Source organism: Colias eurytheme, chromosome 1 (genome assembly GCF_061535395.1).
Source record: "Colias eurytheme isolate Ceu_HAF_F1 chromosome 1, ilColEury1 Martin Lab GWU primary, whole genome shotgun sequence".
Classification (NCBI taxonomy): domain Eukaryota; kingdom Metazoa; phylum Arthropoda; class Insecta; order Lepidoptera; family Pieridae; genus Colias; species Colias eurytheme.
Window position 1 is genome coordinate 7,501,530 of NC_142980.1, and position 144,179 is coordinate 7,645,708.

General features: G+C 33.6%; 10 protein-coding genes across 18 annotated transcripts; 4 read left to right on the top strand and 6 right to left on the bottom strand.

Moving 5' to 3' along the window:
• Positions 1-5,204: 5,204 nt before the first annotated feature.
• LOC149911085 (inositol polyphosphate-4-phosphatase type I A) lies at positions 5,205-23,974 on the bottom strand. The gene is made up of 19 exons (XM_090102615.1): positions 23,573-23,974; positions 23,343-23,498; positions 23,064-23,255; positions 20,849-21,000; positions 20,563-20,724; positions 19,998-20,353; positions 19,720-19,910; positions 19,340-19,496; positions 18,956-19,149; positions 18,502-18,617; positions 17,998-18,435; positions 11,022-11,181; positions 10,234-10,418; positions 9,627-9,838; positions 8,285-8,381; positions 7,348-7,534; positions 6,657-6,779; positions 6,060-6,195; positions 5,205-5,337 (listed from the first exon to the last, which is right to left on the bottom strand). Exons 1-19 carry the CDS (start codon positions 23,688-23,690, stop codon positions 5,205-5,207), a joined length of 3,465 nt encoding a protein of 1,154 aa, XP_089958741.1. The 5' UTR covers positions 23,691-23,974.
• Positions 23,975-25,599: 1,625 nt separating this feature from the next.
• Positions 25,600-35,094, top strand: msk (importin-7 msk). Of its 3 annotated transcripts, none has more exons than XM_090102623.1 (14): positions 25,600-25,755; positions 26,712-27,263; positions 27,341-27,525; positions 27,771-27,944; positions 28,023-28,168; positions 28,260-29,063; positions 29,147-29,370; positions 30,468-30,644; positions 30,792-30,928; positions 31,038-31,240; positions 31,520-31,665; positions 32,027-32,138; positions 32,983-33,126; positions 33,610-35,094. In XM_090102623.1, exons 1-14 carry the CDS (start codon positions 25,672-25,674, stop codon positions 33,663-33,665), a joined length of 3,144 nt encoding a protein of 1,047 aa, XP_089958749.1. In that variant the 5' UTR covers positions 25,600-25,671; the 3' UTR covers positions 33,666-35,094. The 3 variants fall into 3 exon arrangements, with proteins under 3 accessions (XP_089958749.1, XP_089958766.1, XP_089958757.1); XM_090102640.1 differs by having other exon boundaries at positions 31,520-31,659; XM_090102631.1 differs by having other exon boundaries at positions 31,523-31,665.
• A 2,988-nt stretch (positions 35,095-38,082) lies between these two features.
• LOC149911087 (uncharacterized) lies at positions 38,083-39,809 on the bottom strand. Its single transcript, XM_090102649.1, has 2 exons — positions 39,608-39,809; positions 38,083-39,466 (listed from the first exon to the last, which is right to left on the bottom strand). The coding sequence occupies exons 1-2, from the start codon at positions 39,626-39,628 to the stop codon at positions 38,939-38,941; spliced, it is 549 nt and encodes a 182-aa protein (XP_089958775.1). The 5' UTR covers positions 39,629-39,809; the 3' UTR covers positions 38,083-38,938.
• Positions 39,810-42,790: 2,981 nt separating this feature from the next.
• Prp4k (Pre-mRNA processing factor 4 kinase) lies at positions 42,791-54,291 on the top strand. Of its 2 annotated transcripts, none has more exons than XM_090102660.1 (10): positions 42,791-43,027; positions 45,734-45,768; positions 49,507-50,596; positions 50,859-50,999; positions 51,086-51,355; positions 51,583-51,671; positions 51,771-51,917; positions 52,035-52,303; positions 52,430-52,806; positions 53,077-54,291. In XM_090102660.1, exons 2-10 carry the CDS (start codon positions 45,758-45,760, stop codon positions 53,281-53,283), a joined length of 2,601 nt encoding a protein of 866 aa, XP_089958786.1. In that variant the 5' UTR covers positions 42,791-43,027; positions 45,734-45,757; the 3' UTR covers positions 53,284-54,291. The 2 variants fall into 2 exon arrangements, with proteins under 2 accessions (XP_089958786.1, XP_089958793.1); XM_090102667.1 differs by lacking the exon at positions 42,791-43,027 and adding an exon at positions 45,615-45,633.
• Positions 54,292-58,107: 3,816 nt separating this feature from the next.
• On the top strand, positions 58,108-59,362 carry Sdhaf3 (Succinate dehydrogenase assembly factor 3). Its single transcript, XM_090109337.1, has 2 exons — positions 58,108-58,510; positions 58,583-59,362. Exons 1-2 carry the CDS (start codon positions 58,334-58,336, stop codon positions 58,781-58,783), a joined length of 378 nt encoding a protein of 125 aa, XP_089965463.1. The 5' UTR covers positions 58,108-58,333; the 3' UTR covers positions 58,784-59,362.
• A 512-nt stretch (positions 59,363-59,874) lies between these two features.
• Positions 59,875-74,970, bottom strand: CalpC (calpain C). Of its 3 annotated transcripts, none has more exons than XM_090102682.1 (13): positions 74,869-74,970; positions 70,003-70,151; positions 68,658-68,727; positions 65,870-65,981; positions 65,515-65,655; positions 65,168-65,390; positions 64,667-64,764; positions 64,178-64,410; positions 63,478-63,697; positions 62,754-63,093; positions 62,022-62,286; positions 61,178-61,236; positions 59,875-60,664 (listed from the first exon to the last, which is right to left on the bottom strand). In XM_090102682.1, exons 2-13 carry the CDS (start codon positions 70,138-70,140, stop codon positions 60,638-60,640), a joined length of 1,926 nt encoding a protein of 641 aa, XP_089958808.1. In that variant the 5' UTR covers positions 70,141-70,151; positions 74,869-74,970; the 3' UTR covers positions 59,875-60,637. The 3 variants fall into 3 exon arrangements, with proteins under 3 accessions (XP_089958808.1, XP_089958815.1, XP_089958823.1); XM_090102689.1 differs by having other exon boundaries at positions 70,003-70,147; positions 74,869-74,954; XM_090102697.1 differs by lacking the exon at positions 61,178-61,236.
• A 2,366-nt stretch (positions 74,971-77,336) lies between these two features.
• On the bottom strand, positions 77,337-90,438 carry LOC149911091 (adhesion molecule nephrin-like). 2 transcript variants are annotated; one of them, XM_090109504.1, is made up of 14 exons: positions 90,370-90,438; positions 88,449-88,523; positions 87,992-88,145; positions 87,527-87,699; positions 87,173-87,286; positions 86,611-86,811; positions 85,228-85,382; positions 84,851-84,995; positions 84,315-84,466; positions 81,217-81,430; positions 80,698-80,913; positions 80,346-80,510; positions 80,136-80,227; positions 77,337-77,636 (listed from the first exon to the last, which is right to left on the bottom strand). In XM_090109504.1, the coding sequence occupies exons 2-14, from the start codon at positions 88,513-88,515 to the stop codon at positions 77,535-77,537; spliced, it is 1,950 nt and encodes a 649-aa protein (XP_089965630.1). In that variant the 5' UTR covers positions 88,516-88,523; positions 90,370-90,438; the 3' UTR covers positions 77,337-77,534. The 2 variants fall into 2 exon arrangements, with proteins under 2 accessions (XP_089965630.1, XP_089965566.1); XM_090109440.1 differs by having other exon boundaries at positions 80,346-80,513.
• Positions 90,439-94,464: 4,026 nt separating this feature from the next.
• On the bottom strand, positions 94,465-132,716 carry roq (RING finger and CCCH-type zinc finger domain-containing protein roquin). Of its 3 annotated transcripts, none has more exons than XM_090102718.1 (17): positions 132,615-132,716; positions 131,088-131,250; positions 130,107-130,293; positions 129,185-129,345; positions 127,145-127,282; positions 126,206-126,313; positions 125,343-125,676; positions 124,856-125,014; positions 108,438-108,573; positions 105,883-106,079; positions 103,913-104,009; positions 102,773-103,356; positions 102,468-102,559; positions 101,877-101,936; positions 100,399-100,461; positions 98,948-99,067; positions 94,465-98,570 (listed from the first exon to the last, which is right to left on the bottom strand). In XM_090102718.1, the coding sequence occupies exons 2-17, from the start codon at positions 131,247-131,249 to the stop codon at positions 98,502-98,504; spliced, it is 2,667 nt and encodes an 888-aa protein (XP_089958844.1). In that variant the 5' UTR covers position 131,250; positions 132,615-132,716; the 3' UTR covers positions 94,465-98,501. The 3 variants fall into 3 exon arrangements, with proteins under 3 accessions (XP_089958844.1, XP_089958835.1, XP_089958853.1); XM_090102709.1 differs by having other exon boundaries at positions 103,913-104,021; XM_090102727.1 differs by lacking the exon at positions 98,948-99,067 and having other exon boundaries at positions 103,913-104,021.
• Positions 132,717-133,082: 366 nt separating this feature from the next.
• Positions 133,083-135,328, top strand: LOC149911093 (transmembrane protein 9B-like). Its single transcript, XM_090102747.1, has 5 exons — positions 133,083-133,388; positions 133,461-133,585; positions 134,114-134,228; positions 134,392-134,520; positions 135,063-135,328. Exons 1-5 carry the CDS (start codon positions 133,332-133,334, stop codon positions 135,102-135,104), a joined length of 468 nt encoding a protein of 155 aa, XP_089958873.1. The 5' UTR covers positions 133,083-133,331; the 3' UTR covers positions 135,105-135,328.
• Positions 135,329-135,417: 89 nt separating this feature from the next.
• Positions 135,418-138,305, bottom strand: LOC149911094 (uncharacterized protein CG1161-like). Its single transcript, XM_090102734.1, has 5 exons — positions 138,088-138,305; positions 137,750-137,865; positions 137,558-137,672; positions 137,358-137,483; positions 135,418-135,914 (listed from the first exon to the last, which is right to left on the bottom strand). The coding sequence occupies exons 1-5, from the start codon at positions 138,142-138,144 to the stop codon at positions 135,768-135,770; spliced, it is 561 nt and encodes a 186-aa protein (XP_089958860.1). The 5' UTR covers positions 138,145-138,305; the 3' UTR covers positions 135,418-135,767.
• Positions 138,306-144,179: the final 5,874 nt, after the last annotated feature.

Here is a 144,179-nt window from a genome sequence, read left to right on the forward strand (position 1 = left end):
TTAGGATAATATATATTTTTTTTATAATTGTGATATATTATTACTATGTAACTTAAAATCTAACTTATATTGTACAATCAATAATTATAAAATTATAACTATGTAATAACGTAACATATGAAACAAAGAGTATCTTAATTAAACATAACATGTTTCTTATATGTACAGGCGAACATAGTATACTTATTGAAAATCTAAATAATACACATTCACCAAATATTGTATTAAATTATTACAAAATAATAATAATATATGTATATTAAAGTACTTCATCTACGTAAATTATAATTGCTTTCTTGATATTTTCAAAAGAAACGCTCATCATACGTTTTAATCCCATTTCTGATATAGGGCATTTGTATAAGGCAATGTGTATTTTAAATAGTTCATTAATAAATACAACAAGCCAACCCAAAAACATGTTAGACTATTGGAAGTCAAATGTACTTCAAAAAATAAAGCTCAGCTATTAATCAGATCTAGAACTAAGAACAACAATTTCATATCACAAACAAGAATTCTTATAGATAAATACGTTCCACAAAACACCCTTACTAAAGCAGGCTCCAAGGAGATGTTCGTTTGCAAAAATAGCGGACCTAAATCTGACTTCTGATATATATTGTATAGATCCCAAACATCCTATAGACAGATGTTGCCAACCAGTTTTGTGGTCCTCCTCCCCCCACCCCGATAATTAAATATGGCATACAAAGAAAAAAAATAAAAATTTCCAAAACATGCCGTTTGGGGTATCAAATGAAAGAGCTTATTGAGTAGATCACGAATATATAGCATACTATAAAATTTCTTACACTTTCTCTAAGATTTTTTAGAAAATTTACGAAAATGCTCCATTTTTGAGTTAACTTTAAACCAATATAGATTGAAAACTCATGAATATATTTTTTAAATTATTATTTTAAATAATTAACAATAGTCCATTGTTTACGATTCAATAGTTTGTAATAAGTGAGCTATATGTATGTGGTGGATTTGATGACCCCACAAAATGTTTTAAATTGCAAGGCGCAACTTTCACTGAAGTTATCGATTTGAAATCTAATCACACAGAGGCTGATTCAAGAATGTTCTGCCATATTGCAGAGATAATTATTCTAAGCCCTGACACCGATATTTTTGTATTAGGCCTTTATTTCTGGCATAAACTTGAAAATATACTCGCCATCTTTGAATGCTCCCCCCACTCCCCCATGCAACTATTTCACTGTACAAACTATTGAATCGTAAACAATGGACTATTGTTAATTATTTAAAATAATAATTTAAAAATATAGTCATGAGTTTTCAATCTATAGTGGTTTAAAGTTAACTCAAAAATGGAGCATTTTCGTAAATTTTCTAAAAAATCTTAGAGAAAGTGTAAGAAATGTTATAGTATGCTATATATTCGTGATCTACTCAATAAGCTCTTTCATCTGATACCCCACACGGCATGTTTTGGAAATTTTTATTTTTTTCTTTGTATGCCATATTTAATTACCGGGGTGGGGGGAGGGGGACCACAAAACTGGTTGGCAACATCTGTCTATAGGATGTCTGGGATCTATACAATATATATCAGAAGTCAGATTTAGGTCCGCTATTTTTGCAAACGAAACTCCACTGAGAGTCCGGTCTATACAAAGTTAAACTATATGAAAATAATACCGAAATATTGGTTGTATCTATATATAACATATGGCTGTATAACCTAATTATTATCATAGTATAAAGAGAACAAGTAGACCGTCTCCCGGCGTTTAGGAGCGAACGGTACAAGCTCGCGAGGCGCAGGGCTGTCACTTGTCACGTTGATAGTTTAAATCACTACATAGTATAAAACAAAGCCGCTTTCTCTATCTCTATGCCCCTTTGTATGCTTAAATCTTTAAAACTACGCAACGGATTTTGATGCGGATTTTTTTAATAGATAGAGTGATTCAAGAGGAAGGTTTTAGTGTATAATTTAGGTTTTAGACAAAGCGGGCGAAGCCGCGAGCGGTAAGCTAGTAATTGTATAAACAAACAACTCCGACCGCTCAAAGCAATGGCGCGGCCCTTACGATAACGGTCCATGTCCATGAGAAGGAACCGAGCGGCGTTGTGTGCGTGCGTCAATTTTGCTTACGTACCTACATGAACGGGGGGCGTACCTTTGTTGGAAGATAACTTACTTGTTCTCTTTATACTATGCTATTATATAGAAAATAAAATAAACATTATAAAAATATTGACATAAATACATGGCTATGGGAAGACAATACGGATCATATTGCTATGTCTATTGCTTTGAAGTAATTGTTAGAAATTCCGGACAAAGTTTTCAACAGCCAAGTAAACTTCACGCTTATAAATATTTCGTCTCTTTTTTGTGCTGAACTAAATGAGATATTTTCCGTATAAACTTGGATGTTGAAAAATCAGCCCTTGTTATTTGTATACTTGTATAATGTTTGGCACAGTATTTATAAACTACTTTAGAATATATGAAAATAAGGTACATAGGTTAGATATCAAAACATATATTTAGTACATAGTATACTTGGCATCTAATATGGAAGAATCGTCTAGTTATGCATGTTTCATGAAATATAAGTAGGTATCATAATATTTTAAGTACATAAACTACTAAGTAAATTGTGCCCATAGAGTGAAGTTTTCATGTAAATTATAATATCAATAGTAAACTATGAGTAGTCTAAGAATGGGTATTAATATAAGACAATAATTAATATAATAGTAAATACAGTTACTTTTATAAATACGCTTAATGAAAATCATCTCTAATCATATTTATTAGAAGCTTATGAAAATTAAACATGTGTGTTGTTAATAGTTTATAATAAGTTTCATATCATAATACACATTATTTAGTAATCAAAACAATAAGTTTTTGGTATTGATAAGTGACGTTTGATTTTAAAGTTGTTTTTAAAAGTGCGTAAACTTAAATGTATTTTAAGTAGAAATATCAAATAAATACGTTACAATTAAATATATTATATAAGCTCTCTAAATTAACAAGAATACAACATTAAGCGTACCATTTAAGTACCTACTTTATTTCTATTGTAACATACATACATATACCACATATATTCGAACCAGCACAATTATAAAACGACGTTAAGAATAAATTAATATCTAATAATTTAGTAAGACGTTACGAAAATAAAATTTTTAAATTAAATAAAGCTTACAACAATTATAATTATTGTTACCGGTTTAAATAATAGAATTACTTGATTCAATTAAGTTACGGCACATTATTGGTACAAAGAACAGTGTTCCAGAATCAAGAACCTTCACCATATTAAAATTTCCTCCAAAAGGAGACTATTTTTTGTGGGCCCACCAAGACTCGGTAACGTATAGTAATAAAAAAAAACGTGTAAAAATATAAAATTATATTATGAATTTTGAAGCTTCGTTGTTTTACAAACGAAACCGGAATCATGAAATCGAATTAAAAAGCTTTATTTTGATATCATCCCTGCTGTAGTGCTGTCTAGAAACCAAGAACAATGGCCAACATTAAAAATAACTGGAACGAAACGTGAATCGATAGAGTGAAAATAAAACCAAAAAGCGAAAAAAAAACTGCCTTAAACAAATCACTTTAGAAACTGTTTTTATTCCTATTTATATGGAAGAATGTGATTGATAGCGATTTTAAATTCAAATAAAACAATTTGTTTCTACTAAGCTAAAAAAATCCGTGTAACGAAACGTTACATCTTTGGCTGCTTTGATAGACGTCAGATTCTTCCTGTCGTAGTTGTAATGTTTTTAACTTTTTTATCATAAACAATGTTTTTATTTCCTATTTTAAAATGTAATTGCTACAACTTAAGAGCGTTTAATATTACAATAGAACATGAATAATAGCATAGCTGTGCAAATGGCTACCTATCCTAATATTATGTACCTACTCCTAGTCATAAAATCACGTACCTACCTACCTACTTAACTAATAATTTCTTATTTAATCAGTTTTCCCATTCGCTAAAATCGCATAAGGTCCAGAAACTTGAGGTACACACACTTATATCACTTATTTTCTATACTATTTATAACCAAATCGGGTCTCTGTGTTTGTGGTAACTTCGCTGTTTCCGATTTCCGAGCTTGGAATCGTGACAATGTATGTGATGTTTTCTAATATTGATTTATTCATTAATTTAAATATATTATACCCAATAATTCAGATGGGTCACACAAGACAAATCGCTCATTATCAGTTAGTTTTTATGTAGGAATGAGGTAAATGTTTGCACATCGTGTTTCTAAGGATTCCGGTTAAAACATGTAAAAATAATGTCACCACTGTAATCTGGGGACTTCAAGGAACAAATTAACACACATTTCATTAATATACGCTAAGAAATTGAGGTGGGCCTATTCTCCAAACAAAAAAAATCGTCTCCTTTTGTCAAAAAAAATCAAACAATTCTTAATCAGATCAAAATCAACAAAATCACCTATTTTGGTAGAGGTATAAGTAACATTAAGCAAATGTCTCACTCAGCATTCAATTTAACAAAAAATAACATCTTTCAAAGGTAAAAATTGTAAAAAAAGCGCGATGGCCGTAAAATTTGTAACCTTAGCAACCGTAACCATAGTAACGAATATGCTTCATTAGCTGAAATATTGGCTCCATCTTGAATCTGATTATTATTTCAAGAAACTATGATAGAGCCAAAATTGCGATAGATAGTTCGAGAAAGCATAAGTGAAGGCTGAATGCCTTTATATCGGGAAACCTTGTGATGATAAACCTCTTCTTTTCGATTTATGCTATGAATGGCACTTTACGTTATGCAAAACGTGAAAATTCCTAATATAACCACTTTTGCAATGACACGAGATACTAATATAATAATATGAAATTGGCATATTGTTTTTGTGCAGAGCGAGAAACAGAATACAAAACATTTTTGTGTGACAAGTTAAGTACAATCCTTGCTATTCGTTGCATGTTATCTCACTCGCACTGGTAGAAACAAATAGCTTTGTCTCTATCATTCCACGTATACGTGTATAATACGTCTTCATTTATAAATTTTAAGAGTGGCAATCTTTAAATTATAGTATCAAAGCCGGAACTATAAAATCATCTTATTTTTGATTAATAAATAAAAAAGGGAATTAGTTAACGTCGTCATGGAATGCTATAAGAAAAGGATATATATTATGTATTATGTTTGCGATGATCCGTAAGTACCAGGCGGTGGTCTATACTCTTCAGGCAACGCCATAACTTGCTTCTTTGTGAATGCGTACTTTTTTACGCCTATGTTCTTATATGTGTTCTCGCGACGGCAACCCTCGCTGAAATATCATTTATTTATTTTTGGTAAATAATATTTATTTTTGGTAAATAATATTTATTTTTGGTAAATAATATTTATTTTTGTATTAAACATATTATGAATCTTAAACTAAAGTAGGGTTTATAATAAATTAAAATACGAGATCGTATGAGTATGAGATTCCTTAAATTCCAATTATGAACAATTTAGGTGCAAACTTTTTCTTGAACCCACTATCAGGAAATTGAAACTTAACGTCTCGTTTATAATGCTCATTTAAAATACACACTATATTGCGCAACCACTAAGATTACAAACAAGAAAATTTTGGAAGAATGTATGGATGAGTATTTGCTACTATGCAAAAACTAATCGGATCTGTATGAAATCTTCTTCTCTACTATATAAAAATAAGTCGGGTTTTCCTTCCTGACGCTATAACTCCAGAACGCACGAACCGATTTCCGAGGTTTTGCATTCGTTGGAAAGGTCTCGGGCTCCGTGAGGTTTATAGCAAAGAAAAGGTGTCTCTGGTGGCGAAACGGAGTTTGCACGGTTTGCTAGTTTGATATAAGTCTGGTTAAGCATATAGGCTACTTTTTAACCGGACACTACAAGAGTGACTCCGCGGGCTCTAAATAGTATATATAACTTGAAAATGAATAAAACATCCGACTAATATGATAAATGCGAAAGTTTGTGTGTTTGTTTGTGCAATAGCGAGTATAAAATATAGCATACCTCCTCATAATATTAATAGCTTTCTTCATCTCATGTTCCGCGAGATGATATTCTGCAGACAGTATGGAACACTGTTCTAGTGTAACTGACATTCCGGTCCTGTCTTTGGCACTTTTGCACGATGTAAACCTTATACCTGAAACATTGGGATTATTCAAATTCTTAAAAAAATAGTGTTCAGCATTTAGATTAGACTATGTTTAGGCCTCAGCTTCACTCACGAAAAGTGTGATAACTGTTTAGGCGTGAACGCGTAAAAGACAGACAGTAAGTTATTATCGCATTAAGGTTTTTGAAGTGGAACTTCTTTAGGCGTGTTGAGTCATGTCATGGTGTATGGCGACGAATTTGGAATTATATTAAATCTTGCCAAAGAAGTTTCACTTCTGACACGAGTGCTCAGCACACACGCTCTTTTTTTCTAATATTTGTGTCTAATGTTAAATTTTTGGTTCTAATGTTTGTCTGTTCACGTTCACACCTAAAACCACTGGATCGATTTTAATAAAATTAAGTACTACAAACCAGCTGAAAACAAGTATTTTAGATTTGTAACGCTACCGAAGTCACAGGTAAAAGCTAGTTTAAATATATTACCGTTCATATGACGTGTAGCGAGTGCAGCTAAATGCAACACTTCTATATTCTTTGGCACTTTCTTATGCACGGCTATCTTGAGAGTCTCCATTACTTCTTCCAGTGGTTTCAGTCGGGATGAAGCTGTATTAAAATAAATCTTCTTATATATAAAAATGAATCGCAAAATGTGTTGGTAAGCGCATAACTCGAGAACGGCTGAACCGATTTCGATAATTTTTTTTTATTATATTCCTTGAAGTACGAGGGTGGTTCTTATGAAGAGAAAATGTAAACATGTACCACGGGCGAAGCTGGGGCGGACCGCTAGTAGATAATATAAAAGGATTATCGCCATTTATTTCAACAATATTCAAGTTAACTTCTGGCAATTTTAATACATGTATAAATTATTGGATAGTAGATGCACGTTGTACATGAATTTCACGACAAACTTATAAGAAAAATCTTTTTTTCTTCTCAATCATTAGACAATTTTTTTACGAAAACATTATAAAAAATCAAAAAACCATATTCCATACTTAAATTAAAACATACAAGATTGAAATTTGATTATAATGCACTAGTATATTGTATTAAATTTTCAAATCCATGAATTACAAATGACAAAACATACCTACATACAAACTAAAATATATCTGGTAAATTAAATATCACTTTACCAAAGTTAAAGTATTAATAAAATACATACCTCTATTAGCAGCCAGATAATCAGCTGGGAATATTTTACAATACTTATGATAGTATTTGTTCAGCCGATCCAAATTATCGTTATTAGAGTGATACTGGGGCGTTGTCTCGCCGAGAGCTTCGGCTAACGTCGCTTTCTCGTTTATACCGATGTTGAAGAACACCGCCGTTATTGTGAAACTTAAGTGCTGTGAAATTAATAAAATTATTAAGCTATTGCATAGCTTCTATCGCGGGCCTTGAGCGCGGGGACCGAATCCAGAAATTGCGTAACGAAAAACCTCACGCTCCCCACTCCGAAGGGCGCGGAGGTGTGGCTTGAAGGCATAGCATGCAATAGCTTTACCGCGGCAGTCCCCGAGTGCCACGCGTCTTTTTTTATACTTTTGAAGTGAAACTTATAGGTGTATTGAGAGTATAATTTCAAAGTCACGTCATGGCAATACCGTCACGTTATGGAATAAGCTGACGATTTTGGTATCTTTGAATCGTGCTAAAGAAGTTTCACTTCTGACAGGTGTGCTCAGCACACACGCTCTTTTTTATTATGATCTACTACCCGACGTGGTTCCGGGTGAACACGCGGGCAAAAGTGTAAAAGTAAATGTTTGATTAAGGTGCATTGGAATAATTCCCCTTACGGGGCAAAAACAATTCTTATTATTAAATTAATACGTTACTAGTGATTTATTAGGCAAAAATGTATGCTAATATGTATTATAAAACCTATATTCTTATCTTACTGCAATACCTTCACAATACTTGCAATAAAGCGATACTCTAAAGTGGTAAGTATTCACAATTTTCCGAAATTACCCCACATCCAAAATACCCCCAATACACTATACTCATATACCACACAACATTTATTAAGAATTTGAATAGACTCCAAATAAAAAAAAATATATGATATTGTAATTATTGGTACTCTGACTTACCTCTTTTTTAGTAAATTTGGAATAAAGCGCGTCAGATACTGGAATATTAACCGTCAGACTTCCTCTCGCTCCAGATACTTGCGGTGTTGCAGTATTGCTATGAATAATTATTATTACATTAAAAAATATATTATTACAAGTGAATTGTCCCATAGAATATATTTTCTACAATATAGTTGAGGTCCTGTCCACTAATTGGCAAGACGCATATGGCTGCAGTTATGTCTTACAAACATAGAAAGTGGCCGCCCTTTGTGCAAATTATGCATTTGCATACTATTATTTTTTATATTTTGAACAATAAAGAATTATAAATAAATACATAATATTAAAGACTTTTTTACGAATTAGACTTTTTTACGAATGAGACTTTTTTACTGCCCAATAAGTACTACAAGGAGTAATCTTGTAAATTTCATAAATAAAAATATTACTTTAAGCTTGAGCTAATTAGAAAAAAAAGGCTAAAAATAAATATGGCCGCAACACAAAATGGGTTCGAGGTTATTTTAAATGAAAATTAATTGTTTTCATTTTCATAATATAAATATTATGTCACAAACATAGTAAGGTCGTCCTTGACAAAGTTCCAAATCAACAGGCGATTGAACAAATAAATACATTCACAAGTGTTTTTCAAATGCGTACAAACTCCACGAAATGAATTTTACAATTACGTATTTTGTTTAAAATTCAGAACTAAATATACAATTAAACACACTGGAGAATAACTCAAATAAACAGACAAATTAATTTGAGAATAAAGAAGAGAACTGGGAAGAGTAAGGAAACGGGCCTCCGGCTCGCGAATTTCCAAAGCCTATATGATAATTTGAGTCATCGGACTCAAATGGTTGAGTTTTTGTTTATGCATATTACTCGACAAAACCAAATCTATCTCAGTAAAAAAGTGACTCATTTGTAATCCATTTGATTAGCTTTCGTCGAGATACGAACAAAACCTAGTCGAGTAGAGTCCGGCTCCCTTTACACACTGGACGAAATATAGCAGCATTCGCATGCTACTATTTCACGCCGATTTTCTGTGGGTACCTTCCCTTGCAAGCTTGCCCAATACGTGCTGAAGCGTGTTCGAATCAACTCCCACATTCAAAGAGTGTGTGTTTATGTGTGTATATTTATTTTTGAAGTGAAAACTTCTTTAGCGGCGTTGAGCACTTTTTCTGTAATGGGTATAAAATCTTAAGCTCGCATCAGGACACGTGACCTGATCGAAAAAGCGTAAGACGGATACCATTCCAAAATATCAAACATGCTCAACGTTAATAATCAAGTTTTCACTTCTGCCGGCACTCCCGGAGTGCAACCCGTCTTTTTTTACCTGTGCCCAACTTTAGTAAGCGTGAAGAGAACAGTCTGCAGATCCTCCACCGCAACCACCATATCGCCCCACATCGCTTTCTCAGTGGAGTACAAACTCAACAGGCCCTCGAATCCGCACAAGGGCCCTAGATCCGAACTGAGCAGTTTCACGGCTATGTCGTGTGGTATCGAGTTGAACCAGCAGAGCAGGCCGGATGTCGCGGTTGCCAGCTGAAATAAAACATTCATTAAATAATTCCTTGCCTTCTCTGGGTTGGTTGAAAAATAAGATCAGGAATAATGTAGTGATTTAATAATGAGTCCAATAATTTAAGTTCGTTTGTAACCTTCAAAATATAAAAGTTTTCCTTTCATAAATTATTTGGTAGTAATAGCTAGAGATAAACTGGAATCCAATAAAAATTACATTAATTTAATGGAATTGTTTAAGCGGACGAAGTAGCAGTCAAATGTCAAGAGCTGAAAGTATCAATAAAAATCCATGCATGAATAAGAAACATAAATGGAATATTTCCATTAATTATCTTGCTCTGTTATATTACAAGTATGTATGTTCGAAAATACTTGTAACCCAATAAAATCCACATTAAATACAAGAAACACACCGCCTGTGAGAAACACGTGTCTCTTCGTGTCTGCAGTGCGGCATGGTCCCGTGCCCAAGCGGGCGACTCGCAGCGCAGACGCAGCGCCGCGTGAGATATACGCGCCCAGTGTATGAGGCACTCGGCTTTACGACGGAACTCGTCTGTGAGCGCCCTTAGCGGATCTAATTGTTCCTCCAATCCATCTGCAAGCGAGAATACTTTTTTAACGTGATAACGTTTTTAAAATCGTTTTAGTCGGGTGACATGTTCAGAAACTTGTGTCACACCAAAACCTCACGAGCGCGATCGCAAGTACATATAACGAGAGAGAGACGGACCAATCTCCCGTCTCACCTCGAGCGCTGCCACCAATAAGACGTTATCACGTAAACATCTCGATCGTAAACCTACTTTACAAACAACCAATTTTTTATTCTAAAAAGGGAAGCGCTTGACCACAAGCTAGCCTGATGGAAAGATAAGATGTGGTCTAAGATGGTAAGCGTTTCCCTAGTAGGTACAGGTTCACTCTTCGCTTGAACACGAACATCTTAACACACTTTTCTTTATTGAAGTGAAACTTCTTTAGGCGCGTTGAGAGTAAAATTTCAAGGTTGCGTCAAGGCGATGCCGTCACATCATGGAGTAAGCCGACGAATTTGGTATCTTTGAATCTTGCCTAAGTTTCACTTCTGACACGCGTGCTCGGCACACACACTCTTCTATTTAAATAAGATACAAATGACATTCTTAATCCTTACATTATCAATTGTCATACATTTAATATAGTATATGACAAAATTTACCTTTATTCGACTCGATTATTTTGATAACAGACTCAACCACGTTTGCTAAACTAGCTTCGACATCCGCAGCGAAATTCTTCAAATAGGCCAGATTAGTTTCTCTAGTACTCGAATCGATCTGACCGATACTCGGTAGAGGTGACTCTTTAGGATCGGAACTCTGCAAATAAACGTCTTGTTACAATGTCAAGCTATTTGTATTTACAACATACAATAATGGTAGGTAGGGCAGTTAGAGCGGCCGTACACGGGCGGCTCGAGCAGTTAACGACTGAGCGACGTACTCGGACTGCTCGAGCGGTCGGTCGTTGACTCAAACTCAAACTCAAACATTTATTTATTCAATTAGACTTCTTCTAGAAGCACTTTTGAAACGTCATCAGGTACATATTTTTAACATTTACCACCGATTCGGAAAGCAGTATCTACGGAGAAGAATCGGCAAGAAACTCCGTAGTTGCTCTTTTTAATCATGTCAGTTTTACAATTTTACAAATTACATATGTAACATCATATATTATAGTAATATTTATTTATTTATTTATTTATTTACGGCATACGCCAAACCATACATATATTAAACTTAATTCTAAACTTATCACTATGTTCTTAGTTCTAGGTACCTCTTACATTCTTCACCTATCATTCCCATCCCTGACACAAACAAATCATATACTGGTGCAGAATTGAGGATTGAGTTCAGCAGTGAAAGCATGCGAGGCACCGGAGACTGCTGGCGTTGAACCGTGCGTGTGCGCCAAGCAGCTAACAGTCGGTGGCTACGAGCCCGTGTATAATTGTCAGGCACATTAAGCCGTAAGAGCATTTCTACTAAATCATTAGAATCTATTTTATTGTATAAAACGTTAAGAGCAAATTTAACAGTTGATAGACTTCTACGAAGTTCCAGCGAGTTATAACCCAAACTACCCAGCAAGAATTTTGTGGGATACAGATATGGGTAATAATTAAAATTTCTCGCATACAAGTACCTTAAGAACTTCTTTTGGACCTGCTCCAACATAAGGACATATTTTTTCTCGTAGGGACTCCAGACAATGGAATTAGTCTCTAGAATACTCCTAACAAGTGCCGAGTAGAGAACTCTAATAGCGCTATCTGAAAGTCCGACAGAGTTGCGCAGTAAGAATCCTAAACGTTTGTATGCAGCGTTAGAAACATTGTGAATATGCTCATGAAACGAAAGATGAGGCACGAATGTGATAACTAAGTCGCGTACTTTATTCACACGTGATATTCGATCCTGTCCCAAACTATAAACATAGTTCCGTATATAGGCTGAACGACTAAATGTCATAAATTCACACTTGTCAATATTAAAGTGTAGTTTGTTCTCCACACTCCACATATAAACTGCATCTACGTCTGTTTGCAAGCGGCAGTAATCTTCATCCGATTTAATGACCTTAAATATTTTAACATCATCGGCAAAGAGTAAGATATCCGACTTTTCAATTACATCCGGTAAATCGTTTATCAGTAATAAAAACAGCAAAGGACCAAGATTTGATCCTTGACTTATACCAGATCGAGTAGAATAAGAATCTGAAATATACGGGCCATATTTTACAAATTGTTTCCGATCCCTAAGATAATTAGAAAACAGCTTGAGCAAAGTCGGGCCACATCCATGATCTGCTAACTTCAACAACAGTACATCATTATCAACACGGTCAAAAGCTTTGCGGAAATCGAGATAAATAACATCGACTTGATTCTGCTTATCCATTTCACGTGATAATGTCTCAACAAGTGAAATGAGATTTGTAGCGACCGACCTGCGTGGTAAAAAGGCATGCTGAAAAGGAGAGATGTATGGCTTGCATTCATGTAGCATTTGAGAATGCAAACACATCTCAAATACCTTGGCTAGTGAACATAAAATCGCCACTGGTCTATAATTTTCAACTTTGGTTCTACTGCCAGATTTAGGAATCGGTATAACTCGCGACTTCTTCCATAGTGTAGGGTATACACCTTTCATCAGAATAAGATTGAATATGTGCATTATAGGTTCAATTAGGTATTCCACAAGACCCTTAATGATATAAGCAGGTATCATGTCAGGTCCAGGAGAAGCGTTAGATTTTAATTTTTTTATACATCGAGTGATTATATCTTTATTTAACACCTTTATATCGAAGAAACGTGAACTGGACCTAGCCTTAGAATTAGCAGAGTCAAAGTCCAGTTTTGGTGAATTAGTTAAAAACACTGATTTGAAATGCTTAGCAAACGCTTCTGCCATGTCCTTACCCCGGTACTCAGTATCATCAAAAGTCACCATTGTTTCTGTATTATTTCCTTTGCGCAGTGAATTAACATATTGCCAAAATTGTGTTGGTGTATCAACTAAATTTGTAGATATTTTATCTAAGAAATCCTTATGTGCTTTATTAATATCATTTTTAATTTTTGACCTTAAAAATTTAAATTCATCATAAGCTCCACGGTTATTAAGAAATTTCCACTGCCAGTGTAATTGAGCTTTGATTTTTAAATTGTATATGATTTCATTATTATAATATACTGGATAAATACGACGATTCGTCCTAGGTTTTTTATTCGGAATACATTGATCAAAAAATTCATAAATAGTACAGTTAAAGTATTCAAGTGAATCATCTACCTCAGGAATATTATAAATCTCTTTCCAATCAAAATTTTTAACATTGTAATGTAACGATAAGTAATTCCCTTTACTAAAATCCCAGTTTCTAGAGGTTTCTGTAACAATAGGCTCTAATGTTGGGCTCCGAGAGAAAATTTTATAAATTATACTCACGTTTAATGGAGGATGATGGCCATCAATCCTAGATAATTCCTCACCTGGATTCACGGCTGACACACAAACATTATGCACACTCAATTCTGCATCAGTAAGAACTGCATCTAACACTCTTCCATTCTTATTCACAATGTTATTGCATTGACTCAAATTACATTCAACTAAAAAGCTATTAAAACTCAACATAACATTTTCACTACAACTATAAAAATTAAGATCGCCCATAATTAACAATCGTTCACTGTTAAGTTTCTTATATATACTAGACACATTATTGAACCAATTCAAATACATATTATCTGAGGCAGAAGGTGGAATATACGCAACACAAACATAAATAAAATGTCCATGTAACTGAAATCGCGCCCATAAGTCCTCTACCTCTTGACTTTCATATTCGGGTAATCGTAAAAGCGTTAAAGGTGCCTTAGCCAACAACATCACGCCACCACCAGCACGCCCACGATCTCTTCGAGCAACAGACCAGTCACCAGCAATGATTTCTGAGTCTTCTACAGATTTATCGAGATTAGTTTCCGTTATAGCAATCAGATTAATGTTCATAGTAGTAACCAAATTCGTCCTCCAGTCATATAACTTAGTTTTGAGCCCTCTTACATTCTGATAGTATGCATTAAAAGTTATCTTTTTGCCGTCTCTACGTTGTAATTTATTAGGATTCTTTCTTTTCGAATTTACCACGAAAAAGAGACTTCCAAGGTTTAATGCATATTTCAGCAGCCCAGTTATCTTCGATCAGAACCTTACTGCTCAATTTATCGGGGACTCCAATCTTGAACGAAGCATAGTTACCACGTGACTTTAATGCTTCCACTGAACAATTATTGGTAGCACAGATATTAGCCAAGTGCATCCGAACCTGATCTTCTGTTGTACCATACTTAACATAAAACAGATGGAAGAACTTTACTTTCTCAGATGCCTCCAAATTTGAAATTCCCGGTTTAGCCGTTCCTCTAATAATATCAGCTGATTTATAACGACGGACACTCTTACGTTTCACTTCAGTCCAGCGTGACTCTGTTCTCGGATTATTGTCGGTCGTCACCAGGGATTGATTCTTATATGATATCTCTTTATTGTCACATTGAAGATCTGGCACCTTTACAGTCTCAGGCGCCGGCTGGCAAACTGAAGCTCGTACTTGTTTACGTTTAAGTCTCTTAGACAATTTTTTCGTAATAGGAGGCTTTGGTGCCGGCTCTGGATCTGATATATTAGGTAAAGGTTTTGCACTTACGGTTGAGTTACTTTGTGGGTTTGAAATCGGTACCTTTTCCGCAAGTATTCTTTCCTCTAGAGCAGTTAACCGGTCACTAAGAATGTGAAATGAATTACTCCATAAACGCGTCAAACTATCAGTTAACTCACGTATAGCATTTCGCATCTCATGTGCCATTACTTCTCTAATTATTTGTCTTATCTCAGAAGTTGAAGGAGATAAAGGGCTTAATATTTCCTCCCGGCGATGTTGTCGAAATGTTATGTTATCGACAGAATGACTGCGTTCAGTTTTATTCAAACTTTCAACCGAGTTTTGTTCAAATTCTTCAATTAATGTACGTATCGGCGTGTTATTCTGAGTATTAAGTTGATTTCCCTTGCATCCCGGACACATCCAAGAACGCTCAGGGTCAAATTCGTGACCTCTAAAATAAGCCGAGGTCATATTTAAACAACGAAAATGGTATTTTCTCTGACAAGTTTTACATCCCAGTAACTCATTTAAATCAACAATTTTATCGTTGCATTCGTAACAATTCATTTTATAGTTCAAAATTGCCGTTAACAAATCTTCTAATTATAAAAAAACTATGCAGGTAATCCAGTAATCGTATTTGTAATCTTCGTATTTGTTCAACGTTAGATCACTTCACAGCTGTGAGAAGAAGGTCGTAAGCGCCATGCAAATCACGTCGCTTACGCGTTTTTACAAGACACACAATTGGACCTCGATAGAAATGTAAAAATCCACACAACTTTCTTTAGTTTATTAATTATTCGTTATAATATTGATAATTGCGATAAGATATTATTCACTTTTAGTCTCATTCACATTCAACAAAGTTTTAACACAAATTAAACACTTATTAATCAGTGGATAAAGAGATAACAATTATTTCACTTATTCGATCAACGCGCACGCACTCGCGGTTGATAGAATATATTAATATGCCAAAGAACTGTCCTGTGGTTTTTACGCGACAACCCTCCATGGGTTTTTTATCGTCCATATATTCCTTAATGCTGTAATAGGCTCTCTGAACTAGTACATTTTTTATATGATTTTTAAATTTAGAACAACTAAACTCTTTAATATTATGAGGAATTTTGTTGTAAAAGCGTATACCTTGACCCATAAATGAATTTTTAACTTTAGCTAGCCGACTGCTCGAGCTGTCGCTACAACTGCGCAGTTGACGGCTTGAAACGGTCGCGACGGCTCGAGCAGTCCGTGTACAGCAGTGAACGAATGACCATAGTTCACCACGCGGTCGCGGCTTCAAGCCGTCGGTCTCAACTGTTTGAAGCGGTTCGGGTACGGCCGCCCTTAAACGTTTTCATACAAATAATCTTACGTCTGATTTTATAATCATGAAATCACTTCGCTCGCATAAAATTGTGTCACACTCGAACCTTTCCCTAAACAAAGTTTTACGTTGTTTTGTTTTCCTCCTTCTTTATGATGAAATAGGAAAACAGAGGTAACATCAAATTCTAATTTTAGTATAGATTCGCCTGACACATGTTTTGAATGAAATTGAAATTATGATAGTATTTTAATATTCAATTCTCTAGTCATAGTGTTGGTTACCAATTACCATACTACTCAGACTTGAGACAGACTCGCAGCTTGACCGATTTTAATGAGATTTTATATTTATAGATATCCCTAAGTGCGAAGCAAAACAACAATTGCCGGGTCGAAGGCTGTTTTTATTAAGTACAATATTTAATTGAGATTTGGAAACAAGCAGTAAATATATTATACAGACATCGCAAAGCTTGTAGTGAAAACAATATATACCAACAATGTTACTAAGGGATTATTTAGCTTTCTTATAAGAAAAGTTAAAATAAATTGATCAAGTAGTTTTTGAGTTCAGTCATAACAAACAAAAATTAAAATTAATTGTTTTCTATTTATCATACCTATTATTTTAAGTACATAATAATAAATCTAAATAAATGATAATAGAATTGCATAAATACTTATTGTTTGTAGGCATGATTTAGTACATTTGACTGGTAAGTTAGTATGTACATAAAACTAGGATCTCGTTGCAGTCTGTTAAATATCTTATATTTCATAAATTCGCATTTTTTTGCAGCAATAGCATTTAATATATGCTTTTAAATGAAAGAAAGTTGTGTCAGTTCTACCAAGTATAAGACGTTATCATAACTCAAGACAGGCTAAGAGAATTTTAATCATTTATAGTAAGTTGGACTGGACACTGGGATTAGGATAATAACATTATATAATTACAATGATAATTAGTAATTACTATAACAGGATAAATATATCAGAAGGAAAATACGCTTGTAAATACACGAATAGTTTCATGAATATTTTATATTAACACATTCACAGTGTACCAGATCATATTGAAAATTACAAGAAATTAATATATTATGTTACATATTACGTATAAATACGTTATGTATTTGATATTTCATATATGTATAACTTATAAATATTGATATGGTCGATCTGTAAGATGTGGTCAAAGTCTTAAAACAATGTTTAACGAAAAGTTTTTTTATGAACTGTACTGCACTAACAAAAACAACCCAAAGAATCGCATATTTCAAATTAATATTCGCATTGCTTTAAAATAACAAAATATATTTAAATATTACAAGATGCACTCCTGACACTCCACACAAAAAACAAACCATACAATCGCTCCATTGCTACGCGAAATAACAATAACAAACTCATTCGCATTTATAGAAATAATCATATTCGCATCATCTTTAAAATAAACTTACGCTTTGAATATAAATAAAGTTTTACGCATATGCAATTATATCTATAGGTACTGAATAACAAATTTATATCATATGTATACAAGACGTATCATAGAGTAAATCTCAAAATAAAATTTATTTAACGAATTCACAAAACAAAGAAACATTTACCTTTCGCTTCATGCTTCCGCTCAAGCTTTCCATAAGACACCGATACGACACTTGTTCTAGTGACGAGGAATTTTTGAAATCATGCCTTAAACTGCCGTGTCTCGGTCTATTGCCGTCGAACTTGGACGAATCCTCCTTGCTTTTAACGGGCGACCTGACTGATCTGAACGAGAGGTTGAGCTTGTTCCTTTCTGTGCTATTGAAGTAATCGTGGTTGAACTGTAGGTCTGATGGCTCTATGATACTTTTTATGGGGTTTTGGGGTTTTGAACACCTATTGTGACACATGTTGGGCACACTGGACGATAAGGAAGGTCCTTCTACCGTCGGAGTGGTTTCCTTGGAACTGGAACTCGACGACGCATCCATTGTATCACAATCCGAACCGGTGTCAAAGACGCTCAACTGTTCCGTAAGTTGCATTATTGTTGATATTGTCTGCAATGAATTGACTCTTTAGTACAATAAATACTAATTGTACTATACTAACATTCAAGTAATTACCGGCTTGTCACCATCCTCGCTGCAACCGTGTTTAGGCCAACCAATGATGGCTAACGACTCTTCTATTACTTTAGGTTCCCATAATGCTAACATCCCTTTCGTTTTAGTCTTAATCACTGAAAAGAAATACCCCATTAGCCCGGTTTACACGCACACTCTTTATCGCGTGATTGAGTGCGCGGGATTGAACGCGGGAAAGCACGCGCGCTCAGGAAAGAGGAAAGATTGTGCGTGTAAACGATAATCGCGCGCGATTGAACGAAGGAAAGCATGGCGCGTTGGAGTGTGTGCGGAGTGGACGCGCAATCTCGTTCTCTCTGTCATCGTTTAAATGCTCGCTCTTTCCCGCGTGAAAGCCGAATCGCGCGCGAAAGAGCGTGCGTGTAAACCGGGCTATTAGTTCATGTCTTTCCAAACTTGGTCAACCAAAAAATTAGACACAAAATATACAAACCTTCCGTAATATGTCGCACTTCGATACATTGGTTCGCTTGTATCAGAACGACAATTCTGTCCATGTCAGTAACGATCTCATCCCGGAGCGTCCTCAAAGCCATCACGTTATCATATTCAGTCTGTATTTTATTCGCCGCCGCTGAATTCAGCGCTGCTTTAGTACTGTTTATGTCCTTAACTTGTTGTACTAATCTGAATGTGGAATATTTATTTTAGAAAATTATCTTTCCTTTTCCAATAATTTAAGAACTTCCATTTTTTTTCTTATTTAATTACTTCGATTTTAACCAGTTGTTTTAAAGCTAAAAACTCGTTGATAGCCTAGTCTAGTCATATCATGACAAAAAAAAAAAACTAACACAAAGACTTGAAAAAATCGAACCTAATAAGGCCCCCAGTTCTTTCTGCTTTATGCGTATGCGCAGCGAACGCACCAGCCGTGATAATGTCATGAAATCCAGTTTTATTCAGTGTGTCATTGTGTACCCACATCCTTTGAAGGTGTAAGTTAACCGGTGCAAATTCTAAACTCGAATCATCTGTATTGGAATAAAATAAAAATTGTGTAAAAATAGGCAAAGACAATTAAATTTTATTGGCGGAGTTCCTATTTATTGGGTGGAGCCATTAATTAAAAGAATAAGAAGAAAATAAAATTTGTTATGTTTCATTTTGGTAGAACCAAATATGGAGGAATCTATAAATTGTAGCATCATTAATGGTCCTGTCTAATTGTGTTATGTTATATGTATCTATACTAACCTTTCTTACAACTTGCTTTGAAGTACGCATGTTCAGCTTGTTGCAAACATTTCTTGGAGTGTGAATAGTGCTTCAGCAACGAAACGTGTATACTGGCGAGATCTAGCTGTTTATTTTGCCAATTACTACAAATATCACCCACAGATAACAATTCGTCCAACAATTCCTTTTCTCTTTGAATGTAAATATCCCTAAAAATATACAGATATGAATTCCGCTTTCGTGTCTCAAAAAACTACTTATAACTTTAATATTTCATTTAAATTGAATAAACTTACAACAATTGCATCGGCAGTTGATAACAAAGTTTCGGTTCCGCCATTATTTCGTGTACATTAATATCGCCACCCAGTCCCGAATGAAACTTGTATGTCATATGGTGACTATTCACAAAATTTTGCTTCAACATACTCCCGTACGAAGGGAATTTCAATTTCAACCCCAATCTCGGTGGCAACGATTGTGATCTTCGATGGCACTGTATTTTTTGTGGGTTGTCTAAGCAATTTCGATCGTTGGTGTGACACGGGCTGTTCCCAGTACATGACGGTTCGAGACTCCAGCCGTTCACAGTTACAAAACCGACTGTTTTATTATCACGTGTTTTTAAAGCTACTCGAAGTCTTTGTGATTCCTAAAATAACACGTTAATATAATGCATTTACATGTACCACAATAATGAGTTGTTGAGGCCAAGGTTCAATGGCATCTAACTATGTTAATGCACAGCAACAACTATTGTTTTGTCCCATAGTTATCACTTATCACATTACAGGTTATTGTAGTCTACCTCCAAATAACTGTAAATAGTTACAATAAAAAATCCAATACTATTCCGCTTACCTGTATTGTACTCAATTGTAGAGTTGTATATCCCATTGGAACAACAGTTTCCGAAACTCGTTCCTTAACATCATACACCACTATTCGGACCATAGCTTTCCCCGTGAGACCATCACTGGCCCGAAATAATACTGTCTTTGAAAAGCAAGGATTACTGCAAGTCTAAAAAATATTTTTTTCTATACAACACAATAGTAGATTGCACAAAATATTGTCAAACAATTACCATGACACATAATGTAATATTATGTTATTGAGGTACATAATAATCAAAACATATCCTTACTTCAACTATTTCTGTTGATCCATATTTAATACACAGCTCTTTAGAATATCGTACATATATAACAATAACTGGAGATGGAGGTCGTCCATAAGTATCACATAATAAATTATCACATGACAAAGCCAACTCACATAATGGCACTTCATTCATATCTGGAATTAAGAGATAATTTATCTTATAGTCTTTTTGTATGTTATGTTTTCATACTTAAGCGTAAAGAAAACAAACAGAGACAAAGATTCATACAACCGCGTCGTTGAGTATACAAAGCGCTGTACGCACCGCGCCGTCACCGGTTAAGGCTTGTTCAGAAAGGGTGAAGTCGTCGCGATTCACTTCTGTGAATCGCGCCCGACCGTTGCGTCCAGAAAGAAAGTACCAACGTGCGAGCATTTGGGGACGAATTCGATTAACGACGACATGACGCGATATAGGTATTAGGTTCTTTCTCAATGTTCTTTCTATGAAACTGTATGAGGTATAACAGACTTTGCAACACAGAAACTACGCGCCACGAATTTCGGAGAATTTGACCATTCGGCAAATCCAATTGGAAGCCTTGGGTAAAGAATTCAGAATCAAGAGAGGAGTTAGACAGGGTGACCCAATGTCGCCGAAGTTGTTCTCAGCAGTTCTGGAGAACGTCTTTCGTAATCTGGACTGGGAGCACCTAGGCCTCAACGTAGCTGGAAGAAAACTAAACCATTTAAGATTTGCGGATGATCTTGTTCTTCTGGAAGAAAATCCAAAGACACTCGGGAAGATGATCAAATCTCTAAATAAAGAGAGCTCGAAAGTGGGTTTAAAAATGAACATAACAAAAACAAAACTGATGACCAACTCGGTAATGGATCCCATTGTAATCGAAGATCAACAAATAGAATATGTCGACGAATATTGCTACTTGGGTCAGATAATCTCCCCAAGAGACCAAACAACTAAGGAACTAAATAAAAGGATTGCTAATGGATGGAAGAGATTTTGGTCTCTGAAGGAAATTGTAAAATCAAAAGATCACAGCATGGCAATAAAAAGAAAAGTATTCAACACCTGTATCCTTCCTTGCATAACCTATGGCTGCGAAACATGGTCCCTTACCAAATACCATCGAGTAAAATTAGCATAGTGCCAGAGAAGCATGGAACGGAGCATCACAAGATCAAAAAGGCAAGATCGAATCAGTAACCTGCAATTAAGAGAGAAAACAAAACTGACTGATATCCTGGAAAGAATAGACCTCCAAAAATGGAGATGGACCGGCCATATGTTGAGATCTAGACAAGAAAAATGGAGCCAAATTGTGACTAACTGGTATCCAAGGGATGGCAAGAGAAGTCGAGGACGTCAACATATGCGCTGGGAAGATGAGCTTAAACTTACCGCGGGACCCAATTGGAGGAGTGTAGCCAAAGACCGGAAACAATGGAAACTACTGGAGGAGGCCTTTGCCAGAAGGCACACTGAGCTGAGAGATATTCTATAGGATTATACATAAAAATCACTAAGAAAATTATACAGTAAAAAAAAAAAACCATCCTCACCCAGTTTAAAAGGCTAAATAAATAAATAAATAAATAATAAAATGTGTCGCGCCTTGTCGTGTCGTGTAGTTACGCCTAGTGCGATTTTCTGGTGCCTAGTATCTCACTAGCGTGCGAATGAAGTCGCGGAACGATTCGCGACGACTTCGCTTCTTCTGGACAAGATCTAAATACTGGCTTACAGACTCTTGGCCCGCAGTTTCATATACTATAACTTGTTATTCATAGAAGTGTATATGTCGCAGTCATCTTGTTGAACCTTCTATTTAATTGAATGAGTAGGCCGAACTAACTTTGATTTAATAAACGTCACCCAACGTCCAAATAGTTAGGGGATTGTAACATAGCTTTTTAAACACAGCGGATATAATACCTGGCATATTGTTGAATGACTAGTGCGTTCATATTGAATATAACTAACAATCAAATTAACTAGTCATTTATTGTTAATAAGTAATTAGAATGAGTCATGAGTGAAGCCTGGCTTTGAGTGTCTGAAAAATAAGTGATTTGTGTTTCTCATGTAATAGCAAAAAAAACAATCAGTATTTTTTTTTTCATTTATAAAAAACTGAGTGTGAAGAAAATAGATTTATCAGTACAAATAATATATTGTATATACATATATATATATATATATATATAAAAAATATATAAAACATTTCTACACTTACCCAAAACTATGCCTTTCTGAGATCTATAGACAGACACATCAACAATGGGCCTTATCCTATTCAGTTTTTCTCGTAGTGCTACAATTTGTGAACTAATTATATCATAAGGTGCCATTTGCAAAGATTTTACCCAGAGGGTTCTTTCAGATTCTTGAAATGTTGCTAGCCTATAGCACACACCATTATCCCAAACTGTATTAAGAACAAAAAAAAATATTATTTCATTTTTTGAGCACAATCAACAATATACAATTAGTATTATAATTAAGCAATATTTACCAATGTGAAAAGGCCAATATCCATTCTCATCACATGCCTGAAGTTTTATAACATGTTTTCCAAGCACAATTACACCAATTGGCTCATACCATGGTTCAGAACCTTTTAAATAAAATAGAAGATTTCCTCTTAAACGAAACCACCTTACAGAACATCCTAAAAAATATAAATTTATTTTATGAATGGCCAGTATAAATTAATTAACATATAAAGTTAAAAGCTTTACTGACCTTCGGAGCGACGAAAGAAACCGTCTTGTTTTTCTTTCATCACCATCACACCTTCACGATCGAAGTTCGGTGAAGTCTGAGATGCTATAGAAGCTAACTCTTGCTTATTGTATCTCATGATTGTCACATAGTTTTGAAAATCAAAAAATAGGCAATGCAATAAAGTTTATGAAAAATAATCTCGGAAATTGGGTGTGTACTTGTTTATTCGAAAATAATATTGTACGAGACATACTAAACAAACATAAGAAAAACATGAGACGAAAAGATGGTGCTGTTTCTAGAATGCAATTATAATTATTCTAATGTAGTCACGCATTGGTTTGTTTTAATTTCTAATCACTATTCACCTCACGCTATGGTCAAAATAAACTACTTATATCTTTATGACAATCACTTTAATCCCCGAGTACTGAGCAGATGACATTTCAGCATATGAGTATGACATTTGACTTCCACAGAGAAGATAAACCCCCTATTATAGACAATAAATCAAAATAGTCTTGGTAGGTTATAGGTACACCGTACAATCAAATATTATTAATTGTAATGCTAATAAATGTGTCTTTAATGTGTAGGCTAGAGTTAGTTATAAAAATGCGAGAACAATTATACGGACCTCGTATCATTTAACTGGGATTGACTGTTCCTGTTTTAACTTGTTAAATAATTCTATATTCAAAAACATTTCACACATTTTTTATTTGATATCTTATTTACAATTTAGCGAAGTTGTTCAGATGAACACTTTCGCTATGCGCAGGTTTTAATTATTTTATAATTTGAATAAAATAAATAATTTTACAATTTCAATGATGGACCTATACCTTTACCTAACGATAAAGAATACGATTTTGATAAAACTCGCCAATTTTGCTATGGATGAGGTGCTAAAGTGTACTTTTTTATACCCAAAATTTAAAAACAATTACATATAAAAAAAAAACTAAAGGGAACCTAACAAAAAAATTGTGGGACCATAAAAGACCTAACGGAGACCTATCGATTAAGACAATTAAGATCATTTTTGACACAAAATTCTATTGATGGGGTGCTAAATTTGCATAAATTTGCATAATACATATATAAAAGGCATGACGAAAGATTTTGAAATCCTCTTCCATAATGTGTGCATACGTTTACTATACAAGAAAAACCCTATATTTCGGTTATATACTTAAATTTAACGATGATAAAAGCCATTTTTCAAAAAATATTTATTAACTGTGCCAAAACAGCTCGCAGGTGTCATGGCGTAGGCGTGACGTCACTCTTTAGTAAATACGTAATTATTTGTACGCATTACGAAGAAAATTAAAAAAAAAATATTTATTTAATATGTGTTATAGAAACGAATTTCAAAGTTCATAAGTGGTGTGCAGTATTGCAGTGTGAATCCACATAAAAATAATGCTCAAAAATGTGTTAGTAATTATTTCAAGTGAGAAAATAATAAGGAATGATTGTATAAAGTTGGCGCGGAGAACCCCGAACCACGTATTCATGAATTCGCAATTATATTTCTCTTCAGAGTCGATAAAGCATACGTGAAACAATAGAAAATAAATAAAAATGCGTATTCTCAACATATTCATAACCACAAAAACACATCTGACGTGAGTTATTTACTTAAGCGTGACGTCACGCGTGTTTTAGTCCAAATGGCCAACTGCAGAATTTCAATGTTTTATTTTATTGATAATCTCATTAATCTTAATGTTTTTAAGATTTCTAAGTCACTATATTTAATTTATTTACTATACATTTTCCCTTAAAAACACTAATTATACGATAATTTATGGATACTGTCGTCATGCCTATTCCTATATTTATATAAAGTGTTACTTGAGCTATTATTAGTAACGAACTATCTTTTCCTCTCTTTTCTGTCTTGTGATCTTAATAATTAATGTAAAATGTAGCATTTTAACATGGTTCCTGACCGACTATGTAGACAAGGCTCAATAATCTATTTTTAGTCACGTGACCTGTCTCCAAACCAAACCACAGACAATTTGTCTCTTTCTATCCACGCCCGGTGGTGGCGGCGCATGCCTTCATTTAGAATTTTATAAATTGAGAAGGATAAATAGCAAAAAATGGATACCCGTAAACTAACCGAAATTTTAGGTGCTACAATCGACCCCAATCAGAGGCAGCAAGCTGAAGAACAACTAGCTCAGGTAACTTAGATCTATCACCCACATGTTCTATAAATTACAACACTGCAAATTTGTAATGCTCCGGATCACCCATATTTTACAATTGATATAAGTACTTTCGTAGTGTTCCAATTGATTCATCCTCTCGGGATTGATCAAATTTAAATGCATTGAACGGATGAATTGTTAGTAATTATTATAACCTAGAAATTTCTAGACTTCTCAACTTCTCTTGACGATCGCTAAAAATTTATACTACCCACTAATCTTAAATAAGAAATGTGCCTGATTTTGTAATATTCATTAGTTTAACGGTCATAGTGCCTTGAATGGTTCTCTTACAATAACAACACAATGCTGGGGAACTATTTGGATGATCATCAATACTAATTTACAATTTTTGAGGCATCAGAATTAAAACAGATTAAAACTATTCAAACTATCTATGAACTCTGTTTTTTTTTTTATCAAATCATTGTATCTTTTATTATTCTGACACACTTCCATATTAATGTATAAAACATAGTCATTTTATGGAAGTTTTGTTAAGTTATTGAAACTGTCTGCTCTAATCTCACTAAAAATCAAATACCTAACATGTTGATATCTACAAAAATGTAACTTTACCTATATTTCTATCAGTAATATTATAAAATTTTAAAGGTTCTGTAGAGAATCTTAATTTTATCTCCAATTCATGCAAAAAAAATTATTTTATTAAAATGGTGTATCTGATTCAATTCAAATATGAGAGTTATACAATACATGCACTTTTTTAGTGTTATGTAGTTATAGAAAACAGTGTATGTATCAAATTATTTGCGTGGAAGGAATTATAAATAGGGGTACTTATATTAATAGCAAGAGAATTATTTTTAGTTTATACTATTTAGTAGTTATAGTTCACCAAAATAGGAACACATTACATTCATAAATACAAAGGTACACATTACATTCACATTTATTTCTTGTTACAGATACACAAAATAATTGGTTTTGCACCATCTCTGTTACAAGTTGTTATGTTAAATGAAGTTTCAAAGCCTATTCGACAATCTGGGGTAGTCTATTTGAAGAACATGATCACATCAGGATGGCAAGAAAAAGAGGTTGAAGAAGGGGAGCCAGTCCCTTTCAGTATACACGAACAGGATCGTGCTATGATAAGGGACATAATTGTAGATGCAATTGTCCAAGCACCAGACCTAATAAGAGTCCAGCTCTGCGTTTGTCTCAAAACTATAATCAAACATGACTTCCCAGCGAGATGGACACAAATTGTTGACAAAATACACATATACCTACAAAATCCTGAACCCAACAATTGGATGGGTGCATTGTTGTGCCTCTATCAGTTAATAAAGAACTTTGAATACCACGTAACTGACAAGAGAGCACCACTCAATGAGGCGATGAACCTGTTGCTGCCAATGATGTACAACATCATTGTGAATCTCCAGCCCGACCAGTCTATGGAATCTGTGCTCATTCAGAAGCAAATACTCAAGTGCTTCCATTGCCTCGTAAAGGTGATTAATGATTATAATCTTAAAATTGTTTTATATCATGTGAATGTAAAATCTCAAACAATTATTTATTTCCATAGTACATTTTACCATTGGATTTAATAACAAGGGAAGTCTTCACAAAATGGATGGAAGTTCTCAGATCTGTAATGGAAAGGCCTGTCCCAGATCACACATTGCAAGTGGATGAAGATGAAAGGATGGAACTACCTTGGTGGAAATGTAAGAAGTGGGCAGTGCATACACTTTACCGATTATTTGAAAGGTATTATAAACTAGTATTTTCTTAAGTTTGATTTTACGTGAGTATTATACATTAAGAAATTAAAGACTTTTTAACAGTCTCCCCATGACCACGCTCGCTGTAAAGTGTTTGAAACGTCGGGAAAATAATAGAATGAATAAATCGCGTTTAAAATCCGTTAAAAAGTCTTTAATTTCTTATTATAAACTTTCATATTTTACCTTTGTATTTTCTACATGCAACCTAAAATGAACTTTATTGTTTAGGTATGGAAGCCCAGTTAATGCAAGAGAAGAATATGTTGAGTTTGCTGATTGGTACTTGACAACATTTACTGGCGGTATTTTGGAGGTTCTATTGAGGGTGCTGGACAACTATAGAAACAAAATATATGTCTCGCCTCGAGTGCTGCAACAAACTATTAGTTATATTGATCAGTGGTACGTTTAGAAATAATTTTGATGACACATGATGTACAAAAGCTTAGAGATAATTAATAATGTTCCTTTTGTTTTTAGCGTTAGTCATGCTTATGCCTGGAAGTTATTGAAACCACACATGTTTGCTATCATTCAAGATGTGCTGTTCCAACTTATGTCATATTCAGAGGCAGATGAAGAATTGTGGTTTAATGATCCGTATGAATATATCAGAATTAAGTTTGGTAAGTTTAAAATAATTACATAAATACTGCTTAATAATGTGTATATCTATAAAAAAAAAATTTATTATATGATTTTTTTTTTCTATTTCAGATATATTTGAGGATTTCATATCTCCAGTAACTGCTGCACAAACATTATTGATATCATGTTGCAAAAAACGGAAAGACATGCTGGAAAGAACAATGCATTTCTGTATGCAAGTCCTCACTGGTCAAGGAGCGGAATATGGCCCTAGACAGCGGGATGGTGCTTTACACATGGTGGGAACTCTAAATGATATTCTCATCAAGAAGAAATTCTATAAAGAAGAGATTGACTCCCTTTTGAGCCAATATGTTTTTCCTGAGTTTCACAGTCAATTTGGATACATGAGAGCAAGAGCCTGCTGGGTCCTTCATTGCTTTGCCAGTGTTCACTTCAAGAATGAGGCCCTTCTTGCAGAGGCAGTACGACTTTCTGTCCATGCTCTTTTAAATGACACAGATCTACCTGTTAAAGTTGAAGCTGCGATTGCCATACAAATGCTTCTGACATCACAAGAAAAGGTCCACAAAATGTTGGAGCCTCAAGTTAAACCAGTGACTTCGGAACTATTGAAAGTCATCCGTGAGACAGAAAATGACAATATAGCCAATGTACTGCAAAAGATTGTACCAGTATACACTGAGCAATTGATGCCAATGGCATTTGAAATTACAGACCATTTGGCTACAACTTTCAGTAAAGTGATAGAGACTGACTGTGGAACAGACGAAAAAGCAATCACCGCTATGGGTCTGCTTAACACCATGGAAACTGTTCTCAACGTAATGGAGGACAATCCCGAAATTTTGGCACAACTTGAGAAAACTGTTTTACGCGTAGTGGGCCACATTTTACATCACAACATTATTGGTTAGTATAATTTGTTACTTTCACTTCATTTACTTTTTATAATATTTAAAGAGGTATTATTGGAAAAAATTATATAATTTTAGAATACTATGAGGAAGCAATGACTTTACTTTGTACTCTGACGTCAAAGACCATATCAGAAGACATGTGGAAGGTACTGGAGATGCTATACCAGGTGTTTGAAAAAGAAGGCTTTGATTATTTCACTGACATGATGCCTGTTCTCCATAACTACATCACTGTTGACACAAATGCTTTCCTATCAAATGAGAATCACATTTTGGCTATGTTTAATATGGTGAAAGCTGTAAGTATATTTCTTATCCATACTATATTAATATTATAAATGCGAAAGTAACTCTGTCTGTCTGTCTGTTACTCAATCACGCCTAAACTACTGAACCAATTTTCATGAAATTTGGCATGGAGATATTTTGATACCCGAGAAAGGACATAGGCTACTTTTTATCCCGGGAAAATGACGCAATCCCACGGGAACGGGAACTACGCGGGTTTTTCTTTGACTGCGCGGGCGAAGCCGCGGGCGGAAAGCTAGTTACCAATAAATATAATCTTGCTGTTGCAATGCAATTTCATTATTTATTGTGTTTTCTTTTAATTTACAATCAATTATAAGACTATGTTTTATTGTTCACTCTTTCTTTGAATTATATATTGTTCAATATATTCATAGTCTATTCTTCTATGTACATGTACATACAAAATAAAGATTATATTTTCTTCATAAACTTTACCATACAATTATTTATAGAATTAATAGTCCCTATTGAGCAATAGACAAAAGAGTGCCTTCTCTATTTGCTTTGTAATGGCCACTTGCGATCTAAGAACACAAATTTTGCTATATCTAACTTTATATGTATTTGCTAAATATTTTAAATGTGCCTCATGCATTTGCAATGGTATGCAGCGAATTGACAATCTATACTATCTATACTAATATTATAAATGCGAAAGTAACTCTGTCTGTCTGTCTGTTACTCAATCACGCCTTAACTACTGAAACAATATGCATGAAATTTGGTATAGAGATATTTTGATACCAGAGAAAGGACACAGGATAGGTTTTATCCCGGAAATCCCACGGGAACGGGAACTATGCGGGTTTTGATTTGACTGCGCGGGCGATGCCGCGGGTGGAAAGCTAGTTAATTATATATGTACAAATTGAGCAAAATCCCTTTACATATTTAAGAAGTTAATAATTATGTCAACTCAATGGATAAATATGCAATGCCATGGTATTTCTATATTTTGTTTTCCTTATGTTTATTTTATTGTAAAACTATCTAAGTGAAGCACAAACTGCTAATGTTTTAGCAAAAGTACAATCAAATGTTTTAATATGAAAACTAGATATTTAATTAACTTTATTGTATCCAGGTATTGAACTCAGACGCAGAAGATGAGTCTGAGGTGTATGCTGCAAAGCTACTAGAAGTGATGGTGCTCCAGTGTTCTGGAAAAATTGACAACTGTCTACCCTCATTCGTGGAACTTGTACTGAACAGACTTACAAGGAAAGTCAAGACTTCAGAATTGAGAACTATGTTATTACAGGTTAATATTTTTCCTCCCTTTCATTAAGAAACCTACATATTTATGCTGGTAGATATTGTGTATAAGGTTTCCAGTTATTTAGATTTACAAAAGGAAAATATAGACGTAAATGTTACCATTACTTATAAAATAATATTTTTATTGCAGGTTCTAATAGCCATACTTTATTGTAATCCTCACTTGCTGTTCAACATATTAATGAAATTACAAGAATCAGTACCCAATGCATCCATCACACAACACTTCATTAAGCAGTGGATTCATGACACTGATTGCTTTATGGGGTAAATATGCACATCATTTATTTTATATAAATCTGTATTTTAGCTTGGTAGTTCTTTTTATTCAAGGTTTTTGATGGTATGTTTTAAATATTGTTCTTTTGTATTTTAGATTACATGACAGGAAACTGTCAGTACTAGGCATTTGCACACTGCTAGAAATGGGACCTCAGAGACCAGCCTTAGACGAGGTTCTGCCAAAGATATTACCATCATGCTTAGTGCTCTTTGATGGATTGAAACGGGCTTACGAAGCAAGGGCTGAAGCTGATGATGACTCCTCATCAGACGATGATGATGATGATGATGATGAAGGTTAGTGAGATTTAAAAGATATAGCAATGTCTTGAAATTGTAGCAATATCATCTTTGTATAATTAATAACTCAGGCCCCGGAATCACAGACACAATAGAAAATCTATTGTGTTGTGGACCGATCGGGCCGTTCGGGGCTCAATGGGTTAATATTAATATTTATTTCTTAATATAGTTTACAAATTAAATTTAAAGTCTATTTGTTTAATTTTATTAAAATTTACAATTTCATATAGTCTGTTTAAATTAATAACATAATTATATTTATATAATTTACAGAAGTACTTTCGTCTGACGATGATGACTTCGATCAAATGAATAATGAATATTTAGAAAACTTGGCACGCATCACAGCTCAGAAAAGTGCCGCCCAAGACATTACAATAACCACCAAGATTGAGTTTGAGAGTGATGACGAAGTGAGTGTTAGTATCTCATGCTAACAATACATTAACATTAGTCTGCTAAATATTTTTCAGTTCCCGCTTTTAGATGTTGTCATCTGTTGAATATGTGTTGTGTGTGTATCTGTTGGTGTGTGTATCTGTTGCAGTTCCGTTAATAGTTAATGAATAATATTCATAACTGTAATAAAAAATGATATACATATTTCAGTTACAAGATAACCGTATAACATCATTAATTGTGTGTATGTCTGTAGATTAGAGAAACCTAATCCTAATATGCTAAATCTAAGCCTTCGCTCAAATATTGCTCAATGTTTTTATTCAAAGATTAATTTTTAATTATTTAATTAATACAATAAATATATTCTAATTTATACAGGATGATGATGATTATGAACAAGATGAAACTGCAATTGAATGCTACACCACAGTCCTCGACGACAAGGACTGCCCAGTTGATGAATACATCAAATTCAAGAATGCACTGTCTGGTAAGTTTGTAAATATATGTGAGAGAATTATAACAGAGTAGTTGTTTTGTGGCTATACCTTCCTATTACAATGTGCTCTATGGTGTACAACATAATGTCGATATTGAGAGATTGGAGCTATGCGGGTTTTCCTTTGAAAACGCGGGCGAAGACGCGGGCGAAAAGCTAGTAGATCATATTGCCATGTATGGCAAATTTTAATCTTACATGCCTCTAAATGGTAATCCTAAACATAATTAATTATTGTGACTAAACATGAAACTCACCATAGAGCCACAAAGAAAAGCTACATCCAATTTTACTACATTAATAGTTTCCAATACACTTTACAATATATGTACACAATTGGTAAAATGACTGTCTTTTTATATGACGTGTGTTTTATTTGTGTGTTGCTGGTGTTCCATATACATATAAAAAGACGTATGGCACTCGGGGACTGTCGCGCTAAAGCTATTGCATGCTGCCGCCCCCGTCGGAGTGGGATGCTCCCCACTCCGACGGGCGCAGGTATTTTCGTTACGGAATTTCTGGATTCGGTCCCCGCGCTCAAGGCCCGCGATAGAAGCTATGCAATAGCTTAATAAATTATTATTATCAATAATTTTTATTTCATAATATTTTTTTTTCTCTTACTTTTCCAGCCTGTTCAGCGTTACATTAATTATATGTATATATATCTATCCTCTACCTTAGGTGGCCTGGAAGAAATCGCTTTTAAGCGATAAGGTCACCTTTTGTACTTCGCATCCATACAAATATATATTATACTGTACATTGTAATATTAAATGGTGTGGTACAATAAATGATTAAATAAATAAATAATGCGAAACGAATGTGTAGGTCTGTCAACGAGCGAGCCAGCGCTGTACCACGCGCTCACGAGCGTGCTCGACGAGGAGCAACAGAAGCAGCTCAACGCTGTGTTCGTGCTGGCCGACCAGCGCAAGGCGCAGCAGGACAGCAAACGCATCGAACAGAGCGGAGGTCAGTGTCGCCCACATGAGTAGTTAAATAGTTGGGATGTAACGATACCGATGCCGATACCGATATATAGGTATCGCCGATCATGAAATAACCGATACCGATATCAAACCAAACCAAAAAACCGCGACCAATGAACGATGCGGGAGGCCGCCCGCGCGTGCGCACTTTGTTTTCTGAAAAAACTCTACCAATTGTAAACTCTTATTAGGCACTGATTGTATGTGTATGACTTAAAGTTTAACTGACTTTGCAAAATAATAATACTAAAATAAATGGTTTTCTTTTTTTTATTTGGCATTGTTATATAAAAGAATACGATTTACAGTTGAGCCTCTGTTAAATGTTGGTAACTTTTATTGCCAAATTCACTATTTATTTTTCTACCAAGCCATCGGTATCGGTATCGCCGAATCAGTAAGATATAATTTTAAACTGTCAAAATGTCGTATCAAATTTCAAACGTTTGTATTTTTATTGTTACAGGTTACTCTTTCACGGTACCAGCACAAGTACCTACAACTTTCAAATTCGGATCATAAATGGTTAGATAAAAGACTAAATTGACTAATTTTTATCACATTATATACATTTCTTTATATACGTTCTTTCAGCTCGAATTGCGAAACATTATAAATGTTGTTACTCTGTGCGAACTATTTATTTTACTATTTATTTGATGTGTTTAGTTCCTGAATTAATATGATTTATAATTTTTTCCCAAACAACCATGGTCGCTGATAACAATAAATATAAGGGCACGGAACTTACGATGCTTGGATTTCGACGTCTATCATTTTCGGTAATACCAATTAAGTCGAGTTCCCTCCCCCCCCGACACACACACACACACACACATCTCCCTGCTTTAATAACGGATATTGAGTTTAAACAGAGGAATAATGAGTAGTGTAATACCTCAGGTATTGCGGAAGAATATCTTCATTCATGTAACTAGTTATTTGTATTTAACGATCATTGTAATATTACATTACATACGCCGACAAGACAAGATTTTGAATTTATATCATCTATGATCTGATGGCAGAAATTGAGAAAATAGTACCTTGGAAAATGTCGTTATGTATATATCCAAAGCGAGCAAATCCGAATCTATGTCGAAATCATTCGAGCACGACAAAAGTTCTAATCGTGATACCGTGTCAGTGGCACAAGTGGAATTATATCAGCGCGTATTTGCAATGATTCCAATGTATCAATATTACCATTATCGATAAAATGTAAAACATGTCATCAGAAATGCATGCAAACAAATTGACTACCTTCGTTATCAATGTTTAGTATTACTTGCACATTGAATCTTTATTTCATCTGCAATTTTATCTATAAATTAATTTGTCTTTATTAGATTTACATTCCATCCTTGAATGTTGTCAATTAAATATTTAATTTGCATTGCAGGATGATGAAATTGATATATTGTGTATATTTGGTGATACTGAATGAAAATTTTCCATGTTAATAAATCACGCTAATAATGTTATTTAAAGATCCAACAATCTACGTGATTCGTATTTTTTATAGTTAATATGTTAATTGTTGATGGTAGAATTATACTGATGCAAGTTAATTATTCAAATGAATATAATATTATATATTATATAGATATTTTTTGTATAGGTGTTGAAAAATATGAAATATTTTACACCTAAATATGCACTTTAAAAATATTAACATTGTTAGTTAGTTCATTCCATATCCCTGTAACTCTTCGTCGTGACGTGCTTTACAATAAGTATAAACTCGGTAACTTCTGAAAGACAAAACTTGACTCTGCATGTTTCTACCATCTTGTTCTAGGAATTGTTATATTGATAAGATTCCCATTTGTAATTAAATTTATTTTATTATCATGAAATCACAAAAAAATGAATGCCTGATTTGCATTTATTTATTATAAAACACATTTAACTCATATTGTTTACCTTGGATGTTATTTCTCTTTTTTCTCTTTAAAATCCCAATGTTGATGTGTTAAGATGTTTTTTTTTATCCAGAGATTGGGCTCTAGAGTTATATGTAAAAATTGATGTTAATAATCTTAGATAAAAACAAAAAGAGGAAGATACGGCACTCGCTAGCCTTGTTTTAGTCTACGTTAAAACATCGAGTTATTTGCATGTGCTGCGTGTCATTGTAAAAAGACCAAGAAAGGATTAACGAGAATAATAAATGGAGCTGTACTTTAGTTTGTGGTATTTACAAAATTAAAATAAATTTTAATATTTTTTAAATTACTAGTTGTGGTACCCGGCTTCGCTCAGGGTGTTGATAATATTTGTTTATAAAACATATTTTTTTATTTTGTCATTGTGGGGTATTATAATATATAATATGCAAGGTAATCAATCAATACAAATATAAGTCTAAATAATGGCTTAATAGTCCCTTGACGGCCATTTAGAAAAATAATTTAAATATAATAAGTTTTTGTAACCCATACGATTATGATTATTAAATAATGAAAATCTTGGACTGTGTTATTATTTTCCATTTGTTTACTTGCTGACGCTACTTCGCTCGATGTAGATAGGCCGAGCCGATCGGAACGCGGTTCTCTCACTTGCACTGTTGCTGTTGTTGTTCATCATCGTTCTGTCTTTGTCGTTACGTGTGTGAATTCGTATGTACCTAAATATGTAGTTGTAGGACACGCGCAGGCCCATCTTTTAGTTGACAATTGTAAGAACGTACCGTATCTTCCTCTTTTTGTTTTAATCTAAGTTTATAATTAAATAAAATTCTATCATTAGTACCTAATCGTAACTAAATTGATATATATGTGTACATCTTGGTAGATATACGATATTTGTTAAGGGGTTTCAGATATTAATGAAACCCATCTGCAGGCTTTTAATGTTGTTGTAAAATAAATTATCAAATTAAAAGTAACTACACTCAATATATGTACTAGCATTAACCAATGGCTACTTTTATTAGCCATTGTATTATCTATCTTCATTACGAAAGAGCTAAAATTAAAGGATGTTTTTAGTTTGATAACGATTTGTAATTAAACTGAATGGTACTTTATTACTCTATGCGTATTTTCAAATCTAAATATTTACTCATTTTTATTATACCATGACGATTTTCTATATTGTTTTCTTTGAGCGTTAGTAACATATATAATATTATAGTATGGCGGCTTAGATGTTTACACATATAAAGATGTATTTTCAAGTAATGTGGTTTTATTTATTACCCTGATCATACCAACTCATTCATTTTGTTTTAATACGGTAAATAGCCAGACATTTGACTGCATGAAATTAAAAGGCATGCCTGCCTAGATAGACTAATCGCTCTTTCTTGTCTTGAATAAATTTAAAATGTAATCCTCTGGGAAGGCGGATATTTCTTTGCTACTTGCTGTTAGATTGAACAAAGATGTTTGATGTCGATCTGCGGCACGTAATAATATGTTCTACGACATGATGGCTAACCATGCGTGAGCCACCCGTAAAGACATTTTTTTTTTCACAAAAATGTAGCATAGTAACTAGCTGGACTTCATTTTTCTATATCACCATATAACTTTTTTTTAATCTACCCATGTTTTTTACGTGACTGACGCACATTCACGTATACAAATTACAAACCCGAAACAGCCGCTTCCCCTTAGTACGCTTATCTCTTTAAAATTATGCAACAGGTTTTGAGGTGGAATTTTTGAATCGAGAGGCAGCTTTTTTATGTAGGTATGTAAAGTTTTTGTCCTATGCTAAAGAAATATTAATTAATATTTTTTTCGCATAATTCTTTGATGATAAGTATTTATTGGTTATTTTACGTGAAACTCCGGTTTTATTAACGGCCACGATAAAGAGGCCTTTCATTTCCTGTAACACCTACAGGAAAGATTTTATTTGTACACTAAGATTTCTGGCCAATAAATGAATTTATGTAGCGCAAGGTTTTAATAAAAACCGGCCAAGTGCGAGTCGGACTCGCGCACGAAGGGTTCCGACCTGTGGGGGATACTTAAATTTTTATATTTTTAGTATTTGTTGTTATAGCCTCCTATCTATCACGGTTTATGAGATACAGCCTGGAGAAAGACAGACAACGAAATCTCAGTAATAGGGTCCCGTTTTACCTTTGGGTACGGAACCCTAAAAAATAAACAATTAAATTCCTTAAATCGCATGCGCTCCGAAGAGTATTGATGTTCTATTGGCTATAAATATAAACGTATACGTAGGTGAAACAATATCAAAACCTACATAGGAATTATATACCTAAGTGTCCAACTTTTTTGACACTAAAATGTGACCGCGACTTATTCCGCGTTGAAGCCGATATATAAGGTAACTTGCGTGCTTATAATCTCCTCCAAGCTTGTGAAAGTCCTATTAAAATAAGCTTAGCCATTACAGCGTACATAATGATTGAACAAGAAAAGGCCGAAAATATCACAGATATCGACATCGTAGAGAGAAATGCAATCTAATATCAGATAAATCAGTCTAGTCCTAAATTGAATTACTAAAATTGGTCAATGGCTTACATTTAAATACCATACTAGTGCACCATAGATGAGCGAGGCTATGAAGAAACCTGGCAACTTAATTTTTTTTAACTATTTTACCCTGGGATACGAAGTGACATGTCAATAATGGGTATAATTTTTTCATTATTCTTTTTGGTAGTGAGTAAGTACCTACCTAGTTACACTTAGAATTATATGGAATTATGGACCTGCTCTTGAAGTTTAATATAAATGAATTTGCACTATATTACAGTAACTGAACTCTTGACTAGCAAAAAATTCAATTTATAATGCCATTATGAAGTTTATAATTAGAATTAACTTTTTAAAGAAACTGTAACTTAGGTTTATAATAGTTAAATCATTTAAGTATTTTCAAATTGTTAGGTATATGAATTTTGAAAAGGATCTAGGATGATCTTCATGATGCAATGAAACAAAAAAAAATCACATGATTTTTTAATAAATATAACATAATTATAATATAGACATAAAACAAAACAATAATCCCTGCACCAAACAACACAAACAACCAACACCCTGACAACCATAGTATAATAACACATAAAAAAATATTTTCATAAAATATATTCTTTCAAATATAACAAAATAACTGTTCATAAAGTCTTATTTGGAACATGGAATCAATCATATTAACATTAGAGAGCATTATACAAAATAAATCCATTGATACAGCATTTCAAAACAAAGCAGGAATAGTTAAATTTGTTTGAGATTCCCTTCCCAAAATGTACTACTACTAATTTATTAGTCTTCTAAATATTTTGTCACTTTAATAAAATTATAAATATTTTATTCAGTAGAAGTAGAAGAACAGTAAAGAAATAAAAACAGTAGAAAAACTTTGATTCACACAAACATACGCAACCATTTTCAACAAGACCCTTGGGGAAAGCAAAGAGGTGAAAAGTTTTGTTGATGCATATGTTTGTGACAGTGAGCCATTTCAAATTATTTTTATGCAGTTTCGTTTCTGTTAAAATCTGTTTTTACATGAAACTTGTGACAAAGGCCAATAAAGGTAAAAAATGTTGTGGTTTCATAAAACCATTATGAAACCACGGTAAAAGTGAAACTGTTCCAACGGTTCCGAACACTGCTTTGTGTCGACACACGCGATACACGCGACATGCGCTACACAGACCAAAAAATTTGAGACGATGTAATAAAAGTTTCACTTTAATAAGAGTTTTAAAATCTTATATATTGTGTCATAAAAGAAATGTCTACATTAAGATACCAACACATTTTTTAACAACTTATTTTATACTAATTTGAAAGTTATAGAGCATGAAGGGAGCCTTTAAAATAATCGTAGCGATAACGTCTTTTATCTTGCAAAGCTGTTATTTTACTTGCTGTATCACAATCACGACAAACTCCACAAAATATGCTGGTAACAACATGAAAAGGACTTCGGTAGTATAGATTTGGATTTTTAAGTATCTTGTTCTTTTTGTGACAGCGAACATGGAGAAATATTTCTAGTAACATAAGTAGCACACAAACAAGGCTGGGGAATATCATGAGTGTGGGTATTATGAGTAGCAGCCTGTGACTTATAGTATTTGATCCAGCCAAAATGTTTGCTTTCAAAGTTTGGAATTTTTTGGTTTTACTCATATGTCCATGAGGAAAACGAACGGGCTTCCGTGATTTTCTCGACTCTTGAATAGCATAAATTGGCGCATCTTTAAAAACCATAGACGGTTCTCCAGTTTCTTCATTGACATGATAGGTGATTATTTCCCCAGTTTCCTCATCGCAACGAAATCTTTTAGATGCTGACATTGTAACGGGTTGTCTGACCTAAATGGCAAAACAATTATTATATATATATAATATGTATAATATGTAAATATATAATATTATGTAGTACTGACATTTTTGTTTATTCTAAAACTCAATTATCAGTAAAAACAAAATAAAACAATAATTCCAACAACCTACCTGGCAGGGGCAATGATTCATAAGCGTGTAGTGATGACAACTTTTAAATGGCGAAAAACAATTCAAATTTTTGTAAGGTTTTGTTTATACGCATCTTAACGATACGTATAAAAATTATTAAAAAAGCAAGAAATCTTTAAAAATGAATGTACAAGTACAGAGCAGGAAACAGTGATTCCTGATTTTAGTCAACAGAACTTATTATAAATGACAGTCAAATTTGACATACGTCAGCGTCACTAATGATCAATTAACAGACGCTCCGATTTGGTTGGTGCCAACCATATTGGAACCGACATGGCAACCATTCCAACATTGCTACAGATTGTCCGACGGTTGGCCTTCCAACTGTCAGTTGACCATAGAGTAATATGTCAGTTGACCATAGTACGAAGAGAATGGGCTAAATTCTACTATAGAAATAGAGAAAATTACAGTCATATGCGGCTCTTATAACTTATTTTTTAAGGTTTTTAATGTAGCCGCACTGTCAATTTTTTTAATACTTCTAACATAATAAAATACGCTTGATTTCTGGCATCTCTATTTGCGTAATCTTTGTTACTTAAGTCCCACAAACAGGGAAAGTCTTTATATAGTTCCAGTAATTTTATTAATATGTCACGTTCGGTGACCGTAACTCCCTCGGCGTTCATGTTGACGTCCTACACCGGCGGCGTTGCAAATGTGAATGAGCCAATTACCTATATTACTCTATGGAATGAGCCGATTTGGTCGGAACAAAGCTTCCAAACGTTCCAATTTGGTTGGATCGGATAGGAAGTTGGTTTGGTCGGTATTGCTGGCGCATCCGACCACGTCAAACCAATATTAATAATAATTATGTCGGACCGACCGCTCTCTACACTTTCCGATTTGGTCGTGGTCGGATGGTTGGCACCAACCAAATCGGAGCGTCTGTAGATACACTAATGCTCGATCAAATGTCACCGAGTCTGACCGTGTCAGGACTCAGGAGCCTAGATCTGTGTCATAGGGCGTATTCAGAAAGAAAGCTTGAAACTTATAAGCGCTTATCGTCGCTTATAAGCGCTGGTAACCCGCGCAGGAAAATATATGAACATGCGCTTATAAGCGCTGATCGGCGCCGACAAGTTTGTTGAAACTTGTTGGAACTTGTCGGCGCCGATCAGCGCTTATAAGCGCATGTTCATATATTTTCCTGCGCGGGTTACCAGCGCTTATAAGCGCTTATAAGTTTCAAGCTTTCTTTCTGAATACGCCCATAGACCGGACTCTCAGTGGAGTTTCGTTTGCAAAAATCACGGACCTAAATCTGACTTCTGATATATTATATTGTATAGATCCCAGACATCCTATAGACAGATGTTGCCTTGAATCATAAACAATGGACTATTGTTAATTATTTAAAATAATAATTTAAAAAATATATTCATGAGTTTTCAATCTATAGTGGTTTAAAGTTAACTCAAAAATGGACCATTTTCGTAAATTTTCTAAAAAATCTTAGAGAAAGTGTAAGAAATGTATATAGTATGCTATATATTCGTGATCTACTCAATAAGCTCTTTCATTTGATACCCCACACGGCATGTTTTGGAAATTTTTATTTTTTTCTTTGTATGCCATATTTAATTACCGGGGTGCGGGCAGGGGGACCACAAAACTGGTTGGCAACATCTGTCTATAGGATGTCTGGGACCTATACAATATATATCAGAAGTCAGATTTAGGTCCGCTATTTTTGCAAACGAACATCTCCTTGGAGCCTGCTCTATCAGGAGCAGACCTTGCTCTGTGGAGCAGCCAAGGAGCAGCAAAGACGCCAAAGCGAGCCAAAGACGAATGACGATCACAGATCTACTACAACTAACAACTATCTATCTTGTACTAGATCTGTGATGACGATAGACTATTAATTATCTAGATTACTAGAGTCTAGAGTAGTGGTTTTTCAAATTTTCAGCTATATCTAATGTAGGCACTACACATAGGCCAACGCATTCGCCAACGCGCTGACGGGTGGCTGGCGGTAGGTACGCTTGCCAACGCGCTTGTGAGTTCATCCACACATTTCAAGGTCTTTCTCACAGAGCAAGTAATTATTTATCTTTCTCGTCCAGTATGTTTTGGTTCGAGCTAATGTGCAGACGTATTCAAAATGGATGTTGAGTCGCTAACAGCTACAGCTGTATATTTAATATTTATTCACAGCTTATTTTTTGGGTTTCAGTCTGATGGAGTCTAGCCAGCCAAAGCTGAACCCAGTAAAGGGCGGCAAATTTAAAAAATGTGGACCTGGTAACATCGGCTTAGTTAGGAAAAAAAATTGATACTTTTGATAGTATTCTTAGGGCGTATTCAGAAAGAAAGCTTGAAACTTATAAGCGCTTATAAGCGCTTATAAGCGCTTATCGGCGCTTATAAGCGCTGGTAACCCGCGCAGGAAAATATATGAACATGCGCTTATAAGCGCTGATAGGCGCCGACAAGTTTCAACAAGTTTCAACAAACTTGTCGGCGCCGATCAGCGCTGAGTCGCATTATGCTCTGTAATTGGATAACAGTCCTACTCCCCGTTTTCCAATTACAGAGCATAATGCGACCCAGTGCCGCACAATGCCGAATTATGCTGATGCTTAATTGGAACGTGGAACGCACCAGCAGGTTGCGCTAAGTTCAGTGTTGAAAAAAAAATATTCATAGAGTTAGCAATAACCTCTTAAATGTGTAAATAAAGTGGTATACATAATAATTGGTTGAAAAATATTTACGGTTATTTTAAGTAATTTGGATTTTGATTATTTCATTAACATTTTTTTCAATGTTTGTACCTTCATCCATACTTATATTTATTTTTGTAACACAATTTGAATTAACTTTGATTATTTCGAAAAAAATACAATGAAACGAAAGCTTTAAATTTTTTTCCAACAATTAATAATTACTAACGATAAATCGATTGCACGCATCAATTCACGCGCATTACTTTTTCTAGTGCTCGATTGTGCGCAGCATTGCTGTAGTTGGAACATTCAACGTTAAGCATTATGCCGCTTAATGCGCTCTAGTGCTGTAATTGGAAAACGGGGACTATTCACAGATATTAAAATTATATTCTTTGTGAGTCTGTGACAATCATTATCTATGGTGGCATGTTTCGTCTGTGGTTAGTAAATTATTTATTGGCAGATTGGTACATACTGTGGTCAAATACCTACTTAGAATTACTATTACCTACACATTACCTACATACAGCTAGAAGAGAAGTGAGGTGTACCAATAATTGAATTGTTTGGTACCTACTTAAGTTGTGACTTGAAATCTACATACTTCATAAATTGTAATATATTTATCTACTTTATTTAGTTTGATCACTATATTCTTTAAAAATTTGTATTCAATCCCAGGGTGGAAGCAGTTAGCAGTACAGATCAAGTATGTATTCTTTTTGATAAATAACAATGTAGAAACTATAATCTTTATAAGAAGATGTTTAGATAAATATATTGAAAACCGCATGACGTTGATTTCGCGACTCAGGAACCCACCTAAATCTGCATAGGTATATTAAATTTCCGATTACCTGCGTCCTTTTTTTCCTACCTCATTTAGAATTGGATATTCATGAAACATATAACAAATTTGTTTTATTTGTTTCGTTAGCCTTACAAAATAATTTCGTATAAGTTCTAAACTCATATCTAAAGCGGCTATCAAATTATTTGGTGTCATTAATAAAAATATTACTTAATTTGTTTATGAGGGTATTTATTAAAAGAAACTTAGCTTATCTGAAACAATTCAGTCTTCCTTTCCCATAAATTACATACTGTACATAGTGACAGAATTTACAAAGAAGTATTAGTGTTTGAAATTTAAATTGTAGGTTATACTAATAAGGAATCATGTTTATTGTGTTTATAAATTATATTTTATAATAATGTATTATTGGTCCAGTCATTTAAGGTTAAATTAGGTAAGAATCTCGGAATTCGAGATACCCAGCTGTAAGTCTGTAAATACTTGTTTAATGACACCCTAAACGTTGTCTCAAAATCTACCATTACTTACACCCTAGTGTAAGCAACTAAGTATTAAATTTCAAGGTCGAAGGTCACAAAAATCGATTTATGCGCTTTCTTTTGAAATATCTCATTTCCTATGGGATTTTTGCTATTTGTTTTTATTATCAACTAGCGGTCCGCCCCGGCTTCGCCCGTGGTACATGTTTACGTTTTCTCTACATAAGAACCATCCTCGTACTTCAAGGAATATAATAAAAAAAGAATTATCGAAATCGGTTCAGCCGTTCTCGAGTTATGCGCTTACCAACACATTTTGCGATTCATTTTTATATATAAGAAGATATTAAAACAAACAAATTTTGTTTAAAAAAATTTTTTGTATGCGCCATATATAGTTGAACCATTGATAAATCAATGATTATAAATATTTGTCGATTTTTATTAACTATTATATTATATTTTAGCATTATTTTCCTAACTTATCCCCTTTTTATTCAGTATTAATTTATTTAACAAAACTAACCTGCCCATGTAATTAAAATTAATCTATAATATAAAAATGAATCCCAAAATGTGTTGGTAAGCGCATAACTTGAGAACGGCTGAACCGATTTCGACAATTATTTTTTAATTATATTCCTTGAAGTACGAGGATGGTTCTTATGTAGAGAAAATGTAAATATGTACCACGGGCGAAGCCGGGGCGGAACGCTAGTTATTAATGAAAATATAGGAATTATATTTGAATTTTAACCTAATTAAAATTAATAGTTGCTTACACCCTACCATATTATGTAGGTTTTGAGAACTTTAAGGGTGTCAATATACAAGTATTTACAGACTTACAGCTGGGTATCTCGAATTCCGAGGTGAACTTACTATAATGACTGGATATGTGACTATACGGATTTGCATCCAGTTATCAATGTCAAGGGTCATTTGTGTGAATATAAGGAAGGAAATAATATAAGTTAAGATTTTAAATACTCCCATCCTATCTATGAAGTTTAACAATTTGAGAGAGCTCCCAAATACTTTATGGTGGGACCAAGGAGAAACCAAGTGCTTTGTCTTGCACTCTGCAACCACCGAATGTTGCCTGTGATTATTATACATGTTTTGGACCCATCTGTGAAGAGTAATAAGTTTTCACTGTAGATGCGTTCTTGGTACAGTGGTCAACGTAAAAGCATAGAACTATGTCCTGCGTTTTTCAACTTAATGTTCCTGTGGGAATATCAGTATATAAATAGCCTTAATTACTCCTTGTTACATAAGCTATCTGTCAGTAAAAGTTCAGTTAAAATAAGACCAGCCATGTTCCAGATTGGTCAGAATAAACATAAAATTGCATTCAGTAAAAAGTTTTAATATGTAATTAATTCTAATATTAGAAACGGGCACTTACATTCTATCATGGTATAGATAAAAGACATAGAATAAGGAGATAGGTAAACTAAAATGTAATGCCTATAACAATATCTAAAGCAAATAGCAATACCAAATCAATTAGGGTAATTGTGAACAGGGTTGATTGTATACAACTCCGCTTATACTTTTATAACCTATTCTAAAAAAATGTACTTATAATATTTTAAATAATATTTTATAATTTAAATAATATTTTATTTCATAGTACTGATTCCGGTTTGTCAAATGTTTGGAAATTTATCTAACTGATATAGTTAATAGAAAAAAATCTTGTTAGTTGTTTACAATCACCCCTGTTGACAGTTACCCACCCTGACTATAAATAAATAGTTGGTTAGCATGGAATGAAGGTCAGTTATACAAAATGGTACACATTTTATTAGTAACACACTATTTGTAACATACTGAATCATAAACACAATAAACATGTTTTTTAAATTTTGCTTTTGGGTGAATTTTATACATTTTAATAATTATTCTAAAAAAGTCTTAAAAGCACACACAACACAGCAAAACCACGCTCACATTCTGTTCCCATGCGAACGGCGTAGTCAGCAGTTTGCTGTTAAGGCCAGGATGTAACAGGTGGATTATTGTTTTTATTTTTTTTTTGCTAATCAGACAGATAAAATTTCAATAACAACTCAAGACTCAAATGTTTTTAAACATTGTTTATTTCTTACAGGTATAATTTGCTTCGCCAAGAACTATGGGCAAAGAGTAAGTTTTTAATTATCATTATTTACTACTAACTAGCTGTGCCCTGTGGTTTTACCCAGTGCTCCACTCCTGTTGGTGATGATATATAGCCTCTGGCTTTCCTATATAAATGGGCTATCTAACACTTCCTGCGATTAGCGCGTTCAAACAAACAAACTCTTCAGCTTTATAATCTATACTAATATTATAAAGCTGAAGAGTTTGTTTGTTTGTTTGTTTGTTTGTTTGAACGCGCTAATCTCGGGAACTACCGGTCCGATTTGAAAAATTCTTTCGGTGTTAGATAGCTCATTTATCGAGGAAGGCTATAGGCTATATACCATCACGCTACGACCAACAGGAGAGGAGCCACGGGGGTGAAACCGCGTGGAGCGGCTAGTCTATAATATAAAAATGAATCCCAAAATGTGTTGGTAAGCGCATAACTTGAGAACGGCTGAACCGATTTCATTAATTCTTTTTTTATTATATTCCTTGAAGTACGAGGATGGTTCTTACGTAGAGAAAACGTAAATATGTACCACGGGCGAAGCCGGGGCGGACTGCTAGTATTAGTATAGATATGAGCGACATGAAATATAATAATACATGGCATAGTGTAACTGGCGGCGAGAGAGAGTTTATGTCTTGGTCATGAGATAGAAGCATACTTTGGTCTCTTTAATGGAGAAAGAATGTAGTGCCTATATCAAAATATTGAGTAGGTACCTACTAGCGACCCGCCGCGGCTTCGCACGGGTGCAATGGCGGCGGGCCGGTACCGCCGCAAACGCTATGTCCCGCAATTTTTAAATCTGTAATATTTTCGAAAATATTCACTTAAATCATAAGGTGTAAAGGGCCATATAGATCTATAATATTAAATGAACAATGTATTCAAGGTATTTAATTGGTTAAGGATTAATGCTGTATTGGTTAAAATCGCTTCGAAAATTTGCCATTATTTGTCGTAAAAAGTAAATGACAAAAAATGTTATTGTGGGTTATCCATAAGAGATAGACATATACCATCACGGAATTTTCTGTAGACCTTTACAATGTGTACAATAGGTACTTAGTACATTATTTTGATAAAACTCGTAGGGTTCAGCCTGCGTTTGCAATGTAAGCGGAAAAAATGTTATTATTTACGACATCACATTAGAAACCTCAAAACTAACAGTACTTTGCCACCATTTAATGGATGTTATTATACATATAAATCTTCCTCTTGAATCACTCTATCTATTAAAAAAAACCGCATCAAAATCCGTGGCGTAGTTTCAAAGATTTAAGCGTACAAAGGGACATAGGGATAGTGATGATGTAAAAACACCAAATAGTATATTATTAACCGAACATATCAGTTTTTATTTACTTACTAGTATTATGATGATATGTTGTTTTTCAAAATATCTATCTATGATACCAATATGATCAAGGTGATTTCAGTTTCATCCCGAAAAACATTCATTCTGAAATAAAAGAGTGAGTCTGTATTTCTTCAAATGTAGCCTTTGATAACTTTTATATGAAGAAATATCATGGTTGCAAAGTTGTTGTTTAGTTCTTTAGATTCCTAAGATTAGTGGAAATGAAAAAGAAACTGCTGGTAATAGATGTGAAATTGTCACAAAAGCTTCAATCTCTAAGTTGTGTTATGGCTGTTTAATATTTAAACATTTTTAACCTGAATTTTAAATATCTTTGCAAGTTGTATGTTCTATATACATATTATTATGCTCAGGGTGCTTTTTCACCAGTAATATTCTATGAAGTTATGCTGTGAAAATGTAATAGCTATGATGTAAAACTATGTGACTGTTTCCACTGATGCTATGCTATGTAGTGGTTCGAGTAAGATGCGCAGCTCGAGCTATGCGGTGTATTGACAGGAGGCTCCGCGCTGAACGTAGTTACCATAATTAGCAGAAGGTTGAAATTTGGATATCAAACGCTTCTACAGTAACGTAGCATATGTGAAAAAGCACCCTAATGCTAAAGTTTCATGATTTTTGTGTTCTGAGCTACAAATGCATCCCACTACATTAGCTGATAACTTTCTTCTAACCTAGATATTACTCGAGAATATACTTGTTACAATGTAACCTCTTTTTAATATATTTCTAATGGTTGTACTCACAGAACAGTAAAGTAGATAGAAGTGTGATGTGGGCGTGGCCCACGTGTCACTTGTAAGGTAAGATCACCTAACTTGCTCTCAGTTGTGCGCAGAAAAATATTCGAGTCGGTTGTCAGCTGTCAAACCTTTTTTCCGTATTTATTCATTAATTAGGGCGTGTTGTTCGGTATAAGAGTGCAAAAATGATAGCAGACGAAATAATATCAGCAATGGAGGCATTTCATACCATCGGTAAGTCTTATTTTTATTTATTTTACATATAATATTTTATGTTATATCTTCGCTTGTAATTTGTCAAAATTGTATACAAATATCTAGTCAAAATGAACCTTAATCCGTAAGAAATTAGTACTATTATAGATTGAACAGCAAACAAGAATTTCTGGAATATTATTGCAATAAACAAACGAATGTCGCTTTAGTGATGCTTGTGGCGCATATCGACAGTATCGATACTTTAGAAAAGACAAACATTATAAATATTAAATTTTATTTTATTTTTCCTTAGCTTTCATTAGTCCAATTTATTTACAGATTTCCCAAAGAGGCTAATTTAAAAGAGAAATGGATAAATGCAACGTGACGAGTTAACTGAATGCCGAACAGCACTAAGCAGTCTAACAAAGGCCATCGATACAGCAAACCTACGGCAGTTCCAAGATTTAAAATAATGCATATTTTCTGTTTGTATTTTGTAAATATAGATTAATACTATTCTATTCCGTTTTTTATTTAATAATAATAATATAAAAAGACGTACTTAGTAGTAATAAACATACTCCAAAATGTGACACATTATACTATACTCGTATAATAGAAAGAAAAAAAATACACAAAAAATATTTATTTGTGAATTATCGATATCTCGATATCGATAACAAGGCTGACATCCCTCAGGGCATAGCATCAGATAAATATCAAGTTAATGTCATTAATGTTGAGTGACACAAATTTCAACCTTATCTCTATGTGTTGAGGTTCAAAGTTATATCTATCGAAAACTAACGCCCTCTGTTGTGGAGTAGCTGAATGTTTTTCGAATTTGGAATTTCTGTGCAATGAGAAACAAAACAGCTAATATACCTAGAGATGTTATACTAAAATAAACCGTAACATGGTGCGTTAGGGTACATATTGAAATGCTGAATTTATAACCTAAGTCAGTTTTTACTCAAATTAAGCTGTCCAATCAAAGGCATAGTTTACTTGTAGTGTACTGTATAACTATCGGTTTAAATGTGTGGGTTTGGCGACACTGGTTTTCATACTAATTATGACATTATCGCACTTCTATTTGTTTTTATTGTTCTGTGGTTGTACTTGGTACTGACATTGTCAATTAATTGTTAAAATGATGGTATGATAGCAAAGCATGTCCTAAGACAAGAAAATGAGTAAACTCTATATTAATATATGTATTAAGCTAAACGCAGGAATCACTAAAAACCACAGGCAAATAACCTAAATAATGTGTAAGTCGATAAAATTGTAATGTTAAGAATTAACATATTTGAATGGTTCCAGAATAGTAAAATATTTTGTGAATGGAACACCTGGAGAAAAGCTCGCGTCTTATTCTTCCGTAAGTACATACAATATTATCTTATTTGTTTCAGAACAAAGAGTGAAGTTGAAAATTCCAAGAACGGAAGCACAAATGAAGAGTGCGCCAAAAAGAAGAAAAAGAGTAAAAAACATAAGAAGCACAAGAAAGAAGTTAACGACGTTGAGAAGAGACATAAAAAGTCAAAAAAGTCGAAGAAGGATAAGCGAGTGAAATCTGAGAGTGAAACTTCTCTATCTGATGTTGAAGACCTGATAAGAAAATCTCGGCAATGTAAATCACACGCAAAAGAGCCTCCAATTGAGATTATAAAATTAAGCTCTCCAAACCCTAATAATGGTAATACTAGTGTCCATACTGTAAATTCGGGAATTAGCAGCAGAAGTACACTACAGTTGTATAAAAAATATAGCAGTAGTATAGAAATAATTTCTTCCACTTCAGAGACTGAAAACTACCAAGAAGATTGTGCTAGTCCAGAGCTCACGATGATAGAAGATGATCTTAATTTAGAAGAGTTAATGCAACAAAAAGAACTTCTACAAGCGCGATTAGTAGCATATTCTTCAGATACAAGTGACGAAGAAGCGAAAAAGAAGAGGAAAAAAATCGACTATATACATATTAATGATGACGAGGTCGGGTCTACACGTCATAAACGAAGTCATAAAGAGTACGAAACAGAAAAGCGACGGAGCAGCAAACATAAATCATGCAGAGAAGAACGAGAAAAGCATAAACATAGATTGCATCGCGATCAAAATAGCGAACACCGGAAGGATTTGGAAAGAAGGCTAGAAGATAGAGCAAATCGTGAACGCAAGGATAGAGAAAGACGTAAAATAGAAGAACGTGAACGTGAGAGAGACAGAGAAAGAGAACGAGAGAAAGAACGAGAAAGGGATAGGGAGAGGCGAAAAGAGCGTGAACGAGAAAGGGAACGCGATAGAATACGAGAAAGGTCATCAGAACGACGGCGAAGAGACAGGGAAATCGGCCGCAGCCGTCGATCCCAGGATCGCTCGCTGTCCGTGCGCCGTGATCGCCGGTACATGGACCGGGACAGACGATCTCGAGATAGAAGTCGTGATCGCCATAGAGGACATTCACGTGATAGAGGATCAAATGGCAGAGAGAAACGAGTAAGTTAAATGTGTTGTTAATTCCCATACTAAACGACTCGGGTTAAAAATCATCCACTCGGTTCGGCAGTAAATGCATCTGCGTTACTTCAACGAGAAATCATGGATTTAGAGGTTAAACCCTGGTCACTATTTCAAAGACATTATTAGTGATATCTTATTAGTGAAACTGAGACATGGCAAAGCAACAAAATTATAGAACTAAGAACTGTTCTCCATTATTGCATATTAATAATATTGTATTGATATATATTCTTTGTAGGGCTCACCTACGGCTGTTTCCCACATCGTCCCAAGTTCAAGTGACGAAGAGCTTGATATATCTATTAATACAGATGAGGAAGAAGAAACTGAAGAACAAATAATTGAAAAGAGAAGAAAGCAACGAGAACTTCTATTACAGGTACCCTACATTTATTTATGTTGTGATATCTTAATTTTAAATAAGCTTTGAATGTGTGCTTATAACTAAATTTAACGTGTTTTTAGCGTTTGGGTACAAACAATAACAATGATGGGAAAAAAGAAGAAAAAATTGAGACAAATACAAAGAAGACATCAACATCTGATAGTAAACAAATTAAAGAAGGTTACTCTGCACCAATTCATAAGGAGGACTCTAACATTAATAACTCGACTGATGTCAATAAAGAAACAAAAGATCAAGGGGTGGATAATGATTCATTTAAATTAGAGAAATCATCAAAAAAGAGCGAGTGGGATATGTTTGCAGACCAAGATAACTTTGATAATGTTGACGTGAGTTTTATGGTGTATCCTAATTTTATTTTTTATAATTATATTACATAATTTCCCCCAATATACACTAAAATGGTATAAAAATTTAAATTATTAGGCCTGAGGGCCTTGTTTTTTAGTCATAGTCTTTTTGAACCTATATAAAATTTTACTAAATGACTGGGTCAATAAATACAAGATATTATTATATGCTATTATGTGTAACATTTTTCTAATTTTCCTTTTAGACACCAACTGCTGGAAAACCTAGGGGTAAATTGGCTCAAGAGAATCCTTCCCTGACAGACAATTGGGATGATGCAGAGGGTTACTATAGGTAAGATAATTCTTAAAGGTTATTCTTAAGGCTCAAAAGTTTATTATATCTATCTAATCTTGTATCCCTTTATTACAATATCTTAAAACAAATTTTCAGAGTTCGAATCGGCGAAATTCTAGACAATAGGTATTCAGTTTATGGTTACACCGGCCAAGGAGTGTTCTCGAATGTGGTTCGGGCCAGAGATCAAGCACGCGGTAACACTGACGTGGCTGTAAAAATAATCAGAAACAATGAAATAATGTAAGTTTTAATTGTTTACGATTTATTTACCATTACGACCTTTAAAAAATGTTTAAATCTTTAAAAATACTCTTAATATTAAATTGTACAACTCTATAAGTGTATTTTTTCTTACAGGCATAAAACAGGTCTCAGAGAATTGGAAATTCTTAAGAAGTTAAATGACGCGGATCCAGATGACAAATTCCACTGCCTTCGTCTTTTCCGTCACTTCTTCCATAAACGCCATTTATGTATGGTGATGGAACCACTGTCAATGAATTTAAGAGAGGTTCTTAAGAAGTACGGAAAGAATAGTGGAATACACATAAAAGCTGTCAGAAGCTATACTCAACAAATGCTATTAGCGTTAAAATTATTGAAGAAAACACGAATTTTACATGCAGGTACATATTTAAGAAGTTTAAATTTTTTTATAATTTTTCACAAGGGACATTTACTAAACAAAAATATCATTTTTTCGAGCTTGCCACAACGTGATTTTGTAACATCCTTTTTCATATTGTTCCCAGACATAAAACCTGACAATATTTTGGTCAACGAAAGTAAACTTTTGTTGAAGTTGTGTGACTTTGGTGCTGCTTCGCAAGTATCGGATAATGACATTACACCCTACTTGGTATCAAGATTCTACAGAGCGCCCGAAATTATATTAGGAGTTCCCTATGACCATGGTATAGACATGTGGTCAACGGCTTGTACAATTTATGAGCTGTCTACAGGAAAGATTATGTTTAGCGGTAAATCAAATAATGAGATGTTGAAATACTTTATGGACCTGAAAGGCAAGATACCCAATAGAATAATTAAGAAGGGTCACTTCAAAGAACAGCACTTTGATGCCAACTTTAATTTCATGTATCATGAGTTGGATAAAATTACTGAAAGGGTAAGTTGATATAAAGATATGTTTTATATGATACTAGAGGTCCGCCCCGGCTTCGCCCGTGGTACATATTTCGCAATAAAAGGTAGCCTATGTCCTTTCTCGGGTATCAAAATATCTCCATACCAAATTTCATGCAAATTGGTTCAGTAGTTTAGGCGTGATTGAGTAACAGACAGACAGACAGAATTACTTTCGCATTTATAATATTAGTATGGATGTGCTGCTTTATTCACTTTTCGTAGATAAATGAACCAATTGCTTGCATTGCAGGAGAAAGTGGTAATAATGTCAAGTATAAAGCCAACACGAGATTTGCTCTCTGAATTGGCACCACCATTGCATCGGTTGCCCGCTGCAGAAGCTAAGAAGGTGACCCAACTGAAGGATCTCCTCGAGAGGATGCTCATGATGGACCCGACAAAGAGGGCATCTGTTAATCATTGCCTTGCTCATCCCTTTATCCAGGAAAAAATTTAAGTTTAACAGACCTCATTCACAGACAATAACAATTATTTAATACATGTACAATGTTTAGTTCAGATAACTAGGTTAGTTGGGGAAGCCCGTCCGTGTCTTTAGTAAAATATGCATTTAAACATTTGTTAGTGTGTTAAAATGGTAAAAAAATTGTTCATTGCATTACAAGACACGAGATAGTGTGAAATAGTAAGTAATTTATTTTCTGGTTATTCGGTTATTTAGCATAGTTTTGTTTTTTTTTTATTTTTCATTGCAAGGGATAAATGACAAATGAATGTCACCTTGCCTTAAAAGTTAAAATTTTCTGTGTCAAGCATTTTTTCTATTATTACTTTGTTATATTTACGTGAATATCAAATTTGATTAAGAATACTAAATAAGATGTTTAGATTAATCACATTCCTAATCCATTGAATTACCTGGTTTGTTAGGTATTCTAACAAATGACATAATTTGTTATATGCAATGTTAATCCCTATTTGTGGTAATGGTAAGTCACATATTATAGTCTATTGAATAGTTACATTTGGGGTTGCGTTTTTTAGAGGGCGCAATTTTATTTTTTTGATGTGTAGGGGAGTTCAGTGTGAAGCTACACATCAAAAAAATAAAATTGCGTCCTCTTAAAAACGCAAGTTTAGGCCTAAAAATGTAACATTTCAATGGACTATTAGTGGACATCAAGCTCTTGCAAAGCCAAAAAGGGCAGTTGTTTCAGTTACATATTGATAATAGATTTTTAGTAACAATTAACAAAACTGTAAAGATTAACACTGACAAGTACAGATCAACCCTAATGGTATCCTATTGGTTATTATAAAAATTTTGGAAGATTTAAACACTGTGCAATAATAATTATTGTATTGCATTTTGTATGTTTAGCATAAAATTAAGGTACCTAAGGTTACCTAAGGTTATATTATAGAAGCCTCGAATGAGGAATACACCTTTGTGAACTCTTTAAAAAATCTTTAAAAAAATGTATATATATTATCTAAAGACAAATTGGTTTTATTTTTATTCCATATTATGTACCTGTTTATGATTTCAAAATAACATGTCTCAAGTGAAAGATTTCTTCAAAAGAAAGTTGTGTGTGTAGGTACATATTTTTCTGTTCGGAATAATCTCAAGAACAGTTGAACCAATTTTGAAGATTGGGGAATTTAACAAATTATTCTAGATTCAGATAGAAGTTGGAACTGGTCTCCTCAAAGGTATTAAATGATGTGTTATTACTACAAAGGTTTGATGTCGGTGCACGGGCTTTACTAAGTGCTTAGTGCTTGGCACCGACTTCAAACCTATTTAATAAATTAATAATATTGTTTTTAATGAAGTTATTTTTATTATTAGTAGTTTTTCTGTCTATAGTAGAGCCATTTTAATAGGCAACATTGACAGTTCAACAAAATTCAGCAACGTAATCTAGTAACGACGCCATAAAAAATATGTTATTTCGTTTTGTTGGAACTGCACATTTACTTAATTTTTTTCAATTACGATTACATATCTATACTAATATTATAAAAAGGTTTTTCAGTTTTCACGCATAAACTACTGAACTGATTACAATGAAATTTAGCACACATATAGAGGGTAACTTGGATTAACACATAGGATAGGTTTTATCCCGGAAATCCCACGGGAATGGGAACTATTCGAGACAAGAGCACAGACCACAACGTTTCTTCGAAAGCCATGTTGATAAATGCAGAAAATTTTAAAGAAAAAGTTGCGTTGCTGTCTCTTTCGTGAGCGCATCGTGCAAAACTTTGTGAGGAGACAGCGACAGAGACAAAATAGTTGCCGGCCAACTAAGTTGCTCGTGCGCGCTCGCTCTTATTTGTATGAAATGTTTTGTCTCTCCCATCATTTGTGTGGGGAGTTGCGCGCACTTTCATACTAGCCCATGGGTGGAGAGACAAATAAGTTGCGGAGACAAAATAGTTGCTGAGACAAAGTTGCTCGTGCGCGCTAGCTCTTTTTCGGTCAAATGCGAGATTATGTCTATAGCATCTATGATTTCGATTTGCTACCATTGGGCGTATTCAGAAAGAAAGCTTGAAACTTATAAGCGCTTATCGGCGCTAAGGCCGGCCACATACATCAGTTTTCCTGATTCGGAAACCGTATCACGAAAAATTCCGTACGACTACCACACATATCCTTTTTTTTCCGTTCGGAATATCGAGAATCGAGATTAGTCTTGGAGTAGCTTCAGTGGAGTGCACACGTTTGGAAGAAGCATGAATTTCGTATATAAAAGTTGTTCCTCGAAATACAATATACAAAAATGATCTGATATCATTTCTTCGTAAAATGATAAAAAAAAAGTTTTATTGAAAAATATAAATTACTCTAATTAATGAACATTTTCGCTTATAACTTTTTTATTTATAGTTCTACAACAAAAACTTACTGGACCAAAGTTGTAGAGAATTTAATTTACAACAAATAATGTTAAAAAAAATGATCGGATAAATAGTGTAAGAGATATATCGTAAAAACCATTTCAACCGCTATTTTCAAGATGGCACCCCACAAATCACCCCACAAACTTGGTTTTAGCTTCACACTGACCCCCCCTACATATCAAAAAAATAAAATTACGTCCTCTAAAAAACGCAAGATTAGGCCTAAAAAATGTAACATTTCAATTGACTATATATGTAATAACAATAGTTATGAAATAAATAATTATGTTTATTTTGTAAAAAGTTTTATCATGTTCATTTTATCGCCTAGAGCATTTTGTTGCCAAGCAAGATCTTTCATATCCCTGTTATGATAATCTTCGTTATTAAGGTCCCACAGGCATGGGTACCCCTCTACACCAATTATTAACTGTTCAATGTCACTCATCGTGAATAATAATTAAATATTACGTATTCGTGGGTGTCCCAACAATAACTTCGGTACGGGTCCGCTCAGCTCGATCGCGCTGCGCTGACTGATGTTCCGTTCGGAATTTCGAATGTGTGTGGCGGGCCATACAAAATGTATGTAAGCTTTGCATCCGTTTCGTTTTTTTTCCGTCAGGAATTCCTGATGCATGGGCTTGCATTCGGAAAGAACGGACGGAGAAAAACCGTACGGAAAGTTATCGAATGTGTGTGACATTCATTGCTTTTGTATGAATTTACTGCGTTCGGAGGCCCTGATTCGGAAAACGGATCAGGAAAACGTATCAGGAAAACTGATGTATGTGGCCGGCCTTATAAGCGCTGGTAACCCGCGCAGGAAAATATTATATGAACATGCCTACGGAACATGCGCTTATAAGCGCTGATCGGCGCCGACAAGTTTGTTGAAACTTGTTGGAACTTGTCGGCGCCGATCAGCGCTTATAAGCGCATGTTCATATATTTTCCTGCGCGGGTTACCAGCGCTTATAAGCGCCGATAAGCGCTTATAAGTTTCAAGCTTTCTTTCTGAATACGCCCATTCTCGCTCTACATTGCTCTACGCTACCAAAGAGAATACAAATACTATAGGTCTACCAGAATCTGATGGCATATATATATTTTAAAAATTAAAGATTTTCATGTGGCAACTTAATTTGACAACTATCAAATTGGTTGTCAAATTAATTGTTTTGATGATAAATTTTTAGGATTTTGTCTTCAAAATCTTCTAAATGTCGATAAAACCGCTGCGATCACAAGCAAGAGGTGTTGTTTACAATGTGTATAGAAAAATATTCGATGAAAAAGGGTCAAACTCATCACAATTTTCAATTTTAAAGCGCGTGAAAGATTTTATTGCTAAGTTGGACTTACCCGTTTTGATACTTTAAATTAAAAATGTTATTAATAGGTATATAATATTGTTTGTTGATTAAAATATAATTTTATGAAAACTTATAACAGGAGTTTCCAATTCGGCTATTTGTCAAGTCCAAGGTGTACAAGTCAATTTTATAATGTGTTAAATCTTACGAAAATAAACATGATTTTATTTTATTATTGTTTTATTTTATAAAAAATTATAAACCATCGTTAAATATAGTAAATAAGTTTTGATCTGCATTATCATTACATCCATATTTTCACATGCCATAATGATATATTATATTCGAATAATAATGTGTGTAATACATAATAATATTATGTATTACCTTTAGAAAAGTAATATGTATATTATACATGTAATAAGTACCTACATAATATTACGTGGATATCTCATTATTAAAAACAGTATTATCCACTTGTGTAATATAACTAATGATATTGAGGACAAAATAAAAAATACGCAGTATCAAGATCCATTTACCCTAGGGTTGCACACTCAAAATTTTGATTTCCCTAATTGCCATCAGATTCTGGTTTACCTATACGTAAGTACCTACGCTACACTCGGACATGACTCGGACGCTATATTCATTATCTCTCTCTACCAAGGACGCTACATAAGAGCTATTACGCACTGTCGACCAGTCGCCGGCGACTCAGTCTCTCGGCGACCAAAACAGAGAAACTAGGGGCAGGAAACAAGCCGAGCGACAGTATTCTAAGTACATTCGTGCTGAATCCCGTCCCTACAAGAGTCGCTACGACAGTTGCTTGCAGTGTGAACGCTCCCATTTGAAGCCGTGCTTCTATTGGTCGCCGGCGACCGCCAGTCGCCTGTGCGTCGCCACAACGCGGCGAGTCGCCGAGTCGCCGGGACGACTGACGACTCAGTGCGCAAGCCCATATTTAAACTATAGTAAGTCACAGTCGCCGGCGACTGAGTCGCCAGCGACTGGTCGACAGTGCGTAATAGCTCTAAATAAATGCCACTTGTTACTCTTGTCAGTGTCACTTGTCAGTTGTCAGTACTGCCTTCCAAGATCACGTCTTGGTTGTTGTGTGGTTGTTGTCTTTTTGTATGCAAAAGAAGATTTTAGAAAATGTTATGAGATAAAGATAAGATAATGTTATACATAAATTAAGTAATCATTTCTCAAACACTATTTAATCAAAATAGAGATAGTGAGAAATTTCTCTAAGTAGGATAAATGTAGAATAAATGACTGGTTTAGAATAACGCGTGATTATATAAAATGTTTAATTTAGAGCATGTATCCCGCGTGAGAAAATTATATAAGCTAATATTTCGGGTACACCGCGCATTGCCACCAGAGCTACGGGTTCTAGGTGATAATTACGCGAGAGAAGAATTTAAAAGGCATAAAAATTGTAATCCTCAGGAGGCGAGAATTTTTCTGAGCGAGTGGACGGTAATACATTTATTCTATATTATTAAATTAATTGAAGTTTATCTTGGAATTCTTATGTGATTTGTTTTACAGGATTATGCAATAAATGTAGCTAAACAGACAAAACCATTAAATCAAGCAAAAACCAAGGTTGTCGGAAAGTATCTACAACCAGAAATGTTAGATCATATGACTGATGATCAGCTTGTGCAACTGTATGAATTGCACAAAGCAGCAGCTCATAAGACAAATGAGGACTCAGGTGCAATAGATGTATCTAAAGATGTCAAATAACGACTACTTGTAAACCATTTTTAATAGGTAGTAAGTAGGTAGTAAAAGTCAATAAGCAAATAATTGAAATCTTCAGAATATGTAGTCTTTTAAACACATGTTGTTAACATGATCATAATATGGTCAATAAAATTGTTTGAGTTTCTGTTTTTGATCTTTAGGTACTTAAGTATATCTTTAGTTGTATTCGATCAATTGCCTCATTTTAAAGCACAACATCTTAAAAAATATTTTATTCACCCTTATTTATTTGTCAGTTCAATTTATTTATTTCTTATTTATCATCAATTATTTTTATAATATTATGCTGTTATAAAATAGTCTAGTCAAAAAATTTTAACAACAGAAATAATTTACATACCTACTGCATTTTTGTTTTATCATTTTTTTATAATGGATTGCTTTTACAATTTTATTGAATTAGATAATTATTCATATTTTCTTGCCACAATTTATTTTTTTCTTTTATTTTATGTAAAATATTGTATTATCAAGTTTATAAATACAATTATTAAATAAATGCAATGTTTATCAATTCTATAATATTTTTATGTAAATGTGGATTTTAAATAATAAATATGATGAAATTATTTGACTTTTGCATTTTCTATGGGGAGGGATTTTAATTTTATTTCATCTATTAGTTTAGTGTTCTGAAAATATTATACCTATGACAGAGATCATAATATGTATAGATTTACTGTATTTAATAAGTCTGCTTCATGCAATAGAATGAATATTATATTGGATGTCGTGCAGAAAACTATGTAGCTACAAATAGTTTGTATATGGCTTTACAGGTTTGCTTTTGATAAAACTACTGCCTTGTTTGATGAAAGCAATATCACAATTTGTATTGACTGACTTATTGCTGCCATTTTATTTTGGATGGGGCAAGATAAAATTGCAATAGTGAGTGAAGTCGCGTGTCCCCTAGTGGGGTAAGGGGCGGATGCATTATAAATATGTATATATATATTTCACTGATCGATTTTCTTTAGGCAGCCTTCTATGCCTGCCTGTCAATCTTACTAGTTAACCATACCCAGAGTTGTACGCTAGTATCATTGTGATGATTAAAACACGTTAATTAAAAGTAATCAGGTTTATTTGCTTTTCAAAAATTTTATTTATTCACATTCAAATAAAGAAAAAAAGGATGGATACCTACTACATTTTTATACATTTATATATACTCTTAGATAACTAGGTATTTTTATAAATGCAACCTTAATTTTTATTTGAGTTTAATCTTTTTTTAATTAGTAATTATGTTATATATGTTACAATAGTATTATAATCTAAAATATATGTTATATGTATGTACAATGTGAAATTTCATAGAAAAAGGTACACATATACATACATACTTAGTTTTACCACATTAATAATAATGATCAATGTTGCCAGACGAACCAAAAAATAGAATAAAAATATGTTACGTTTATAAAAAACTCGTTATTTTTACAAACAATTAAAAAATGTCCAAAATACGGTTTTCTCGAAAATCTGTTGCAGCGCTGGTTAATACTAATTTAGTAGATACCTATTTATGTTCTAGGTAATATTATATAATAATATAATATGTACATGTACATACTACATAAAGTCATATCAATTTAATAATAATTAAGTCCTACTTTTGTAGATTACATTCAAAATATTTACACTATAGTAAACCTATAATAATAAATGCATATCGTATGTTTACACCACAAGTACATTCTCAATTCAAAGTCACAATTCATATAATATCGTTTCCTTTATCACAAATGTTTTATATTTTCTAACCTCCGATTTCTGCTTATTTGGCACTTGTAGGTATTAGCAGCAACTCTTATCTGAATCCTAATGTTAGCACGTCAAAGCCAACTTCAGCCACTGAAAAACAAATTCAACAATATAATAATGTACATTTAAAACAATTTTTTTAAACCTTCGATTTGTATGTTCTTATGAACATATTTTAAACAATCTATACTTTTAACCCCTGACACAAAAACAGGGCCGTTATAATGTGAACGTCTGTTTGTGGCATCGTAGCTTTCAAACGGATGTACCGATTCCGATGGGGTCTTTCCACAACAACTTCAATATGGGTATCAAATGAAAGACCTTGAATCATCAAAAGAAATAAAACACTTCAGGTTTTTAAATTCAAGATACCTGTCAAGAATATGGTGTCGGGGCTTTTTTATATTTAAATTTTATATACTTATAAAGTTATAAATCAGAAAGTATTGCGTAGGTACTTAGGCAGTTAGGCTTATATTTATCAAGACTGTTAGGATGTGTCGACATAAATAAATTAAATAAATTATGCATTACAGAATGTTTAAAAGCGAATGATAAATTGTTTAATACTTATAAAATAAACAATATTATAATACCCACCTCAGAAAATGTTAATTGCATTTTGTATGAACTCGTTGAGCAGTTATTGCAGAACATATCTGAAATGGGAATATAAAATATGGTACTTCGTGAGATAAACCATTAGAGCAAGTAGTCCATTATATTTGTCTTTTATTCGTACTACATATATTATATTCCGATTAAAGAGAAAAATAAGCGACAATTTTGATTAGTAACCAAAGCTGTTTTACCAATGAGAATATAGATACCTACGATATAATATTAGTTAATGTTATTGTTAGATATAGATCTAATTGAATATTTATTAGGCAGTAGGCAATTTATTAAAAAAAATGGTAGTTAACGAAGAACCGGTAATTAAGAACTTTTTCTTATGCATACCATTTTACTTTAAATAGGATGAATTTAAATTGCACTAAAATGGATGCAAATTTTAATACTATTTTTAAAAAGATCTCAATAAGTATCATTACAATAATTGAAAACAAAATTGCTTGAATTAAAATTGCAATATTCCTTTTTATTATACCATAAATTTAACCATTTTATTATTATTTTTTTCGATAATAATTTTGGTATGGTAGGGTTTTTAATGTAACTTTTCAACAAATTTCAAAAAAAGGAGAAGGTTCTTAATTCCACTGTTTTTTTAATTGCTTGTTACCCACAACTTGCGTGTTAGTGAACCGATTTTGATATTTCTTTTTTAATAAAAAGCCTATGCTTCACTTTTGGTCCCATTTAAATTTGGTCTAGTTCTGACGATGGAAGGTTGTACGGTGGTTAAGAATAATAAATAATAATTATTGATGTAAATTCATGCCTGCATTCATTGCTTGTCGTGGACGAACCCGTTACTTACCGAATGCCCTATGCAAAAGGACGATTGCAGATACAAAATCCCCAAATCTCAGCATGCCATCCTTTCTCATGTATTTGAGCACCAGAAGAGCCATGACTCTCTCGGGCACAGCAAAGCCGACGTCACGGAGCGCATCACGAAATCTTTCTACTCGTAACACTCCCATTTTCTCGGTGGAATATCGCTTGAAAACTTCTTGCCAATATCTTAGACTGTATATTAAATTCTTGAAGTCGTTTAACGTTATACGACCCAATCCATCCTTCTGTTATTTAGGGTTAAGAAAATTATTAACATTTATAAAAAAAAAAAAACTGCGGAACCTTCGAAAGTTAAATTAAATTGAATCTGCTGTATGCAATTGTATTGTATTGTATTTTTAGGAAAAGGTTCATAACACGAATTACGATGTTATGATATTGATTTGAGTTTTTCTTTTCTTGCAACGCACATACTTACGTAGGTTATCATTATACTAATGCATCATTGATATCAGTAAGGTTCTAAGGAAATAGTTCATAGAATTTTATGACGTATTATGATTAGTTATTATCTGAAAGACGAAAGTAAATATTTATTATTTTATAATAAATCCGTCTCGCTCACGTCTCGCTCATATCTCAGTGTCAGTTTACAGTTAGTTTGGGTATAATTTCTGATCTTAATAATTAATTACAACACACGTAGGTACATATTATTTAAGCTACAAATTATAACTTTTAAAAAGGATACTTCCATAGACAACACGACTTGCCGGCACGTTTCTATCGTTGCGCAGCTCTTAATGTAATCATTGGGCAAACATCTCTCCAACAGTTCTTGAAGTTCAAACGCATTTATAGTTTTGTGTTCGTCTGCTAATTGAAGAAATTGCGAGTCGTATAGTTGAAAAGTATTGGAATTTATTTGAGATGGCGGTTTTAACAGAGCCATTTTTAATGTCTGTGGAAAACAATCTAATAAATTGACTTTGTGTTGCTTTATTGAACAAACTCGGAGTGTGAAATTTCCCTCCTGTCGTGGTTCGAAGGTTGTAGGTATAATTAAATAGGCACCGGTTTCTAGGTCACATCTGAAAGTATATACTTTATATTTATTTTTATATTTTGAAATTTGAATTGCTGAAACAAATTTTTATTGTCACCGCGCATGCATGGGTAACTAACTACTAGCTATTAGTTGTGATAAAAATGAGGGATTTCTACTTATTCTCAATTAATTAATTTTGATATATTAAAAAAAACAGAGTGTGTCAGAGGTAACATAAATTAAATAATAAATATTCATGAGAGAAAATAAGTCGCTTCTGCAATAATTTTGATATTTATACCTACATTTATTAAAGTTAGAAAATTCGCTTTGCCCTTGAAAATAAATTCACAGAGAAAATCCAGATGGGTCGTTACTTTAAGTAGGTAAGTATTTATATAAAAATAGATTAAATTAATATATTTACCGTTCGCTAACTTGTCTGCTATTGGTGTATTTAGAATTAATGGAGCTCTTGATTTTCTTAAATAACGTGGATGGTGCAATTTCCGTAAGTGGTTTTGAAATTCTATAAATACTAAAGCCTATAACTTTCGGTTCCATTATACTATGTTGACTGAGAGATACAAACACTGTGTCCGGTTCACTAACCAATATTTGAATTTGTGGATTCATGTGGAAAAATTCTGAAAATATCAATGTGAGACTTCGTTAATAGAAATAATAAAATAATTAAAAATTTCATGTTTTCTTTAACTATAACTAGTTAGTATGAAATTGTAAAAGTAGCACTTTCTTATTTCACTCTTCCTTTCTCACTACATTCCTCTCATATTATTAGTTTCTGTAATAAGTCTAAATGTACTGGAAACATTAGTCGTAGATAGGTTACCTTATTGCTACATTAGAATAGTGATTAATTTAACATTAGAATCTATATTTCTATACATAATATTATAATAAACCTGAAGAGTTTGTTTGTTTATTTGACCGCGCTAATCTCAGGAACTACTGGTCCGATTTGAAAAATTATTTCGGTGTTATATAGCCCATTTATCGAGAAAGGCTATATTATATATCATCACGCTACGATCAACAGGAGCAAAGCCACGCGGGTGAAACGGCGGAGCGCAGCTAGTTGAATGATATGTTTACAATAATCTTACCAGTATGATTTCTACAGCCTCCGGCCGTGACTCCTTTCATCCATCTCCCTTGATGAGACCTTATCAGCCACTTTTGTTTATCTGCCAGAGTAGCCTCTATCTGACTATTTTCTCCACTAATGTGAACTAAATCCAATTGGGCGAACATGCTTATGAAATCCGTATAAAGCATCCAGAAACCCGTAGTAGTAGATGTTAATCGGTCTCGCTCTGTTATTGGTATTGAATTCCATCTTAAAAATAAGATTTAATGTAAAGAGACCTTTTTCGTCAGCATTTAATTTCGGAGTCGAAAATGAAATTACGCATCAAGTGTGATGCGTAAATGATGATTCTCTACCCAGTAGGTACAAATTTGTATTAGGAGCAGCTAACTCAGAAAAATTAGACCTTAGGTTTAAAGGTAGGTACTGATCAAGATAGTAAGTATTTTATTTGGTCCTATGTGTGCGCTATAACGGTGAGAATGATTTGTACATTTATACTTACGTTGTTTTGTCTAATACCAGGTGGTTAAAAGGCTTTTCTCCGGCCGCTAGAGGTTTTCCCAAGCGTACTAAGTGTATGTAACCTCCCGGGGTTTCTACCTGAACAGTTACGACAACAATATTATGTTAATTATTTTGCTATTACCTAACTGTTACAGAGCACATCGACTTTATAGTAGTAGCAAAATGTTTTTATAATAAAATGTGTATGTACATGAATATATTGTTTTTAAACGGATTTAAATATTAATTACAGTAAGTATTGTTTTATCTTTCTGCCTTCTGGAGATACAGGTAATTTAGTTAATAAACCTAGTTCAGAAGGCAGAGCAATATTGTACCTATAATGTTATATTTGAAGTTGCTAATAAATTTTATTTTATCTTTGTCCAAGGTAAAGGCGGCTCAATCAGCTTATAGGTATCGATAGTAATAATAATTATAGGAATGGAAGCTACGATATAAAAGATATATGTAATTTAAACTAAGTTCATTTACGCACCCTTTCCATATTATACAGTCTGTAGCGTATTCCAGATTCTATATTTTTAACAGAATTTGCAGAATGATACGCTGTAACAACACTTGTGGTCTGTAATAAATTGTGCAATCTAACTGGATCTTCTATATCTGCGAGTGGGATAGTCTCTGTTATACCCCCCGTTAACTCGACAAGTCCATCGTGAAGATTACCGTATTTCAAAGCTTCATACGATCCGTGCATTCTGCAATGGCAAAATAATTTATACTAAAACACAAGCTCAAGGCATTTGTTCAACTATACAGTGGACTACATCATGCAATAAGTTACAGGGATGAATGGCAGGTTCTAAAGAGTGGTATACTGACTTAGCATAAGCCTTTTCTAATAAGGCTGGCCACAACTGCTCCGAATGGCTGCAGTGCATGAAAGCCAGCTTGCCGTGCACTGTGGGCAGCTGGTCATCAACTAATACTTCTACCCATTGCCCACACCACCATATACAAAACCTGAAAATTGGTCATAAAGGAATATTAAGTCTATTTTGTTAATAGTAGATACACATGCCTCCTTAGAGGGTTGATCAATTGCGTGTTTAGATATTAATACAATTTAATTTTTTTAGCCGTTAATATTCAAATACAATACAAACAAAGTCAAATATTATCTACAAATACGGTGTGTATCAAAAATGTGGCTTGAAATAAATATTTTGCAACTAACCGAAATATGCCAGCATAGTTAGTATCAAGCCTCTGTACTCCGGGAATTACTCGAAAAAATAGGCCTTTATACATATGTAATATCCCAAAACACGATAACAGCCATTTGTCACCTGAAATATTGAATAAAAACATATGAATTGGTATAAGCAGGCTATATTTTTATGGGGAATTATAAAACGAGCGAACAAAAAAAAACTTTGCGACTGATGATGACATACTGTTTTAATAACTTGACCGGTATGAATTTGACTAAGCGAAAAATTAACTAAACTGACGACGAATATTGATTTATAATAAAATCCAGAACGAGCTTACAAAAAGTGGATTGTGATAAATCCATTTCAGATATTAAAATTTTATCCGAGCGACTTCATTACTAAGTGAGCGACTGGAAATACAGAGAGTGCAACTTCAATATTAAGATAGATTCGATTTTTCTAAGTGAGGTTATACTTAGCGAACTACTAAAAAGTTCACTTTGAGCAAAGTTTTGTGAGCTGCTTTATTAATGATTATTGGTTACTCATATTCTATTTGAGGGCTTATGTTTTTTATTTTGATACGCTTTTTTAATAAAAACTACAGATTTTTAAATTCGCGCGAATTCGAATGGGGGCGGGGCGACGAATCGTTGCAGTCAGGTGAGTTGGGAGTTGGTTTTTTTTTAGTTGACTGATGCGTCTTATTTTATTTTTTGTTCATTTGATTGAAATAAATGCATGCATATTACTTTATTTTTACGGAGTACATTGTTTTAATTGGCTCGTCTTTAGTACCTTTACGTTTCGCTAGAGCGTTGATTTTTTTTAAGTTATAGTTCTAAGTTTGTTAATTAATTTTGGAAAGTTTCAACTTGCGGAAACCATTACTTTTCAAGATATAATTTTTTGAAATTCAGAAAATTTGGTTATTATTTACGACGTTTTTGACAGCTGACGTTTCGTTCACTGTAACTAATGACTGATTCCTTTAATAAATGTGTTTTTACGGTTAATATAAAAGCGCAAATTAAACAATTATGTATTAAATCAAAAATATGATATAAATATGTATATTTTACTTTACAAATCTAATACGGTAAATATCAAATCTAAAAAAAATATATGCAATAACGAAACGTGAGCCCATTTTGTGTGGCGAGTGCCAAAAGCGACTTTAGGGTGATTCCCACTCAACCAAAAAAAACTACGTAGGTTAAAAACTATAAAACTTTTATTCTTAATATTCAAATAGGTAGCGAGGAGCGAAGCGACGAGCGTGTTAGGTTAACCCTTGAACTGCCGCACGAGCCGAGCGAGCGAAGCGAGCGTGCCGCGGCAGCGGCCGGCGAGTGCCAGAAGCGACTTAAGGGCGATTCTCAAAATAATTTTGAAAAAGAAAAGCAGTTTATTTTGAAAAGTCACTACCCGCTATCGATTAGACACCTCAAAATAATGAAATTCGGGGATCACGAGTCGTATTGTTATGTTGCCTTATATTTCAATAATAAAATTTCTCAACTAATAGAATAGTGTTTCTTCAAATAGTTATTTCATATTATTTTTATTTTTTAAATGTGAGCTCATTATACTCTGCTCATTAGTGTATTTTTCAAAGTGGTTTTTGTATTCGAAACACTTCATTTAAGATAAAATGCCGCTCAGTATAAAAAATACATTTGCCAAATATTGAAAAAAATGCAGGACGTAACGTTGACACTCAAACAAATATTAGGTCGCTGCTCATTTTGTATTTTAAGTAACTCAAATTAATGTTTGTAAGTTGCTGTTCTGTTGATTTCTCGTCACTCGCAGTCAGTCGCTCACTTAGTCATTCTATAACCCAAATTAATTAATTTTGACACTTAGAACTGTAATTTACAGTCACTCGTTTAATTGCTACCCTATTTTTATTATTTACTACAATAGCGAGAGACATGCACATAATAACACAGAACTTCGCTAAAGCGCAAACGCGCATTTCACGCTTTGATACATAATTTAAATTTACGTTTTACATTTTAGACAAGCAGTGCAAAAGGTTTATTTCGCTTAGCAATTAGCAAGGCATATTAACATAGGACTATGCCACTTTTGAGACTCGTAGGTATTCAATATTACTTTGCGGTCTTCCAAATTTAGTATTTATGGGTATTTAATGTATATAATACATTGATTTCGCAGGAGCCAGGAAGCAGAACATATTATAATAAACAAATGCCGATTCTAATTAAATTGTTCGTAGATTATATCTAATAAATCTTTAAGCGTTGGCAAACTAGTCTAGTTTCCTTATGTAATTAACAATTTGCCTACATTACACACCTACGTTGCATAATCATAATAATATATGCATATAAAGAGAACCTGGTCCCTTTCCTACATAAACAATTAGCTGTGCCACGTGGTTTCACCGTAAGTACGTAAGTATTTCTGTAGTTCACGTGTTCCATCAACCTATAAGTATTCCTGTAAAGTTTCATCCAAATCCGTCCAATCGTTTTTATGTGAAAGAGATAACAAACATCCATAGACCATAACATTCGCGCTTAGGCTCTATATAGGTACATTTATTACTATTTTTATAAATCCTTACAGCCGAATCTTATAAGGATAGGGACTATAGGGAGGTAAGGATAAGGATAATTAGAATAATGATATACAATAATTTCATAAAATTACATAACGCCTTGATACTAAGGTAGTACATGTATATTAAAACAGTTAAGCTTATAAGAGAGCTGAAGTCGCGACAGTTTGAGTTAGTTTGTAATCTATATGTTACGAAATAATTTCACAATGCCTTACCGAGTGTACCGGTCACCACGTCGAAGCCCTCGTATCCTTCGTGAATAAACTTCGGATTGAGATATAGTTCCTGCAGAAGAAACAAAACTAGTTTAGTCATTATATAAACGAAGGGAATTATCAGTATCTTGCCGTTCTTAACATTCCTGAATGGTTTATAAACAGATTTCTAATCAACCTTATTTGGATTTATCTCCATAATATGTGAATAATCAAATAAATATCTACCTATACGTAGGAGGTAGACCTTGCCGCCCAGACAAGGCAGTATTTGCAATCGTCATCGGTTAAAATATGAGTTGCAAAATATTATTATTGAATCTATTACAGATAAAGGAATTTGTATAAAAAAAACCTTTCATACAAATCGCGGTAACAGCTATTGGCTTCTCAGTAAAGCTCCTAATGTTAGTTGCACTTGCTCGTTAATTAACAATATATGTAATACGTAATCTCTATAATTGTAAAATAAAAACGTCAACAAAACAAAAATGAAAAGTATATAATATTCAGTATCTTATTAGTTATTAGTAATTTATAATTTATATACATTTTAATAGATAACGATTTCTATGTGCCCTCGTTGGCGATAGTTGAAGTTATAACTTATAACAAATATGTACTATATTATATAGGGTAACAACTTTCACTTTACAAGACTGTATCATATTGTGTTTCTGGGTTTTAATGATAAGTATTTATTATTCAGTTTTATGCAACGATAGTTATTGCAAAAAAGTAAAAGTAGGTAGTACCAATATTATGTCATTACTTATGTGTATTATTTTAATATTGTAAGTATATGAATGAGAGCCTTTAAGAGCCACCTACGTTAATTTTATGTGGCTTTTAACTGTTTAGCAGCTAAACGTTGTTCAGCAAACATTATAAAAAATAACTTAGTCCTAAAAATTTAAACACGTTATAAATCTATTTTAGATAGTTCGGTATTATTTTATCTAGTTATTCATCTTTTTTGACGACCAATTCGTTATTGATAGTAATGTTTGATTTATTTTTCTCAAAACGCAAATAATACAATCTGCTTTATATGAGAGTTGCATATTCTTTGCGGCTTGGCCTTGAAGTACTTATTCAAAAAATATATTTATCACCTGTATGTTTGTAAGTAACCGACTCCTTTAGACTATAGATTTTGACCTACTTTAAACGGACAGATTAAATTCAAACTTTGTACACTTATCAGGGATCGGTAATTTTATACACTAATCAAGGTTTGGTGAATTTCATGAGCTCAAGCGTGTTTTTTTATAATTATTATTTTATCGTCTTCTTCAGGCTCATTGTTAAGGAAACAGGACAGTTTTTTTTAATAAATACTTACGTGTGGTCTTTTCCATTCAAATTGGAAAGGTGGGACTTGATGATAGAACACGGAACTTTGTGTGGCGGGGAAATCAGGGTCCTCCCATAGTTGGAACTTTTGTAGGCAGTTCGTCTTTATTTCTGTATAATCCGCCATGCCCCGGCTTACTGAAACAAATACATGTTGTTAATGCATACCACCTTTGTTGTATGTAACGTATGCATAACGTATGATATTGTTTTTTAACTGTATTATAATATTTCACTCTCATCTTTATTGCAAAGAAAGTCGTGTAAGTTACACCACTTACAACTGAAGGAATTTTAATAATATATTCGATTGACGATTTGACGTCCTTGTAAAGAAAGAAAGAACAACATTTATTTATTTGTATAACAATAACTATTAACTGAAAAAAAATTAAAAAGTGCATCCGGGTAGAGGGGTTGGCACCTATCTATACTTATAGGTATTATAAAGCTGAAGAGTTTGTTTGTTTGAACGAGCTAATCTCGGGAACTACTGGTCCGACAAACAAACAAACAAACTCTTCAGCTTTATAATATTAGTATAGATATTGCTTATTTCGGTGGCATCTTTTCTTTCACAGACCGTTACTAAGCGGAGTCACCTACCAGACGGCCGGTTGTATGAATTCAAATTGTTTTAATATGTTAATTTGTAACGTGCACAGAATGCTGCAACATTATTTTTTTTATATCACGTGTAAATAAAATTTCTTTATACCTAAACGTGAAACCGACCAACAATTAAATACCTACTACGTATTATTAATTCAGTGTTTTTATCAATTGTTACTCTAAACTTCTAAAGTTCATTTTGCTCATAAGACGCACAGTTTCGATTTTTAACTGTGGGTTAAAATTAACACATATTATGCAATTATTTTTGAACGAAATTGTAGCTAAAATATTTCTTAAAAGAGACATAATTTCAAGAATATTTTCGATGGATCGTTATCGATAAACCTTACCTTACAAAAATGAGGCCTGCAGCCTTCCAGGCCAAACTTATTCAGTCAAGGTTGGTCAAGGTCATGACGTGTTATGGTCATTAAAGTACCTATTCCTTTTTATTCTAAATTTACTAAATACTTATGTGCAGTTTATGTGTGCAGTGTGAGTGATTAAGTTTTACTTCCTAGGACCTGGACATATCATAATAAAAGCGTTACATCTTAACACTTCCTTACTTATAAAAAGTTTGTTTATATTTTGATCGCACTATAAGTATGTACTTATATACTACTACGGGGTATGGGGACCCCCCTCAATATTTTATTTTTATTAATTTTAACTTTTAAGTATTTGTTGTTATAGCGGCAACGGAAATACCTATATATATCATTTGTTAAAATTTCAGCTTTCTAGCTATCACGGTTTATGAGTTATGACACAGCCTGGAGACAGACAAACAGACAGATAGACAACGAAATCTCAGTAATAGGGTCCCGTTTTACCCTTCGGTACAGAATCCTAAAAATGACATGAATACCAATACGTGTAGTGTCATGTCTAAGTGTCATGTATTGTCACTCAAATCTTTATAGTTTACTAGGTTTCCGCCCGCGGCTTCGCCCGCGCAGTCAAAGAAAAACCCGCATAGTTCCCAATCCCGTGGGATTTCCGGTATTGAGTCATTTTCCCGGGATAAAAAGTGTCCTTTCTCGGGTATCAAAATATCTCCATACCAAATTTCATGAAAATTGGTTTAGTAGTTTAGGCGTGATTGAGTAACAGACAGACAGACTGCAGAGTTACTTTCGCATTTATAATATTATTAGTATTAGTATGGATGTTGGTAGGTAAGATCATTCCTATTAACGTAGGTATTTATTCTGTATTCAAGATTCAAGAGCAACAAGAGACAGTCGATGTCATAACGTAAATGATCATCAATATCTGTCATTCGATGACAAAAACATAAAGACGTGATTTCCATTGTCAAGTGGAACAATCGACAGTATTTTCTATAGAGCAGAGAGAAAACTATAATTGTGTTCGTAGTTGACATACTTAGCAGCCTTATTTACCTACCCAGTGTTTTCTCAAACGGCCGCTACAAAAATTGAGCAAAAGTGTGAATTTTTGATGAACCAACACAACATCATGTAGGTACAGTTTTGTAGTATTAAGTAATTATTGGCAGTTGGCAGATATCACATGTTGTCGAACTTTTCATTCATGCCGGTTTCCTTTAATGTTTGAGCATTGATGAATTAGATAATGTAAAATCAATTTATTTTTTGCACGAGTTTTGTCTCGAACCCCGCAACTTTTCGATTGAAAGTCCGAACTCCGAAGTCCTAGCCAGGGAGCTTCTGACCTTCCAGTAAAGTATTATACATAACTGTCATGATACTTTTAACCAACTATTATCTTGATCTTGATTCTTGTTTCATATTTTGCGAAAATATCGTTATAGTTAAGTAAGTTCCTTTTAAGTACTGAAAAATCAAAAAAACATAAAATCGCAAACATCAGTTTTAAAATACGCAGTGCCTATCATAGAAACGCTCGTTTCTTTGTTCTTTCTACTTTGTTATAATAATGATTATTTTTCTAAGCAATAGTATTATAGGTACAAACAAGTCTACATGTCAACTTTTATGGAGTAGTGTGCTGTGTGACTCAGTCAGAAGTACATATTATAAGGATCTTTATAAAAGCAGGGTAACTTGTTTCATGACGTAAACGCAGCTAGATTTTATTATTACACCTCACTAAACATCTTCCTTAAAGCGAATAAACATAAATAATGTAACAAACAAATGAGCCATTACAATATCGCTATTTATAATAAAACAATCTATACAGAAATACTGCTACTCCATTTTATTTTGTGGCAGATTTAAAGATAGCTATTATCTTCTCGACGCAAAACTAGGACGTTTGTTTGCAGTGGCGCAATTACGTATAAAATAGCAGCGTTTACCGATTTTAGTTGATTTAACGAGCGTGTCGGATGCTGGCTAAAACAAGATTGTTCAGCGTTGCGTTGTTGAGTGCGGAGCGAGGGACCTGTCTTGACGCTAGCCTTATTTCAATAAACGACAACGGGTAAACAACAATTGACGATACAAAAACACATAAACGTTTATAGTAATTTTCATTTCGTTACTATATGTATTCGCTTTCATTTTCAACATAATTGTATTGTATATAAATTATAATAAAAGAATAACATAATGTTTGGCGATCTAGACGGGCGGTGAGTGGTACACGTCATGGCGACCCACTTGCTCAGCTCTCCACTCCGCATCCATGTGTGGAAACGAAGACTAATGCCATGGTGCTAGCCAAGTGCAAGGCTCCGACTGACAGCGTGTTATAAATAAATTCATATATCGCTTGTTATTTTAAACTTCTGTTATAGGTACTTAATCGTATCTACAATTTTCGGATTATCTTAAATATGTCCAATTCTCAAAAGTAATTTTGTTCTCATAATTCAAATCCGCCAATTCTGATGGCAATAAAGATTTAAAACATTGAGATAGATAATTGGAACTTTTATTCGACCTTGGACAACTAGTTATTTGACTTAGTCATGTTCGCGGATACTGTGCATCGGGCATGACGAGAGACTTTTATTATTATACACTTTTTGTGTTAATATTGGCAGTATCGGTTAACAGTTGGGTTAAAGGTGAATGTCAAAGGACGGCCGATCGTATTTCGCCTGCATCATTTTATGGTACAAATATCGCCGTCGCTTGTGATTTGTTTATTTCATAACAGAGTAAAACTACCGGATGTACGCACACGTGCTTTTCCGATGGTTCACTTAACCATTCACAATTATTTTGTATATCGTTACTTATTTTTAGCCTTTTAGGGCAAAGAAAAATTTCACACGCTTTGCTTGGAACGAAAGTATAGAGTAAGTAGAGTTCATTGTTAATGTATTTTTTTCATTTTTTTTTCTTTTGGTGTGTCTTTGTTTGTAGAATTAAGATTCCTATATTTGCTTTCAATACATTGTTTTGTTCTATTGAGAAATTGTTATTTTATAAATCAGTTTGTTTACAATATTTGTGAGTAGGAAAGCAAACGATGCAACGTGTTTTATTGTAATCCTTTCTTTCATTAGTCAGTCCATATCGTATTCTAAATTTATACTCTACCTAGCAATTTTTATATGTATATCAAATAGCTAAGCCATTGTTGTGTAATGTTAAGTATACCTAAATCTAGGTGTGTGTGTAACACAATCCTAAATTGAATAGATATAATATTATGTATTTGTATGTGTAAAGACAAGAATGTTGAAGCTAACAGCTTGTTATTTTGTGGTAAAATGTAGCACGATATATAACGGCGAATACGTGCATGTAATGGTTTACAGGATCTGGTAAGAAAGTAGGTAAATACTGTCATTAACCGTAGTAACATGTTACTTAATAATAACTTGACATTTCGTTGACATGTCAAAATATAAACAAACAAAAGTATTATCACAATAGGTAGAATTTTCATAGGTAAATATTTTGCTCTCCTTTCCTCCACATAGTCTCAGTCAAATTCCAGCTAATACCTAATTCTTATCTATTTTTTTAATCCGTATTAAAACTTATGAATTTTCGTATTATACAATTGACTATACAAACCGTACAACATTAACAATTTTTAAGTATGAGGAGTTGCCTGACATTCCTAATCCTCCAAAAAAGTATGTTGAACCAAACGATGTTCTGATTACTAGTTTTCTTGATCTTCCAAAAACAAAACACTCAAGTGCCACTAAGATGCTCAGTACAAGACCGGAGCACATTACACAACAGTCCGTGGCTTCATTGAATCAAGGTGAATAGTGATGAAAAGGTTCACAAACTCCACTCAAAGATGCACGTGTAATTCTTACCTTAGCGAAGTACACACACAACACAATACCCTGTATATTGGTATTTTCACTACACGCTCGGTTGACCGTACGCCAGTGCGCGGCTGTGTAACTGGTTTCTTTAGCGAAGTCTCCACTTCTCGAAAGAGCCCCCCCCCCTCCTCAGATAAGGTTGCGGCCGCTAACCAAAGAAAGCGAAAGCACGCGCTGTTCGAGCACAGTGGAAAGCAGGGACCTTTAAATATTTCAAGTTACTGTCTTAGTTTTATTTGCCGGAGCACTATCTAGTTGATGGCTTCGTTATATCTGTATAAAATTAAAAAATTAGATAACAACTAACACAAAAGTAAAAGATAGTGAAGAATGCGTTGTGAGTCTTAAATGATAAGTACTAAGAAACATATAATACCTTGTAATAATTAAGAATCTGGTAGGTGTAGAGCGTTAGAATTACAAGTGCTTTGTATTTAGGTTTGTAGAAAGTACAACAGGATTTGCTTGTTTTCCGCTATGTTCATTAACATGGTCTAGGGTTTGTTGCACGTGCCCTGGACTAAAAGCGATTAAAGCTTCAAGCCAGTATTTTGTTGGGACTACCCTTCAACTTTCTAGAATGGTCTAAATTTCGAATGCAAACTTTGTATAAGTTGACTCCAAACATTTGTCATTCGTGACCAATACAGGATCTGAACATGATGCCAAAGTGTGTGGATATTTTTATTTATTCATCATATCTTTTTTGAATATATCTATTAATAACAACATTTGTCTGTACTAATTTGACTGTCTAATTTATGACATGTCTATAATAAGTTGTGTATTAATTATCTATTACAATTTTATTTCATATGAATATTTTACTTTTATAGGAAATCAAGCGTCTGGTAATAAAGTTATTTTAGTAAACCTAAAAGTAGTAAACCTAAAATGATAAAAATAAACCGATAAATACAAATATCATAATAATATTATATGTACAAATAAAAGTAAGATCTCTATTAGTAAAGACATCAACGCGCGCAATTGTAAGAATTGCGTAAGAAACGGTCAATCTTAAGATAAAGATTTTATTTATTTTTACATACATACAAGATCATGAACTTCAATAAGTTTATAAATATTCCTTTATACTTTTGGATAAAGTTTGTACTTTTTATTTGAAAGGAAAAATAAACGGACAGTCGACACTTAAGAGCTTTTGTGTGATTAATCTGTGAGATAACCGCAAGGTTAGTAATGATTTTTTTTTCCTTTGCAATTCGAATGCTAATGTGTATTATATATTATATACTTACATTAAAAAAACAAGATTTTTTTTATATTAATTACACATGTAAATAAAAAAATAATATATGAAGATAAAAGACAAACAAAACATTTTATATGCAATTTTGAAAACTTGTTCTTAATCTCTAATAATTTATTTAATTTAAGAAAATCTTAGATTTTAAAGTAAAAATGTAAATTTTAATTTTGATTTTATTACTCACTAAGAATATATAGAAAAATAGGGTATGTCAATAAAAATACTGTTTTATGTAAAATTGTATTAAATCATCATTATGACTAACACTAAAGAGTAAGCTAATAGTCACGACAATAATATTAGATTATAACATACATGCTACTTGGATATAAAATTATCTATAATACAAATACAGCGCGAAAAAGCAGTACAATATACAATGTAACAATATTAAATCTTAATCTAAAGATTGTAAATGATAATAAAATTACAAAAACCTATTTGATATCGCTTTGAAAACTTATCAATAAATAATAAGCTCTCTAAACATGTTTCATATTTTTTTAATAATTCATAAAGTTGTACAAATCTTCAACTCTCCCAAAATGTACAAGACATTTTAATAATCTCCAATGTGAAAAGGTCTAACATATTTATTGACTCATGCACTGTCCCAGTAACTAAACAATTGCATCCTATTCACACTTATCGTTTAGCCCACAGAGCGAGCAGCCTCGCGAAACAGTTTCTGCGTGAAGCAGTTGCTGCTTGAAGCAATCGCTGCGTGAAGCATTTGTTATTTGAAGCAGTCGCTGCGTGAAGCAGCTCGATTTTGGTGGACGTGGCACTGGCGAGAAAGTTTCTGTTGTTATTTTCCTTGGTCTTATTGCTTATTTTAATTACTTCGCGAGGCTGCTCGCTCTGTGGAGACCCGCCTAATCGGTAATTTCAATTGACATTTGAGTTTCATTCAACTTAAAAGCGACATTGAAATTAAACTGAATAACAACATAATTACTTTTACAACAGTAACATTAATGTATCTAAGCTATTATTTTTATTATGACAATGAATTGATTGGCGTTTTACAAATGTATTCGTTTGCATACGATAAAACTAATATACAAGATACACAGTAGGCATTTTATATTAAAAAAAGAGCGTGTGTGCCGAGCTCACATATCAGAAGTGAAACTTCTTTGGCAAAATTACCAAAATCGTCACCTTACTCCATGACGAAATTTTACTCTAAACGCTCCTAAAGAAGTTTCATTTCAATAATATAATAAAATTTACAAAAGTAGTAAAATGAAACATGAAATTATATCCGTTGATTCATTCGTTAATATCGATATGTTTAACGTAGTAATAATTTTATTGAAGTAGACTAGTTTGACTAGATGTCTAAATGTAGGATACATTAATAAGGGTCGTTTATTATTTATACGAAATACGAGTGTTGTGAAGTCGGGCAAGCGTCGGGCGTCGGGTGCGCGCAGCCGACGAGCACGCGGCATGAAGGCACTGGGGATGACGTGTATTGCTGCAAATAATTCAGCTTATTTATATACTTTTGACGTTATCCTTATAAGGGCCGATTTTTCAATCGCGAGATAAACAGTCTAATAACTACCCCTCGAATAGATTAAGGGCCGATTTTTCAATGCCCAGATAAACAGCTAGATAGACTTTATTCTTCAGTTAACAAAATATTCAATTTTTCAATAGACGAATAGGACTTATCTATCGAATAACTACGTTATTTGAGGAATAAATCTATTTGCCGCTCCAACGGCCAGATAGCGTGCTATTCGACGGTTAGGCGTTTGAGTTGACAACTGACGCGTCAAATTTGGGATATTTTCGTATGTCATAACATAGAGCGTAGAATTATTAACAATTAAACCTCTTTCTATATAATTATTATCAATTAAAATCATATTGAAATTGATGTTTTTGATAGTACTGATGACCATACCATTGAAAATTTGCTGAACGCTGCCTTTAAGTATGTCGCTTCTATCGTAAAATATATAAATTGAAACACAAATTTAACCAAACTCTTTACTCAAATCAAAACAACAATCAACAATCATAGAAGACAAGAGCAATACAAGACAAACTAAAATGCACTCCTGACGTGAGTCATAATGACGGTTGTTGACAAATTGCAAGAGTTGACTCTATCCCGCTCTAACCTGACTAATTTAATATTTTTGTTTCGCCACTCCGAGAGCAGAGCTGCCAATATGGAAATATTTGGTCAGATAGTTATTCATCAAATAAATCACGATTGAAAAATAGGCGAGCCGTTATGAGTTAGATAAATAATTGAATAAATCTATTCGAGAGGTAGTTATTAGACTGTTTATCTCGCGATTGAAAAATCGGCCCTTATTCAATTATTTATCTAACTCATTACGGCTCGCCTATTTTTCAATCGTGATTTATTTGATGAATAACTATCTGACCAAATATTTCCATATTGGCAGCACTGCTCTCGGAGTGGCGAAACAAACATATTAAATTAGTCAGGTTAGAGCGGGATAGAGTCAAATCTTGCAATTTGTCAACAACCGTCATTATGACTCACGTCAGGAGTGCACTTGTCTTCTATGATTGTTGATTGTTGCTTTGGTTCGAGTAAAGAGTTTGGTTAAATTTGTGTTTCAATTTATATATTTAACGATGGAAACGACATACTTAAAGGCAGCGTTCGGCAAATTTTCAATGGCATGGTCATCAGTACTATCAAAAACATCAATTTCAATATGATTTTAATTGATAATAATTATATAGAAAGAGGTTTAATTGTTAATAATTCTACGCTCTATGTTATGACATACGAAAATATCTCAAATTTGACGCGTCAGTTGTCAACTCAAACGCCTAACAGTCGAATAGCGCGCTATCTGGCCGTTGGAGCGGCAAATAGATTTATTCCTCAAATAACGTAGTTATTCGATAGATAAGTCCTATTCGTCTATTGAAAAATTGAATATTTTGTTAACTGAAGAATAAAGTCTATCTAGCTGTTTATCTGGGCATTGAAAAATCGGCCCTAAATATAATTAAGTATATGATTTAATTCTAATGTTAGTTGTTATACACCTCGGAAACGGCTTGAAAAGTATTTATGAAATTTTATAATATGTATGCTCATGAAGTCTCGTCAAAATCAACACGGTGCAGTTCAGACGGTAAGAATCCGACATAGCCCATGGCCTATTCCCCGTGGGCTATTGGTAAAGAAGAGCGTGTGTGCCGAGTACACCTGCCAGAAGTGAAACTTCTTTGGCAAGATTTAAAGATACCAAAATCTTCGCCTTACTCATGACGTGACGGTACTGCTATGACGCGACCCTGAAATTTTACTCTCAACACGTCCAACGAAGTTTCACTTCAAAAAGAAGGTTGTGGTGTTCTATAGGTTGTGTAGGTACTGTTTTTTTACTCCAATGTGAAATGACTGGCAGAACAACGTTTATCGGGTCAGCTAGTAATTATTTGCATAAGAGGGTATTATGGAATTTGATACGGCAGATCAACTACGACAAGATTCGAGGACAACTTTCGAGGAGGAGTTGAAAAGGATTCAAGGAATAACCATTCAAATAAAACTTCTACGTTGTATAGTAGAATATATAGAATATATATAATGTAGAAAAAGTATGATGTAACACGGTACTCGGTAGGCATATTCGACCGAACATATGCCTAGTCATGGTTAATTGTAGTTCAATATTTGTTAATATAGTGATGAGAAGGAATTGTTAGTTGTTTGTTATGTGACTTCGCAATAAACTGTTTGTTAAAGAAGGTTAAGAGCTTTGGTTTAAAAATATAAAGCTCTTTTCTTAAAGCATCGTTTCTAACAGCAATAAAAAATATTTTCTACGTTAAGGAACTATAATATCAAATCAACAACATATTCTGATAATAAGATCATTAAATAGTACAATTATATCATCTATTATTATGTACTTACAACAGATTTTCAATACTCAATTAAAAAAAAAATCTTATTATTATTAATACTTACATTTTGACAAGAAGCCAATTGATTTACAGTAATATTCGTTGTACCTAACAATCTTTCTTCTCGGGTAAAATCTGGTTCTCGGTGGAATGTTCCTAAAACAGTTAGGTAGTTTTGATATGCAAGCAAAATGAATCTAAGATATTAAATTATTTTTTCTTTATAAATACATAAGTACTAAATTCGTTGTCATCAATATTATTTCATGCTTACCATCAGAACGAGGAACTAAATCAGGATTTTGTTCGAGGCTATCTCTCTTGTTTTTAAATACTTTAATACATAGAACTGTGCCGGTGAGAGCAGCCACCACGGCTATTATTCCTGCAGCGGCTTCTAAACACTTCGTCCAAGTTTGCGTGTGCGCATATTCTTTTACTGCTGCAAAAACGACATTCATAGATCAAACACATTATTATATACCTTATTAGCTTGAATATCGATTTTTATAAATGAACTTAACGCTCGGACGGTTTTATAGCTGCGTTACGCTGCATTATAAAATATTGAAATTTATTTTAATCACTAGCAAAGCAAATTAATAACAAGTCATTAGGTTTTTTACCAGATGCGCTCAGTGGAGTAATTGTCTGAAGATGTAAGGTCTTTGGTTCACTGCGTCCTCTTGAATTGCTGGCGTACACCACTGCTGTCAAGTTTCGCTCATCCTCCATATCAGGGAGCTGAAAGTGACCGGCTGCATTCGATACATTGTGGATGACTGTACCATCCGTGTTCAAAAGCTCCAAATATACAACCTGTGGTCTTCCTCCGTTCCAACCTGTTTTAAATAACTTTTTATATCAACTTGAAATATGGGATAAAAATAGCTATAAATAAAGTTTTTTGGGATAGATTATTTTAGGTAGGTATACAATATTTTCCGATACTTTGATACGTATGTAATTATGTTTCATAAGGGTAGATTATTTTTTAGACATTTTAAACAAGCTTGAACTATGTAAATTTTGAAACTCCTAACTTCATAATTTGTCTAGTTTCACTTTGTGTGCAGTACAAATATCTTTAATTTGTCAATTTTCACTTGACACGTTATCAAATATACGAAATAATGTTTATTTACCTTTCTGGCACTGAATTCGTACAGCATTAGGGTAAGACCGCAGTACTACACAATCCGGGGCTCTGGGAGGGCCTCCAGGTGCAATTGTATATGAGCAGGGTCTCTTTTGTTCCCCAAAGGCGTTGGTCGCTCTGCAGAGGAGCAAGCCGACATCGCTGTCGCGCGGCAACCAGGTAAGCGTGGACGAGTAGCGGTGGTGGTGTCCAGACACTTTCTAGATATCATTATATATTTATTTATTTACTAGTGGTCCGCCCCGGCTTCGCCCGTGGTACATATTTCGCAATAAAAGGTAGCCTATGTCCTTTCTCGGATATCAAAATATCTCCATACCAAATTTCATGCAAATTGGTCCAGTAGTTCAGGCGTGATTGAGTAACAGACAGACAGACAGAGTTACTTTAGCATAAGTATGGATTTATAAATACTTCATTGCACTTAAAGATAACAAAACAAGAAATACAAACACTTAAATATAACTTACACTAAGTACAATTGGCGGTCTTATCGCCTAGAGCGATTTCTTCCAGACAACCATTGGTACAATAGAGAAATAAATACCAATATTGTATTTGTAGTCCATTGAAATTTTACAACTTAATACTTATAGAGGACGAAATTGTATTTTTGGGTCATGTATCGGTCAATTAAGGAAAGCTGGCATGTTCACAGTACTCACACTTATGCAATTTCACTTACAGTATGTTCAAAAATAATTTGGAAAATCCAAAAGTGCACGCCTCATAATTTTTTTTTAAGAAATATTTATTAATTATTATTTTTGTTTATTTAATAACAATTAAACCACATCGAATCAGACCCTGAAAAATGAAAGGGTTCTATTCCTGAGCATACTCAAGCGTAAGAGAAAAAAAAAGACTCGATTAGTAAAGTATTTCGGTCGCTATCGTGTTAACAAGAAAAAGGATCCGCACATACAGACACACGGACGTCCAAGACAGAACTTTTTTAAACTGTTTTTTAACTAGTTTAAATAACAAAAATGACATCAAAAATATCATGAACGTTAAAAATAGTGTTTTTTCTTAATATGTGTGTGTATGTATTATCTTACAAGTGCAATGTATGATACATAAAGACATTTTAAGTTTGAAAAATCAGATGTTTTGCGCGAAGTGACAGTAGTACCCACCTCAACGCTTCGCTTATGAGGCGTGCAAAAATTAAATGATTTTATTAAATACTGTAAAATAGTCTATAATTCTTCCATTTACTGTATCACAAAATTCTTCATAGATTTTTAGATATTCGTACTACACCAATTACATCACCCTGTATTTATAAACAATTGCAAAATATGACACATACATAGGCCGGGAGATACTGACACAAAATTTCGGGTCATTTGTAACAGAATGGCGGTTCTACAGAGGTCTTATTACGCAATGACTAAAAGAAAAATGATGGTCAGAACTCAGAACGCTGGTACCGGTGGACTAGTCGCGTGGGCGTTAGTCGAACTCGTCGGATAAATAGCGAAAGTCAAACGATTTGTAACACAAAAATTTTAGAATTCACCGATAGCCCATAAAAAAGATGTAGGCGGTAGTGTCATGCCATACTTTTCCGGTGTAGGTAACTTACAGCCCCCCATACCGACGCGATGCGTTGATTAAAAAAAAAAACAATTCAAACATTTGTACCAGGCTATCTTTTGCACAGGTAATCATCATCGTGCAGACATTTACGAAAATCGCCATGCCATACTTTTCGGACGATTCCAAATGGCCACCATACCGCCGAAAATCTGCAAAAAAAATTTTTTTTCGCCAAACAATTTGTACCAGTATTGCATTTGGATTTTTGGAGAGTATTTGATACAATGTGACCATTATTATATTTGCCATACTTCTAGTAGGGGGAAAAAGTGCTGCCATACTTGAAAATTAATTTATTCGTCACGTTTCAAAAATACGACTGTACAATACGTAAAATATTTTTTTACAGTATGGGATCATTATATTCTGTTTGTTTGTATACAATTCTACCTAGAAAAAAATATCGCAGATTGCAAACATGGGGCGGATGATTGTAAGACTTAAGCCAAAACGTAAAAAAAAATGAAAAGAATTGGCGATTTGTACCAGTACGGCATTTTTGGAAAGTATATGATGCAACGTGACCATTATTATATTTGCCATACTTTTAATAGAGGGAAAAATTAGTGCCATACTGCTACAAATCGTTCAAACTACGAATAAAATCTTACAATAAGAAAAAAATCTTATACACATTCGCCACCTCGCACAGGTATGGCATTATCACACTTCTATTTATAATCATTCAGGAGTTGTTGAAAAAAAATGTAGGGTGGTACAAATCGTTTGGCGAGAAAAAAAAATTCAAAAATTTGCAGATTTTCCGCGGTATGGCGACCATTTGGAATCGTCCGAAAAGTATGGCATGGCGATTTTAGTAAATGGCTGCACGACGATGGTTACCTGTGCAAAAGTGAGCCCGGTACAAATGGTTGAATTGTTTTTTTTAAATCAACGCATTCACGTCGGTATGGCGGACTGTAAGTCACATCGTAAAAGTATGGCATGACACTACCGCCTACATCTTTTTTAAGGGCTATCGGTAAATTCTAAAATTTTTGTGTTACAAATCGTTGGACTTTCGCTATTTATCCGACGAGTGTGACTAACGCCCACGCGACTAGTCCGCCGGTACCAGCGTTCTGACCATCATTTTTCTTTTTGTCATTGCGTACTAAGACCCCTCTAGACCGCCATCCTGTTACAAATGACCCGAAATTTTGTGTCAGTATCTCCCGGCCTAACATGTGCAATGTGTAAATGTGTTGACGTTCCAGCTCTTCTTAATATACCTATAATGTAAACTGTAAATAGAAGTTTATCTTCAAGTCTCTGGGGTCGCCGCAATATTACTTATTGAGTGTATTCGCAAGCTGTACTTAACAATCACGAGTTGAAAAGAGATGTGCGATACCTCTTTATATTATATGTCATGATTTTACAAATTTATATCTTCTGAAAAGACATTGAAACAATAACCTAAGCATAAACACCAAAAATAATATGGCCAGTAAAGTGATATAGATATTTAATTTTTACCTTTACACTAGTGTACAGAGTTCTAGAGTCCGCAAACGTCCAACTAAACTGCAGAGGTTCTGGAGAGGCGTCGACGACACAGGTCGCTGTTTCTGCCTCACGTTCCACCGCTCCTATCGTTTCTTCCTTGCTCGATATACATAATGGACGATCTGTTTGAAGAAATATACTTATAAGTGTATAGAGAATAATAACATAGAAAACTACAGTTTTTTTGAAGTGAAACTTCTTTGGTCTATGTTAAGAGTAAGATTTCAAGGTTGCGTCATGGCAAAACCGTCACATCTTGGAGTAAGGCGACGATTTTGGTATCTTTTAATTTTGCCAAAGAAGTTGCACATCTGACACATGTGCTCGGCATACACGCTCTTTTTCATGTGTTTTTTTCAGTGTACCTACAACGGCGTCACTTAGTGATCGTATCGCCCTATGAACACTTAGGTACGCATATAAAAACATAAGAGATTTTAAAGTACGTAGTCTACGATACATCTTGTATGGGAAATTAGTTAAATAAAAATCTTGAATTGACTTACATCCAACATTGAGCGTAACTTTGTCCTCATAAATGCCAGCTGGTAGATGCGAGTTATGGGCCCTGCACACCAAGTCGTGCTTGCTGTCCCGTAACGACGGAGCGAGCGTTAGAGACGACACCGTGTAGTTACCGTCGTGCAGTTCCTATAATTTAACATTTTTATAAAACCATAAAAGTGTAACTAAATAGATATTTAGTTATATCTATAAAGATATCTATAAATTATGTACTAACGAAGTCTCTTTGATCGGTAATTTAAAAAAGTCGCTACGTTCAATTCAATTGACCAATTCGGGTAGATGCTCGTTCGTTCTCGAATAAAAAAGTTATTGTTAAGAAATTTGTACCTAATTATTGGTGACAATTATTACGCACCTTATGAACACTGGGTCTAAGTAAAGTATCTCCCAGATGCCAAGTTATGGAGGGAGGGGGGACGCACCCTACCACAACGCAGTCGACCACCCGTGGCTGGCCCGCTTCGAAATCAAAGTTGTTGTTCAAACGGATCTCAACTTTTATTGGTGGCACTGTGGTAGAGAAGATTAATATGAGTTCACAGTTTTAATGAATGCGTATTTGTACAGCTTGTATGAAACAAAGTCCAAACCATATCTGGAAATTCTTATTTTTATCAATTACTAAATATGTACTAATTCGTTATTCGTATGTAGGCGGCTTCGGCCTCGTGTTCAAAGCACCACTGTAATTAAGAAGTAATCTATAACACTCTCTAGCCTCCTCATTCCTCTTCACACACAAAAATCATACCATATAATGTATTAATGTCTCCGTTGCGACTTGAAAGTGAGACAAACAAACACACTATCGCATAAATAATATACCCTAGTTAGGAGTAAAGACTAGTAAGGATTGTTTTGATCCGATAAATAGTTGACGCATCATTACGAAGTTCCGACGTACACAAATGGGTTAAGCGCGTCACACACGGTGAAGATATAGTTGGGTCGGCTAAGATCGGACGTATTTGCCGAAAATTTTATACGTACTGTATTTTTTATTTTATTTCTCATGATTCGATGTCGTTTTTCTGTTGCGGTCAACTGTAAATTGATGACAAAAAAATATTGTTTAACCCCTAATTTTTTGGTTTGCGTAGATGCTATCTATCTAAGCAAATTAAGAGCCTAAAAAGTAGACTTTTTTCGACTTACCATAGTGAAGAAAATAACAGTTCGGCCGAAGATCGGACTATGTAGTATCTTCACTTCTATGCGTTTAATAATAAAGTTCACATTAGGAAAACATCTGGACTTACGTCCATACATTGAGCATCAATGATTGGGTCAGGAAATTCCTCAAAAAATTTGACAAAGAAGTTTGCCTGGCCGGCCGCAATGTGAAGAGAGGGGCAGAACAAAATGGCGGATCTAGTAGTGTTGGCAGCAGTAGAGAATATTGCCTAGTTTGCAAGTTATTCCATGCATCCGATCTTATGTCACATCCGATCTTAGGCGACCCAACCTTATACTATAATATTTTATGTTAAGATTCCCTACTATAAAATATTACAGTATCTTAAGGTATCCGATATCAGCGTTCGGACCATCATTTTTCTTTTTGTCATTGCGTACTAAGACCCCTGTAGAAGCGCCATCCTGTTACAAATGACCCGAAACACTGACACAAAATTTCAGGAATCTTAACATAAAATATTATAGTATCTTCACCGTGTGTGACGCGCTTTATTGTCGCATCACAGCATTATTCGTACTTATTTACTGGGCCTGTACTCACGGTACATCTTGATGACAACGCTCGCGCTGAGCGGCTCGGTGACGTCAGCGTTCTGCGCCAGGCACTCGTAGTGCGCGTCCAACTCGTCCCGAGTCGCACCTCGCACGCGCACGTCCGCGCGCAACACGCCCGGCTTCACAGAGTGGGCGCGCTCTATCACCACACCGTTTCTACGCCAGTACACTAATGTGTCCGGTTGGTCTGTATTGGTACATGTAATTACAATTATTGCTGTCTAGATTTAAGTTGAGAAGAAATTGATACAAAGAATAGATATTATTTATTTTAATATGGTTTTACAACATCTGGATATATTGTGTGTCAATTAAAATAACAAATAATTGATTTTTGAATAGGCTTTCAGACTTTATCAACATCAACAAGTCGTGACATTGGTCACCTATATTGCGCTCGCACAAAACATATTATTATAATTTCGTACATTGGCCTATTAGCATATTGGCAGTAATCACAAACATTTTCCGAAACTGTACTTTTATAACAAAACCATGAAAAATATTTATTTAATTAGAATTTTCGATTTTTTTTCTGTGCCACTTACCGTCATCTACTTCACATATCAAAGTTAAATCTGATCCAAGGCTGAGCGGACCCACATAGCCTCTTTTGATTTCTTCTTTCGCATCGTTAAATATCCGTGGAATGCCAGGCGAATCTAGGAGCAAAGATCATCCTAAGTATATTTTTACAGACGATAAGTAACGAAGTGAAATTTATATTTTTTGCATTTTACCATTCCTGATTCCATTTAAACATAAATTTAAGCTTAAAACTATTTAATAACTGTTAAGCTACATATATTACTTCATGACATAAAAGCTACATCATTTCAGAGTTATAAGGCTTTTTTTATGTAAAACTCTAACTCTTAGTGTGAAACTAACAGTCTACTTACCAACTAACCTCACGTCGATCACATAGTCCAGAGAGGGCGATGCTTGGTAGTGCACCCTGCACCGGTACAAGCCGCTGTCCTGTTCAGTGACCCTCTTTAGAAGCAGTGAAGTGTCGTCGTAGCACGCCCCGGTGTCACACGACGTTCCGAATATACGATCGTGGTTTAACACCCTGCGCCAAATTTATATGTAAAATTATAAAGACAAACAATGTTGGATTTCAATTGATAGCAATGCGGCCGAATCAAAAATAATATAGCTTAAATTTTTGATTAAAGATCGTTACATTTCATTATTTCTTTGCCTAAAAAGGTAATTACAATTTCATAAATTGTTGGTAATAAACATAGGAATAATGCCTCACTACAGCTCTATGTAATTCACTTTTCACTTTTTAGGTAAGTACTTTTTGATAAGTTCCAACAAATATACCAAAAACCTACGTATAATCAATGTCTATTTACCTTCTTTCCGTCTCTTCATTGGGAAATCTATATAGAAAGTCTCTATCGTTCTTAAGCCACAGCACGTACGAATCTGGCCCGTCAAGGAACACTTTACCCTGTCCGCACGGAAGCCGGGCGTCCCGGCCGCGAACAGCTCGGAGAACTACGACTTCTGGACGGAAATATATACCTTTGATTATAAATAATATTAATATTATAAACGCGAAAGTTTGTAAGTATGTATGGATATATGTTTGTTAGTCTAGTTTCTAGAATACTAGAGAAATATGTACATGGTTTTGCCTTTTGACATAGCAAAAAAACAACGAAATAGTTTATATGTATTATATGTATAAAGGAACATTTAGTTACATTAATTTAACAAAACAAATATAAAGAATGAGGCTGCTAACAAGAGGTAGTACTTCAACCTTCCTGCGGAAGTATATAAACAACTGTAAAGAAATTGAAATACCTGGATCTATACAAAAAGCGCCTTTGAAGATATTGTAAAGGCAGAAAAGCACTAGTCTTGAAATCATGTTTAGGGCTGAAACAAAAGGTTTTTCGTTATGTATTTTACGCAAGATGTTTCATTGTGTTTTTTTTTTCAGTATCGAAATTGAACGAATAACAATACGAAAATAAACGGCCTCTTTTAAACAAGCACAAGTGAAACAAATTCTTAAGTTAAAATGGTAGATACAATGTGGTGTAGGTACGTATGCTCCCAATTTCCTAAAGTATGTACATATATTGATGCACATTTTTTAAATATACAAAAAACACAAAACTAAACAATTATAGTTCATAATTATTTAAAATAGCAATGATTAAATATCCGATAGCATAGAAACCTAATTTATTTACCACACATAACCCAAACATATCAATCATGAATAAACGCAATGACTCATACAAACAAAAAATAAAATAATACAATCAGACGCACAGCCCTATCTACGTCGCACAGCCAGTGTTAGTTGAGCTACTGTTTATGTTACGTTAGGCGCTTGTAATAGGAGTCGCTCGGAAAGTCACGCGGGTGAAAGGTCAATTTATAGTGGTAGTTTAGAAATGCATCCATACACGCAACCTCCCTCGGCATGACTCACGTGTAGTATTGTGCTATAAACTAGGGTAGGAATAGAAGAAAAGGTCCTTATGGCGTTTTGATGACGTTTTGTAATTAGTAAATGTTTTTTCAAACAAAAAAAAATCAGAATTTTTGCATTAAAACAGAGTTTTCTTCATTTTACAGAGAGCGTATGTAAATTTTTATAAGATGGATATAAATTATCGTATAAGGCATATTCAAAAATTAAACTTTGTTAAAATTAAGTTCATAAAATATGTCCAGAGGATTCATGCTAATGAAAAAGGGTAGGTATATACTTAAATAACAAATTAAGGAAAATTTTGTCACTAATTTAATAAAAAAAATTGTAGTTAATACAATTTGTCGTAATTAGTATCTAAAAATTAAACCGATTTAAAAAGAGGTATCTTGTAGGTGATAAAATATCCTATGAAATCAAAACTGCGAGAAATAATTAAAGTTTTGTAGTTCTTTATTTTATATTTGTTGTTCCTGTACTGTATGCTGGTTGTCTTTGATTGTTTTTTATACAAATTATACTATGTACGTAAAAAGTAAGCAATTTTGTAAAAATTAGTTGAAAAATATCTAGTTATGTACCTATATCACAGACAGTAATTTAATTTGTTTACTAATTAATTTTAAGCTTTGGGTATTATAATACTAAATTAATAAAAATTATATTATGCCGTTTTTATTACTTTAATTTATCATGTACTAGCTTACCGCCCGCGGCTTCGCCCGCTTTGTCTAAAACCTAATAAATTATATACAATTTTCGTTGAATCACTCAATCTATTAAAAAAATCGCAACAAAATCCGTTGCGTAGGTTTAAAGATTTAAGCATAGGTATAAAGGGACATAGGGACAGAGAAAGTGACTTAGTTTTATACCATACAGTGGTACGTCTTCATAATAAGACATACCTAGATCTACTTATTTAATCAAATCCATACTAGATAATATAATAAATGCGAAAGTAACTCTGTCTGTCTGTCTGTTATTCAATCACGCCTACTGAACCAATTTGCATGAAATTTGGTAAAGAGATATTTTGATTCTCGAGAAAGGACATAGGATAGGTTTTATCCCGGAAATCCTATGGGAACGGGTTTTTCTTTGAAAACGCGGGCGAAGCCGCGGGCGGAATGCTAGTACTTCATATATTATTAGTACACACACGTAAATGTTTACTTAAATTAAAAAATAAATAAATAATGGTCAAAACATTCGCTAAAAATAAGTTGGAATTAAATTAAATTCGCTCAGCTCTAAAATTTGAAATAATATACATACCTCAAAGTTACTTCACAAATTAATAAATAATAGTAGTTCACTCAATATGCGTGTACCTCAGTTAAAAACTTTCTTACAAATAAACTTTTCACCTCTGCCTTTTCATACCTGGTGCTGTGGGGTTGAGAAATAATAACGTAGACATACCAAACCATTTTGTGGTGGATTTTTTATTTTTACTTTGTTTTTTTTGCTTTATTTAAAAAAAATTATAATTGAGACGACTAATCAGCACATATTGAAGTTTTTTCTTAGGTACTTCGCGTTTATCAGTTCGTCGTAGTTCAGTCTGCTTTAATATTTAAATATTTGAATACATTACTTTCCAATTATAGTCAACACATTTTTAATATCTTGTAGATTTTTTGAGATTCACTAAGATACGAGAAAAAGAAGTACATAGATGAAAAGGTACCTACTTCTTTATGGCAAAATTATTCTATTAAATAAAAAGAATCGAATTTGTTGAATTTCATATGTAGAAAATAATAAAAATACAATTAGGTATCAAACGGCAATAAAAACAAAAAGAAAATCCATATTAAACTTTCCCAGAATAAAACTTATGAATGTCGCGTTACATAAGTTTTTTTATTTGTCCTTTTTATTCAGAACACTAAGGCAACGATAATAAAGTTGTTTTAATTCGTATGCCGTATTGTACTTAGGCCCTATATTAATAAAAAATGTCATAATATTATGCGACAAAGATTAGGGATCCGCATTTATTTGAAAACAGACCGTCGGGATGGGCCTACAAATACTGGCGTTTAATATTGGGGTGTTTGCTGTTCCCCCAGAGCCACATATCGCCAGTTCATTAAAACCCTTTTCGTTAAGTGTGCATTCGTGCAATTACCATTAGGAGGTCTTGTCAGAGTACATTTCTTGCGTAATAAACGTTTAAGGGTCTGTAGGAAATAGCTTGTTTTACAATGACAAGTTGCATCATCACGGCACGTGTAGATAGGTGCCTGCCCAGTGCCCAGTGTCGATAAGTTATTTTGATAAATTTTTGATTTAGTATCAAACAAATTTATTAGTTTGTTTCGAGCTAAACAGACTTAATTGGTGTATTTGATTGCCAACGGCTTTTATTGAAACCACGGACATATATCAAGATAGACTAAGCGAGTGTATGTACTTCCCGTGTCCAAACTACGATTATGAAACTTACTTGACGCTGGCCTACACTCAGTCCGCGCTTGCAGTTCGCCAAGGAAAGACGTGAAGCTGAATAAAGTAAAATGCCGAATTACGCCGTTATAAACTGTAGAAACTCCACAGCTGTGAGTGGCCGAGTTAGCAGAGATGTTTCCTTCCACCGGTAAGTAATTTTCTAATCAGAATATGCACTATTTATTTTAAAATCAAATAAAGAATATCTGTGGAAAACGATCGTGACAAACACGGATACCAAATCATACGAAATGATTCGGAATACATTGCGGCTTTTACTTGGCACGGTAAAGATCGCGTCGTATGATAACAAGCAATGAATAGCGTCTTCTCATTTTTCTGTTCTCATTTTTCTGTCCAATTTTGTGGTTAGTGATGTTCATTTGATGCAACAGTTCTCAATTCTAATCGATTTTATAATCGAACAGATAAATGATAATTTGAAGGAGCAATTTTTCAGAAAAAAAGGCATAGATTTTTTTTGTCATTTAATACGACTTGACCTAGAACTTTTAAGTATTTTAATACAAAGGTACTAAAAATAAATATTATGACATGGACGCCATTAGTTAAAGTGTCATCTTGGGAGTTTTTTAAGAAAACTCCTTATTGCTTAGACTATGTTTGTTTTTTCAGTTTTCCAAGTAACCCGAACATAAAAGGAAAATGGATCGATGCAACGGGACATAAATATTGATTGATTGACAGTTTCATTACTTTCTTTCGATGGCCTCTCTAGTACGTAGTACATGGTAACTCAATGGGCATATGTAAGAAAAAGCTAAAACACATTAGTTTACTTGTTAGAATATTAAAAGGTTTATAACTTTATTTTATCATCCCTCTGTCTATGGTAATTATCATTTTTCTGTCTTGAATCGATTTAGTAATCGATTACGATTCATTTATTTGACTACCTCTTAGACATAGATCTAGTTTGATCTGATTTCTTTCGATTTACTTCGATGGGATAGGACGATACTAGAATCGCCGCGCGAGTGGCGGCCTAATCGATTTAGCGTAAAATGAAATTAACATCACTAAAAAGCGCTCGTGACGTCATAACGCGTCAAGGTCAGTACAAAAAATATGACACGCTTGGTTTTCATACAGATCGCGGTACTTGCGTTGTCTACTTATATATACATGTCTGTGATTGAAACATTCTTCAAGTTTTTTTAACATATTAATACTTAGTAGATATCTACATAACTATGGACTAGTTACCATGAGTATTATATTTTGTTGTAAATCTAATATATTAAAATTTAAACATAATAATAAGGTATTGTGTATTTTACACACTTAAACACGCACGCATTGAGCAAATGCTTGTTTTTATAATTTAAAAGGGGAAGACTTATTATTTTTTGACGTCTCTTTCTGGAGTAAGACATTTGCGGAACCCTTCTAAAGGAACGGAGGGAAAGACATAATGAACTCAAGTGATTGCTTTGACGTTCAAATCAAAAATATGTTCGGATTTTAATTTCATAAGGACCCCGAGAACGCTGGATCACGTCTTCTCGAGGGTGCAGATTGCGTTCAATAGCTACCGATACGGTATACATCTAGGTATTATAGAATATATGTATAGATACGTATTTGTTTTACCATGGCTGCAAATAAAAAGTATTTGTATTTCAATAAAAATGTTTTTTTTTTTGTATGTCTTTTATAGAATGGTAAACTCGCAAGGGTAGATTGTGCCTTCGATCATGTCATGATCTTCAGAAAAGTATTGTACCTAAGTTGGTTGTACGTTTGTCGCGCAGCTGTAGCCTGTCCACTGGTATATTATGTGTATTGCTACATTGCTTCGAGTTTTCAATGAACATAGAAAATTACCTAAATACAAAATTAACATAATACCTATGTAATTTAAACAGGACATTGCTATTAAATATAGGACTTGTCATACATCTTAAAAGTGCAACAATTACTAGGAATGCAGATCATGATATAATAATAGGTATATAAAATATTTATCTGTTATTTATCCGCTGTAGACTCCTAACCAACTCCTCCAACTGAATCGATTTTAATAAAATTTAACCTACCATGAAAATAAATGTTCAGTTCAGAAAAAAAATGAAAATTCATTTGTCAGAATTGTGGTTTGTAGCTATGAGTACTTATTATTGTAAGTATTTAAAGTATAATGCTATCACATTAGCATGTCTATTAGAGCGTGATTCATACATGAGTCACTTATCACCCCTTATGATAATACTGCGCCCTATAAAGCCGAATCGATTCCTCGAATTTCATACTTAACACTCATTGTTAGGAGTACATTTCAATTCAATGTAAAATATAGTATGTGTCCTCCATAAAATGGCAGCATTATAAAATAATATAGGTATTTAAAAATGCCTTTCTTGAGCATTGGACTGATTTGATCGTTTTTGATCGCCTTTCATTCTTTCGCCTATGGGTTCTTTTTCTATTCGTCGTTCGTAATATTATGATATTTTTCAAATTAACTTGCCTTTTATAAGGCTTTGGTCTGTAAGATCTAACTTATACGACAATTTTAAATTGTTTCAAGTATCTAAAGGGCTGTAAATCGTGTAAGGGTAAACCAATGAATGTTCAGAACGAGTCATGGCTTTTCTTCCTTGCCATTAGTCATGTTGTGCTGGATAGCATCTTAACCGCGACCATACCTAATTCTGCTGCGGTTTTTTATATGATTTTTAAAACGAAATTTCCTCATTGAGAGTTAGACTAATTTTACGTGTCTCGATCGTGACCAGAGTTTACTGTTGAATCATGAGTGTTGCCACTTAAATCTCATCTTATAACTACGATATACTCTCATAACTATAGATACTGCAGATTTCTCTCAATAAAAAAATCATATTTTTTATTATTTAAGTATTTAAAAGGGATAGCGCAATGAAAATCAGTATATACCACAAAAAATCTTTTTATTTTGTTAAGAAAAAAGTTTTAACAAAACTTAAGCAAAAACTAATAATATCGCAGAAATGCATCTATATAGGTCTTCGGTACGTTTAAAATACACATACATTGTATATCGAAAGTGTTTAAGGTCGCTGAAATGTACTCTAGGTATCAACATCATAGATTATATGTATTATGGATTCACAAGTTCACACAATGCTTTAAACACCAACGATTAAGCGAGGGACACTAGATAATTCTTACTCGATCGCGTCAACAATATAACCGACGTTTAAATAAAAACACCAGCTATTGACTAACACTATTTCATATGTAATCAGTTATCTTGGCGACGGGATCAGTTCACAGTTCTTGTACTATAACCTTAAAAATCACATGATAAACTTAGTAGGTATATAAAATACAGTAACGATACATCTGTATGTAGTAGTAGGTTACAACTAGCGCTTTCCGACGCCATTAAATATATTAGATAAATAGTTAAATCAAAATTAAATTTCTACGCATTCTTAAACAAATGCAAAGGTTAACTGGAGACTGTTGGCCTCCTATATTTATATTTTATACTTCTATAAAAATATAACCGAAAGATGCAACCCGACGCCGGATCACACTAACACATCAGTGTTATAAATAATATAATAAATACATTACATATGTATATATTCAGATAAATAATCACAAGGTAAAGTAACACAGTTGGTAGCGACGAAATGATCAACACAATCAATGCGTTTCATACACATGAAAATGATTGCATAACAATTTCCAACAATACAATAAAACACAGTAACGGAGTTACTCGATATTATATAAAAATAGTATTTAAACATATTATGATTGATTTAAAATTAATTAACTTTTACCTTCACGATAATAAATGTAACAACATCGGACGAGTTATTTAAATTTCATTGTAAAGAAACATTAAGCTTTTCGATTTTTAAATGTAAAGCATTTGGCGAAGATAGCTGAATTATAATAAAACCTTTGGGGTTTAAGTATAACACTTATTACTCTAAAAATAAATACAACTAAATTCAAAATAAAGACAATATGGTAGATGAACATATTTATTAAAATCTACTATACGCATCACGCGTAACTTACAAAAGCGAAGTGCGGAGATGACGGCCGCATCGCGGTCTTTAAACAGACCATCATAAAACACAATTGACTAACTTTTCCTAGGAAAAAATCAACACCAAAGTCAATTTGGTATAACTCAGTATCATTAACATATTACATTTATAGACTAATTCACGAGTGAAATAAAAAAAAAAAAAACTATCTGTTCCGAATTTACATATAAAACCATTTCGATTTTTTACACAAATAAAATTAATTAATAGATCATAAATAAAATACAGGAGTAATTCATTGATTTGTTTAATAAAAATTTTTTTAGTCATTGCACTCCATGTAAAATTGCACTAAATTTATACTTGAAGTCCTCACAATTATTTTTCCAAATATACAAAAGTTCAGAACAATCCAAGATCAATGTATACTCAAAACATTTCATTCTTAACAGAGAATTATATGACAGTAAACTATAAAACGAACTCATTTGAGAACTGCACAAAGTTACCTCAAACACGCTTACTGCAAAAACGATAAAAATCATTCGAACAACATTGTATAACCAACAATTCATGCATATTGTTTTTATAACGCGTTTTGTATATATAAATATTAAGGTATATAACTAAAACGTTCGTAAACCAACTGGTAAATATTTTATAACTTGTAAAAAAAAAAGAAAAGCAATGTATTTCATCGTAGGCAGCACGGCGTTGAGTTGAATCTCCCAGCTGCATGTATATTACAGCCTTACATTATTTTTATACACATACATCTATATATATAATTATATAGACGCATCACCAGCCTTAAATATCGCTCCCGATATATCAATTTTTTTACACCCACCATCATTCTCTATAAATGTTGTTCACCGGATGGAAATTTGAGTTCCACTCGGAGCATTCAAATGGTAATAATAAAATACGTATGCACAACGCCCAAAACACATCGCGGATTATATTATTCCCCTGTTATGATATTATATTATAAAGCACAAGAACAAACTTGCGAATTGTTCTATTATCCTACTCTCCAATCCATCTCGTGTTAGATACTAAGTGTCATCTCCTATCACTTGAATCAGTTAAAGTCGGTATCGATAGAGATTTGTCACCGTCAACTTCCCTTCTTCCTTCGTTAAAGAACGGTAGATATATATCCTTAAAAAAATTATTCGTCTCCGACGAGAGCTGGTTTACTAAAATCGATAAAGTGAAGGTGAAGAGCGAAGGCGAAAACATAGAAGCACGTTAAATAATACATCTAAAACTTATAAAACTATAAGTGAACAACGTTCGAAAGGAAAATCGCCCCTCAGTAAAGTATCAACGCGAGTCGCGACCAAAGTGAATCTAGCGATTGTTGGGACCACGGGATAGCGCGACATTTAGTGGAACGGAACATCACGCTCAAACATATGAACTCTGAAATCCATATCTGCTCTTGATTTGAGATAAGTATTTGCAAAGTAAACGTAGAATCGGAATATAAAATTGACTCGAGAGGCCTAGTGACACCTAGGCATAATGATAGCTAAAACACCGACGACGATAAGATTACGAGCTAATGTTGTAACTGCCTACCGATAGTAATGACAGAAATGCTTAGGAAACACTTAATATTAAACATGTATAATATGATATATTTTCAAATATGTACTACTAAATAGAATTTTGATGATTGTCGCGGTCCGAGTTAATCCGCCTCTCTTTAGGCCTATACTGATGCTACGTTTTACGAATAAATTCACATCGAGATAAATTATAGATCGTCAATCGATCATGCAATCGATTCACGATGCTACTATAAACTTGAATAACTATTACACCAACAAGTTACACTCAGTTGTGACATCGAGATGGTTAATAATTAATATTAATCTTACGTCTAACACAGGGTATGAATGCAATTATATTTGATTTACGATCGCAAAAATATCATAAATTCAACAAATATAATAAGGGAGATGTGGAATTTGATCGGAGAGGTTAAAGTTAATAAATGTTATCAAAGTAAATTTTGGACGGCTTCCCTAGTCAAGTCGATGTATATGAACTCTTAGTTCCATAAACGACACGGGTCTGCCTGCAGAGCATCAATTTGAATAAATATTAACAATTTCAAAATTGTAAAAACTTTGAATCTATCGAGGAGGATGTATAAATTTCCATAGGTCACCATTACAATCCAGGCGTGAAAAACCTTTATCCAACCCGCGCTTGCAAGAAAATACTAAGGTATCGAATGAATGAAACATCTGCCCCTATTCATTTGAGATAATCAAAGATCTTCATTTGATGATTTCGAATGAATAGGGGCGCAGTTACTTTTCTATGTTTCATTGCTGTAAAAGAAATTGTCTTTCGAGTTAATGCTGTTTTAATTTGTGAGCATAATTTGGTGAAACCGATATAATTGCTTTTAGTATTATTTTACTGCACAAAATAAAAACAAAGCTCAAAACGTATTTTTTTTTGGTAGACGCGGGACACAAAGCTACTTTTCACACTTAGCTTATAAAGGCGACACTACATTACGCGCCTGAATCGCTCCAACATGGGTCAGGGTCATTTTTAGTCCTATGGAAACTTATGCAACCTAAAATATCAACTTTGATGAATTATTAATAATTATTAGAGCCATGACGATAAAGTGCATCAGGTATTGTTAAAAAATCCATAAAGTGTATATATAAAAAATTACAATACATGGAAGAAACTGGAAGATACGTTATAAATAATTACATATTCTGTAAATATAAAACTATAAAAATAAACAAAACAAGAAATGTAAATAGACTTAATAAAACTATAATAAAGTACAAGGATTCAACCGATTAGGTTGTAAAATTAATTGCACCACATTTGACTTATATAAAAGACAACAAAACAAATCAACAGAATTCAGACTGTGTCAAGACGTAACAGGTCTTCAATTTAGTCGGTACTCTTAAACTCAGTATCGATGCGGCGCTCCAAGGCCATCAGCTCCTCCTCGAGCTCGTGCTACAACAAACAGATTCATATCAAACATTCAAATGGAAAACAAGGAATAACATTAAAAATACAAAGAAGAAGGATATCAGAAATAAATGTTATTTTCGAGACGTTTAGTAGATCTAATTGAATAGAGAACAAAATTGTTATTTTATTAGTTAAGACATAATCGAGAAATCCAAAGTGTTCCATATGGTCTCTTCTCCGTTCCGCTTCGGTACGGCCCTGAGCCTACGAGCAATCTTGTTTCCATAAAGTCGGCTGAGAACGTAAACAAACATAGGTCGAACGCTTCGAAATCCACATAACCTTTCCGATAGTAAAGGAGCATGTAGATGGGCATATTTTTGTTTACATTTTCCGCCATGAATGGTACGTTTGAATACCTCGTCCTCATCCTCGTTAGTAGTGTCCTCCTTGTCTGGGATGGAAACCAGATCCCTAAGCAACACATAGTATCTGTCGGCTCCCACCACGCGCCTGTCGCCCGCCATGTTGTTGTTCAACTGCAAGCATTCACAATAAGGGCCACTTGTCCACCAGACCGAATATGCAACATCTCTAAACAAACATTGGCTTCGAACGCGCATTCTATACTCTAATTGCAATAGTCTAATCACACTAAAGTAAAGCACACTACTGAAGCGTTTTAACACGAACCAATAAAGAAAAGAATCATTAATGCCAGGTATGCCATCTCGCTCGCACGAAGGAGAGACAACTATTGCCATCTCTCCCGCTAGTTATAAAACAGTACATGAATAAGAATTTACAATTCTATTCTTTAATGATTCTGGTATTACATGCTTAGCAGGGCTCGCTACTTCCTTTGTTGGAATTAAAATAGTTCATTATTAACAAAAATAATTATATTGACACGGCTAAGCTGTAGATACAAAACTCGAAAAATAAAATAGGAAAGCATTGAAAAACGTACAAAATTAAAGCTCTGCTATTTCCGAAACATTTTTTCTCTTTTGATCTTAATCTTTCTAGTCGTTTTATATGAATTAAAAGTGTATTGGATCGGTAAATTCTTTATAAGTATAAGTGCAGGAATACCACTTAGATGAGAATATTACAAAAAAATCTACTGCAAATTCAACTTTAATAAGTCAGACATAATATTATCAAAAGTTGTTAAATCTTGAATTCAGTTATAATATTTAAAAACTCTGTATAAAAAAGGTTATTCTTTTAAAAGATTCAGTTCGTCTTAAAAACTGTTAAATAAATTTAAGTTTGCTATCATTAACTCGTCGCTATTTCGAAGTTCTATTCTCAACCATCCATTCTTCCTGTTCCATCCTATGATGGAATAAATTCGTTTTTGTATAATCGTAGAAAATACATAATACAAAGAAATGAAATCAGTAAAAGTGGAGACTCAACAGGATTTAATTAAAATAATCGCTTCAAAGGCAATTATTATTACTCGATCTATTTTGAGAACAAAAGATGGAAGGATCCTGGACGCTGGATTGTTCCAGCATGCGCTCTAGAAAGATCCATTGCGAAGCTTCAAATCGTCGTTTATGAGCACACATTCGTTTCGTTCTTATATAATTGTGAAAATTGAATTCTCAGATGTCGTCTTGTTGATTGTTCCGAGATACACTCACAAATCTTTATTTCATAATTAATAGATACATATCGGCAAGTCTAGTGCCTATACTAAACGGACAGGAGAAGAGATATGAAAAAAATTTAAAGAACTACAAATAAAAGTGCAATATTAACTAAAAATATTAGTAACACCCAGCGCAAAGAGTAGGAAAAATTGCAACTAAAGATTCAGAAAGAAAGTTCACAGTTTAATATAGTTTGTTTTACATACATTTTTATCAGATGGTCCAGGAATTACTGGCAGAGCATCCCTCATGAGATTGAAATCGTAAGCCTGCAATAAAATATTTAATTTGTTGATAGTTTCTTAAATGAAAATTTATTTTCTAATATTAGAACGGCAGAAACGTTGCAAAAATATTGCTTATAAGAGCAGATGAAATTGCATCGGGGATAGGTATTATTTTTCATCATTATTTAATTATTTATGAATATAAACATGGTCGTAATAAACATGAGGTGTATTTGAACTGCAATATTTACTCAAACAGTCGAAGTCCAAACCAAATCTAAATATTATTATGTTTCTATAATCACAGGGTAGAAAACGCCAGAATATGCTGTTATATTTACTGTTCAATCAGCGCTCGGTGTGAAAGGTCGCCTTACGTATTTATTTCAGTTTATCTGCTCAATAATTCATGGGGGACGATCGTTTTGGAAATATTTTACAACACCCACATATTTTCATAATCTTCTTATATATAAAAATGAATCGCAAAATGTGTTGGTAAGCGCATAACTCGAGAACGGCTGAACCGATTTCGATAATTCTTTTTTTATTATTTTCCTTGAAGTACGAGGATGGTTCTTATGTAGAGAAAACGTAAACATGTACCACGGGCGAAGCCGGGGCGGACCGCTAGTAAAAAATGAAATTATTAAATGCAAAGTCTGCGGGCGTTATTGAGAAATTCACGACTACCCACGCAGGATTAAGAATTAATTGAGAGGATTTTCTTTTATTTGCCAACTAATTGGAAGACGCTCGTTTGCGTCTAAATTAAAAAAAAGTCCGTTCCTGGAAATAGTTGGCGCAATGAAGTAAAATAGATATAGAATTAATTTATCAGACAGTATTGAGCGTACGCATTGCGCTCGCGTAGCGTCGACCAATCACAGAGCAGCTCAGTGAATCGATACAGATAGCGAGCAAAATTCCCGGTAAACAGATTTTGCAATGCATTTTATCCTCATATTACAATCCGAGAACTGGGATGCAGAAACGTGATATACCTGGGTAAAATCGCGAGAACATTCTATGAAGCGTAATTTAAATTTCCCGGTACGCCTTTATACACATCATAATATTATAGCTGATGTTGAATTTATTTTTAGTTCAAAAGTTCTTTAATATAAAGTATATATACATATTAAATATTCTCGAAGGGAATATAAAATACAATTTTCCATGGAAAATCTGATGTACTATGAAAGCATCGGAGATAAAATTATATTTTGAAAAATTCAAAGTATTTTTCTATAAAAAAGGGAATTATTATATACAAAATAGTAATTTTCTAGACTTTTACAAGCCTTACTTTATCAAGTTTTCACTTTTTATCAATTGCTTATAGTTGCATGATAAGAAAATATGATACAAATTACCTTTTTTGGCTTTCACAAATATAATGTACTTTTTTTTAAGCTATCATTTATCAAAAAGATAAATAAAATTTAACAACTTACATTGTCAGTAGGAGCTTGAATCTGCGGCATGGCCTCAGTCATCGAGTTGTAATCGAAGTTCTAGAACAAAATTAGTGTCGTTAATAAAAACAGTTTTACATAAGCTACATATTTCTAGAAGTTTCTAGTAATCTTTTGTACTACTCACATTTAATACCCTCATATTTAAGATCTCGCAGAGATCAATAGTGGATATTTGCTTTATACTAACAAAATGGTTTTTGAAGAGATTACAGATATGTGTGTACAAGCGAGCCAATAACACATGCATAATTATTAGTGTGCTTTTACTTTTTCGAACTTTTTTGACGTGACAACGTCTTATAATTCGATAGCCGGCTGCACGCATGAAAAAACATGACTCATGCGGCGTTACCTCGCTCTGAGGCGTTCCATGTAAGGCTTGAAGTGTAAGCGAGAGCGCGGAACGAGCGACAAAGAAGCACAATCGGACGTTGTCACGTTCAACTATCGTCAGTAAACCGACTTTACAGACAACCAATTTTTTATTATTTTAAGTATACAAATTGTGTAAGATACAATGTGGGCAAATTGACGAATTATTATTATTAATTTATATAATATAATTACCGAAGTAGTCGGCCACGAGTCGACGCGGCGGCGAGCAGACATCGGCGGGAAGCCGGGCGGGCTGCGGAACTGCATGTCAGAGCCCAGGCCCACTAGAACAAATTTATTGTCATTATATTTTGTTAAAAGCAATAAAAAACATGGGTATTTTTGTCTTCCTCATTCCAATCCCCAATAAAATCATTCAAAATCTCGCAACCATCGAATTTATAAATTAAACTGAAACCCCACCAAAACCCACAGTTCACCTTAAAACATTTATTAATTTTATCATTATAAAATAATCCCTTATAAAAAATACTTACAATCATCATAGGAGGAGAACGCGTTTTGCTCCGGCACGTTCGCGAAGAGGTTCGACACGGGACGCTGCACATTAGCATTGCGGTCATGCTGGTAGACCGAGTTGGCCGAGCTTGGCACTCCAACCGAACTGGGCACTCCAACCGAACTGGGCACTCCGACCGAGCTGGGCACTCCAACCGAGTTGGGCACTCCAACCGAGCTTTGCACGCCCATCGTGCTTGGCACGCCCATCGAACTTGGCACGCCCATAGAACTTGGCACACCCATCGTGTTGGGAATGCCCATCGAGTTGGCTACGCCCATCGAGTTGGCTACACCCATAGAGTTTTGCACCCCGACTGTGCTCTGCACGCCAACCGAGTTGGCCATGGTGGCCGAGCTGGCCATAGTGGCCGAGCTGGCCATAGAGCTGGCCTGGTATATAGCGCTCAAGTAATCCGGCCGGTACTGGTTCGCCTCACTGGCGATCGTCAGCAGCCCGCTATACCGAGGGCAGTATGGCCGCTCCTGCTGCATCATCACGTTGCCCTGGTTCATTCCCATCGGCTGCTGCCCGGTCAAAATGCCAGTTGGTGTGTAGTTCCTGAAACGTGGAAGCGGGGTGATACATTTATTCAGATATTATTTTAAGACATCTGCACTGGCATTGGCTCCATATCTCCATGGGCTTTTCTTCTTAACCTGTTCATTCGAATATTTATAATTATGCAGAATTTCAAATAAATATTCGCTATAATTCAGCGATACTATGAAATTAGTAATTGAATTCCATAACAAAATTATTCCAGTGCCGAAGCGAACATATTGGTAGAATTTCCGAGTATCCAATTTAATGTTCATCAATCGTTGGATCAATCCACAAATACAATTTGACAAATACTCTGCACAATGTGCAATAATGGAATTAATTGCGCTAATTCATTTTGTCATCTGTAAATTATCGACGAATGCATAAATGTTTTATTATTGGATATATAAATCAACTCTGGAAGTCTTATTAATCTTGTCAATCTATGGCAGAGTATCAATGACATTTATTAGCATAAATTAAACTATTGTAACATGAGATGTATACTCAGAAATTATCGAAGAAAAATTGTGTTTACCTATAAATTGAAAACGTAAGATTGTACAATTACCTCGGCTGCATATTGTCGTTCTGGTTGGCCAGCGGCATCTCCTGCGACATGGGCGCCGCTTGCATCGCCGGCATCGGCGACGACATGGAATGGATCGCTGCCAACGTAACTGTCATGAGTTCGCGATTGTTCAAGTGGTGTGATTGTTTGCGATTGTAATCAATTAAACGTCAATTAAAAAGATGAAATAAAATTAAGTTAAAAGAATTGACTTTATTTGGTTTACCTAATGATCGGCAAATATAGAGCTCATCTTAATACATATATATATAAATCTCGTGTCACAATGTTTGTCCTCAATGGACTCCTAAACCACTTAACCGATTATAATAAAATTCGCACACCATGTGCAGTTCGATCCAACTTGAGAGATAGGATAGTTTAAACATGTAGGTACCACGGGCGAAGCCGGGGCGCACCACTAGTATTTATATATGTTAGAAATCAAAGATCGAGCTGAAAACTAGTTTGAATGTATTAATAACTAGAGGTCCGCCCCGGCTTCGCCCGTGGTACATTTCGCAATAAAAGGTAGCCTATGTCCTTTCTCGGGTATCAAAATATCTCCATACCAAATTTCATGCAAATTGGTTCAGTAGTTTAGGCGTGATTGAGTAACAGACAGACAGACAGACAGAGTTACTTTCGCATTTATAATATAAGTATGGATGTATTCTACACAACTGCCTAATTGATGTAGTCAGTTTTTAACAAACCACAGCCAGTCGCAAAGACTATTATAGTAGTAGTTAGGCTTAGGTGGTTGGGTCGAACGTTGAATAAACAACATCTGAGCACCAAAGCTCAATCTGTACGAATACGCCACGTTTCAAAGCGTTTCAACATTTCATGGGATTCGATAGCTCAACGGGTTTAAAAGTTCAAAGTGTATTTATTTTAAGAATTAGGTCATAACAAAAAAAAAATAGCTCTTAGTTTATTACCTTCTATAAATAAACATAATTCATATTACAAAATATACTGCTGTTACTATGCCATCTTTTATTTCATCATATCCAAACTTTAATATTACAAATATGCTATCCAGTATTTGAGACCTATCGAAAACCGTAACCTCGTGAAGCTAATAATATGTAAAATTCATCTTATGACGTATTTTGTAGGTTTTGTTTGTGGTTTTGCTTCTGATTTTTTTACTCGTCGTCTAAATTCAATATTTAAGTTTTAATCTAACCTTAAATTAAAACTTAAATATTATTCGTTAAATCTGCTTTCATCGGGATAGGTGGACAAAACTCTTTAAAATTCGTCCAAGAAAGTGATCCTACGTATTTAAATATCCTAAACTAATAGGTGTATGTAGAAAAAAAGTAGTACTTAACTTGAAATATTACATGCGCAGTTTCTTTCTAGAATATCCCGATAACCTTGGTTAATAAAAAACTATCCCTGGCGAAATATTAACTTAAAATACACTCGTGGCCGAGCCGCCCTGCCTCACGCCCACACGAGTACACAGCCGCCATTTTGTCGTGTAGCTCTTTGCGTGTACCTAATGTATCCCTGGTAAATCAATATAACCAACACAGTCCTATACATCCCGATTTTTTAGTAAGATCACTGTTAACCCAGAAGGGCTTCTACAGCGTAACCGGACTAAACATCCCGATAAATAGATCATTCGCAGACGTTTTATAGAAGATCCCGGAGTTCCTGCTAACTTGCTTTGGGAGTGGCCATCGAGGAAATTTTAGTGGATAAGCGTCCCACATACTGTGATTTCACCCTATGGAAAATGGAGTATCTTCAAGAAGGAGGGGAAAAAAATGATTCAATTAACGTATAAAAGAGCAACTATGGAGTTTCTTGCCGGTTCTTCTCCATAGATACTGCTTTCTGAATCGGTGGTAAATGTAAATAAATATATATATTGATGTTTCAAAACTGCTTCTCGAAGAAGTCTAATTGAATAAATAAATGTTTGAGTTTGAGTTTGAGTTTATACTCACTCGGCACAATGTTAAACGCCTCCAGGTGCTGGATAACGTGCTGCGCCTGGGGCAGCGGCGGTGGGGGGAACCGCTGGTACACGTGCAGCGGCACCTGTCCGCCCATCGTCGGCGGCGGGAGCGACATCGGCGGCAGACTCGATATATAGGAGTAGTTTCCGTTCGTTATTGTGGTGCTCGTTTGCACCGTTCGGTACCTATTGACAGGCGGGACGTGCAACAAACATACAATGTGTACTGGGTATCGTGTGAATCTATGTGTAACTTGGTATAACTGTGATTGTAGTGTCTTTCTCTGAAATGTTCTGTCTGACTCTGATATAGTTGTCATGATATGTTTGCTGTTATTTTTTTTAGATGCATAGCAGCAATGTGACCAGCCAAGTTTTAGTTATGCAGCACTCACTGCTGGTCAGGTCACTATTTGCTGGTGTAATGTTTTTGTTAAAGAATAATTTATTGAGTGTTTAATGTTCAACTGTTTCATTGAAATTTTGAAAAAGTAACAAAACAGCTTTATGATACTAGATGGTCTTGTACTGTGAAATTATGCCAATTTGAATATTATGTAGTTTATAAAAGTATCCAGTGTATTTTTTCAAAAAAAAAAATAATAGCAACATCTACATATCCGTTTTTTTGCTCAAATTCAGTCTACTACCTACGACGGTTTTCCATCAACATTCAAAAATAATATGAAACCAAAATAGAAGAAGCTGAACCCAAAAAAATATAAAAAATTAAAGATTTTGTTGTTGAGTCATACAACGAAACAACACTACAACAGTAATGTTCCGACATCTACCATTCGTACACAATGATGTATCCATTCTTGACATGTAAGCAGAATTAATATTTAAATAAATAACACAATATAACGGCAGCATTTCAACTAACACCGAATTAATTATGCAGTCATTGCACATTCATTGCTTTCAAGAAATATTCCAAAAAATATTCAGACAGAATAACTAAAATTGTTCAATACATATTTCGCATTCCCACATGTATAAAATAAACTGAAGATTGATCAACACAGAACGAAAGATTTACGTCAGCCAATCAAATTTTGTACACTTGCATTGCGGACTCATCAAAATAAAAACATATAATTTTCCAAATTAAAATACGTTGACACAGAATTCCATATATCCTAGAACACCGAACATTTATACATCGATATGGTTGAGGGAATATGCATGTAGTATATTGTGTAAGATCACAAAAGAGATAAATCATTCGAATATCAGTCCGAACGTCGTTGTATTCAACAAGTGAACCTGTTGATCTTTGCCGTGACGTCACATGCAAACAGGAAGCTGTTTTGATACATCTTGAAAAATTTTCCTCTCATAGTAATGTATCAGAATTATAATTTTAAATGTTCTGTTTATGTCGAATACCTTTTATTATGGATCATATTTTGAGTTAATTCAATCGACATTTTTATCTCTTTCATAAAATTGTGACGAGATTTATTTAAATACCATTTTGTTGTATAGAATTCCATTTAATCAAATAAAACAATGAATACAAAAAAAGGTCTTAGCGTTGATATTTTTAAATAAGCTTAAACATGTGACGCTTCAAAATTTCGTTTCTCAATTAATTATTGCACGCCTCATAAGCGAAGCGTTGAGGTGGGTACTACTGTCACTTCGCGCAAAACATCTGATTTTTCAAACTTAAAATGTCTTTATGTATCATACATTGCACTTGTAAGATAATACATACACACACATATTAAGAAAAAACACTATTTTTAACATTCATGATATTTTTGATGTCATTTTTGTTATTTAAACTAGTTAAAAAACAGTTTAAAAAAGTTCTGTCTTGGACGTCCGTGTGTCTGTATGTGCGGAGGATTTTCTTGTTAACACGATAGCGACCGAAATACTTTACTAATCGAGTCTTTTTTTTTCTCTTACGCTTGAGTATGCTCAGGAATAGAACCCTTTCATTTTTCAGGGTCTGATTCGATGTGGTTTCATTGTTATTAAATAAACAAAAATAATAATTAATAAATAATTATTAAAAAAAAATTATGAGGCGTGCACTTTTGGATTTTCCAAACTATTTAATATATATGAGAAATATTTAGGTACATACATGCATATACCCTTGCAACAATTTAAATTCATTTCTGTTTCAACTTACCTAACCGAAATTATCGTTGTTGGGAATGCTATGATGAACCTTATCAAATAATAATATTATTTTAGCGAAACTGTAAAATATTAACTAATCTTATGTAAGTTAAGCTTACTTCTATTAAGAATTAATATGGTTCCCGTCCTATTCTTTTACAATAACATTGTAATATAGTTACTACTAAACAACAAATCTGGTCTACCGAATAAGAAACTAGTATAATAATTACAAGTATTTCATTGGTATGAATGTTTGATTGATGATTTTAAAATGTATAAGGAATAAACTTCTATTTAATTAACAATATTATATTATACTATTAAAAAATAATTTCAAAAACAAACTAATATTCGTGTGATTAAATACAAAATTAACTAGAAATCTATAATTCAAGTCCTTACCTGTCCATATCGTCTTCGAAATGCGAAAAATTGCAGTTATTACCCCTAGGACACCCACTCCTAGTGTTCGCGTCCCGGCAGAAAGCTGCTTTTATTTTATGCGGAGGCGTTGTACCACCCTGCGGCGACGGTTGACCTGACGACAAATGTTGTTGATGAGCACTAAATATACTAGACCGAAAACAAAATCAAAATCCGTACAATATGATCACTAAGTGTCGACGCTCGTCAAACGCATTGGCCAATATACCCTCGTTTATGTGCGAGTGCGGCGTACGCAGAGTTGAGAATGCAGCGCAAACTGATTTTTCAATTCACGTGCGGCCGGCGCGGCCGAAGTGCCTGCCGGACGGGATCCATTACGCGTAGCACCCATTCGCACAGGATAACAAATGATGTGTACTTAGGCTTATCAATTAGCATGGTGGTACTTAAATCTGGAAACTATTTGCTAATTGATATTGAACGTGTAATTGACGCAAAATTCAAGTGAACCAAATGCCTCAAATTTCTTATAGTTCGTTTAAAAAAATTAAGATATGATTTTACATTGAAATATAATATATTAAAGTATAAAATATATACCTAAGCTTTATTACTATCAATAAAAATGATTTTGATAAAGCAACATAAACCGCACACTTTCTTTTGGACATGAAAGCTACCATTCCTATTATTCGAACCAAATGTCTTCAATGGAGTATATGACAAATGTCAAACGTAAAATTCAAGAATTGATGAGAAATTTTGCAAGATACTAGACCTATTTTATCTACAACTCAGTTTCCACCTACTTACAAAATATTATTCAAAATCTTTTTATTTAAACTTTGGATGGTGGTGAAATAAAATAAAAATCTATTTATTACAAAAATATAGAATGTTCTAAGTAATTTTAAAATATTTTGTTACAGATTAATGCCAGCTATGATAGGAAAATTCATGCGCGCCACCCGCTCCCCACCCTGCTCGAGGGGGGGTATAAATCAATAGTGCAAATCCTGCGTGCACTGTATTATCGATCCTGAGAGAACATGAAATAAAATAATTGTTCGCAGATTACATCTCGCATTTTATAACGAGTTTAATCTCCTCTCCACTCAATTTGGCAAGCACCAATTAATCATCAACGATGCTATGGGGCAATTATCGAGACGGCCGATGCAAATCGCCAAATAATTAAAATCCTCAAACTCGTCCATCCTAATTAAGCAATGGAAACAAGGAACGAAAAATAATTTCGTCTATCATTTCTTCTTGGTCGAAATAAGCTTGGCAGATTAATATTTTAATGATTTTGTTTTAATTATACAAATAAAAATCTATTTAAGATCAAGCCCACTATTTTAGACACAGAAAAAAAATATACCTAACATTTAACAAGAAATAACAACGGAACGCATAATTTGCTCTGAATGACACGACATTTCCAAGGCATATCCTTAAAGATTTCCATATCTAATTTTTTTATTATGTGGGCCTTTTCAGCTGAACATTTTAAGATGTTTTTCACGTATAGATGCTACCTTTTTTTTGTCAACTAATTTCATGTGAATTTTGGTGACCGACAGCTGCAGATCGATGTGGTCCGGCCACTTTTTGGAATTACATAAATGCCTTTTTCAATAGGCTTGAAAATTTGTCAGATCATTGTCTTGTATCTTGAAGGAATTAAAAAGTCAATTTTTTCACAGCTTTGTGTGACCGAACGTAGTTTTCTATGGCTGGATGGCCGGATGTTAAGCGCTCACCAGCAGCTGTGAACATTTTGTATAAAACATAAGAGAGTGAAAGAGAAATAATGATCGGAAGTCAGTCTCGCATAAGACGTGCACCGTTGCACACGTTAACTAGGCCTTATAAAATATTAATTATAACAAATACAGTTCATCAAAAGTTTTTGTGTGGGCTTTTTTTTCACTAAAACCAGCGCCTGCTCACACATTTGCAAATGAGTTGACCACTTTAAGGCGTAAGGATAAGGTTAGTTTTGAGGACAGGAAAGAAGGAATGGATTAAGGAGGGCGAGGAGAAGGAAATGGACCTCCGGGACCTCCACTCACCTTACGAAACTTAGTAGCACTCGCATGCTACTATCTCACACCGATCTTCTGTGGGGTGTGGAACCATTCGTCACGAAACGTACTCCACTCTCACATCATCAGTGGTTTAACTTAGTATTAATCCTACAAATTTTCATGCCAGAAGAAATGACTGATCTTTTTTATGTACCAAAGCTCAACTCATAGGCCGCTGACGGTCACCATGTATATTGTATAATGATATGCTAATCTCAAACATTGTACAAAATTTCAGTCCGATAGAAGTGATTGACGAAATTTGGGGCTGGTCCCTTGTGGACCACTACCTTAAATTTGTAAAAAGTGATGGCCAACGATATCACTGAGCTATTTTTTCCGCACCTATTCCTAATTTGCTTCTAACGGCTCTAACTTCTGTTCAACACGTAATAATATAGAAGTAAACTAACTTGAGAACCATCTGTCGAATAATGCACGTACGAAATATTTTTTAATACATATTTTAATCATTTTGTATCTTTTGTATTTACTTTGTATTCATATGTGTATCTACATATAAAGATTTACCACCGTTTGAGGTGGCACTACAAACAATCACAATATAAGTTTACCTGATAATAAAAATACGTAGCGCGTATTAAACAACTCAAATATTCACCGACAGACAGACAGTTATATACATTTAGGTAACAATATTTTGCTAAGCCCCTCACCCCAAAAGGGTCTAAAATCCAGACAGGATCCAATTGCTGGCGTAGCTATGACGATAACGATATAGGTCTCATACATCCATATATTTGTCTGCCAGATCGTAATATGACCTTTCAATGGGATTCTGAATAGCTAGCTTTTAGAAGGGCTTAAGAATTTACATTTTGATTTACTCAAGATATCTCAGTGTGTTATTTCACACAATAAAATTTAAGAGGTGATTATGATTATAATCTAAATCAAAAATACTAATGATTCGATAATCTTTATAATAAAAATGAATCGCCAAATCCGTTGCTACGCGTAAAACTCCCAATAATCTAAATATACACACACATGTGGAAATTTTCGATGGGCCCTGGAGGAAAAATACCGAAGTTAGCAAATTTTGCTGAAAATAAACATGCCTTTATTTTTAAAAAGAAATAGACTACATTCAATGATTTTCGAAAATTCACTTGCTTCGATCGGGAATCAAACTAACTTATAAATAGAAATCCGATCGGTTTAAAATTGACAAAGTTTCATACAACCTTTGGGGACAAAATTTATCAAAATCTTTCTTAGCGGATGCCTACGTCCTTACATCAACCTGCATGCCAAATTTCAGCCCGATCCTTTGAGTGATTTGGGCTGTGTGTTGATAGATCACTATGTCAGTGAGTCAATCAGTCAGTCACTTTTGAGTTTTATACAGTGTGGAAATTTTCGATGGGATTAGATTAGATGGGATTGTATTAATTTAGATCAAAACAATCGGATTGAAACTTTGCATGAATTAGGCTACTTTGACGTATACAAACTGTAACAAATTCATCTCCATTTAACTGTAAATACACCTTCCTTGAATGTGATAATTATCGTTGAGCAGATCACCCAAATGAAATATATAAGAGATACGCATATTGTATTCCATTGGTCAATATAAAAGGAATACCTGCAAATGTAAATGAAGAATTTTGATTAAAATATTCCCTTTGACAGAATTCTAGGAACAAATGAATGCATTTGCAGGTATCTGAAGTACGTAATACATCATGTTAGTATTAAAATCCGTATCGATACAAAATATATATTTTGCATGGACCTTTGTTATGAATACAATACGTGAAATGAAAGGATTTTCCTGAAAACATATTTCATATGATGTAATTCAATATTAAGGTATATTATTTATTATTAGTATACAGCAAGCAATGTATAATTATTAATTTTTATGTAAAAAAAATTTTATGTAATAAAAATATGCGTAGGTTAATTTAAAAAATCCATATTTGTTTATTGCAAACGTTAAATAATTTAACGTTTACAATAAACAAATATCGATTTTTTAATTTACCTACGCATATTTTTATCGAGATACAAGGAACAATTATTGTTTATATTTGTTCTTACAAGTCACCCTTTAAACCAGATTCTTTCTTCGGTACCGATACATGGATACCGATATCGTTAAAATTTAGGTACGTAGGTACGCATTAGACAATTGAGAGGTAAGAAAATATGCAAAAGCAGAGGCAAGACGGGTGACGTTAGTTGAATGTTGATTTTCAAAAATGCTAAAATAATACTGGCTGACTCTTCCTGACGATAGTCACTTAAAGAGCTCTTAATAATATTTTAGAGCTCTTAATAATATTTTAATATGAATAAATAAATCGTAATGTCTTGGGCAACAATGTTGGAGATTATTTTTCCGACCCAAATATCGACCAATAGAATTGCACCATTCGACGTCACGTGGTACAACCTACATGGTATTATACTGATAATTTTTTGAAAATTTTCTCTGGTCGTTGACGTCAAACTGACAGGTTGTTGTACTACCATGTAGGTTGTACCACGTGACGTCGAATGCAAATCTATTGGTCGATATTTGGGTCGGAAAAATAATCCCCCGAATACCACACGAGCTTCAAAATTATCGGGTATTTTCCGATAGGTTCGTTGCAAACAAATGAAGGAGTCAAGTTTTTCAGGTTAAAAAATCACGAGCGCGAAGCGCGAGTGATTTTTCCTGAAAAACTTGAAACTGAAGCTCTTGTGGTATTATAAGTGAAAGCTACTTACTTAAATTGGGTAAAACGTGCCTTAAAGTTTTGAAAGGGTCCTCCTTCGTTTCATTTGACATAATATGTATTAACTAGAAAAAATGGTATTGGTACGACAAAGAAATAGAATATTTGCGAACTTTAATAAAATTAATAATATAGTTTAGGACAGTATTAAAGGAAATGGGCAATAGTGACACTGGTCCACCCCTTTACCAATGCCTTTACATCAGACACGAAGGAATAAATGGTAAAGATAAAAATGTATTTCAAGTCCGAACGCTGCGCAACAAAAGAACCATTTTTGTTACCGCCATGGCTCACTATCATAGGAAACAGAACTTTTTACAGAATTACAGGAAACTCAATTGCCGTCTCCACAGCACAATCAGGAAATTTGCTAATGCTGTTTGTGATTTGAACAGTCGACTTATTTTTCTGCTACCCACATTAAGAATTGTGGAATGCAGACGAGTTAGCCAAGGGGGCCGCTCTGGGGTTGAGGAGGAAACCGGATTACGATCTGTGTCCTGCTTCATTCGTCAAGCGTATCTTGAGACAGGATACGATTGGCGAATGGGATAGGAGATACGAAGTAGGAGGAACGGCCGGAGTCACGAAGCTCTTTTTCCCAAGCGCTGCTGCTGCATACAAAGTAGTCGGAAAAATAGACATCACACACCACATCACACAAGTACTGACTGGTCACGGCGGATTCGCCTTCTACTTGAACAGATTCAAGCTGAAGGAGAATCCGTCGTGTCTATGTCAGCCCGGAGTAGAGGAGACGGTTCCTCACCTGTTACTCGAGTGCCCTATTTTTGCAAGCAATAGATATGCTATTGAACAAAAATTAGGCATGGCGATGACGGGTGAGAATCTACCTTCCGCCCTGGGGGATAAGTTTAGGGATACTTTCTTTAAATATTGTAAATATATTGTAGAAGTAGTCAATAAGCGAAATAATGGGGTGTGATGTGATTCTGTGATATTAGGGATAGTTTCAATTGTTGTAGAATTTATTTTATTTATTTTATTTACCAGTATTTTAATATTTAATTTTGTATTTGTAATATTTTTATTTTGTAATAATTCTATTTTTAATTTATTATGTGGATATAAATTGTGATTGTAAATAAATAAAAAAAAAATGAAAATAACGTCTCTGGACAATATTCCAGAGGTGGCGCGAACACCCTGTGATGGCGGGTGCCTTTTAAAAAAAAAAAAAAAAAAAAAAATAACAGTTAGTACAAAAAATTGGAATAAAACGAATGTTTAACACCCATACTTAAAACCTAGGACGAAAACATCTTTTTCGTTCGATATTGATAACGACAACATAAGACACTCGAAATATTCACAGAATCTTTATAATATTCGCTTCAAAAAGAAAAACAATTCAATGAAAAAAAAATCAGATGTGAAAAACTTGATTTTACGCAAGTTTTTGCTCGTTATTGATAATAGCCTGATGTCGCTATTATCAATAACGCTATACAATAGTCGATATTATGTATAAATCTATGTACTTTGTGTGTCTGCACTATTCTCCGTATAGGAATTCCCTCGTCGGAAGTCAGCCCTGGGTACATAAACCATGTAATGATGGAGTTTATGACAAGGTATATTGTAGTTAAATTTACTAATAAAATTTCGCATCTTTACTGACTGTGACCCAGTGATAAGAGAACAAAATATAAGTGTGAGGTATTATCTGATTTTTTTATATAGCATACATTTCTGGACAGACGCAGTAATCACAGTAGCCCTATAGTATAATTTATAATTTTTATTCTTATTTTATACGAGAGCCAAGCTTGCTCACCATCATACCGATGATGTCCCAGATGTTAGTTTTTATGAAACTAGATCAGCTCTCAAACAAATCCCCAGGAGACGATATCATAACTGAATTCCTTAAAGCTGGTGGAAAACCAATTCTGCAAGTCCTACAAAGGTTATTCAATTCTGTTATTCTGGAGGCTACCCCACCAAAAGCGTGTAGCAAAAGCGTAGTGGTTTTATTTTTTAAGAAGGGTAAAAATACCCTCCTAAAGAATTATAAACTAATACATACAAAGTATTGTCGATAATTTTAAAATAATAAATTGCGTAACACGGAAGTTAGGTGACTCCCAATGTCCCGAGCAAGTCGGTTTCCGTAAATCATTTAGTACCATGGATCATATACACATTACACATGCTACGACAGATTATACAGAAATACGAAGAGCCGCTCTGTTTAGCATTCGTGGAGTGTGGACTACGAGAAAGCGTTTGATTGGGTGGAAACCTGGGCTGTACTTCAGGATTTTCATCGATGCAGAATATATTGTAGGTATATCGAAGTACTGAGAGTATTGTATGACAAGGCCAATACGACAGTTAGACTCCTAGACCAGAACACAAAATCAATCTCTATACGAAAGAGCGTACGATAAGGAGATTTTATATCGTCCTGCGCCCAAGGTCTTCACTGCTACCTTAGAAGACATCTTCAAGCCTCTGGATTGGAAAGAATCTGGAATTAAAATCAATGGTCATTATTGACTGGCGACCACAAACCAAATCGCAGGAAACCCACTCGCAGTATTGGAGGCCCTTCCACTAGGTGGTCTGATGATATAGTTATGACAGCTGGACGCAGATGGTGAAGAATGAGATAATATCAAGTAGGACTTGTTATTTGCAAAAGACTACAGAGAAGTTTGTTCATAGATAAAAACTATTGTAGTGGTATGCTGGAAAGGATTTATACAGGGTGTCCCAAAAAGTAGTGATGAACGAAAGCTGGAAGGTAGAGGACCAAGAGGGCTATCCGAATCACCCCCATGTGTGTTATGCGATTTTTCGTATTTTCGGAGTTATTACATTTTTTTCAATTTTTCATCTATCGCCGAGTACGATGAGATTTTTATTTATGGTGACGTGAATTATTGCGCTAGATGCTTGATTTTTTTTGTGTGCTAAGCTGAAAGATAGGCTAATTCAGTATGGTAACATTTACTATCGTTAGATCTTCGAATGGAATAAAAAAAAAGAATTAAATGCCAAGAAAGATAAAATTACCCAGTATGTTCATAACTTCAAGGGCCCATAAAAAAATAAAATCACATAAAAAAGGTTTTCCATTTGGCTTTTAAAAACTTGCTCTATCGATCAGGTAGCTACCCTAAAAATTTCATTTTATTATTCTGAAGGCTTCAATCGAAAAATTGAAATCTAAATGTGGTAAGTGGAAAATTTTTATTAACATGATGATCATTAAAACCAATAAATAGGTGTTAAATTACCAGAATTTTTTTAAAATAGCCCCGCTGTTGCTCAATGCAAGTGCGACATCACCGTAAAAAGTTGTCTTTTTAATGTCTGAATGCTCTTTTATCATTTTTAATGGTTTCTTCTGCAACTATGAATTTCGGGTTATTTCGTCCAAATTGTGGCATTCTCTCAAGTGGCCAAGGTCTTTTTAGTATCCCCATTAAAACAAATCAATGGGGTTTAGGTCGAGGGACCGTGGAGGCCAGGCTTTAAAGCAGGCATCACCGGCGCATGCGCAGGCTGCAACGACCAATCCATCTTTCAGAGTATTTTTGCCCTTTAGCCTGGCCTCCACGATCTCCGGACATAAACCCTACTGAATTTTTTCCGTGGGAATACTACAAAGACGAGAGACTGCCACAATTTGGACGAAATAACCCGGAAATTCATAGTTGCAGAAGAAACCATTTAAAATGATAAAAAAGCATTCAGACATTAAAAAAACAACTTTTTACGGTGATGTCGCACTTGCATTGAGCAACAGCGGGGCTATTTTAAAAAAATTCTGGTAATTTAACACCTATTTATTGGTTTTAATGATCATCATGTTAATAAAAATTTTCCACTTACCACATTTAGATTTCAATTTTTCGATTGAAGCCTTCAGAATAATAAAATGAAATTTTTAGGGTAGCTACCTGATCGATAGAGCAAGTTTTTAAAAGCCAAATGGAAAACCTTTTTTATGTGATTTTATTTTTTTATGGGCCCTTGAAGTTATGAACATACTGGGTAATTTTATCTTTCTTGGCATTTAATTCTTTTTTTATTCTATTCGAATATTTAACGATAGTAAATGTTACCATACTGAATTGGCCTATCTTTCAGCTTAGCACACAAAAAAAAATCAAGCATCTAGCGCAATAATTCACGTCACCATAAATAAAAATCTCATCGTACTCGGCGATAGATGAAAAATTGAAAAAAATGTAATAACTCCGAAAATACGAAAAATCGCATAACACACATGGGGGTGATTCGGATAGCACTCTAAGTCCTCTACCTCCCAGCTTCAGTATATCACTACTTTTTGGGACACCCTGTATATTTAGATCAGAAAAAATATAAACAAAAAGTGTTACATAAATGTCGGTGTTTAAAAAAGGGTGTAGTCTAAATCCCTTATTAAGAGATAGTTGCTTGCTTATTGCGCATTTCTCAAATTATCAGACCAAATATAAAATTTGATATAAATATGTTAAGCACACGCAATAATCAATTTGAAAACTTACACTGGATTATACAACTTTTTTGCATGAGTATGCAGACTTATGAATGTGTGAGAAATGGAAGCTGCATTAGTACATGCTACTAGGCAGTCATTACAAATAAGACTAACAACCACTTGCATCGGCAAAAAATTGGAGCTTACAACGCTTCAGGATTCCGTCGACTTCTCGATTTAAAGCAAATATTACAAGAGGCAGTTGCCCCCAAGTCTCTCGTTCTTTATAAGAGTACTCTATTAACAGGATAACTCGTAAGAAGAAGGGGAAAAGGAACTGGTTTGGGTTTGGTAAGATTTCAGAGAAATATTTCAAATAATTCGAATTCTTCTATCATTTTTTTATCAAAGTACAGACAATTTTATTCTTATTTTTATCATACAACTTTCCTCTGTATCTGCTAAAGTATCGATCGTACCTATAGTAAAAATGACCCAAGCCTATCCCCATCTCCCAAAGGCGGCTTGTGACCCTCCCACTTGGCTTTTTAGTATATTCAGATGGACACCTTAGCGAATAACTGCACCAAGTTTTAAAACACAGGAATAATTTTGGTCCGAGAGACGATTTTAAAGCGAATTTTCTACTATGTATTAACAATCAAGACGTGGTTCTACAACTAAATTGAAGAACGAAGAATTCTATTTGCCATGCATCCCAACACTATAATTTTACTCTCTAATAAGTAGTATTTTTAAAATACATTAGGAACATAAAAAAAAAATGCAGTCGAATTCAAAGATTAGGGGTGTACAATAAATTTGCACCAGATTGTATAGTTTGCGTTATTTCAAGATTTCAAGTAATTTCGTAAATAATTCGCTTTCCTTCTGCTTTCTGCTTACTCTGCGTTTGTCAACTAGCCGAGACATCGTATCGGTTTAAGCCGGTGGCGGCGCGTACTTGACATATCGGCTAGTGGACACGGAAACATGCGCTGTATGCTTGTGGTAGTTTATAGCGACGCATGAAGATTTTTTATGTAGTTATTTAAACTGTAGACATTGCAAGACAACTGTATATTCGTTCACATCTTTTCAACCGTGTTCTGTGTTCGGTGTTCCGTTTTTTTGGGTTTGCTACCTTAGAACTTTATGTGAACCGATTTGGATTTTTCTTTTTTTATTTGAATGCCTGCCGGTTAAATGTTGTCCAATTCTTACCATTTGAAGGTAGTTTCATTTTTTGTTAAAATTAATTATCATATTACATAACCTTATCATTTACTCGGAAGTTTCTCACTTTTTATTCTCTCGCAGCAGCATTTTCTAGGCACAATATTTGTACTTCTTCTTATCGAACTTGAATCTCAACACCTACAAGACGCAAGTTAAAAAATAGCCCGAGACACGAGGCCTAAACTTAGTGTTTTTTTAATGAAAATTTTCTGCGCGGTAAGCGACTTTGTTTTGAACTATGTAACTACATTCTTAATCACGGGTAACAACACAATCAGAAGTTAACACCTCTGTCATAACTTGAGTAAGAGTTAGGGTTAGTTAGTTAATTCAACATTTTTCTTCTTTCAGATTTATAGGCATTCTACTATAGACAGTCTAGAACAAGAAATAAGATGTGTAAATGAAGATCTTAGGACTATTGTAAGCTGGACTCATAAATATGGACTGAATATAAATCCAAATAAAACCCAAGCAATCGTAATAGGTAGCCCTTATTACATCTCCAGAGTTTCTGTTGCAGATCTACCTAAGATCTCGATTGAGGGGGTTCAAATAGCTTACAGTTCTACTGTAAAGAACCTTGGTATTACTCTCGACCAAACCCTGTCCTGGACAGAGCAAATTAATCTCGTTAGTCGTAAGATTTTTGGTGTTGCTGCAATGCTAAGACGTTTGCGCAATTTTTTGCCCATATCCACGAAAATTTTGCTCGCACAATCTTTGCTTCTTCCTATCCTCGACTATGCTGATGCAAGCTACTTAGACCTTACTGAGGAGCATTTAAACAAATTAGAACGCCTCCAAAATTTTGCGATAAGATTTATCTTTGGTCTTCGCAAGTTCGACCATATCTCAGACTTCCGCTCACAACTCAGATGGCTTCCTATCCGCCTTCGCCGGAATACGCATCTCCTGTCCCTCCTGTACTCAATCCTTTTCGATCCCAGAACTCCTTCCTACTTAAAAAAGAGATTTATATTTTTGGGCTCGTCTCATGAATGTAATTTGCGCTCCTCTAACAATCTTACGCTTTGTATGCCTGCTCACATCTCCAAATTTTATGATTCATCTTTTACCGTGCAAGCCGTAAGATTGTGGAACTCCCTACCAACCGCAATAAAGCAAGCGCAAACTTTGAATAGTTTTAAAGCTGCAATTAAAAAATATTATCTGTCCTCATAATCATTCTGCATCTGTTCTGTTTTACCTATTTCTCTACCTGAAATTTTTATATATGTAATATCCTCTTCTGCACGTTTTTTCTTTCTTTCGTTATATGTAATTTTATAACTTACTCATATCTATTATATTTATTTGTATTACTCCTTGTATATGCACTATCTACCTTTTTCAATCTTTTCATTTTCCTATATCCCAAGGTTGCCTGGAAGAAATCGCTTCAAAGCGATAAGGCCGCCAATTTGTACGGTGAAGATTCTTTTTGTATATTATTGTATTGTTTATCTGTGCATTGTACAATAAAGTGTTTTTTATTTATTTATTATTTATTTTTTTATTGATTTACTGAATTTAAAACGGATGCATGAAAATTTGTTTTTTAAAATACTATCCAAAAACCAGAATCCATAACAATAATTGAGAATTGAAAAACAGAAGTACAAGAGGAATTCTTCGAAACAGGAATACAATGGTTATTGGATTTCGTGTTTAATATTTTCCAGAAATACACATGCTACCCACTTGTGCTACCCACTGTGTATGGGGGATGGGTGCAACGCCTCCTCTCACAACCCACTTGCAATACGCCATTTTTAAAATATACCGTATTTAAATTCAACCGCCATCTTGATAATGTATATGTATATGTATGCTAAGTATATATTATATTTTTCTAATCATAGATAATGAGATAAATAACATATTAAATGAGTAGGTATGTAATATATGTAATATGTAATTGTCTTGTATAAGTATGTAATTAAAAAAAATACTGCAAAGGAGCGGTAAAAAAATTAAATATACTATAAAAAAATATTAATTTTAGGCACTCACACATAATGATCTGCACTTTGATAGCACTGATTTTAAATTTATACAGAAAGTCTTTGTGCGCACTTCGATCAATAAGTGCAGGGGCGAAATACCGCCAACCCCGTGTTCAACGAGACGGCTGGGCGCCTAGCGCAAAAACGAGGTTTTATTTATTTATACAGTCAACAAGTCCTTTCCGTATGTTTATAACGTAACTTATCACTCAATAACAACCGCCGTTGAATATGTTGAGCCGGCTCGTTGCGATGCACTTCAACCGTAAACCATTATTGATCCATTCTAGCTGTCAGTTAAGTGACAGTTAACGTTTCGTTCGTAAATCGGAACGTTTCAAACGCCTGAAACGCGCGTTTGTTTCACACTTTTTGAATGCGTGAAACGAGCATACTTCAGGTTTCTTGTTGTTATTGGTTACACTTCAACTTTTTATCTCCGTTAGGTACTATCATATTTTTATAAATTCTCGTATTATGTATGTTATTCAGTAATAATATATATTTTTTTATATATTTTATTTTTTAATTTCTATGTGAAATAATTTTCAATAATTGCTTGAACCTTAAATTTTAGATTGAGTTTCATTAATTGTACATTATGTTATAAGCATCAATGTTATAAGCATTTTTTTTAATTCATGACTTTTCTTCATTGCAAAGGATAGTTAGTTAGCCACAACACGAATTTCGGCATTTGGTCTGTCTGTGACCATCAGAACTCCTCGTAAGCATTTTCGTTATAGCCATGACACGAATTACGCTATGTGCATATTGTAGTGTGATCACGACGCGCTATGGGCTATCTCGGAGCGTTAGCGAATTTCCAAAAAGAAATTAAAGAATGCTACGATCTGCCGTTATATAAAAATTGAAATAAGTAATAATAACTGCCTAAGTATTCCAGCCTTTAATTATTATTATTGTATTTACTAATTCATTTTACATTCACATAACAAACAATGTAATTTTGCGTCAATAAAAGGTATCTGTAAGAGAATCTGGGTCTTCCAAAACACTATGCTGTTAGTCTATTTTAACGCACAAAATCAATAACAAGGGTTCCATAGATATGCATTTGATCCTTGTCATCTAGACCTATTAACCTAGTACATATTGTATTCAGCATTTTGTATGCACAAGTCTATATCGATCGTATACGTCTTGTAACGGCGTATTGTTAGGCTATTTAAGGCTTATTTATAATGCATTTCTGAACATCACAATAGATATATTAGATCTAATTTTTTTGCACTTCGTTTTTTTTTTCGTTATGTTAATATCGATTTTGAAGATATTTGTACTATATGACATTGAAGAAGTGATTATTCGTATTTTATTTTAAATTATTAAATGTATACTCAGCTCATAGACGAAAATCGGGCTTTTTGTAAAAAAACAATTAACTTCGAATATCTAGAATACTATTAGATTTAATATTTGGGGAAAACTACTCAGTTACCGTGTGTATGATTTCGTTTTTATAATTCAGTACCTATTATTTCAAATAAAAGAAATGTATAAATATACCCCTACAAAATACTTTTACTTTTAGTTTGTATTCTTAATAGACGGGGATACGTAGATCATTTTAATATTTTTTGTTTTATGGCATTCAAATACTTAGAGGCGGGATTCGAACCCGCGTCTTTCACGACAAAAGACGTGGCTTGAAAGACGCGGGTTTGAATCCCGCATCGACGTTTTCTATTTTTTATATCTTGACCATTTTAATAATTTATTATAATAAAAATAATTTCAAGTGTTACTTTATTTTATCGATAATTTCATTCGATAGATAAAGTTCGAAGTTATCGTTTTATTTCCTATGATCGACTTAAATAAAGACAAACTCTACTAATAGAGAACCTCCACCAATTGTATAAAGGTCAGAAAAATCAGCTGAAAGGAGCAGCTGTTAATGATTGCGTTTAATGGAAAATAAAAACCAATACAAGGTATAGAAGAACTCAAAATGTCGTCAAAGTTCGCTATTTTTTTATAATGTAAAGGTAAATTTGAGATAAGTTCATCCTATACTACTATCCTACTAATCCTATTATCCTACTAATATTATAAATGCGAAAGCATGTGAGGATGGATGTATGTGTATGTATGTATATTTGCTCCTCTTTCTCGCAAATATGTACTACTGAACCGATTACAATGAAATTTAGCACACATATAGAGGGTAACTTGGATTAACATAGGATAGGTTTTATCTTGGAAACCATGCGGGTTTTTCTATGAAAATATATAAAAATGCGGGCGTAATGCTAGTACATATAATATACTCGAAAAACATGACTGTCATTGTCGCGCATTCGGGTAATAACGAATATTGTTATAAAGTTTGTTAACTATATAATAATATTCTAATATATCATATAAATTTAAATGCTTTGGTAATAATGATCCCATCCGACTTATAATAATTATCAATAATTATACACAAAAAGGTAATCAAACAACTTTAAAAATTCGCTTTGCTCACACAAAAGCGAATGTCAACAGCGAATGGAATGTAAATTTCGTTATAAAATTAAAATTTTATTTTCGATCTTAAAATCATCATCTCTTATTAGTAAAAAAAAGTTTTCGCTGTTGCTTTTTACTAATTTTTCTCTTTCACCTTTAGATTATGCATATTACAATAATTATCGAGGTTTCTATTAACACTGGAATATAATAAAAAGCACAAAACAAAGAAATAAAAAAATGTACATTTTATAATGTAGTTAAAACCAAGGCATTTTGTTTTAAATTCAAAATACATCATGCGCTTGCGCAGCCGCATTAATATTAAATGAAAAATAAATAATTAATTGGCATTAATACTAATTTAATCGTTTATTTTCAAATCACTATATTTATTTCAATATATTTTTTTACGTATAGAAATAAAAAATAGGAATGCAATAAATATATAAATTAAATAAGAAACAAAATTAAAATTCTGTGAAAGCGTTATTACTCGGACAATCGCTTGAAATCATATGATATCACGTCTATAAAATAAAATTTTACAAGTACCCGCATTATTTTATAAAATTGTTGCCTTCATGGTTGTAATATCATGATGTATTTGTTATAATAAATCCAGTTACACAATTTATAATCCAAAAACTTCTGAACGGATTTTAATTATTTTTGGTTCCTTGGATTAATTATTACAAATTTTCAAAAATAACAACTATAGTAAAATAATCAATCTTAAGATTTTTAGTAAGAAATTAATAAATAGCATGGCTTGCAGGTTATTTTTCATTCAATTAAAGAATTAAGTCGCTTCTGCGGAATTGTAAAGTTTTTTTTCTTTGTTTAAGATGTTACGACGCAGTATCGTAAAAATCAATACACAAAATAGCACATTAAAATTAATCGAGAATAAAATATATCCTCCCATAGTTAAATATTTCCTTGCAACCGACGTAAAATGATTTAAAATAAATTATTCACGTTTCTTTACTAAACACTTGTTGCACGTCCATTTCGGCATTTATTTTATTTCAATGTAAGAACGAAGAAAACACAATATGTATATTATAATTAAAATCGCAATTGCAAAAATGTCAAACAATTCGCATAAAATTCGCAAACTTACCTTTGATGTTGAAAATGTTCACATACAACATATTTAAGCACAGGTTAATAAATTTCAATCAGAATATTAGAGCGAGCGTCACACGTGCGGTCACCACGACCGACGGAAGCGAATTGGTTCTTCCCCAATCGTGTGGGATACTTTATTATTGCGCATGTCAAAGCGCCTACACGTTCTGACGTGCATTTAATGCATAGACTATACAATAAATTCGAATAGTTGTACTAAAATATTCGTAATTTAAAAAATTCGTAATTAAAAAAATTCACTTACTTGCTGATGAATCCGATTTGTCTTGGATAGCGTGCTTTTGGTTGTGATTCGAGTCGCGGCCCGTCGTCTGTTGTTGTAAATAATTAACGAGACCGGAGACCACTTCTTTTACGGCTGTTATTATTTCCGCTAGCGTTTGCCAAGATGGACTTGTTGCATCTAAACAATAAAGGTACGTTTTTTGTTTCCTTTACAAAATAATAATATTAAAAATATACATATTTGAGGACAGATATTCGATTTATGAACGTAATGCAATATGTCACCTTAATGTCAAGATGAAAAATTACGATTTGTCGAATTTTCCTGTCAGATTTATAAATAGAACATTTTTATGGTGATTATTTATTATTCCAATTGAAAAAAACATAGTTACACGCATTTTTTTAGCAAAATCAGTGCAAACCATTGGAGGAAAATTCAAAAAACGAACTATTTATACAAAAAGTCGCAATTTTTTCTCTAATTAGTGACCAAAATTAGATACCTGGACTAGGATCGATACTGGCAAGTCTATCTAACGGCATGCTCATAACGACGAGCTGTGCCGGGTCTCCCGACCTCTGCAGCGCTATGAACAGCTCTTGAACCGACTGACCGAACGACTGCGGGGTTTGGAGTTTATCTATAATGCTTTGCATGTGGCTCTTATGCGCTGTATCTCCGTATAGCAAGGCACTCCACTGATCCGGTGCGATCCTGAGCCCAGCCTCCGTCGCGATCTGAACTATCTGCGCGTCGTGCTCGCGACGCAGAGATTCGTATGTGCGGAACTCTTCCTTGAGTTGCATTAATGATGAGTCGCACTCGCGTTTCGATACCTGGACATAAGGTAAGTTTATTATTATATGGCATTCACTGTTCATAACTCAGGCCCCGGAATCACAGACACAATAGAAAATCTATTGTGTCGTGGACCGATCGGGCCATTCGGGGGTTAATTGATTTTGTTAAGTTATTTAATTATTTATTTAGTAAATTGGCTGATGATATTTTGAATAGTAAAGTAGATGTGTTTTGCGAATGTAGATAATAGTGATCTCGGAATATCACAATTCTTAACCCAAATATCATCTATATTTTAAAAATATAGTTTATCAAAGTGGGACAGTATGCAGATGGTAACATACAAGCAATTCCTTTTAAGAGAACTACTTATGTTTGATCAAATAATAAATTATCATATCTAATTTTGTAAAAGTATTTTAATAACTACATTAGTTGCCACAAGTTACGGTGAATACTAAAAATCTCTCAATTGAATAGAATATGATACCGATTTCATGTTGCCCAATCATTCTGAAATTTCTTCTTTAGTTCTAATTATAATAAATAAAGAATGATATTTACCTTAAAACAAGAGGCTCTATACAACAGTTGAACAACATGACCTATGCTTGTTTTAGACGCTTGAGGAAAATCGCCTTCTAATCTTTGGACTACGAACATCACTAGGACCTGTGCAATTTATGTAATATAAATAATATGTAAGTAATCACAACATTAAGAATGTACATTATTTATTGAAATTACAAAAAACATTACTTAATACAAGCTTAAAAAATGAACATAAAAACTCAAACTCAAACATTTATTCATTCAACTAGACTTTGTTTAAAAGCGCTTTTGAATCATCACTAAGGAAAATCCATTCACTACAGGACATTGGCAGAATTGTGTAGAGTTTTGCCATAAATTAACAAATTGAATTGAAATATTCACTACGGAAGTTTTATAAATATGCCACAATTCCTTATTAGAATCTCTTTTCAACTTTTTATTCTTCTTAATCTCTTTTTATTCTTGTTATTTTAGAAGACATTGCTATGATTCATAATGTATCATAATTTTCGTTTGTTCGATGCAGGTTCGTAAAATATAGGTTTCCTTACAAAACAGCTACGAAATACAGCTGAGAATAGAATACTATTATTTAGATTGTCAAATTGCGGACAATTCTAATAAGAATTAAACATACACTCTTTAGGATACAAAGATCAAAATTTCAAGTATTTACTAATGAAAGTGAGGAAAATACGGTGTTTCTTACCTGGCCTATTCTATAGAGACGACTTTCAAAACCAGTTGTAAATATTAAAAGCAGTCTAGCTGAATGAATATTTGAGTTTTAAGGCAAATTTCAAGTATTTAACACTGTAAGTGAGGATTAACAGTGCTTATTGCCCGGTCTGCCCTGTCCGGTGGTCAATATTACAATATTTTGTCTATTCTAATGCGTCTAGTCGAAAGAGCGAGTCTCAATATTGAGTTAAAATACTCAATACGTACCTTCCGCGATAAAGCAGAGCCATCTTCAAGGGCTAATAAAACTAATTTGAGAACTTCCTCCTGCATCGCTGGGCCAAGGAACTGACAACCTCGCGCTCGCACCGCCGCCCATAAGTTGGCACTCAACTGTTGCGGATTCTACAATAATATACTTATTAAATTTATATGTACCACAATACCATAAACTACAAAACATATTTTAGACATTAATAATTAATATAGTTAAAAATACACGCTTAAACTCATGAAATTATGGCATCGCCACTGATCCTTGATAAGTGAAAAAAGTTTGAATTCAATCTGTTCGTTTAAAGTGGGTCAAAATCGAGTCTGAAGGGGTTGGTCACATAAAACTTAAAAAACTTAACTAACTGAATGGTTATCTTTTCTAATATGTATTATAAATGCGAAAGTGTTTATTTATTTTTCTTTCTTTCACATCAAAACATAGCGATTTTATGATATTATGAATTTTTGTGTTTGGAGATAGTATTATATGGGAGTAGAAATAACTCATTGCAATGGTAATTTTCGCGGACGATATACTAGTTTAAGAATAAATGGAACCACATACAATGGTCATATGAACGTCCAAACACTCTTGTTTGGGAGTTCATGTAATATTGTTAATCAGAAAAATAATGATCGATTGATAATTATTCGATTCTTAATCTTCTACGTGTAAAGTTTGAGAAGTCTGAGCATGAGGATAATTGACTTATTTGTTGAAAAACAGAAATAATCTTTTCACAAAATATCATCCAATAAGATGTTTAAAAGTTTTTGTTAAAAATACATAATTTGACATTCAATGGGGGCAAGCCAGATATTTCCTATTTATGTCGCTAATGTGAACATTTAGGGCGCTTGTGCACTACAAGGAAATTTACTGTCCGGCATTCCGATTTTTTACGGTCCGGTATGGCATGAAAAAACCGATGAATTGCTTGTGCACCTGTCCGTCTTTACTCGGATCAGTGCGGTACAGTTCAAGGAAGTTTGGCGGTATAATGCTATCACAAATGATTGTTTTTGCATTTTACAAGAAACGAGTAATAAATATAGAAGATGAAATATTATATTACTTCGTTATAAAAAAAGTAAATTTCCGACAGAGATTTAAAATGCGTGTTTCACTTATTTATTTTAATCGCTGACGAGGAGCTAAAGCTATTCCCACTTAAACTTTAGCTTACCAACACTTACTTAGATAATAATTATAGGTCAATGCTTGGTCAATGTATATAAAAATAACAATACCGACTTCTCAAATCACATTGAAAGCTAAAAGAAAGTAAAACAAGAGCTTGTTTTCAATTAGCATATGCAGTAAAAAGAGCAAACTCCAAGCAAGTGGGCATTCGAAAACAATTATACCTACAGCGACTCGTAGACAAAAAAAAACCATCCGGAATAGGGAAAAGTGAAATGCCGGACAGTAAAATTACGTATAGTTCACAAGCTAGTATTTAGATTAACGGCGTGCCATACCGGACCGTAAAAAATCGGAATGCCGGACAGTAAAATTCCTTGTAGTGCACAAACGCCCTTACTTATATATTTTACTCCCAAACACCTAAAACGTTCTTTGTGTGAAAAAATAGCTCACAACGCTATTACTTACATTACTATATAATATATACACTAAAGGGTCGAAATTCTCGAATTTATATATCTTTAGCAGACACACAATGTCGACGGCGACATGAACGAAGCACAAATCTACTATCGCATTTATAATATTAGTAAGGATTCCTACTTTTAAGTAAATTTATTATCTAAATTCAATAATGCCTGCAAGTAATAGTAGCTAAAAAATTGGTTGTCTGTAAAGTCGGTTTACTGACGATAGTTGAACGTGACAACGTCCGATTGTGCTTCTTTGTCGCTCGTTCCGCGCTCTCGCCTGCACTTCAAGCCTTACATGGAACGCCTCAGAGCGAGGTAACGCCGCATGAGTCATGTTTTTTCGTGCGTGCAGGCGGCTCTATCGAATTGTAAGACATTGTCACGTCAAAAATCTGCAAATGAAGCAATAACCTGATGTTGCAGAATAAGTTCGGTAACAGATCTCTCTCCCAAGGAACGGGCGGCCCGAGCTGCCCTCCCGCGGCCCTCTTCATCTGTTATAGCGCACTGCAGTAGAGTGACCAGCTTCCTTTGCATCGGCCGGGATAGACGATTCCCGATACTGCTGTTCGCTGTTCGAATAAATAAATAAATCTTATATATAAAAATGAATCGCAAAATGTGTTGGTAAGCGCATAACTCGAGAACGGCTGAACCGATTTCGATAATTCTTTTTTTATTATATTCCTTGAAGTACGAGGATGGTTCTTATGTAGAGAAAACGTAAATATTATGTACCACGGGCGAAGCCGGGGCGGACTGCTAGTAATAAATAAATATTATAGGACATAATTACACAAATCGACCTAGTCCCACAGTAAGCTTGTGTTGTGGGTACTTGGCGACGATAAATATAATATTTAATAAATACACATATAGATAATAACACCCAGACCCAAGAACAAATAATTGAGTTCATCACACAAATATTTGCCCTGACCGGGGATCGAACCCGGGACCGTCGGCTCAGTAGGCAGTTACTTTACCACTGCGCCAACCGCGTCTTCTCAAAAATGATACAACGTTGATTTTATGTATGCTAACAATTATTTGAACTTATTGAATTTTAACACATTGTGTAGAATATTAAATCAGATGACAAATTTGATTTATACAATAATTATGACAATATGAAACTAACATTCTGTAGCAATTAATTACTATAGATTACATTTTTTAAAGAAATACACAAAAGTGTTCAAACAATTGTTGTTGTATAATTTTATGTTATATATTTCTATGGCATTTGTTCATATTGGCTTATTTCTTAAATGCTATTGACTTTTATTTTAATTTGATGAATAATCTTGTTCAACATATAAAAAAGAATTACCACATAATTTAAGGTAAATGGCGAGGTGCTCAAGACTCCGGACGACGACATCATAAGCATGACGGTCAGTTTCCGATAAAGCCTGAATGCTTGGCGGGTGGAAGGGCTGCGGCGGGGGTGTATAGCCCGCCAACTGTAGGAGTGCCGTGTTGACGGCCAACTCCTCCGGCTCTGCTTGAATCGCAGCCTGGAATATTGAACATGATCAGTAAAGTATATTTACCAATACAATCTGCTTATAAAAATAAGTAGTTAATTTATCTGTGCCAGTAAGAATACATTTTATAAATAACAAATTATAACAAACTAGCTTTCCACCCGCAGCTTCTCCCGCGCAGTCAAAGAAAAACCCGCATAGTTCCCGTTCCCGTGGGATTTCCGGGATTGCGTCATTTTCCCGGGTTAAAAAGTAGCCTATGTCCTTTCTCGGGTATCAAAATATCTCCATACCAAATTTCATGAAAATTGGTTCAGTAGTTTAGGCGTGATTGAGTAACAAACAGACAGACAGAGTTACTTTCGCGTTTATAATATTAATAGTATGGATTACAATCTGCTTATCGAAATAATAGGTTAAATTAGTACATATTGCTATGACAAATTTATCTGTGCCAGTAATAATACATTCTATAAGCAACAATAACAAATATATCCAATCATACAATCATATTGGCTTTTCTCTAATTCATATCTATATTTATCTGGAGAGGGACAGGATTTCTATTTAAAACTTACTTTGATAGCAGTAAAATGTTTAATAAATGAATGAATTTTAAAGAACAAAGGATTTTTATTGTTGTGTTTGTAATGGCCAAACAAGTAGAAAGCTGGTCTATTCATGAGTTACGTTGGATATATTTCTTTGTAATATTTTCTAGGGCAGCCTGAGCAAGCTATTAATAGCTTTTAAAGACTCTAGTACATAATTATTTATTGCAATTACAATTACAGTAAAGCAGCTGGTTGCGCCCTATACATTACCTGATCGAAAGGGCAATGTTTTCTATGCAAATGCTTCAGACAGTGTTCACAAAGGGTGTGGCCACAGCCGAGACTGACTGGGCTACGTGGTGAGGGGCCAAATTCTCGGCAGCACACTGGACAATTGAGATAGTCCGTCCAATGCGGCGCCTGGATTGGCATTCTGGAATAAAAAAAGTAATATACAAATTACACCTCAATCTATTTACGCTTAAGCATGGCTTTAAAGTAATACCTTTTATTTTAATAGTGATTCAGTCAATCAACATGTTATCTCAAATATTAATAATAAATAAATTAGTAAAACAAAAACAAAACCTTATCTGTAACAAAAATGAATAACCAACCCATATCATTGAGAAAACAGAAATGAAATTACTCAATAAAGATTAGAAATTGTAATGAATAATTTTTGAGAAATCCCAAAAAGGAAAAGGCATAATAGTAGATATACCATCAAGGTATGAAACAATATTATTTTTAATATCTCAGTCTTTAGCTTTATAAGAAAATAAAATATATATTTTCCAACAATGCTTGGTTAGGCACTAGCAATAAATACATTAAATAATATTTTCCATGCAACATAAAAAAAAAATATTATGCCATCCAAGATGATAGACAGAATACCACCAGAATACAACTCATTTAACACCTATTAGTCTCAGATCTTTAATATTGTCTTTGAGAATTCATATTAAATGTTGAGGCAGGTAATTTGGAGAAGTAACCTAGATCCTCACAACAAATTATATACATTTTCTAATATAAAATTAATTAAAAATAGCACATATAAGAAAACAAAATTATAATCATAACCTACAAACATGAAGAAATAATAGAAATTACCATCTTTCTTTGAACTCATTCAAGAAAGTGTACTAATATAAAATACTGAGTAACTCTACCTATTTATAGGATCCATTCTAATTTAAATTTCAATTGAAGTACACAACTCCTATCAGCAACATAATATCACTTTGATATATATGTATTATTTCCAAATAAAACATAAACATTTAAAAATATTCACTAAATTTAATAAAAACATCCAACATCACTAAATATTGATATAACATGTATATACAGCTAAGTTGCAACTTTTTTTTACTGTCATTTAGCAATATGATTTAAAGAATCGGGTCTATGATTTTAAATAAATAAGGTAAAAAGTAATGCAAAAGCAGCTTTATTTATTGTAATGTCGTCTAAAATTTAGCAAGCATCTACTATTTTATACAGTTTATATATGGCATGTGTGTGTGCGTCGCACGTACTGACGTAAGGACTAAGTTTAACTCACTGTAGATGTGTTTAATTTAAATATAATAATTTTGTTAATTTTATCTCGGAGTAATCTGTAAAGAAAATAAAAAAGGCCAGAATCTTCTAAAAATTTGACATCATAAATTTGCCACCTAAGCAATTGCTATGACACTGTAGATAGGTTAAAAAGTAAGTATAACAAAAACATATTTTTTGCTGTAAATTTGGTTGTTACAAACATATTAAAATTTCTTCAATTACCTTAAAAGTTATAAGAACACTCATCACAAAAATAACACATTTATCTTCTACCCACTTCAAATCATGATCCGTCATCAGTATGTCAGCAGTCATCGAAAAACCAAAGACAAGAGTTAATGACATTTCAATTTTCATACATCCTCTTTTTATGCCAAATAATTATGTGTGGCTACAACACTAATAGGAACAAGTAATATTTATATATCTGTGGTGGCTACACGGTTTCAAAACGTGTAGAGACGTATTAAAAAACCACTATTTGGAAGCGACTGATAGTGGAACATGGAATAAGACATAATTATTTGGCAGGAGAGCTTATTTCACCCACTGTTATCGCCATATCGATCTTTTCTTTTGGAATTTCAAAACTTTTTCTTTAGTCTGTACCTGTAGAGTGTAGAAGTGTGTACTTGTGTAGTTTATGGTCCGTAATCTTGTTGACGTTGGAGCGTGTTTTGACCAGTTTTGACATTGCATTGCGTAAATTATTTTCAAATTTGAATAGGCTTTTTATAAATTCTGTGTTGTTTATTTTAAATAAAATAAAACTATTACATGGCCATACAAATTGACGAAAAACAAGTCAGCTATGAGCAAATGATAGTAAAAATATACCTAGTAATATTTGCAATAAAATCGCTTAAAATGAACAAAAAAGTTCTGGATCCAATTCTGTTTTACTGATTATGTCGATTTAGAAATTTTATAAATTTGAAGATGATTAAGAACACGTGTTATTTGTTAGTTTTAATGTGTTGTTATTCTGGAGTTCGGGTAAATTTTCACGATTATAATTTGAACTGTAAAATAACTGTAACTGTGTCATTCGTCCACTTCTTGTTGTAGGCTCAGTTTTATGAGGATCAAAGATGCCGCTGTGTTTGTCCAAGTCCAGCTTCTGTTTTAAACAACACCCAGAGTAAATTGACAGATATCAAACTTTATAGTGCTTATGTGACTCCAAGTAAATGGTAAGTCTATGTTCCCTGTGTATGTACTTTATACCAATTTATTTCTATATACGCATGGAACAATTAAGAAATGTATAATGTAAAATGGAATTAATTCTTATGAAAATAACTAGATATATTGTTTTTTGAATGGATGAGTATCAAGTACATCAATGAACCATATGGTAGCCATAAGCTATATTGATGACAAACCACAAACATTTATTTATTCATAGCTCAATATTTACTGTTTGAAATCAGTTTCACCTATAAGAGTTTGCAATAAGCAATAGCTCTCATCAAATTATGTAATTTTATTGTACAAAATTATGTCAAAGAACCGCCCTGGGGTTTTTAATTAGTCTCATTCCATGGATTTTATTCCTTATACAATACAGTCAGTAATATTACTAATAGTAAGCTAATAACTAATACTGTTTGCTTTACATTCTATGAAACAATGTATAAATCAAGTTCTCTAATGATTATGCATTTATACATTAAAATATTATTAAATTTTACTTAATATTTATTTGTCTTTAATTTCAGTAACTGTGGTGGTGTTGTTTTGCCTCATGTAAGTGATGAAATTAGGGACAATGCACAAGTATTTTGTCCAAGGTGTGATTGCAAATATGAATCAAGAAATACAACTATAATAATGGTAAGCTTAAATAGTATTTTATTTTATATCTAGAAAAATTAAAATAATATTCAATCTTATATTTATTTACGACAAGAATGTTAATGAAGTATCTTAATTGATAATTTAATTAATGAACAAGTTATTTAACTTAGTTTGGTAAAATATATATTTGTTATTTCAGGTTGTTGTTATAATAGTTTTATGGATCTTAATGTTACTTTCTGCTTATTTAATATTTTTAATCATCCTTGATCCGTTATTAACAAGGAAACAAACAACAATTTATATAGATATAAATCCTGCTGATGAAGTAAGTATTCATGTAAATTGTAATTAATATTGATTAGGTATTTATATGCTGAGTTATTTATGGTTGATAAGTGAAGTCTGACATGCAAATTGCTGCAATAAAATTAAGCCTATTTATATTATAATTTAGAAATTCAGATAATTGTTGGTTATTGTCATTGGAAAGATAATTAATTATTGATGTAAAAAACTTAATACAACCTGAATATCTACAAGCCCTGGTCCCACCTGAGCAGTGGTAATTTTTTATCATATTTCAGAAAAAAAAAACTATCAGTTATAATAATAATAAAAAGTGCACTTTAATGTTCATTCATTACAAAAATTATGTTGAAAGGGGTAATTGGGTAAAGTTGGCGGTGTGATGAACTTTCGTGGCCAGTAATGAATTCTCCTTTATTGTTCAAGTTCAATGTTCAAGTTTCATATAATTGGCCGCGAAATGTCATCACGACGCCACTAGCCCATACAGAAGTACCCAAACCCCTTTACAAATCTAATTTCCAGTGAATGTATGTTAATGCAACTATAACATTTTTTTAGGCTCAAATTTCCTTAATCAATGGTGAGGAACCAGAAGACTAATTAAGAATTTAAGAATATTATTTTGATGTGATATTAAATTTAATGAGAATTTTTTTGTTATAAAAAATATATTCTAGATAAGTAAGATGTTTTCTATTTTTTTAATTTTATATAAACTATTTAAAAAAGAATTATTATTCAACTGTTACAATGTTAATGTATGCTTAAAATGTTACTATTTTGTACCTATAACTACCATAACAGAAAATACTAATAAATATCTAAATTCTTGCAAATGTTTTAATTTAAGTTAGTGATGTATGCATACAGACTCCCTGACTTGATCAAAGATAGATAGAAATAAAAATACACATTGGTAAGAAAAAAGTTATTTATTGGTTTTTATAATCACACATATGGTTATTATGTTAGCTATAATTAATTGTATAAATTGAGTAACTTATTTGCCTTATTTACAAAATGCAATAATATTTTATTGCATTACTAAACATTAGCCTTACTGGATTTAACACTGCAAGGATACAATGATGTATTGTGATGTATCTATCTCTAGATATCATCAGCAATTCTTATCTTTTTATCTAATAAACAAATGATAAATACATTAACATGCATGGAAATATTGACTGATAGTTATATGATACAGTCAAGAGAATGCTTGTTAAATCGAATTTATCATTATGAAGATTAGACAACCGTATCCTAGTTGAGCATAGTATGTCTATCGTATATGTTGCGTCGCTGCTCACGCACTTGGCGCTTCCACTTGTCTTGCTGATGAGTGACGCGGTTCAGAACGTTCCCGCGCGGACCGGCTTGTTGAGACGGCCCACTGATAGCACTCTCATCCTAGAATAAGGTATAATAAGGTCATTATTTATTTAGATGACAGTTGTAATCTAAGTAATAATGATGCTATTATCATCAATAATTATTATATTATTGTTTAATCTCATAATGATGATCTTATTTTGTTTTTTCTATAATCACAACACATGAATAATTATTTTAATCATAACACATATTTCACTTGGTGATTATGTATCTAATATTTGATTGTTGTCGTTCATCTATGATCTATTTGGCTAATAACTTTCTTTCCCTAATAACTAATTTTATTCATCCTTTTTCTAAATTTTATAATAAATATTCAATGTGTTGAATATTTTTGGAATTTTCAATTAAATGTCGTTCTTGAAGAAGACACCATTGATTTCGAAATCTCATATTTTTTTCCATTGTTGAATATTTAGGTACCTACTTGAATTAAAATAATTAAAGTGAGTGATAAATTATTTGATATCATATTTTGTATCTGTAAAAGTTTGATTAGTCATTGTGTTTAATCAAATAAGAAGAGTTGTTTAATTTGATGTCACACTTATAATTGCTTTAAAAGTGAATAATTCATTGTTTAAATTTGTTTTCTTTATATTAATTTGTTTGTTTAGTTGATTAGTTTAACATATTGTTACACAATATCAATGCATAATATAATAAATAGTTAAGAAATAACAAATTTTGTTTGATTTTAGAAAGATTGGACTAAATCGATTGCAGCTGTGAAATTTTGAACTTCTTTAACAAAGTTCGTGTATAAAAGTGGAATTTGTGAAAATAAGCTCTTCCCACCCTAGCACCCTTGTACTAAATTAAATTTTCTTTTATTGATTGTTATGAAATTTAACAAATGAAATTACTCATCATCATCATCATCATCTAGTTACATCTTAATCTTAATATACATATATATAAATCTCGTGTCACAATGTTTGTCCTCAATGGACTCCTAAACCACTCAACCGATTATAATAAAATTCGCACACAATGTGCAGTTCGATCCAACTTGAGAGATAGGATAATTTAAACATGTAGGTACCCACGGGCGAAGCCGGTGCGGACCGCTAGTAATATATATAAATCTTGTGTCACAATGTTTGTCCTCAATGGACTCCTAAACCACTTAACCGATTATAATAAAATTCGCACACCATGTGCAGTTTGATCCAACTTGAGAGATAGTATAGTTTTTATGAAAAAAAAGTAAACATGTAGGTACCACGGGCAAAGCCAGGGCGAACCGCTAGTATCTTTATAAATAACTAGCGGTCCGCCCCGGCTTCGCCCGTGGTACATATTTACGTTTTCTCTACATAAAAACCATCATCGTACTTCAAGGAATATAATAAAAAAAGAATTATCGAAATCGGTTCAGCCGTTCTCGAGTTATGCGCTTACCAACACATTTTGCGATTCATTTTTATATTATAGATTATAAAAGATAATGCTTACATCTTCATTAGTATGTTCTTGGTATGATGCCTTTGCTCTCTTGTTGATCAGTGGGTCGAGGCAGATCAGGAATCCCATGTATGCTACAAGTAGCATGATCACCCACACAACTATTATAACAACAACCTGAGGAACAAAGTGACATTAAGTATGAATTTTTTATAAAATATAACAATTAACATTCGAGTTTTGAAGCTAACCTGAATTATTGTTGTGTTTCTGTTCTCATAAATACATTCACAGCGTGGGCAAAATTCTTGTTCTCTACCTTTAATCAGTTCGCCAACTTTGGGAAGAATGATACCATCACAATTGCTGAAAATGAAAAAATATACATATGTAGTTAAAAAAGCTATAGTGAAAAACTAGGTAAACTAGGTATATATACAAACCATTTGTTTGGTGGCACATTACCAATATAGAGTGTACGATCTGAATCTACAGTGTTATTTAGTACTGCAGCCGGACGTGGACACACACATTTGCATCTTTTATCATCATATGAACCCTGTAAGTGAAGTGTTATTAACTATAAATATCTTGCTCAAATTGATCAATGACAAGTCCGTGTAAATTAAAAATGGACGAACGAGATGATACGGAAATTGCGATCAAAACATAGCATGGAAACTATTTAAAACTGCAAACATACCTTTATTTCAATTAAGATACAAGGTTTATTTTCAATAGATCAATTTAATATATGTTATATTTTAAAATTAATACTCACAGACACAGAGCCGAGGTAAATTAAAAAGAACACGACTATGATATGTTTTACATACATTTTTACGTCTGTTTATATTTTATGATTATAACGTATAGTGTATGTAAAATGTTCACTGGGAAAGCTAATGCATATGCTGTAGTTTTTATTTTCTTATGCAATTAGAATACTAGTTTTCGTTTCTAGAATAACATCGCTAATTCGCTAACAAAATATCAATAATCTTGACAAATGACAGCCATGCTATTTGACATTTATGTGTCAACTGTCAAGTAGCGTTTTTTTATAGAATTTGTCATGATGAGTGGATATTGGTCACGTATAAAAGAAAATAACACAGATAATAACTTCGCATAAAGGAGTTATATAATCAAACTAAGTTTCTCTGTGTATGTACACGGTAAAGGTAAGAACACAGAACAGTAAGAACAAATAGAAGTGCTATAATGTCATAATTAGTATTAACCCTTATTCAAACGCGAGCCTGTGGAGGAGCTAACAAAAAAGTAAGATACGTTCCTGGGTAATTTTGGGTCGTAGATTTCAAAAATACACACAAAAAAGGGGTTAGTGGGGGGGAAGTACCCTTTTTTCGGTGGGAAGTAAATATCCCGTCATCTGTTCTCTCTTGTCAAAAGTTTGGAAAGGTGGGAACTATAGCTCCCAGTGTCCACTCCAGACATCAATATTTTAAAACACTAGTTAGTTGCCCTGACTCCACTTGTGAATTTAACGTTATCGTAAAAATTATAAAGATGAAGTTTTTTAATAAAGGAGGTGAAATTACTCATCAATGCAAGTTTCTTTTACTGAGGGAAGAATTCGGGAATTGAAAAATGAATAACTTCAACATAAAAATGGCGTTTTTCTACAACAAAATAAAAACAATAGGTAAATACTAATGTATTGAGTTAAGATTTCTAATTATCTGATCAGGAAATAACGAATAACAATAAATAAGTTGCTTATACCAACTAAAACAGATTTTTTAGACACACAGATTTTATATATAGAATTTCCGAATGTCGTGTGCAGTGACGAACACTGGGATGATATCTTCCCACTTAAAGACTTAATTTCAATCGACTCTACCAAGGTATAAAAGAAAGATTCTGGGCATATTTTTACGTTTCACGCAACCGTAATATAGTCTAGTTTACATAGCTAGAACTCAAATCTACTTATTTAATTTTTTTTGAGCACTACACCAAAAACTAAAAAATAACGGTCGTTTTCGGCTGCAAAATCACGTCACCTGACTTTGACGTGTGTTTACTATGACATGTAATAATTTTCTGAAAAGTATTTCCATGAAAAAAAGTTCTCTAAAATGTTAAGATTGCGTAGATAAATATTACACTGCATTAGGTTTAAGCATATAAAAATAAAACACGATTTACTTCAATCTGAGACGTGGGAAGTATAGCTCCCAGCGTTTTAATAAGGGTTACCCATTGAGCCCCGAACGGCCCGATCGGTCCACGACACAATAGATTTTCTATTGTGTCTGTGATTCCGAGGCCTGAGTTATTAAAATCACTGTCGCCAAACCCACACATTTAAACCGATAGCTAAAAAAACTCTGTGGGTAAGAAAGTTTCCCAGCTATGAAACTTGGGTTCTATGATTATCACATCACACAGTCACATCACAACGCACCGTGAGCGTTTTCGTTAAAGCTTATGCGATGTTGATCTTTTACCACAGCACGATATTAGAATTATTTTTCTGATTGTTTTTCGATGTAAACAATTAATATCCAAAGTGAAATATTAAAATATGAACACTAACTAAATCATTTACTTTTCAAATGTGGCTTAATTTTTTTGGTAAAAGTGGGTAACTAATTGCTGATATCTATTTCACCCTTCTTTCACCACTATGAGATTCCACCATTAATAGAATAGAAACATAGACCGCCTTGGTACAGTGTTTGAAGCGTGAGCGTAGAACCGAGGGGTACTGGGAACAGTCCTGGGTTCGATTCGAGAGGAAAAAAAAATGTTTGTCTGGCAGGACATAGAACGCTGATCACCTACTTGTCCGTAAAGAAAATTGATCAGTGAAACAGATGTATGCATAATGCATCTACCCTTATTATCTACTCAAGGCTTAGAGAATCTTATTTTGTACTGATATTGTTACCTAATCGCGGCGCACGCGAAATTACTTATCACTTTTATTGACAAAAATTTTACCTCGGGATACATTGCTTTAATAATTTCTTTGAAATTAAAATATAGCCTGTGTTATTATTATTATTACCCTTTGATAATATTAGTTTAGATTATATCTAATCTTTCATATTTCAACAACAGCTGTCTTATGAAAATTCATTGTTTTATACGTTAAGACGTATGTTATAATTAATATATAAAGAAAATTACAAATATGAAAACCGTGACTGTAATCCGTTTTGTCTCCACCAGCGTTTGAAACCCGGCACTGTTGGTTTAACATTTACGACATCGTCAACCACTGCACAAACAAGTAGGTAAATATTAATAAAATATTAATCGGCTAATAAGTGTCTTATTTTATGTTATTTTGGGCATGGCTAATATGTTTAAGGTGTAATTATAATTTCTAAGTATGTAGGTATTCCTGAAGTTGCCTAATAGGCATGACGACAGTATCCATAAATGATCGTATTAGTGTTTTTAAGTGAAAATGTATAATAAATAAATTAAATATAGCGACTTAGAAATCTTAAAAACATTAAGATTAATGAGATTATCAATAAAATAAAACATTGAAGTTCTGAAGTTCGCCATTTTGACTAAAACACGCGTGACGTCACGCATAAGTAAACAACTCACGTCAGATGTATTTTGTTGTTATGAATATGTTGAGAATACGCATTTTTATTTATTTTCTATTATTTCACGTATGCTTTATCGACTCAGAACAGAAATATAATTGCGAATTCACGAATACATGGTTCGGGATTCTCCGCGCCAACTTTATACAATAATTTCTTATTATTTTTTCGCTTGAAATAATTACTAACACATTTTTGAGCATTATTTTTATGTGGATTCACACTGCAATACTGCACACCACTTATAAACTTTGTAATTCGTTTCTATAACACATATTAAATAAAGACTTTTTTAATTTTCTTCGCAATGCGTACAAATAATTACGTATTTACCAAAGTTTGACGTCACGCCTACGCCATGACACCTGCGAGCTGTTTTGGCACAGATATTAAATATTTTTTGAAAAATGGCTTTAATCTTCGTTAAATTTAAGTATATTACCGAAATATAGGGTTTTTCTTGTATAGTAAACGTATACACACATTATGGAAGAGAATTTCAAAATCTTTCGTCGTGCCTATTATATGTAAAATAGAATCTCTACTAAATGCCTAAATAAAAACGTTATGTAATTTTCGCAATACGTGGAGAGAACTTTCCTATAAATATTATTATAAAAAAACGACCCGCTCATATACATCTACCTATAGTCTATACTCTATACCATTCGTAGTTTAATTAGCCCAATTTTATTGAATAGCAAGTAGGAACTTGCTATTCAATAAAATTTGATACCTCGAGTGAAATTAAAAATTGGCCCTGGCCGCATTGTATATTCAGTACGTAGTTTTTATATACATATACTTAAAGCAATTTCCCTTTTGCGGCAACAAAACCTTCTTGGAAGCATGTTTACAGGTTTCACTTTTTACTGTTTATATACAAGCTAGAGCAAACATTGTGACACGACACAAAGGAAGTGGTCACACAGGAGTACGGCGATGCTATTCAAACTCGAGGTCGGTCGTGCATGGAAATATGACAATGCTTCAGTAAACGCCGATGTGAACACACCTTTATATACTACTAAAGAGTCCTAAAATGTTCGTTAAGGAATTTGCAATAACTATATCTGATAAAAAGTGTATATTTAGAAGCTGGAGTGATCCTAATGTTCTATGGATAACGGAGAATATTATGTATGAGTGGTGATTTTTATCTGTTAAACCTACTATTATTTTATTTTTTGTTAGCCTCACATAATGTATAAAAATATTGAAAAACAAAAAATAGTGCCTTCGGCGACTTAGTGCCTAACTACTATAATGATGCTTGTGTAAATTTTTTTACCTGTATTCCCACTTATAACCGCTTTTCTCACAATTAACTCTATCTGACCCTCCACTTATCTCTAACAGATGCCTTAAGATTCAAATCTGATTAGGATTGGATACCTATGTTCATAGTTACTGTGTGAATATCCCAAATATTGCACCGACTTTATATTATTATATTTAATTTATTTATTTGTCAGGAATTGTGTTTATTATCTTAGTTCATCTTATAGGTAAGTATTTCTCATATTTTTTTTACAATATATTTAATATTTAAATTGCAGTTAAATCTAACTGATAATAAACACCATGATCTACTAGTTTAATTTTTTTTTAATGTATCACAATATGTAAGTTTGTATATGCATGTCGTTTAAAAACCATCGATTGATTTAACTAGATAACTGGTAAATTATAGCAAACAAGAGTCAACAAAAACGTATTAAAACAGTATAACCTACATTATCCAGTTAAACTGGGAATGGTCAAATATTTGGCGAATTGTAACATTTTAGCGCCGCTGCGGACCGTTATTGTTCCCAGCGGGGCGGGCGCGCGAATTTCAGCGCAAAGACTACCCACCTACACCTCCAAAGTTTATTGCGCACAAATTGTATGCATTATTTATTTAATTTAAAAGCGAAGAAGCCCGAACGCGATCATACGGCTCTACGTAGAAATGAGAACGCAAAACAGTGCAGAGTATAAATAAGTCTGATACCTACGTAAACGTAGGAACGGTCGCTTCTTATTTTTTTACTTGAAATGCGTAGGTAACTCCCTTGATATGTGAGAAACTTGGAACAAATAACATAACTTATTGTCTTCTATAAAACAACTTTATTGTTCACACAATATTATATTTTTTCACCTTGACTATTTTAAGAGTTGGAACAGAGCTATTTTTACTGGAACAAGAATTTCTTATTTAATATAACGTAGGTTTTTTATAACAAAGAATATATTTTTCTGAAGTAATAAATTAGGTAACCAATGATGTTGCGACCAATCGTTTTTATTATCCAATGTAACGTTACCACTAAAAATGGTTACGCCATCATTGAGAAGACTCTAGTATTATGTCATTAATATAATACTCTATTAAGTTTATCGTAAAAATTAATTAGATCAAAATATATGTAGAAAAACATGAGATATTTTTAAAGAATTTAATAGAAAAAAATCAATCAAGGCGAATTTTTTTTAAATATAAAAATTCGATCGTATAACGGGATTCGAACCCACGTCTTTCGCCTTGTCGGGGCGAAATTTGATTGTTTAGGTGGGATCACGGAGGTTGGGCTGTTGAAAGACGGATTCCAATTCAGCCTAGTGATCGAATTTATTATATAAAAAAAAAAAAAACATTTATAAAGTACTAGCTTTCCACCTGCAGCTTCGCCCGCGCAGTCCAAGAAAAACCCGCATAGTACCCGTTCCCGTGGGATTTCCGGGATAAAACCTATCCTATTTCCGGGGTAAAAAGTAGCCTATGTCCTTTCTCGGGTATCAAAATATCTCTTTACCAAATTTCATGCAAATTGGTTCAGCAGTTAAGGCGTGATTGAGTAACAGACAGACAGACAGAGTTACTTTCGTATTTATAATATTAGTATGGATTTGAATGCTATAAAACTAAATATCAAAAAGTCGAACGACATTAACATTGTATCATACATTAATTCCAAAAATCATAGGCATTGTTTTTTTATAATACTAGCTTTCCGCCCGTGGCTTCGCCCGCGTTTTCAAAGAAAAACCCGTTCCCGTAGGATTTCCGAGATAAAACCTATCCTATGTCCTTTCTCGGGTATCAAAATATCTCTATACCAAATTTCATGCAAATTGGTTCAGTAGTTAAGGCGTGATTTAGTAACAGACAGACAGACAGAGTTACTTTCGCATTTATAATATTAGTATGGATGTACTAATACAATATATATTTCAAAGTATCAATTATGCTGTGAAAGGTCACGAATCGTTGACAAATTAATATTGG

Coding starts and splice junctions, on each gene's coding strand:
- LOC149911091 (XM_090109440.1), bottom strand. CDS start 88,515: ATGATTTCAAGACTAGTGCTTTTCTGCCTTTACAATATCTTCAAAGGC. Junction 87,700..87,991: donor AATGAAGAGACGGAAAGAAG/GTAAATAGACAT, acceptor AATTTGGCGCAG/GGTGTTAAACCACGATCGTA. Junction 77,637..80,135: donor AATTGGCTTCTTGTCAAAAT/GTAAGTATTAAT, acceptor AATTATTTGCAG/CAATACACGTCATCCCCAGT.
- Prp4k (XM_090102660.1), top strand. Junction 50,597..50,858: donor CAAATGGCAGAGAGAAACGA/GTAAGTTAAATG, acceptor TATTCTTTGTAG/GGCTCACCTACGGCTGTTTC. Junction 51,672..51,770: donor GATGCAGAGGGTTACTATAG/GTAAGATAATTC, acceptor ACAAATTTTCAG/AGTTCGAATCGGCGAAATTC.
- CalpC (XM_090102682.1), bottom strand. CDS start 70,140: ATGGCGGATTATACAGAAATAAAGACGAACTGCCTACAAAAGTTCCAA. Junction 65,391..65,514: donor TTAGAAAAGGCTTATGCTAA/GTCAGTATACCA, acceptor TTGCCATTGCAG/AATGCACGGATCGTATGAAG. Junction 63,094..63,477: donor AGCAGACAAGTTAGCGAACG/GTAAATATATTA, acceptor ATATACTTTCAG/ATGTGACCTAGAAACCGGTG.
- Sdhaf3 (XM_090109337.1), top strand. CDS start 58,334: ATGTTTAATTTAGAGCATGTATCCCGCGTGAGAAAATTATATAAGCTA. Junction 58,511..58,582: donor TTTTTCTGAGCGAGTGGACG/GTAATACATTTA, acceptor TTTGTTTTACAG/GATTATGCAATAAATGTAGC.
- msk (XM_090102623.1), top strand. CDS start 25,672: ATGGATACCCGTAAACTAACCGAAATTTTAGGTGCTACAATCGACCCC. Junction 27,264..27,340: donor GCTTCCATTGCCTCGTAAAG/GTGATTAATGAT, acceptor TTATTTCCATAG/TACATTTTACCATTGGATTT. Junction 32,139..32,982: donor ATTCAAGAATGCACTGTCTG/GTAAGTTTGTAA, acceptor ACGAATGTGTAG/GTCTGTCAACGAGCGAGCCA.
- LOC149911085 (XM_090102615.1), bottom strand. CDS start 23,690: ATGAGATACAATAAGCAAGAGTTAGCTTCTATAGCATCTCAGACTTCA. Junction 19,150..19,339: donor AGAACTGGGGGCCTTATTAG/GTTCGATTTTTT, acceptor TTCCACATTCAG/ATTAGTACAACAAGTTAAGG. Junction 10,419..11,021: donor AATAATCGAGTCGAATAAAG/GTAAATTTTGTC, acceptor TCTCGCTTGCAG/ATGGATTGGAGGAACAATTA.
- LOC149911094 (XM_090102734.1), bottom strand. CDS start 138,144: ATGTATGTAAAACATATCATAGTCGTGTTCTTTTTAATTTACCTCGGC. Junction 137,866..138,087: donor TTTACCTCGGCTCTGTGTCT/GTGAGTATTAAT, acceptor CTTCACTTACAG/GGTTCATATGATGATAAAAG. Junction 135,915..137,357: donor AAGAACATACTAATGAAGAT/GTAAGCATTATC, acceptor ACCTTATTCTAG/GATGAGAGTGCTATCAGTGG.
- LOC149911087 (XM_090102649.1), bottom strand. CDS start 39,628: ATGAATCATTGCCCCTGCCAG. Junction 39,467..39,607: donor TGAATCATTGCCCCTGCCAG/GTAGGTTGTTGG, acceptor TTTGCCATTTAG/GTCAGACAACCCGTTACAAT.
- LOC149911093 (XM_090102747.1), top strand. CDS start 133,332: ATGATTAAGAACACGTGTTATTTGTTAGTTTTAATGTGTTGTTATTCT. Junction 133,389..133,460: donor GTTGTTATTCTGGAGTTCGG/GTAAATTTTCAC, acceptor TTCTTGTTGTAG/GCTCAGTTTTATGAGGATCA. Junction 134,229..134,391: donor GAAATACAACTATAATAATG/GTAAGCTTAAAT, acceptor TTGTTATTTCAG/GTTGTTGTTATAATAGTTTT.
- roq (XM_090102709.1), bottom strand. CDS start 131,249: ATGCCAATCCAGGCGCCGCATTGGACGGACTATCTCAATTGTCCAGTG. Junction 126,314..127,144: donor GCTCTGCTTTATCGCGGAAG/GTACGTATTGAG, acceptor TAAATTGCACAG/GTCCTAGTGATGTTCGTAGT. Junction 101,937..102,467: donor ACTCGTGGCCGACTACTTCG/GTAATTATATTA, acceptor ATTTTGTTCTAG/AACTTCGATTACAACTCGAT.